Genomic DNA, 144,179 nt, shown 5'->3' on the forward strand with positions numbered 1-144,179 from the left:
CTTGTCAGCCTCCAAGAGTATTTTCTTGTTTTTCCATTCAATGTTTTCCTTCCTTTGAACTGCAGGAACTGTTTCACACTTTTAGTACCAGTGTTGTGCATATGGCTTATATTGGAACTATACCAGCCATGCTGGGAGGGGTATATGATGATGTCATTGCATCATTAGTTTTTGTATACAATTAGGGGGAAGGAACTGATATCTGCTATTTCCTACAGCAGGGATTGGCAACCTTCTTCTATCAGTGCACCGGCAAAAATCTTTTCAAGCCCAGGTGTGGCAGTAGTGTGTGTGCAAGCGTGCGTATATATATATATATATATATATATATATATATATATATATATATATATATATATATATATATCTTATTTTATCACGTTAAAATGATAATATTAATGGTAATGGGTACAAATAAACGTTCATGTTAAGCAACACATTAGTGCCCCCAGTTTATATTATGTCACACATAAGTATCCCCAATTAGTATTATGTCACACATAAATATCCTCAATTAGTATTATGTCACACAAAAGTGCCCCCAATTAATAGTATACCTGACATAAGTGCACCAAATCATATTACGTCACATTAGCCAGTGTATGCAACTCACTTCTTGTAGACAGTGGTTACATTCCATCTTGTTCTGTATAAAATGACAGGTTGACTGAAAGGTGATTAATGACCCTGGGTGAGATGAAGCATTGCTACTTATCACTGATAAATTTTATGTGCCCGCCGTCTCATGGGTATTACGTTGCATGAACTGATAAGAAATGTTACAAGGCACGTCGCACTGGGGGTTATGCTGGCATGTTATCGTGCCTGTAGGGCAGGATCAGGGCCGGCAAGAAATTTTGGGCCCTGGTACAGCAAATGTTTTGAGTCCGCCCCCTGCACAGGTGATCAGCAAGGGTGCTGTATGCTGCCGCGGTGGCGCCTCCAAAGGGGTGTGGTCAGCATGGGCATGGCTGGACTTTGTTAGACATGACTTAGTGGTGGAAATTCAATTGCCGGAGATGTGACACCAAGACATCGCGCAGCGCACATTGCCGGCAATTAAGGTAGAAATCTCCGCCACAAATGGGAGGAGATTTCTGTCAAATCTCTGCCACAAAGTGTCCCGCTGACGTCCCGGAGACACTTTGCGGCTAAATGAACTCCCCCATTATGTATTAAAATTTTGTCACTCTTACCTACCTGTGATTGCAGCTATCGCATCCTGGTAATGGATTTTTGCATGGATCCTGGAATGTTGGGAGCTGTTGGAAAATGTAAATATGGAAAAGAAAGCAATAATTGAACACCGTACATAACACAGATCATGCAGTATATAGTACATACATTATAATAAAAATATTACATTTATCACACCCACCCCCTGTCATATCATTCATCACGCCACCCCCCAGACACACCACGTCACCCCCCAGCCACATCACGCCACCCCCTCAGTTACATCACCCATCACTTCATCGCCCAGACACATCACGCCACCCCTCAGCTACATCACGCATCACCCCCCCCCCCCCACCACCCCCATGTTTTTGGGGATAAAATAACCTCCACCTGTTTCTTGGATAAGTAATGTGATTGTAAAGCTAATAAATTATGAAAAAAACAGTTTAATTCCTGGTAGGCCGTCATTAATTCTACACACAAACCACATTGTCTTCCTCTCCATCTATGCATATTGGCAATGCAGCCATCGTCTTTGGGTGTATATTACACCCTACACTTATAGTTAAATATCTAAAGAAATGGACAAAGGCAGTTTGGTTTCTGTCTCTCTAGGCCCCCCTCCACTTGTAGAAAATACTAAAAAATTCAGCTGTTATAGACTGTACAATATAAATAGAAATGGACAAAGGCAGTTTGGTTTCTATCTCTATAGGCCCCCCTACGCTTGTAGAAACTAGAAAAAATTCAGCCGTTATAGACTGTACAATATAAATTGAAATGGACAAAGGCAGTTTGGTATCTGTCTGCATCAGACCCCCTCTCCACTAGGAGTAAAATAGAAAAAATTCAGCCGTTATAGACTGTACAATATAAATAGAAATTGAGAAAGGCAATTTGGTATCTGTCTGCATCATCCTCATCAACATCATCATTAGCACCCTCGTCACCTACACAAATCTCCCCCTCATCCTCTTCTAATTCTAAAGTGGCATCCTCAATTTGTGTATCACCGGCTACACTCGGGCTGTTCAGGCACACATCAGCAGAACTGCTGAAAGGGCCCTTCTTTATGGGTACACAAACAGAATGCTCACGATTAGACATACCACTGGTGGATGGACTCTCCACAGGGATTGGTGTCATTTCTTGCAGCTCTGCTTTCCCGCATAACAGTAGTTGTGCACCACTTTTAGACTTCAAATTACTTGGTCTTGCTTGGTCACGAGTGACCGTACAAGAAAAAGGCTCAGTAACATTTTTTGATCTGCCACTAATAGAGAAAGGCGAAGGCCTCATTCTTTCTTTGCCACTGCGTGTGTAGAATGGCATGTTGGCAATTCTTTTTTTATCGGCCGTTAACTTTTCCTCAGTAACACCTCTTTTTCGATTCAACACGGTTAAAAAAAATTTGGTGTGTGTTTTTTTCCCTGATTTAAAAAGACTAAGTACTTTTACATAGGCTTTACCAGATGACGTACTGGGAACACTACCATCAGGACTGGTGCCAGCACCTGCTTGCTGATTCTGCTCATATGTGGACTGCTTTGAATCCATTTTAATGAGCCTAAACCACTTGTAGTGCAAAATATTGTATAGATAGATACTGCTGCTAAATATGACTTTTGGCAGCCAGAAAAATTATTGTTTCACACTGGGGAATATGGGACACCCCAAAGCACTTGTAGTGCAAAAAATTGTATAGATACTGCTGACAAATATCACTTTTGACAGCCAGAAAAAATTATTGTTTCACACTGGGGAATATGGGACACCCCAAAGCACTTGTAGTGCAAAATATTGAAAAAAAAAGCCTCCTCTTTCTGCCTCTCTTCCTCCACTAACAATTGCTAATAGAATTGGTAATAATAATAGAATTAAATAGATTAGAATTGAAATAATAATACAAAGAATAAGGTGTACAATTATTGCTCTGTCCCTGCTCTAATACAGCCTGTGACCTAACCCTGCTCTCTCCCTCTATCAAATGGCGATGGATTGTTGTGTAGGTGGGTATTTATGCTTTTCAAATATCGCGAGAACCGAGCTCTGAGATCCGACTACGTCATGATGACGTTTTGCCTAGATTTCGATTCCGAACGGGTGGGAGAGTACCGAGCCTGCTCGGCTCGGTACTCGGATAGGCGAAGTTCGGGTGGGTTCGGGTTTCTGGGAACCGAGCCCGTCCATCTCTAGTTACAATACCCATCACGCCACCCTTCAGCTACATCACGCCACCCCTCAGCAACATCACACCACCCCCCACCTACATCACGTATCACACCACCCCTCAGCTACATCACGCATCATGTCACCCCCCAGACACACCACGTCAACCCCCCAGACACACCACGTCACCGACTCCAGACACATCACACGAGGGCTCAATGCCATATACATACACATACATAATGCTAAAAACACATAAAAAAGTCACACATACATAATTCCATACACATACACACTGCCATACATATACACACAAAATTCCACATATATACTCAAAGCCAGAGTATAACACCCCCACCCCGCAATCCCTTGTACTCACCTCATCTCCAGAGGCTGATAGCTCCGGGCTGTGCTCTGAAATGACAGGTAGCCTGGCAGCAGTCTGATTTGTTGCCTGGCTGCCTGTCTCCAAGTTCAGTGACAGCCTGTCACAGACTCGCTGTCCCAATTAGCCCCTCACTCTCCAGGCTGGTGAATGGGAGGGGTGAAATAAGCTTGTTGTCTACAGTAATTAGTATAAGCTCCCCCCCTCTTGGCACACCTGGGCAGGATGGATGACTTTGAATATGTAATGTGAGCCAGCTACAGGGTCTCGTCTATCTCTTAACAAGAGCCAGGTGGAACTGCAGCAGTTCAATTTCGGCAAGCTCCTGTGTTTATGAATGCTGCTCCGGCGTGCCAGATGACAAAGCTCTGCGTGCCATGTCTGGCACGCGTGCCGAGGATTGCCGACCCCTGTCCTACAGGCTACACATTGAGCCAAGGAGCTCTAAGTCTCATGAGATTAGGTCATTTTGCCAGCTTGCCTCCTCATTCTGCAGGAAATTTCCACCCTGGATGTCCAGCACCAGCGCAGCATAGATAAGTAAAGATAGTGGGCTGAGGGTGTCATGAGGTTTCCTGGGGGGTTATCATAATGTGCCTTGGGGTGTCATAATGTGTCTGGTGGTGTGCCATAATGTGTCTTGTGGGGGGTGTCATAATGTGTCTGTGGGGGGGTCATAAACTTTCTTAGGTATTGCAAAGCAAGTTTGTACATGGGTTTCCAAATTACTTGTTTTTCCTCCTAGTATGGAAAGAGACTTTCTGACATTTCGATTTCAATGAACTCTTGAAGATAATCCTCCACCATCCTTTGCATGTTAATCGTAGGATCGGATGGAGTTATGGCCGTGGTCACACTTTTTTTGCTAAAATCTTTCAAACCAGCCCAGATGTCAAACTGTTGTGGTCTGCCACCTGCGACATCTCTGCGTCTCTTTGGAAAGTGCAATTTCCAACGAGCAGCAGCTACCTGAGAAACTGAAGGAGGAGACGCCGTCAAGCCAAGGACCAGTTCAGCGGTCAACTTGCTGACCAGGAGCTCCTTGCATCTGTTCAGATCTCGGTCATTTGGAAGCAAAGAATCTACGTAGGTCTTAAACATAGGATCAAGCACAGTGGCCAAAACATAGTGATCCGACTTCAAGATTTTAATAACTTGAGGATCATTGTGAAGCAAATTAAGTACTTGATCTACAAGGCCAACATACTTTGCAGAATTGCTTTCTTTCATCTCCTCCTTCAGTTTGTCAAGCTGCTTTTCCAATAGCCTAATTAAGGGAATGACTTAGCTCAAGCTATCAGAGTCTGCACTCACTTCACACGTCACAGCTTCAAATGGTTTCAGCACCTTGCACAGCACAGAAAGGATTCTCCACTGTGCAAGACTGAAATACATTCCCCATCCTTTCCCAATGTCACGGCTTGTGCAATACGCTTGTATGGCTTTGCGCTGTTACTCCATCCTCTGAAGCATGTACAGGGTGGAATTCCACCTTGTTAACACCTCTTGCTTAAGTTGGTGGCAGGGCAAATTAAATTGTTCTTGGAGCTGCTGCAATGTCCTACATGCTGTGGCAGAATGCCTGAAATGAACTGAAATTTTACGGGCCACCGAAAGCATCTCCTGCACCTCACAGTTATTTTTAAGAAGCTCTGCACCACCAAGTTGATTGTGTGAGCAAAACAGGAAATGTGATAGAATTCACCCAGCTGTAATGCTCGCACAATATTGTTGGCGTTGTCAGAAATGACATATCCTGGGGAGAGTCCAAGTGGCATAAGACATGTATCAATGACATCCCTTAGTTTTCGTAACAAATTATCAGTTGTATGCCTGTTAGTGAAGCCGGTGATACAAAGAGTAGCCTGCCTGTGAGAAATGTTATGTAGTGGTGTACATCCTGCTGATCTTCCTGCTTGTGAAGGCGAATGACTGACCCAGTGGGCTGTCACAGTCATATAATCTTTTGTTTGCCCACTTCCACTTGTCCACATATCTGTGGTTAAGTGTACAGTGGGTAGAATGGCATTTTTGAGCCCAATTATTACATTTTTACGAACGTTCTGGTACAGTTGAAGAATAGCTTTTCTTGAAAAACGGTGTTGTGATGGAATTTTGTAACGGGGGCACAAAACCTCAATTAACTGTGAAAAACCAGCTGCATTTAAAGTAGATATTGGATGCAGATCTAACACTAGCATAGTCGCTTTGCGACTGAGTGACTGCTGTCATACTTGCTTCCTCTAGCAAAAGATTGTTTAACAGTTAATTGTTGTAAAGTATTAATGGTCTTCTTCTTGTGCTGCCTATGGGAGGAAGATTCACCCCCAGCAGCAGCAACAGCAGCAGCAGTTGGATTAACGCTCAAGAATTCTTCAGAGGAATCAAGGATAGTGCAGGAGTCATCTAGCCTTAGCAACTTGGATGTAGGACTTACTCCGATCGCTACTGAGGATATTGATGAGGACGGTGTTGTGGGTGTAGATTGCAGGCGTCGGGATGTAGGTGAGAGAAGGTGATGATGGACTGCTTGTTGTTATTTTTTTACCATAACTTTCAGATTTTCCCAACACCTTGCCATGAAGTCGCGTCAAATGGCGTAACATGGATGAGGTTCCTAGATGGTTAAGTTCCCTCCCTCGACTGACTGTGGCTTTAGATACACTACAAATGGCTAGACAACCGTTTCAGGATTTGGGTAGAAATAATTCCACACATAAGAAGTTGCTTTTTTGGTCTTATGTCTAGACATGACAATGGCCTTCTTCTTATCACATGCCAGAACTGCTTCCACTGGTGCAGGACTTACACAAACAACATCTTCATAATCAACATCCTCATTAGTGCCCTCAGCGGCTACACATATATCCCCTCATCCTCTTCCAATTCCAAAGTGGCATCCTCAATTGTGTATCTCCGGCAACACTCAGGCTGTTCAGACACTCATCAGCAGAAATGCTGAAAGAGACCTTCTTTATGGGTAAACTATCAGAATGGTCACTATTACACATACCACTTGTGGATGGACTCTCCTCAGGGATTGGTGTCATTTCTGAATCTGAGCATACATTTTCCTCTAATGCCTTACTGTTTTCTTGCAGCTCGGCTTTTACACGTAACAGTATTTGTGCACCACTCTTGGACTCCGAATTACTTGGTCTTGCTTGGTCACGAGCAGGGCCTGATCAACCACTAGGCTGACCAGGCTGCAGCCTGGGACGCTGGGTGCGGTGCTGTGGGTATTTTTTAAATTTATTTTTTTTTCATTTTTTTTTTCGGGGTGGGGGAGGGGAGGGGGGGTGGAGGGCTCGACGATCAAAAGCATTGGTGGTCAGTGGTTAGCAACACACAGCCAATTGCCAGGCTGCCTGTTGCTGTGCAGCAGACAGGAAGCAGGACGTCTTCACTTCCTATCTGCTGATCTGAGGAGAGGAGCGACGCTGGCACAACTACAGGTAAGTGAAGGGGGGAACTGCCCTGCATATCTATAGGGAGGGGGGGGAACTACACTGCATATCTATAGAGAGGGGGGGAACTACCCTGCACATCTATAAGGAGGGGGGGGACTACCCTGCATATCTATAGGGAGGGAGAGGGGGGACTGTCATGCATATGTATAGGGAGGGAGAGGGGGACTGTCATACAAATCTATTGGGTGGGGGGGGCTGCCATGAAAATCTATAGGGAGGGAGAGAGGTTGATATGTATGAAGGAGGGCAGAGGAGGGGGGCTGATATATGTGACTGGAGGAGTTTTGATGTGACGGGGGGGGGATAGCTAGCTAGCAGAGTGGAGGTAAAGATAATAGCTGCAAGGGGGATGGATGCAGGGTGGGAGGTAAAGAAAATGGCTGCAGCAGGGGTTAAGGAAAATGGCTGTGGGGGGGGGGTTGTGGTTAAGGAAAATGGCTGCAGGGGGTATTTAAAAAATAGAGCAGCTTTTGGGGGCAGAATCTCATGATTGTATGGTGGTCACATGGGTGGTCTCAGCAATCACTAGAATACTAAATATTAGTGAGATGGGGCTGGTAGAAGTTTGTATTTGATTGACAACAAATATTCAGACATTGCTTATATATGCCTGTCCAATGGGGTACTTTTAGCTGGCCATAATGGAGTGTTTTGTTTTAACTAAAGGGGCTAATCATTCAGGGTTTGCATTATAATACATTTTTGCATTTTCAAAACAGGACGCCAACTTTCCAGAAGACAGCGAGAGGATAACAAAGTTGCAAGAGAGAAGAGCAAGAACAGGTAAGAGACAATGGCACAATCTGTCTAAATTTGAATGCTGGAGAATACACCTGAACATTCATATTCAGGAGTGTTCCTATACACCTATATATTCGGAGGAGGGGGGGGGGGCGCTGCAGCCGTATTAGCCTAGGGCGGCCAGAACCCTTAATCAGGCCCTTGTCACGAGTGACCTTACAAGAAGAAGCCTCAGTAACAATTTTAGATCTCACACTCATAGAGAAAGGCGAAAGCCTCATTCTATCTTTGCCACTGCGTGTGTAGAATGGCATGTTGGCAAAAAATTTTTTTATCGGCAGTTAACTTTTCCTGGATTACAGCTCTTTTTTTCTTCAACACGGTAAAAGGTGTTTTTTTGTTTGTTTGTTCCCTGACTTCAAAAGACTATGTACTTTTAGATAGGCTTTATCAGATGACATACAGGGATAACTATCATCAGGACTGGTGGCAGCAGCTGCTTGCTGCTCCTGCTCTTTTGTGTACTACTGTGAATCCATTATGATAACACCATACACTTATTAGTGCAAATTCAGAAAAAAAGACTGCAAGGACTGGTACATTAGGATTTCAAGGACCAAATGACCAAAGCAGCTCTTCTCTTTGGGTGTATATTAGACCCTACACTTAGTAGTGCAAATTCAGAGAAAAAAAAAAAGACTGCAAGGACTGGTATATTACGATTTCAGCAATGGCCAAATGACCAACACAGCTCTTCTCTTTGGGTGTATATTAGACCCTACACTTAGTAGTGCAAATTCAGAAAAAAGGCCTGCATGGACTTGTAGATTACTATTTCAGCAATGACCAAATGACAAACGCAGCTCTTCTCTTTGGGTGTATATTAGACCCTACACTTAATAGTGCAAATCCAGAAAAAAGACTGCAAGGACTGCTGTATTAGGATTTCAGCAATGACCAAAGCAGCTCTTCTATAAGGGTGTATATTAGACCCTACACTGCAAGGACTTGTATATTTGTACTTCAGCAATGACAAATTCAGCAATGGAGCTTTCTCTAACACTGCTACCACTCTCCTCTTTCTCTTCTATCACTTTGCCTGCCCAATTGCTCTATACTCTGTCCTACCCCTTCTCTGTCCCTTCTCAAATGGCACCAGATCGCCGTGGAGGGCGGTATTTATAGATTCCAAAACTCGCGAAATCCGAGATCCGACGATGTCACAATGACGTTTTGCCTTGTTTTGGAGTCCGAAATAGCGCTCAGTACTTGGAACCCCTAAGTTCGGGTGGGCTCGGTTTTCGGGAAACCGAGCCCGCCCATCTCTACTTACTATGCCAGGGAATCCTATCCAGTACCTTCTAGGGTTGTTATAGTCACTCAGACAAATGCAGTTAGAAAAGTACAACAGTACATTTATTGTAATAAAAACACTCACTAGCATACTATATACAAACAGTAAATAAATGCTAGGCAGGTTTACCACATTATCTGTCTCTTACCCTACTAGCTTAAGGAGCTTCAGTCACCAGGATGTCCTGATTTGCTGAATTCTGGCTGGCTGGCCTGACATTGTTTCCTCTACCAGCGTAGTAGTAGTCAAGTCCGTAGACTCCCTGTTAGATCAGGCCCACCAAGTAACAAGTCCCATGGAGTTATTCTGAGCTGCATATGTACCAGCAGAAGCCTAGACTTCAATGCTGGAATTCTTCCCAGGATCAAAAAAACAAAAAAGCCCAACCTCATCTGTGTCTCACTCTATCCTCTATACCCTGTAATTTTCCCAAGGTCCAGGGACCAGGGTTTTTCTTAGATAGTGGGATCCTCTCAGAGTATCTGTCTGTCAAAAGGGGCTGGTACTGGGTTGTATCTTCTCATTACAATACATCCTTGGACCTCTGCTGGGATGACTCCAAGGAATCTGGTGGGATACAACCCGAGACAATGGGGACATACTCAGGTTAAATAAGTGGCAAAGCCAAAATGATTAAATGACACTCCCAGTATTAACCCCTTACAAGCTTTTCAGGTAGAACTAGCCTCCGGCTGATCAGGACTTACCATAGAGAAAGAATGGGGAGAATGAATGCAGCTACAGCCCCCTCACCTGTATCCTGGAACTGGACCCCACCCAATCCTTACTCATAAACCACCTTCAATTTAAGAACAATGTATAACAACATCACTGCAATATTTACAATAAACAATATACATTTTTACAATGAGTAGCATATAGTGAAAAAGTCTTCTATATAGGCATAGCTACAATGTCCCTTTATCCCCATGTAATTAAGACACTGCATTTGCAATCTGGTGAGCTGGTTGAATATTAACAGGGCTATAAAAAGTGCATGCTGTTATGCTCCACATTTTGTGAGAAACAAGGGACAGGCTGGATAAGGTGATATCAAACTCGTTTCATCACAGTTAGCTTTGCATAGATGGTCTTACTGAGATGTCCATGGCCCCTTCAACCAGGAGAGCTTATCTTGCAGCCTGGCAGCAGTGGGGCCAATTTTTGGGATAACAGGTTCGGCATGATGCAGGTCAGAGTGACGACATGATTGCCTTTATATGAGTCAAATACCATGCAGGCGTCACTAAGACGTTCATGACTGCCTCCTTGACCGACATATCTTTCATGGCTCACCTGCACAGATGGGCGAATTTTACAAAAGGGTTCTTGATCTCAAAGTCTCTTAAAGGGTGGGCCAGTGGTAAAGGATGCGAGAAGGTCGATTGTGGCTGGGATGTTGCGACAATTAATTGGTGCTCTTTCTGCTTTAACTAATGATTATGAGACCCTTTTATTTAATAGGTATTTTTCGCTAGCATTCTTTGATGCATTTTGTGTGTGAAAGAGTTAGTAGCGCAGTCGAAGCATGCTGCTGGGGACACATTGCGTGTCAGGCACATGATCATAAATGTTAACCAAATTTCTTGCAAACTTCTAAAGTCCAAGACTGACCAGTAGTGAAAGGTCAGTGGATTTCCGTAGCGTTCCCAGTAGGTCTGGCCCATTTGTCCAGTAGTGTTGTGTTCCTGATTTGCAGGGATCAGACTGAATTGGGGGGGAGCCCTGGTTGGTTCATGCCGATAGGGCCCCTCTCCCCACATTTTAGTTTAATGCAATTTTCAAGTGTGTTTAGAGAACATCTGGTCCGGACTGAAGGACCTGCCAACCATTGCAGACATGTCTACTGTCGCTGCATTGGATGCTGTCACAATTGAAAAAAATGGTGGAGGATTATTTTGCTGACACCATCCAAATAGACATGTCAGACAGTCCATATTGTTACTGGCAGGAAAAAAAGGCAGTTTGGAAGCCCCTGTACAAACTGGCTCTATTTTACCTGAGTTGTCCCCCCTCCAGTGTGTACTCGGAAAGAGTTTTTAGTGCAGCGGGGAACCTGGTCAGTGAGCGGCGAAGGAAGTTGCTTCCTCACAACGTTGAAAAAATGATGTTTATAAAAATGAATAATCAATTCCTCAATGAAGTACAGCACTGCCCTCCAGATAGTACAGAGGGACCTGTGGTTGTGGAGTCCAGCGGGGACGAATTGATAATGTGTGAGGAGGAGGAAGTACACACTGTAGGGGGAGAGGAATCAGAGGTTGAGGATGAGGACGACATCTTTCCTCAGTAGAGCCTGTTTAGTTTGTACAGGGAGAGATGAATTGATTTTTTGGTGTGGGGGCCCAAACAAACCAATCATTTCAGCCACAGTTGTTTGGTAGGCCCTGTCGCTGAAATGATTGGTTTGTTAAAGTGTGCATGTCCTATTTCAACAACATAAGGGTGGGTGGGAGGGCCCAAGGACAATTCCATCTTGCAACTTGGCATTATGTGACCATTCAACAGTCGTTTGCCATGTTCAAAAAGTAAAACAAAATGTCAACAAATTCAAAAAATTAAACCAAAAGTAAAATGCCCTGTCATAATTTAAAACAAGAGGTATTGACGTGCTGGAACTACTGTAGTGTTTATATGTTATAAACACTACACTTGGAAGTTGCTGGAGGTATTGTGGCCCCGGGGCTTCTCCACTATGCAGTCCAGATAGAGGTGTATCAGATATTAAACAACGTTGACTGTTGCTGCAAAATTTTTAAATAATATTGTGGGGAACACTACACTATGCAGTCCATAAACTTTTTGGGTAGAATTCAGACCCGTGGAGGGTTTTTTAATTATATTGTGGCCCCGGTAAAAAATTGTGTACCGGGGCCACCCCACTACGCAGTCAAGAAACTTTTTTTTTGGAATTCAGACCCGTGGAGGGTTTTTTAATTATATTGTAGGGACCACTCCTCTACGCAGTCCATATACAATTTTTGGTGTAATTAAGACCAGTTGATGGTTTTCTTATTATATTGTGGGGACCACTCCTCTACGCAGTCCAGGTACAATTTTTGGTGGGATTCAGACCAGTTAATGGTTTTCTTATTATATTGTGGGGACCACTCCACTACGCAGTCCAGAAAGATACCTCGTTGCAATGTTTTGGACTAATAACAATATTGTGAGGTGTTCAGAATACACTGTAAATTAGTGGAAATTATTGTTATTGAATGTTATTGAGGTTAATAATAGCGTAGGAGTGAAAATAAGCCCAAAAACTTGATTTTTGAACTTTTTATGCTTTTTTCAAAAAAAATCTGAATCCAAAACCTTAAATATAAAACCAAAACCTTTCGGCAGGTGTTTTGCGAAACAAATCTGAACCCAAAACCTCAAGCAAATCCGAATCCAAAACACAAAACACGAGACACCAAAAGTCGCCGGTGCACATCCCTAGTTTAGACTCAGCCCTATACTGCACCCATTCCTTTAAAATTGGTGTGGCTACAGCTGATGCTGAGACAGGCTCTTTCATTACTGAGATTAAGTCCCTGGGCAGATGGAAGTCGGATGCATACAAAACATACATTAGACCAAAGAGATGATGGCTATATGCCCGGTCGCCCTTCCTTTCCTGCTTCGGTAACCCATGGCTTTGCTGCTTGCTGCTTTCAGTGAGGGCATGAAGAGATTTTTTCCTTTTTTTTCACCGGATCCAGGCCTGATTAGCTTTCAGGGTTTTATGGGTTTTTACCTTCATATGGGTTACCGTTCCCTCCCTCCCCTCCTTCTCTCTTCCAATTGGTGGTTCCATTCTGTCCTGCAGCGATAGTTGCTTTTGGAACATCCGGTTATAGCTGGATTTGACAGGACAAGTTTGTGTTTTAGTTCCTGACTTGCCAGTTCTGAAGATATGACTATGGGTGGTAGGTCATTCTTACGTGTACTGAGCGTACAGGCATTGCTTTTCTTGTAACAGGGATGCCTTCCCCCATCCGGTGGACATTAAATGGTTAGGTAGGAGGGGACTAGGTTGAATGTCCCTTATTTCCCTCTTGTCTGGGGAAGTGAGCAGACACAGTACACCTGATGTACTTTTGATACTCTCGGGGGCAGTCATTTAGGCAAAGGAAAATCCTTGGATCTATTAATCTTCATTAGGGAGGATCTGCGTGCCATACAGGTGAAATGGACGACGGTACATCTATGCTGGTCTAATGTTATCCCTAGGCTCTCCTGAAGGGCCAGCATACCTGACCCTGTTATGAGGACTCTCCGTAAGAAAGTCAACCAGTCTGCCAGGAATATCGTCAGGTCTTTCAGGGGGGAGTCATCATCCACCGATTAATTACAGTGGATCGGGCTCAGCTGTATAGGACTGATGGGGTTCATCTCACGGATGAGGGTTTTTGGCTTTTTTTTGAGCAGCTTTACTGGCAATTGGGTGGTTGGTAGTTAGGTTACTTGATAGTGGGCTGTAGGTCTGTTAAATGACTTTAGCTTGGCAGGAAAGCTTTTGCAGTCAGTGACTAATTTATATTGTGCTATCACTGCCCCTTTCGAAGCAACCTGGCTATTGGTCCTTTTGTGTTGGAGACCCCTTGACCTGTTTTGTGTGGGCACGTCATTGTGAGCCCATAAGGGGTGTAGTCACTATGACACCAGATTTAGCACCTGACAATCGTATAGAACTATGTCCTGGGGCCAGTGGTTAGTGCCTGTTAGCCATACACTGTTTTGCTATTAGTTGTTAGCTGCCCCCATTTTCTTCTTTAATTCAATAAACTGTGACCTGTTTCCAAAATTAAAATTGTTTTCTGTGTCTTTATTTACTTATAGAGTGTTAAGTCTTAAACAGTAAGCAAGGTTTGTGCAATGAAGAAGAGGCATCAACAGTATTCAGTTTATATTATTTACAGTAATATTAATTGATTATTTTTTTATTTCTGTGCGTTCTTTTGTACTTTGCATTCCACATATGTATTGAACGTATCTTGCAGTGTCAGAGCAGAGCGTACCAAGACCCAAATACATGAACAGACATTTTTTTACATTCCCTCCTTATTGAATACGGATGTGCTTATGCCAGATGTACGTGCGTTATTATATTTTAAATATACACATTACGCTCATTTTTTGGTTGTTAATGAATCATGCCCAATATGTCATGTCCAAGGAAGCGCAGCCATGCCCCATATTGTCCATTCCCCCAACACTATGTGACCATGCCCCCTTTAGCGACAGAACTTTTATCTTACTCATTTATTTATGGGGTTCCACAAACTTTCTGTATCAGGGCTCCAAATTCCTCTTGGTGGTTTTGTGTGCCATCATCAGTCATTGATAATGAGTCGGGCTGGGGTTTCCTGAATCTACCCCTGGTAGACTTTGCAAAGATCTGCAATCCTAAAGAAAGCACACGACTCAGATGGAGGCACTGCGTTTCAGAAGAGGTTAGATTAACCTAAGTGTGAAATGTATCCCCCCTTCCCCTCTAGGTATGCTGAGGAACCTGGCTGCACAGGAAATGGAATGGAAAAAATAATTTTAGGTATTGACTACATAAGACATAAAATTAAATGATATAGTGGAGTTAAAGGATAGAATATAGGATGTCATAGAGGAGTATTTATCACAGTACTATTTAACCAAACAAGTAGAATAATAAAGTTCCTCTCTTGCAGTTTCACTGTTAATTTGTGGGACGTGACACAGGAAATAGTCTGACACTCTGAGGCTTGAGAAAGCTCACAATCATTGCTACATTCTTTGTTAGAACAGATAGATATTTTTTTGAATCCATACCATGGAAGATTTGGAGAATGCTGTACCTTTGAAGGATTGTATTGCATCACTACCAGTTTCCTCATTGCCGAGGATATTACAGATTGCGTCTGGGGTCTATTTGCAGAGTAAGTATATAAAATCATGCAGAAATGTACAAAAGTAAAAGGTTGATTCAACAGAGCTTATAATATCTGACTGTTTTCTGAAGTAAAATGCAAATGCAGCTAATGTAAGTCAGACAAATAAAATGATTGACTTTAAAAATTTAATACTATAAGAATTGGTGTCATCTGACAGACAAAAAAAACTAAGGGGTATATTTACTAAACTGGGGTTTGAAAAAGTGGAGATGTTGGATATAGCAACCAATCAGATTCTAACTGTCATTTTGTAGAATGTAATAAATAATCGATAACTAGAATCTGAGCAAAGCAAATGACCTAAGTAGCAGCAGTCTATCAAAAAAATTTCTGCTGCCTGCCTTTAATCTAATAGCTGTTATTGGTAGCACTGTTGGGTTTTAATTCAATGGGGGGAATGCAATAATGCGCGGAGTGCATCTGGAATGTGAAGTCACTCTGCGTTACCGCAACATCACAGATTTCTCTTTGTCCCCCATAGGGGTGCGAGAAGAAATCTGCGATGTTGCGGTACCATATTACTGTAAAAAATGCTTAGCTGCAATGTTCCTGCAATGTTGCGACTAATTTAATTCCCCCTATGTGTGATATATGTCAAGGCTTCAGTGGGCACATATTGAACTGGACATCAGAGGTTGCATGACACCAGAAGAGGTTTGTTCTGCATTTTAAAAGCATATTTCTGGGTTGGGATTATGTATAATAAACTGGAAATCAGTGGGTAGCTATATTGTATGTAGGACACCAAAGCTATCAAAAGGGATATGTACTGTATAGTGGTGACCATGGATGGATGGTATGTACTCTATGCTGTAAATCACAGCATAGTATTTCATGTCAATATTGTATATACTATATTTATATTATACTAATTACCATATAGAGGTGTCTGTATTATATACTAGTTATCAGAGAGGTTCTGCATTGTAATGTTGATCATAGCAGGGCTGCGTAAAGCCTTACCCATAATAGCTATGCATTATACTCACATATTTTAGTCACACCCTAAGGTTTTTCCTAATTTTAATGCCCCTAGCTTGATGTCCAGATACAATATCTGAGAAAGGTAATAGTGTTCATTTTCAGGGACGATTTCCTAAGGTACATGGTGGTAGGAGATCCACAGAGTATTCCTGAACAGAGGTGCTTTATTGTCTATTGGCCTTATTTGTTTAGAACTGCTGAGGCACAGTGGTACTTTGCACCTCATTTAGTGTAGCTGTGTCTAGCTTTATGTCAAATTTCAGGGATTAGTAGAACAAAATTGAATCTTTTGCAAAGGAGCAATGATTTCACCAGCCAAGTTAAGTGGAGTATGCAGGGCAGATGCTACCATTATGTGAGCCTTTCGCACCTTCCAATTGCACCTCAGTTGATAGGTGAATTTTTAGATACACTTTGCTCAATTAAAAAAATGCCAAACACACAAAAGTGCCTCCTGTAATAAAGGCAGTCCCAGTGTCCCCTATCTCTGATGAATAATGTATATCATAAATAAGTCTATACTGAGCTGTTTTACAGAGAAAAACATAGATGCTACATTTAATCAAAGAGTAGTTTTAAAATAGTAGGAGGTTGGGCTTTAATGTTTGGACAGTGCACCTCACTGTGGACACTAATTTGTTCAGTACCACAGTAACAGCAGTGATATGTTTATAAATTCTGGGTCATTTCTAGTGGTGGACTTTAAACAGAACTTGCTCTCCTTTTGCAATCAACTTTGAAACAGGCTCTGGACATCATAATCATCAACATGTATTTATATAGTGCCAGCAAATTCCGTAGCTCTTTACAATTGGAGAAAAACACAGTAACAAACAATACTGGATACAACAATCAAAGAAGTAAGAGGGCCCTTCTTGTAGGCCTCCTTCCTCTTGTGGGAGGAAACCAGAGCACCCGGAGGAAACCCACACAAACATGGAGAGAACATACAAACTCCTCACAAATAAGGCCATGGTTGGGAATTGAACTTATGTGATGTAAGGCAGAAGTGCCACGAAGGCTCCTCCTCCTCTCTCTCTCTCTCTCTATCTATGATCTCTGAAACTGGCCTTCCTGAACAGGTGAGTTCTGGGTAAAGGGGTTACACCTGAGATGTTAAAACTTGGAGCAATAATCCCACAGCAAAGCCCTTGGTCCTATACAGTAGTATAATACCTATGGCTTAATAGTTTAGGTAATGTGACCTTAGACTGGATTATTGGCAAAAACCACTGACCCCAGTGGATCAAGAGCAGATTACTTTTGTCATGCTATTTGGGTATTTCAATTTACGATTATGCTGTTTGTAAGAAAAAGTACACCGCCAACCTTTCAACGATCAGTAATTCGACTGGTGTTTTCTGGCTTTGCCTTATTGAGAAGATACTGTTATATTTAATGATACCTGGGAAAAACATATGGAACACATGCATGTGCTGTAGAATTGGACAGATGAGACAGTAATTATACTGATAGAAATTGGGTGTATTTTTCTGTGCTCCCTTGTAAATGTAGGGTAAGTAAAGCAGCCTAAAGAAGAAGGGTAAATGTAACCCCCTGTACCTTAAATAAGAATGAATGGTTGTATACCTCCTTGGCGCTAAATGCCTGCATGTGTGTCTGCAAAGTATTGAGTTGAATATGTGTCCTGTAATTAATATATGATTATAGGCACAGTAATAAATACCACTTTATTGGCTAAACAACAATATGTATAAACAATCTAGCATTGGCCAGAACTGTGAAAAAGACAGAGTAGATGTAAGCACACTCTGAAGCAAGGTAAATAACAAAATGCAATGTATATCAAAGGATGAATGTCTACCAGAAAAGTTCTTATAAAGATGGATATGCTAATAGCAAACACCAAATATCACCAATAATAAATGTCTCAATATAATATGTAGATAAACGGTATGTAGTCCCCTGATTGGAGGATAGTGATCCCCTAAATTCCTGAGGATGCAGATCAATATGCACTAACAAATTATAGATGAAAAAGTAAATCCTTGGTGCAGAGTGAGAATTCCTTGTATTGAATAATGATCCTCCCACTATGGTCAAGTGGTGCTCCCTTAATGGGGAGAATATTACAGTTTCTTAATAAATAAACAATCCAAAGGTCTAGATATGGAAAAAGTCATAGAGGTGTCCTCAACTTACATGTTCTTCAATGCAGCGCTTGGAACCTTCTTCTTGGACGCTCCTTACCTCCCCTGTAGATTGTAAGGGAGGCGGAGTTCTGAATCTTGCCGTGGTGTCCTGTGTTAGAAGGTGCGCTTATGCGCAGTAGTGCCGCTGTACCATTGCGTTGTGTGCTGTGAGACAACTGTTAGGCTGCTCGTCTCTGGCCTGTGACAGTAGACCTGTGGAAGGATGAGATGGAACTCCTCTTTGTCCTTTCGATTGTAACGCTGAATAGTGGGCAGGTGCACAAGTAGGGTATAATGCAAAGTGTTTCCCCCAATGGATGCGGAATTCATCTGGGATAGAATGTGAATACCCAGATGTGCTGTTTTCAAGTCTTTTATAATCAAGGGCAACCAATCATGGCAGATTACTAATGGTGATTGACAAGTTCTTGAATGATAAAAATTGCGAAAATAAAGAGTAAAAAACATGATCTTTGCAGTGTATCATTTTATTGATGAAACATAACTAGAGAAATAATTGGGTGTATACATAAACTACATGAATTGTATCTGTATACAAAGGTAGAGGTGTGCTATTGAATAAACAGATAAACAGAAGACAAATCATGTTATTTGTCTATAAACCTGCATTAAGTAGTATAATGAGTGGTGTGTATATAGGAGGAGGTTATATGTATGTATATATATATATATATATATATATATATATATACATACACACACACACACACACACATTTAGATGTTATGTAAATATAGTTGGCTTGAGGGCAAGAATGGTATAGTAAGTCATATTATAGAAATGTGCCCAAGTCAAGATCCAGGTTGGGACCTTTAAGGTGGAGAGTGCGGAGGTCGTATATCCACCGAGCCTCTTCCCTGGATATACTTTTAACATGGTCTCCTCCTCTGCAATATTTTGGTACCTTTTTAATGCCTACAAACTTCAATGCCTCAGGGTCATGATTGTGGTGGATACTAAAGTGTTCAGAGACACTATGGGGTATATTTACTAAACTGCAGGTTTAAAAAAGTGGAGATGTTGTCCATAGCAACCAATCAGATTCTAGCTGTCATTTTGTAAAATGTACTAAATAAATAACTAGCATATAATTGGTTGCTTTAGGCAACATCTCCACTATTTCAAACCTGCAGTTTAATAAATATATGTTTTTAGCTGTTTTTTAATTACACTGATACCTGGGAAATGTCAGTTTGATATAGCCAAAGATGGGTGTGGAGTTTGTATGTTCTCAACATATTTGCATGATTTCCTTCCACAGTCCAAAATTATACTGGTAATTGGCTGCTGACATAATGAACCCTAATGTGTGTTGGTGTTGCTGAGGGATTTATTTAAGACAGTGCGATTAGCCATAAACATGGAAAAATGGTTGTTTTCTCCAAAGAAAAGCAACTGCATCAATCCACACAACTTATCAAATGGTTACCTCAGGAGACATCAGAGATTTCTCCTGCCTTAACCTATTTTACATTGTTTAACTCAGTCACCATAAACCTCTTTGGAGAACCTGAACGCCTGTGGGGAACAGGACAGGCGTACACAAATATCTTACCTTCCAAACGGTGGCCACCTTCGTCCACTTCTGAGTCACCCCAGCCGCTCTCCTATCCCAGCAGACTAGCAACTTTACCTCTGTCAGATCACTCCACTTCCCTCCGGGCACTCCAACTTCCGGTCCCTGCTCTCCTGCACCTCTCCGTCACCTGTGGAAGACAGAAAACAACACGACCTCCCTCTACTCTACAAGTGAGGCTAAATGTACCTCCCACACAACTGGTACTAGCTAACAACAGGCGCCCTGACCCTAAAACAAACAACTAATGGTCAGGTACGCAACTTCGCTTGAAACTGGGTGTAGTGCACTCCCTAGACCTCTTCCCTCTACCTGCGGGAAACACCAGCCGGTGTTCACGTTCTACTCCGGAGGGCTGATCCTAAACCCTCACCCAGGTCGTACCGAGAAGACTATCTTCTCACTATGGGGTTAGCTCACCGAATCCCAAGGACCAGTCGCCACCTGCACGACCGGGGCTCACTTTAGCAACGCGCCACCAGAGTGACAGCATCCGCTCGGAAACACCAGTGGCCACCACCGGAACTTGAGACGGTCGCCTTCCCCCAAGTGGAACACCGCCCAATCTGGAACAGTCAGGGACCCTGACGGAACTCAGACTGGACACCCAATCGGAACCACGGGACTTACTGCTGGAATTCAAAAGGGCTGTGCTGCACTGCCACTATGGTGCCCAATCACGGCCTCAGAAATTCCTTTGTAACCCCGGAGACCTACGGGATGGGAAGACTACTGTGTGTCCTACCCTCACTGCGTGTGTGTTCTTAACTACCCCTTGTTCCCACAGACACAGAGTATCACAGGATTACAGTCAGAAACAAGAGCCTACCTTTAATGGGTGCCTGACGTCTTGCACCTTGAAGGAAACATACCAAATGCAAATGCACAACCAAATGCAATGCACAATACTGTATTTCACCACACAGGCATAATAAGACTCTGCTACTGTATCTGGAAGGCTGCCAACGAAATACACACCTCTGCTATCTAACCAGACAGTTAAGTATAGACGTAACAGGAGCCTTCTGCTTAACTGTTGCCTAGGACTATCACCTAGATTCTCTTTTACAACTCTGGGATTGCACCCTTCCTAACTCAGGGTTCTCACACCTGATCTACCTACAGGGCCTGGTGCCCTCTCTACTAGGGGCCTTATGTCCTCACACTATGGGCTCTATGCCCAACTACCTACAGGGCCTCTTGTCCTTTACTACCTAGGGCCTTGTGTCCTGACTATGGGCTTTTTGCCCATCTGACTACAGGGTCTTGTGCCCTTTTCTGCCTATTGGCTTAAAGCCCAACTAACTACAGGGCTTTATGCCCTCTCTACCTATGGGCCTTGTGCCCAGTTAACACTAGGGCCTTGTGCCCCTAACTGTGGCCATGAGTCTAGTGCCCGACAGTGCCCCCGGGCCTTGTGCCCGACCTAACAGCGGAGTATACTTACATGCTCCGCGCAGGATACTCTACTTGCCTCCCAACGTCTTCTCCGTGTCAGTGGCGCCTCTTCTCCAGTTTGGCGCGGAGCTTCCTGCAGTTTTCTGTGCGGGGGCGCTATCAGCCCTTGCAAGGGCTCCCCGCCGGCGTCTCCAGCGCTGTCTTCCAGTGGCAGGGTAGCACCTTGCCCTGACAAGGGCACCCTGCCACTTCCACTGGCGTCTTCTGCTGTCTGTACTCCAGACGTCCCATGACGTCCTCTCTTCGCTGCTCCGCCGGACTTCTGAGAAGTGCTCATTGGTTAGCCGCAGCGCCAGTAATTCAAACGGCCGGAGGTGAGACAGGATTGGCTCACTCGTCCGGCCGCCATTTGGCCAGCAGGTGGAGGTGAGCCCTGATTGGCTTACCTGCCCACTGCTGCCCAAACCTGCGGAAGAAGAGAATAAATGCTCACCAGCGCTGGATCGCAGGAACAGTGAGTACGTTTATTTTTCTTCACCCTCTTCACGGGCACAGCAGCGGGATCCATCTTCGCTCTCTTCATGGGCGCTGCGGCGGGGCACTCCTCCACAAACCAATTTAATTTAACAAGCAAAGAAAAGATTACTTTTTCACTATATGTCCTGAAGAGCAAACTTTATCTGTGGATGGCATTAGCAAAGCAAAACTATAGTTTTTAGTCCCCACATCTTATCTCCTCCTGGGTCCTGCTTGCTTCTCCCCTCCTTCCTGTGGTCATTGTTAGCTACTTTAACCCTTTCACGGCAGTGAACAGTATGATGTACTGTAAAAAACGCTGCTTAAAACAAAATACAAGGGAACTTTATAAGTTGAAGGGTTAAAGCTTAGATTAGAGGCTTCCTTCCTCTTTCTCATCTTTGCTTGTTCTTCTTTATCTCTTCTGTTTTGTAGTTAAATATTCAACATCAGATCTGATTTCTCAGGCATTTCCCCTCTTCCTTTGCCCCCCACACTTATCTAATGCCCTGTCAGCTGGATCATTACACGGAAGCATTGTGCAGATATGCGGAGAAATATTTTGCTGGGACAGGCAGTTTTTGTTACCACTGTCTCAGCAAGAGAAGCTTGTTAAATGCCGGAGAAAACATATTTTTCATTGCTGTGATAAGAAGCAGTAGAAATAATCGTTTTCTCCAGAGAGAGGAAATTTAATAATAAATAGATCCCTTAGACTGTAAACTCCAATGTGGCAGACTGATCATCCTCATCATCTTAACTTGCTTATGTGAATGACTATATTTTTTCTGTACAGCACTGCGTAACATGGTGGCCCTATATAAATAAAATAAATATATAAATAGATGGAGGATGATTTAAATCAGAGTAGATGTCATAATTAGCTGGCACACTCCTAAGACACAGAATCAGGGTTTGAAATGATAATAAAACATACAAATAGACAAATGAGAAACCAACCACTCTGTCTGGGAATCTGGAAATAGGTTTGTATACAACACACATCAAACAGATGGATATAAAAATATGTATCTTACTTTCTCTGGTATATATTTCTTTTATATTTGTTTTGTTGTTGTTGATATTTCCACTTGTTAGTAGCCTTGGTGAAGTAGATAACAAAAATTCACAAAGCGTATTATGTAGTCACACTGTATAAAGTATAAGGAGCGATAGAGAAATGATTGAAGAATGAACGTGGGTAAATATGAATATTGCCAGGTCCCGGATCATACCCAGCATCGTGGGGAAAGAACACTTTAGAAGCCCATATTCTATAATAATAAGGGTTTAGCTTTTCTGGTGACAGCAGGGTATTATAGAAAATGTATCCCTTATAGTGTTCTGGATGTATCTTTGACAGATCTAGCCAGCTGGAAATGTCTTTGTGCCATCAGTCAGTCATGAATGTAAAACTGACATGTCTACATTGAAATCTGCCCTTGCTTGTGACCATGTCATTGCTTCACCACATTTCTCCCAACAGTTTATAGTGAACTGATGCTTTCATAAAAAGGTTTTTTTTTAACTTCCGCACACAATGATTAATCAACATTATTGTGAATAACACAATGACTAATCAACATTATTGTGAATAACGTGAGACTGCTCTTTAGTATAGTGTATTTTATTTCTATTTCTTCTATATTTAACTTTCAGAGCAGAGGGGCAACCCCTTGAGAAATAATGAACACAACATTTCCAAAAGAAAGAAAAAAAGATCTAGTTTGGGTACACTAAAACTAACTATTAGTTTCTGTAAAATCATATATTTTATTATTTATTTATTTATTTATTTATTAAAAGCTGATGATATTGTTAATCAGCTTTTAATAAATAATAAAGTATATGGTTTTACAGAAGCTAATAATGAGTTTTCGTGTGCCCCCACTAGGAGATATTTCTTTCTTTCTTTTGGAGATGTAGTGAACTGATGCATGCATTGCGGTATTGGGGCTGTTTTTTACAGGCCAACAATCAAGGTGAGGAACACCATTTAGTAATTATAAATTACTTTCCAGAGAAGTTGCCTATGCTAGAGTATTTTATATTATAGTGTGGGCACTAAAAAATCCTGCTTACATTGGCATACATTTACATCAATTACTTATTTAACCATCTATGTCTGCAGACAACAGGCTTTTTATGATGGAATCTGACAGTACAGCAACAGAATTATCACGGTCTCAAGCGATAGCAGGTCTTTACGATGCGAATCCTAGGATCTGTACAGTTTAGCGCTACTCCAACAGGGCGCGGAGTCTAACAAGCAGACGGTGTTCACCAGGAACTGCCGCAAAGCAGTATGGTCTTAGCTGTGTCTGCTCGCAGTCCCTGCCAGAGTAGTGATCGAGACCCTCTTGGGAAGTCAGGAGACAAAGGGACAGTTGAATACAGGAACAGCTGAAGGGACGTCAGCTCCGTAGACCGAGGATGGATCTGTAGGTATAAGTTGGAGCGTGAGCTCAAGAGACAAGCAGGTAGGAGGGCAAGTACATAGTTGGAGCGTCAGCTCTGTAGACAAGTAGAGTAGACGATACCTGATTGGAGTGTCAGCCTTGCAGACAAGGGAATGTAGCAGGTACTTGATTGGAGTGTCAGCTTTGGAGACAAGGGAACAGGATACAGAGCAGCCACGTCTTAGGAACCAAAAGGCAACTGAGGAACAGGTACTGAGTGTTTGGAGGAAGTGCCTTTTGTATTTAGCACCAAGATTGCCTGGCCAATAGGGATGCAGGCAGAGATTTTATAAGTTGCGGAGACCCAAATCCAAGATGGCGGTGCCCGGGACGGAGCGAGGTAAGTTTGCCGGGGGTTGGGTGGGCTGCCCGATACCTCGGTGAGTGACAAGAATGCTATTATCCAACTTCAGAATTTCATCCATCATAACAACACTGTGGGCCTATACAGACAGAACATCATGAACTAAGTAGTATTGTGGCCTTGGCACAACTCATCTGGAGGTCAATCAACTGAAGGAAAAGGGGATGTTATACTGTATTATACATCTTTACACATGTATTTCCATGTATTAAGATGTTAGTATGCAACTTGGTTAAAGGCTTGGTCCTAAGCTTCCTATGATCACTGCTTGGATGGATAATGCTGCTAATGCATCTTGAGCAGGGGCGGATCTAGGAAATTACTATATCCCCCGGGCGATGTAGGGGGGGCGATTTAGGCCCCGCCCCCTTTCCGACTTCTAAGGCTGGCGGCGGCTGCACAGTATGTGCAGGTCCATTCAGCAGTGACAGTGAGCTGTCCCGCTGCTCTGATTGTGTTTAAAACACAATCAGAGCAGCCGGGCAGCACAATGTCACTGCTGAACGGACCTGCACAGTGTGTAGCTGTCGGCAGCAAGCCCCTGCTAGGGGGGCGATTGCCCCGATCGCCCCCCCCCCCCTGGATCCGCCACTGATCTTGAGTTTCATTTTATACAGAGGAGATGAACGCATCTGTAAAAAGAGGAGGGAAGACTGTGGATTGAATTGAGAAGAGGCAGGCTAAGGCACTGAGCATTGACTCTTGCCTGCTACATTAAACAGGGATTGTGTAGATAATATGTTTGCTAAATTAATGTTATTATGTCCTTACAATATTTTCCTTTGTTTGCCCAGACAAATCCCATTCTCACACTGGCTGTGAAAATCTCTAAAGATTTTTGGCACTTCACATGAATAAGCATATGCCCATAAATCATAGGTCTATTCCTTCCCACCTTTAAAAAATTTTAGTCAAGGCTTTTAATTAGTGCAAAGAGGAACATGAGTGTCACTGTGGTTTGTTCCCTTTTGTTCCTGTTTTTTTACACCACTTCCTAGCTATCAGCATCAGTATATAATTTGCAATTAGAGTTTTGCTCCTGGGTAGAAGCACACAGGGATGGGAAATTTCAGAACCCATATTACTGTTTTACATACCACATGATTCAAAATCAACTGGTGTGCCACAATTTGAACAACAAAAACCAAAATATTTCAGTTAATTGGTAGTTGTGGTTAACAGAATGTTATGTTCATTTTATCGCTACCAATAAACATTGTCCAATGCGATTATCGTGGTTCCAACGCACAAAGAGATTTAATAGCAAAAGATAGCAGGATTTACAGCAAGCCATGCTAAGGCATTAAAGATATAACATTAAACTGGAAAGTATAAAACGAATACATTAAATTAAACCGGCGCCAGTCATGTTGTCTGTTGTCAGGAAGAGAGGAAAAACTTACTTGTCCAGGGAGCTTATATGCAGTTCCAGTTAACAAAAACCACTGATGATGTTACAATGTACACAGATAACACTCAGAGAGGTCTTCATTGGTCCAGGGTTAACGATGTTCCACTTGTCTGCTGGTCATAGGTCAGTTCAATTGATCTTTTCCAAGGGTGGGGGGCAACTCCCCCCAACTGTTGCCTACATGTCTTCCTGCCGAATAACCAGTCCAAACTGACCCACAAACAAAGTACTTTGGAGTATTAATCTCATATTGCTCATAACTTGTGATCGCTAGATGCGATCACTACTCTGTCGAAACCAGGCTGAAGCTGATGAAATAAGCATTAATTTGAGACCAAACTCTTTACTTCTTAGAGGACCTGAACCATAAATACCTTTACTATAGTTTTATCTATGTATAAATAATCTCTAATACATATTACTAATAAATAAATGTGGATTGGAACCTTAATAAATGTGTACTATTTACAAGTGTAAGTGCGAATGTAACTGTGTGTGTTATTAATCAGTGCGATTGCGTCATTACATGTAACGTACTAATCGCACGGTAAAACAATATTAATCATTTTAGTTAACTTCTTCCAATTAGCGCCCCCTGCAGACAAAGATTTGGAAGATGAAGAAGAGGATATTACCGTCACCCAGAGCACTCCTATAACACAGTTGGAGATGGTGAACCCAGTGAAAAACAAAGTATGTGGTCACACATATGTGAGAGTAGCAATTGAAAGGATGATTGAAAACAAACTTCAGCACTTATAGCACATGTAGGTAACATTGGCACACATCGGTAGCTGAAAGGAAAAGTGGTGCAGGATGAAATTATCCTTGGGATCCTCCCACCCACCCTTATAATGGATCTTAAAAAGGACATGCACACTTTAACAAACCAAGCACTTCAGCGACAAGGGGTTCCACTTTTGTGGCTGAAATGCTTGGTTTGTTTGGGCCTCCCACAAAACAAGCTAACAATGGGCTTAAGGCAGCTAAGGTAACAGTGCTGTCAATGAATATAGTGACAAGGGGCCTGATTCATTAAGGATCTTAAATGAAGAGGATTCTTTTTTCAGTCTCCTGGACAAAACCATGTTACATTGCAAGGGGTGCAAATGAGTGTTCTGTTTTGCACATAAGTTAAATACTGCCTGTTTTTTCATGTAGCACACAAATACTTGATAGCTTATTTGTACACTGCAATTTAAAGTTGATATGTGTGTGCTACATGAAAAAACAGGCAGTATTAAACTTATGTGCAAAACAGAACACTCATTTGCACCACTTGCAATGTAACATGGTTTTGTCCAGGAAACTGAAATAAGAATCCTCTTCATTTAAGATCCTTAATGAAGCAGGCCCAAGATGTTGTTGTCATCATCTTCAGCCTTATCCTCACCCTCATCAGTGTGTAAATCATTCTAACACAATATTATTTCATCCCCACAGGAAACCACCATTACAGAAGTCTCTGTAACATAAATGTCAAGAACAAAAATATAAAAAAAAAGTTTTAACTTTTTTTAAAGAAAAAACACATTTTTGATAAAGGTGAAACTTTACTGTAGAAAAACATAAAATTGCCAACATGTCATTTTACCCAAATAATAATAAGTATTCCAGCATCAGGCACCTTCCTTCTCTAAGCTAGATCGCAGCACCTGCAATCTACACTGTCATCATCCTCACCCTCATCAGTGTTAGGAACCCCTCCAGCCGGCACAACACAACCCGGAATCTACTCTGCCAGTCAGGTGTTCACTGGAGCCCCTGATGGTGGGGACAGACTGGGCCGCAGACTGACAGAGGGTCGTGAAGTGCGTACCGGCTGGGGAGAACCCAGGCAAGAAGAGTCGGGTCCACGCAGAGGTCAAGGGCCGGCAGCAGACAACAGTATCGATGAACAAGCTGAGGTCAGGGGTCACAGGCAAATAGCAGAACGGGTAAACAGGCCAAAGATCAGGGTCACAGGAAACACGAGCGAAGTCCAATTCGAAGCCAAGGGTCATACACGGGGAGTCAATTAGAGATATCAGGATACAGGACAGGAACTAGCAGGTCAGCAGACTGGAACACAGGAGCTATAACCGGCAATGAGGCAGCAGACCTCATTGCCCTAAATACCAGTGGCCACCAATCAGAGCCTAGCTCTGAATTAGACACAGCCCCTAGCATAATTAATAGGTTGCATTAATTAGCCCACAGGCTAGAGAATATGGTGAGCGCTGCGCCCGGCTTCCTCTCATTGCCGGGACGCAGCGCTGAAGCATCTACTCATTGCCGGCAACGGCCGGGTCAGGGCCGGAAGTGACGTCCCGGTCGCCGTAGCGACAGCTGGGACGCAGGTGAGTGAGTCGCGGCGGCTGGGCACCGCCGCGGCTAGTAACAATCAGTGTGTACATATCCCCACACAATACTAATTCATCCCCACTGGAATCCACCATTGCAGAAGTCTTTGTACTTTGATCTAAATGCCAGTAAAGAACTTCCTAGTGGAATTTGTAGTTCATTTTACGATAGAACTGTCACAATTTTAGTGTAATTCTTTTAAACCAGACCAAATGTCAAAATGTTCTGCTGAGTCATCTGCATCATCCTTGTGTTTCTTAGAAAAGCTTAGCTTTTTTCTAGCAGCAGTAGCCTGAAAAACTGAAGGAGGGGACGCCATCGTGTCAGGTACCACTTCAGCTGTCAACTAGCTCACCAGGAGATCATTGCATCTCTTGTGACCAGGGACAGTGGAAAATAAAGAGAAGACATAGCTCTTAAACCGAGGATCAAGCATAGTCGCCAAAATGTAGTGATATGATTTCCAGAAGTTGATAGCTATTCGATCCTGGTGAAACGATTAAAGTACTTCATCTACAAGTCTGACATACTTAGCGTAATTTCTTTGTTTTATCTCCTCCTTCAATTTTTCAAGGTGCTTTTCCAAAAGTCTACTTAAGGGAATTACTTTTCTCAAGCTAGCAGTGTCTGAATTCAGTTCACAGGTGACTACTTCGAATCGTTTCAGCATCTTGCATAACACGGAAAGTTTTCTCCACTGCGCTGGACTAAAATACATTTCCCCTCCTTTCCCAATGTCATGGCTTGTGGAGTAAACGTGGATGGCTTTTCGCTGTTCCTCCATCCTCACAAGTATATAAAGTGTGGAATTCCACCTTGTTACCACCTCTTGCTTCAGTTAGTGGCAGGGCAAAATAAATTGTTCTTGCAGCTGCTGCAATCTCCTACATGCTGTTACAGAATGCCGAAAATGTCTCGAAATGTTTAGGGCCACAGACAGCATCTCCTGCACGTCCATGTCATTTTTCAAAAAGCTCTGTACCACCAAGTAGATTGTGTGAACAAAACAGGGAATGTGGTGGATTTCACCCAGGTGTAATGCTCTCACAATATTGGTGGCATTATCATAAATGACATATCCTCAGGAGAGTCCAAATGGGATAAGCCATGTTGCAATGACATCCCTTAGTTTTTCTAACAGGTTGTCATCGGTATGCCTCTTAGTGAAGCCGCTGAAACACAGAGTAGCCTGCCTCAGGTAAATGCTGCTGCTATTCCAGCTGCTGAAGGCAATTCGCCAACCCAGTGGGCTGTCACAGTCATGTAATCTTTAGTTTTCCCAGCTTCTCTTGTCCACATATTCTGGGTTGAAGATCCACTCCCAGTAGCAGCAGCAGCAGCGGGACTAACGCTCAAGAATTATTCACAGTAATCCTGGATAGGGGAGAAGTCATCTAGCCTTAGCAACTTGGATGCAGAACTAACTCCGATCACTATTGAGGATATTGATGAGGAAGGTGTTGTCAGTGTGGCTTTACAAATGCTACAAATGGCTAGACAACTGCTGTCAGGATTGGGTAAAAATAATTCCACACATAAGATGTGGATTTTTTGGCCTTATGCCCAGGCATAACAATGGCCTTCATCATCATTATCATTTATTTATATAGCGCCAATAATTCCGCAGAGAATGTACAGAGAACTCACTTTTTGTTATCACTGGCAAGAATTGCTTCCACTGGTACAGAACTTATGCAAACAACATCATCCTCGTCATCATCCTCATCAAGATCCTCATTAGCACTGTCGTCAATTTCACAAATATCCCCCTCATCTTGTTGCAAATACAAAGTGGTATCCTACATTTGTGTATCACCGGCTACACTAAGAGGCATATTGCTGATAAACCTGTTTGAAAAAGGGAAGTCATTGCAACATGGTATATCCCGTTTGGACTCTACTGAGAATATGTCATTTGTAATAACGCCACCAATATTGTGAGAGCATTACAGAGGGGAAAATTCCATCACATTCCCTGTTTTGCTCAAACAATCAACTTGGTGGTACAAAACTTTTTAAAAAATGACAGTGAAATGCAAGAGAGGCTGTCTGTGTCCCGAAATAATTTGGGTCATTTTTGGCATTCTGCAATAGCATGTAGGAGATTGCAGCAGCTGCAAGAAGAATCGGGATTGAGGTTTGTGACTGGATGACTTATAAATAACTTATGGTATAAATTTACTTAAAGGAAATAGCGCATGGCGCTTATTTATATAATTGCCAATGCACTTATTTTTGATATTGTGTATATTTTGATATAGGAAATCGCTATTTCTGAGACCAGGGTGGAGAATTCGCTTTTTCTTTTTAACCTTGCTAAAGGAAATGCCTTATTTCTTATGTATATATCTGATACAATGAGCCTTTGTTTAGAAAGTCTTTTGTGTGTCGTGATGTTGGGAAATGACTTGTTTGGGGTTTATACCTTTCTTTGGGAATGTGTATTCTGCAACTGTTGAAAAAAAGGTCTCATGCTAATCAGGCCTTTTGATGTGTGAGGGTCCACTTGAACACAGGAAGGTTTAATTAAGACCTTGATACTAGATTTCCTGTGTCTAAAAACAAGATGCAGGACATCACAGAAGTTGTAAAATATCACAGATAAGCGTAAATATTGTTAGCTTTGCAATGCATGTAAATCCATGTTTGTGTAAATTGTCCAAATCAGTATAAAAAGCACTGTCTTGTTCACTGAAATTTATCATTCTGATGTTCCTTCTGACCTGACCACCTGGTACCTTTAACTAGTGTGAGAGCAAATAAACATCACTTGCTTCAAAGACCTGCTTGAAAACATCTTCAATATTGCTGTATTCCTGTGACCTACAGATTAGACCCTAAATCTAATCTGGGCCCCGGCTGTTTCTGAGGTTGGACCCAGCTCTCCAGTACCACCACTCTGCTGCTACCCAGCAGCTGGCCAGTGTGATAGGCCAGGGGGATCCATCCACAGCACCCTGATCCATAGTAAGCGGTCAGGGGTACCAGCCCAAGTGTACCAGCATGGGAGTGCACTAGCAGCAACAGATACCCAGAAGGAACGTGGTTCTGGGCGCCATAAAGAAGCCCAGTGGTGGCAGCAGGCTCCTCCTACTGCGTCAGAAGGGGCATATTCGGAATAACGAAAGGGGACGATGGCAAAGTAAGCCCAGCCTGTTCCCAGCAACAACAGACAGGATGGCATAGGCAGTCCATCTTGTCACAAGGGGGAATGTACTTTAGTCCAGTGCAGTGGAGAATACTTTCCGTGTTGTGCAAGGTGCTGAAACCCCCTCGAAGTAGTCACCTGTGAAGTGAGTTCAGACACTGTTAGCTTGAGCAAAGTGATTCCCCTAATTAGACTTTTGGAAAAGCAAGTAGAGAAATTGAAGGAGGAGATGAATCTAAGCAATTCCGCTAACTATGTCGGACTTGTAGATCAATTACTTTATTCGCGTCGCCAGGATCCGAGGGTTAGCAACATCTTGAAATTGGATCACTACATTTTGGTGACTGTGCATTATCCTAGGTTTAGGAGCTACGTCTACTTTTTCTTTCCAGCTGACCCAGATCTCAAGAGATGCAATGAGCTCTTGGTCAGAAAGCTGACTGTTCAAGTGGTACTTTGGCAACTGCTGCTAGGAAAAAAACTTAGCTTTCCCAAGACACCCAGTGGTGATGCAGATGAGTCAGCACAACCATTTGACATTTAGTCTGGTCTAAAGGAATTGTCCAAAAATCATGACAGCTCTGTTGTAAAATGAACTACAAATTTCACGGGGAAGACCATTACCGGCAATTACATCAAAGCACAGAGACTTCTGTAATGGTGGATTCCAGCGGGGATGAATTAGTATTGTGTGAGGATGATGTACACACTGATGAGGGTGAGGATGATGACAGTGTAGATTGCAGGTGCTGGAATCTAGCTGATAGAAGGGAGATAGCTGATGCCAGTATGCTTGTTAATAATTTTGGTAGAATGTCATGTTGGCAATTTTATGTATTTCTACAGCAAACTTTCACCTTTATTAGGGAGGTGTTTTTTTTCTTTAAAAAGCTACAAGCTCTTTTTTTACATTTTTCTTTCCCTGACCACTATGCTCTTGAACATAGGCTTTTGCACATGACATGGAGGGATTAGTATCATCATGACTGAGACTGGAGAGTGACAAGAACAATATTACTGAAGACTGGAGAGTAACAAGGACACTTCCACCCCTTCTGTTTCTGTATGAGCTATGGCACAGTAGAATATGACTGGAGACTTTTAAAAACACTACCAACCTATATTATTTGAATTTCTGTTTCAGCACTAAACACTGCCACCTACCTACTTCTGGGTGAGCTATGGCACAGTAGAATGTGATTGGAAACTTTTAAAAACACTGCCAGCCCTATTATTTTAATTTCTGCTTCAGCACCAAACACTGCCAACTCTCCTCTTTCTAGGTGAGCTATGGCACATTAGAATGTGACTGGAAACTTTTAAAAACACTGCCAGCACTATTTTTTGAGTTTCTGTTTCAGCACTAAACACTGACAACTATCCTATTTCTGGGTGAGCTATGGCACAGTAGAATGTGACTGGAAACTTTTAAAAACACTGCCAGCCCTATTATTTGAGTTTCTGTTTCAGCACTAAACACTGACACCTCTTCTATTTCTGGGTGAGCTATGGCACATTAAAATGTGACTGGAGACTTTTAAAAACACTGCCAGTTGTATTATTTAAATTTCTGTTTCGGCACTACACACTGCCACCTCTCCTATCTCTAGGTGAGCTATGGCACAGTGCAATGTGACTGTAGACTGTTAAGAACACTGACAGCCCTATTATTTCTATTTCAGCAATGACAAACAGAAATGGAGCAATGGCACATAGACTGTAGACTGGCAAGAACACTGGCACATCTCCTGTTTCTGTGTGAGCTATAATAACACAGTACAATGTGAATGGAGATTTTTAAGACCACTGATGGCCCTATTATTTCTATTTCAGCACTGACAATGAGCAATGGCACGTAGACTGGCGAGAACACTGGCCCCTCTCCTGTTGCTGTGTGAGCTATAATAACACAGTACAATGTGACTGGAGATTTTTAAGAACACTGACAGCCCTATTATTTCTATTTCAGCACTGACAATGAGCAATAGCACGTAGACTGGCAAGAACACTGGCACCTCTCCTGTTTCTGTGTGAGCTATTATAACACAGTATAATGTGACTGGAGATTTTTAAGAACACTGACAGCCCTATTATTTCTAATGCAGCACTGACAATGAGCAATTGAGCAATGGCACTTAGACTCTAGACTGGCAAGAACACTGGCACCTCTCTTGATTCTGTGTGCTATAACTCAGTAGAACACGGTAGAATCAGTAGAACTCAGTAGAATGTCACTGGAGACTTTTAAAAAAACTGCCACCCCATCTCTTTCTGTTTTAGATATGACGATGCCCAACTACACTAGAGAGACTGCCAAGAACCATGCTACCCCTTCTGTGTCTCTCTGTGAAATGGCGCAGGATCTCCGTGGAGGGTGGTACTCATAGACTGCAAAAGTCATGAGATCCGACGACACAACAATGATGTTTTGCCTCGTTTTCAGTTCTGAGGTCGCGCGAAAGTACCAAGCCACCTCGGCTCGATACTTAGATCTCCAATGTTCGGGTAGGCTCCGCTTTCCAGAAACCGAAACCGCGCATCTCTAGTTTTAGTACAATATGATCACAACGGCAGATACTTGCTGAAATGAATCAGGCCCAACTTCTCTATATACACCAAACACTTGAGGATAACAAAGATTCTCGATAAGTACATATTATATAAAGTAAAAAATCATTATGTCTTCTAGTGAATGTTCAATCCAACAAGCACCCAATATTAGTAAAATGTGAAGGAGTACAACAAATGGAACATGTATCAGATCTGAATCCTATTCCGATTGTGTATCCTCTACCTGAATCACTGTTGTTAGTTGTGGCCAAGATCTATGCAGCTTGGTATGCTGCCATACCCTGTACACAGCTGCTAGAAAGATGATTGGTGTACCGCCCTGGCCATGCACCAATCAGATTGTTGGGAGGTCCCCACATACTGATTACTGAATGGCTAGAACTATCCAGTAATCACAGTGCAAAGAGCTATTTACTGGGCCTGTTGGCATTCCAGGACAGCCAAATTTGTTCAGAGGCACATCGGTAAACAGAAGGAGATTGGAGGATGAGTTTGTTTTTCATTTAGGCCACCACTAAATATCTGGGTCTGATTTTGTCACCAACAGATTAGGGGGGTGACTGCATTATAAAACCATCAAAGATTTAGTAAATCAACTAGTTATTAGCGGGGAGAGTGGTCTATAATAAAGTCACATGAAATCTGCGGTCTGTAAATCAACCAGTGATTTCAGCTGGTTTGATTATAAAGCCATTACATATTTTAGGGATCTGCACTTTAATATCACTGGAGATTTGGGCGGCCTGCACTCTAAAGCCACTAGATATTTAGGGAACCTGCATTATAAAATCATGATTTGAGGATTTGTATTTTGCAGATGCATCCAGATCAGTCCCGGAATAGAGTAGTAGCCAATCATATGCATTGTGTTTTGACTAGTGGTAACGAGAATGCTCTCTATATTGTACAGAGGTCACTAGAATGCTCTATTTATTGTATAGAGATCACAAAAATGTTCTGTGTGTTATATACAATTTCTTAGTATATAACAAAGAGAACTACTTATCTTCCCTCTGCATTCAGCCCATTTTGGCACTTTTTGGGCTGGTCACATCCCAACATCAATATCAGTAATCTGTTTATTCAACACCAACACACATTAGACCTTGTTTTTTCAGAATACTTGAAAGTGCAGAAAAAACATTGGTGTCCTTATACATCCTGACACAACAAAGAAATTTCACCCAAAATAGCCAAACAAATGTTTTGGTTTTTATTCATTGAAAGTGAACTAAAAGCAAACATTTGTTTTCCAAATACCACCAAGAAATACTTTGTGGATCTTGCTTTGGCATCAGTCAGCTTTCCAAAACAGCAAAAAGCAGGATTCTACACACAAGATTTCATAATAAAATCTGCACTTGAATAGGATAATGCACTAATAACTTTTTGTTATTGTTGCTGTTTTGAATGATCTTGCATGAAAAGCAACGTTTAGGCATTATATGGGTTGACCATGTTTAAAAATAGATAGCCTAGTACTTCCAATGAGAATACCCCTGTGTTTATTGAAGCCAGAATGGAAGAGATCTGAACATTAGAAGTCCCCCATCTCCGGACTTATTAAAACTTTCTGTAGTGTAGGGTGTTATTGTCTGGTGATCATCAGATGCAAACTATTAAGGGGCACTCATTTGAGTGAGGGAAGTATCCTCTTTCAAATGTGGGCTCCCCATAGTTTCTTGGAGCCAAGATCGATTTACAAAAGCTTTCCCCCATCCTGGGCTACTTATTGTTTTCTGTAGTGTTATTGTCTGGTGAGCACTGAACAGATTTTGATGCATTCTGTATATTGGTAATTACGATGCACTCTGCTCTTACTTTTCCCATTGCTAGTAGATTAGCCTGGGCCACTTGCTTGTGTTTACCCTCGACCAAAAGTTGCTAGCAAGAACCAACCTACAGCATCACTGCTCAGCCATGTCCACACAAGGCATGTGCCTCATTCCATCTCTCACTTTCCTGGTTACCCTTGCTCAGGGGCGGACTGGCCTGGGGGGCAGGGGGGCATCGGCCCCCCGGGCTGCTCGGTCAGGCCGCTGTTAGGGCCGGGGGGTAGGCCGGCCGGCCGCCCCCTGGCTGCAAAATACAATGCTTTCCCCCCGCGGCCGCATCTGATGACATCAGATGCGGCCGCGTCAGCGCACAGGCTGACAGGGGACAAATGACAGGCTGACAGGCTGACAAATGACAGGGGATGCGGCCGTGTCATCAATGACGCGGCCGCATCCCTTTTCATGTGATGCGGCCGCCTGTGTGCCCCCCGGCCACGCCACTCCCAGCCCGCGCCTGCCCTTGCTCATACTTCATAGGGGGAGGGTGGTGGGAACATTGTTTAACGCTCCAAAAGGGTGCCACATTGTTTTGTATGGTTATGAAAGGGAGAACAATTTTCCATTTATTGTAGTGATATCATTGTGGATGATGACATTGCACTTCTGGTGACTGCCAAAAATAATACTGCAATACATAAAATACTTTAATACAGTCATGCATAAAAGTTTATAACAATCTGTCCCAACTCCACATGCATCACTGATCTGGGATATAGTGGAGGATATACTATAACAAATAGTGATCCAAGATTATGTTCATTCTGGTAATTAATTCCTGGAAGGTGCAGGGCTGGCTGGTGTTGAGTTTATGTTCTCTACCAGCATACATCTGCATCTTAGAGAAATCCATGGATTTTGATTTCTGCATGTCAGGATAGTCAGCAGACTGTAACTCCTTAAACTAGTGGGGTAAGTGACAGGTAATGTGGTAAACCTGACTGTCATTTATTTACTGTTTGTATATAATATTCTAGCAAATGTTTTTATTACAATAAATGTATTGTTGTACTTTCTAACTACATTTGCCTGAGTTACTATAGGAATCCTGGAAGGTACTGGGTAGGCTTCCCTGGCATAGTAAGCCATACACTGCCTTCATTGGCAAGATGAGGCTCAGTAGGGGTCTTAGTAGGGGCCCCTAGTAGGGGTCCTGCTACTGCTGGTACATATACTAAAATGGGCATTGCTAAAAAGAGTGCCACATCAGTGTATGAAAAGAACAGTAAGGCTGGCAAATAACTTGGGCACTCAAAGAATCCTGAGGAGATTCTAAGGGTATCCCAGAGTGCTATATTTGAGTGTAATGTTTCAGATCCTGACACTGTAATTATAGAGCAACATTCTTTCCATATTTCTCAACCATTTGGAATTGTGAGAATGAGTAGAATGATGATGATGATGATGATTTAGATAGAAACTGACGAATCTACTCTGGAACCTACAAATGTGCAAGAGGACAAGGGGGATAATTGTGGATTTGAAAATGGATGTGTTGTACTGGAATAAGATAATGAGGATGTTGATAATGATTGTGTTAAACTAAAACAGCCACCAGTGGTACCATCTCATGTCCATGATAAGCGAATTGTTATGCCAGGGCATGAGACAAAAAAAGCACCTCTTCTGTTTGTAAATATTTTTCTTCAAACCCAGAAAAAAATTGTTAAGGCGTTTGTAGCCTTTGTGGCGCCAAAATAAGTAAAGGGAGGGACATTGATCATCTTGGCATCTCCTTCTTGTTATGTCATTTGCAGTGAGTTCATACAAGTAGCTTTCCACAAGATGGAAAATTGTGTATAGTAGCAAGCAGCCCAGCATCAGGTAGCACCCGAATGGGAAGACACCTCATGCAATTCTCTTCTTTATCAAAACCTTCATCATCAAACTGCTCATTATTAGTAAGTAGTACAGCATTCAGTTTTCAAATTACAGCTGACTACCCTAATGCGATCCCTGATTCCCAAGAGACATTCTTCTGCTACTGGGGGTGATACATCTATACAGAACGGAACCAAGAAGGGTAAGCAGTATACTTTCACATAATTGTCTGTGAAGCAAGCATTTGCAAGAGGAACCAAATATGAAAGTCGGGATCCTGTTGCACAGCCAGTCACTAAACCATGCCAGCTATGTTCGCATAGGATGTGCATCCAAATTCCGCCATCAATGCATCAGGTTTTTGCAGATTAGTTGAGGCTATCTGTCCATGCTACCAAATTGCATCTTGATTCCATTTCTCATGAATAGCAATTGCTCAGCTGTACCGGGAGCTTAACAAAAAGTAATTTAGTCCCTAGAAAATGCCATTGTACCACCTGTCCACCAAACCATGCATATGTAGACAAGGGGTAGTGGTCAAACAAAAGACCACATGACCGCGACAGCGCACTGGGTAGGTGTATCACCAGCAGCAGCAGCACCTGTAGCCACTCCATCACCCTCCTCATCCTTTCAGCATTGTAGTGCTAGCACACAATGCCAGGTCATTCACAGGCAAGGTACTGTTTGTTTCGCTGCTTTCACATTTCGGTGTCAATCTATCAGGAATGTCATTTTTGGCATTTAGCAACCACATATAGATTCTTTATGCAGACTACTATGCCATTATGTTTCATAATGATTTTATATAATATATATGTGTGTGTGTGTATGTATGTATTGTGAGAAGGTACAGCATTCACAGAAATCGAACACGGGTATGCTGAATAATTTAACTGTTTATTGCCAGTTGTCAGGATTGTAAAACAGTTCCAACGTTGGTTCAGCAATCATATCAGAAACAGTACACAAAAATCCCAACCACCTACATCTGGCTAGACATTACTTCCCTGTCTGCAAGCCGGCCACTTACAGGCATCGGTGGTCCCACCCACACATACAGACAGTGCCTTTATCCTCCACCCCAGCGCTACAACAAATCACAGTGTGTGTATGTGCTACAAAAGGAGCCTAGGGAAAACTTAACCCTGTCTGCAGCCTGCCGCTGCAGACTATCTGTGTTCCTACCTGTTCCCTTATAGGGGAACTGTGGCAAATATCCCTCTTTGCCACATACCACTCCCCTTAGCGTCGCCAACCTTGGTGACGCTGACACTGCGGAGAGCGGATCCCGGCGAGAGAGGGCATCTGTATTTTTGTGCAACTCCCTGGCCTATGCTCCACTGTGAAGTGGTAGGGCTGCAGCGCCAGGAACCACCTAGTTACCCGGGCATTCACCTCCCTGTTTCTGTGCATCCACTTCAGTGGTGCATGGTCAGTGACCAATGTGAATTCCCTACCCAGGAGGTAGTACCTGAGAGCCTTGCTGGCCCATTTGATGGCTAGGCCCTCCTGTTCCACTGTGGAGTATTTCTTCTCCCTGGGCAGAAGTTTGCAGATCAGATAGAGCATAGCAGAGGCATCTGTTTGGAGATATAATCTACTGCTGAAATCTGGTGCTTGGAGTATTGGTGCCGAACACAGAGTTACCTGAAGATACCGCTAGGCCGCCTCTGCTGCTTCCGACCAGACCAGCTTTTCTGGACAAGCTTATTTTAGGAGCTCTGTAAGAAGAGCAGCCCTAGTGGCAAAATTAGCCATAAACCGGCGATAGTAACCCACTAGGCCCAAAAAGGTTCTCAGCTGGGTCTTCCGCACAGGCTTGGGCCAATCTCTTACAGCCTTTATTTTATCAACCTAGGGTTTGACCTGACCCTGTCCCACAACATAGCCCAAGTATTTGGCCTCAAGCATGGCCAATGCGCATTTCTCTGGATTGGCGATTAGACCCGCCTCCCTAAGCGAGGGTAATGCTGCCTCCACTTTGGATAGATGTGTCTCCAAGTCCTGGGAGTGGATGACTATATCATCTAAGTATGCAGCTGCATACTCCTGGTGTAGTTTTAGGAGACGATTCATGGCTCTTTGGAAGGTGACAGGAGCCCCATGTAGCCCGAAAAGCAAAACTTTATATTGGAACAACCCATCTGGGGTTGAAAAGGCTGTCTTAGCCTTTGCAGATGGTGTTAGGGGAATTTGCCAGTAGCCTTTGGTTAGATCTAATGTCGTGAGGTACCGACTATTGGATAAGGTTTCTACTAATTCATCAATACGGGGCATCGGATATGTGTCAGAATGGGAGACTTCGTTTAACTTCTAAAGTCATTGTAAAGACGAATACTCCCGTTTGGCTTGGCCACTAACACAATGGGGCTATTCCAGTTGCCATTGGGTTCCTCAAGGACATCAAGGTCCAACATTTTCCTAATCTCCTGTTTCACAGCTACACGTCTGGCTTCAGGAATGCGGTATGGTCTTACTCTCACCACCACCCCTGGAGGTGGAACTATGTTGTGTTCTATGAGTGTGGTATGGCCTAGCACCTCAGAAAACACGTCAAGGTTCCTCTGAACCATTTCCTCAGTCTGTCGTCTGCACTGGGGACAGACCGTCCCTCATGGGAACTTTGTTTTCCTGCACAACTGAGTTTACCAACGCGGCTTGTGGCTCCTCCCTATCATGCCAAGGTTTCAGCAAGTTGACATGATATGTCTGAATAGATTTTCTCCTGCCTTCCTGCCTGACTTTCTAATTAACAGGCCCCACAGCCTCAATCACCCCTGCCAATGGGTGAAGAGCTTACTCTCTTGTGTGGGTACCAGGACCAGAACTTTGTCACCTGGTTGGAAAGCCCTAACTGTAGCTGACTTATTGTAGTTTCTTTTTGTCTCGCCTGTGCCTCATGCATATGTTGTTGCACCAAAGGGGTGATCTTCCCCAACCTGTCATATAACTGGGACACAAACTGGATCACATTGGGATCTTTTGGACTCTGTTGCTCCCAGCCCTCCTTGAGAACATCCAGAATGACCCCTTGGCTGCCTGCCATACAACAATTTGAAGGGGCTGAACCCGGTAGATGCTTGAGGCACCTCCCTCACTGCAAACATTAAATAGGGTAATAGTACATCCCAGTCCTGTTTTTCCTGAGCCACTGTCTTCCTCACCATATGTTTGAGTGTCCTATTAATATGTTCCACTAACCCGTCATTCTCCTATATACTGATGTGTGTAACGTTTCTACGCTTAACAACCGGTATAGCTCTTTCATTAGACGGGACATAAAGGGAGTACCATTATTATGGTACTTTTCACGCTGGATTTCAGCTCGCAGCTCAGGGAGCTGCGAGCTGAAATCCGGCTTAGTATTACCGTAATAATGGTAATACTTTTAACACCGCAAGGAAACCCAACAATTGAATATGCCCCTAAGTATTGTAGAATGTGGCATATAACACTATTTTCTCTGATATCCTTTTGTAAGGAATTACTCTGATATTTGCAACTCCGTCGACTAGAGGTCTCTGTATTTGTAACTTGCCCTTAGATTTGCCCTTATTCAAGATGGCCAGAATGTCATCAAGAAGAAACCATCTTGGATCCTGTTTCCTGTTTGGGCCTATAATAGGCACTCCCTGGATTTGACATGTGTTTGCGTATTCTGCTTGCTCAGCTCCTGCTACTTGCTACACTTCCTTGCATCTGTGACTACCCACTTGTGTACCGACCCGGCAAACGTCTGACTACCTGCTTGTGTACTGAACCGGCAAACGTCTGACTACTCGCTGGATATCTACTCGGCTATTGGGCTTCAGATAATACCACCAGTATTGTTACACCTTTATACATTTCAACATGTCATCTATACTCTTATATTAGAGACAAAACTTTCGTCAGGGAATTATTATTTATAAAATATGTGTTTCATTAAAAACAAGAAATCAAAAGCTTGTGAATATGGGACCCTATAGGTAGATCTAGTAGCAATACATAGCCAAGCTTTTTTTGTTATATATAAAAAAATATATAAAAAACATAATGATCTCCTTGAGAAAGTCCCACTGACGGGACGAAACGCGTTGGGGGGATTATCAGCATCTATGCCACTTTTGTCACAAAGTTTCTATTTTAATATCAATTACATTGGATTACAATAGCTGTGACCACAGCGATTTATAATTTAGACAAATTCCTATTATCTCGTTCAGAGAGGATGGATATCGGATCACATGATCCACCCCATGATGAGAGATTGATTGTGAGACACACACCGCTTATTGCCTAGACAGAGCTCAGTATTTGGGACTCTGTGTTCAGCAACTTATTTTCTCAATGGGCATCGTGGACATCAGAATTTACCCAAGCACTGGTAAAGTGATTCATTCAAAAACCTGGAAATTCGAGGATGCTTGTACATAATATCACCCCAGATGCTTGAAGGTAAATAGTGTCTATTTGGTTATTGCCCTTGTCCTATTCTGTTTATACTAAAACTCTTGACATATATATATATATTCAATTTGGTCAGCAGATTCATATGCAACAAGATAGCCGGAATCTTTAGTACACCATCGACAGGGGATATCTATACCATCTACTAAGTTGTGTTAGTATCAACCACTATTCCGAAGTACCACCATATCATTATGTGTAATTAGTAGTTTTACTTGTACCATTTTAATTTATATATTTCATTCACCCGAGTTTGATCCACTTGAGCAAATAGGATACCACCTTTGTCAACAACATCTCAGGATAATTTTATTTTTTATTTTTTGGTTTTATTGGAAGTTATGTTTTAATTTTTGATATTTATTGAATTTATTAAATTGGCAAATTACACACATATGTTTTTCAGATACCATTTAGGGATGTTGTGTGCTGGGTATGTTTTTTTATATATTGCTATAGAAGGGAAGTAGTATTACCCCAAGCAGCACACAGGCCTGATACATGGAGAGTGCATTTATGCAGTGTTATATAAGCTTTTTTTGTTAGAAAACAATATAGCGTACCCAGAATAAAATTCTTAAGAATATATTTACAGGGTTGTTTTCATTAAGTCCTTTTGGGATTATAGTGTCCAATTGATGAATCATTCTGGCCTTTTTCTTCCTTAACATTAATTCTCTATCATCTCCTCTGGATGGTGGTGGCACCCAATCTATTAGCATACATCTCAATGTTGACAATTGATGTTTCTTTTGGAGGAAATGTTTTGCCACTGGTTTATCAGTTTCGCCGATGGCCAATGTTTTTCTGATTGATGATCTGTGTTTGGCCATATGTTCATGGAATATCCTAGTAGTCATGCCCACATAGATTTAGCTGCATGGACATGTTAGAAAATAAATCACACTGTCCATTGTACAAGTAGCAATTTGTGTATCTGTAGCATCCTGGCTTTTCAACTCTCAACCAGCTTTTAGATTTTATACAGTAGATTTAATTTCTGGTCTCTTCAATAATTGTTTGAGGTTTGAGCCCTTACAGTAGGATACTAATGGTGGATTTATACATTTTTCTTTAAGTAAAGGGTCCGTGGCAACAATTGGCTAGTATTGTTTTATGGCCTTTTTAATCCTATAGGATTGTGTATTAAAGGCTGTTGAAAAGACTATCCGATCTGTAAGGTCTTTATTTTTATTGTGTCTTTTTTCTTCCAAGCTATATTGCTTTTTGGCTATGGTGAGGCACCTCTCTATAGTTTTCTTGCTGTATCCCCTTTGTAGGAAACGTAGTCTCACTTCATGAAGTTGTTCTTCTGCATATCCATCTCTGTGTTATCTCTTAATACACATATGAACTGTGAAATTGGTAGACTCTCCTTCAATGCTTTAGGGTGAATGCTGGTAGCATGTAAAATTGTATTCCGATCAGATGGTTTTCAATAAAGTGTCGTGTCCAAGCCAAAAGTTTATCGAAAAATTGTGATATCCAAAAAATCTATTTTATCTTTATCCAGAATGTATGTAATTTTTACAGGTTTATCTAACATGTTAATATCATTTATACATCTAATAAACTCCTCATTTGTATCCAACCAAATCAGAAAGACATCATCTCTTGTAATATAGCATTTTTGAATAATAGTTAGGGTAAATATGATTTTTTCAAATTCTGATATATACAGATTGACATATGCTGGTGCTAGGCTAGACCCCATGGCAGTACCAGATAGTTGTGTATAGTAAGTAGTGGTCTCAGGAGATTGCTGGAAGTTAGACATACAGATCTGCATCTCTGTGTAGAACATTGGAGTAGGATTTTTTCCACAAGATATGACGTAATGTGAAACCCTAGAAAATTTAAAATTTTCATGCTTTATATTATTTCACTGTTAGACAGACATGTACTGGATACTGTTATATTTGAAGAAAGTGTTATAGAGATAGACCCCTTTGCCCTTCTCACTTAGCCAAGTAGCTGAATGTGGGGTACTGAAATTGGCATGTGAGTTGGCAGAGGGAAAATCGATTGATATACATTGGTCTTAAGCATTTTTCTAGTCTAGGGGGTGACGTTGATGTGACTGAAAAATCTTTTTATAGCAATACCAGCACATGAGAAGGACATTACATAGAGGACTTGATACAGTGACACTGTTACCAACTGAAGTGGCTGCTAGTAAAATTCACACTTACACACACGACTATACATGGCTGTCACACCAGGGCGAACATAGCTGTCAAATAGAAAGCAGGGTTTGATGTGACAGCTGACAAATCTATGTATTGTTTTTCTTTGTATTGTTTTAAACTGTGTATGCACACACACACACACACACACACACACACACACGCATTCACACACATATTAGTTAATGTATGATTATTTGTGTTACCTGAAGAATTTCTCCAGGTGAAACAAATCCACGTCATCCAATTACCACCTTGCAGGATCCTCAAGTATACACTGGTGTACCGATGAAATATGTCTGGGTAAAGGTGCATTGAAATGTGTCTAATGTATTACTGTGTCATACTCAAAGCTTTTGTTATTCAATGTGATAGCCCTAGAGCTATAATAGGTGATAGGGGTATTCATGTTATTGATAATAAATGTATAATGTATGAATAGTGGTAGCAAATTACATACTTTTGATTAGCCACAAACCAGTGTGAACATAAAATAATGGTACTAGTTAGAACGAATTGAATAGAATGAGGGTTGAAACTTGATTGAAGTGGCTGGTAGCAATGGCCACTAGTCCTCCCCACTATCAAGATCACCCCTGAGCTGCCTCCTAACCTGTTGACTTTTGAAATGATTTTGACTTTTCTTGTGATGAGTTTGTAACTGAGAGACTGGTCTAGACCTTGAGAGGAAAGGTAAATAGTGAGACAGCATCTGAGAACGTTCAAAACACTGTCTCCTGAAAAGTTACACTAACTGTCAGGACGTTGGACCGGGAGAGTAAGTTGTGAAACAGTAATTTCCTAGGCTCAGGTTATTTGACAGACAGGTACCAAGCGTAGGCTACCAGCCTACGCAGTGTGTCTCTGCTACCTCAAGGGTAGCAGAGACACACTGGTACCCATTCCACCCACTGCAGAGGAGCCAACACCCAGAGAAGGTTCCAACTACACTCATAAATCTGTCCTGGGAGGCCCCGAATGCAGTTAGCAACACCTGAGCCAAAGACTAAGACAGTTGTCCAGCATGAAGTGGTAGTTTTTCCTTTTCTGTGTTTCTCTCATTTCATTCTCTTTTCAGGACAGTCAATTCTTTTGATGGTATACAGTTGACAGAGGCTGGTTCAGGTAGTGATATTGAGAAGTTGGGGATGAAGGAGAAGTTGGTAGCACAATCGGTCCAACCAATTACTCTATTCAATTTAGGGGTAAAGGAAAATTTGGAAACCTTGGAGCTTGGAGAAGGTGCTAGGGGCTATTGTCTGAGTAGTATTACGTCCGTAAGTACGTTGACCCCATTGTTGAAGAGAGGTACATCCAGCAATGCCAGTCCAGTAATATTCGGACTTGAACAGGCATCCGTGAGAATGATTATCATTCTTGGGTGGGTAAGGTTTTAGACTAAACTAAGTACTGGGTGTGCTCTCACTTGCCTCAGTGATTATATTGAGTAGGACTAGTTCTCTTTCCACTAAATATTCCTGAGGTACCCGAATTATGGACTGGGAGGTCACTAGGGGAAAGGTAAGACAGCTAGGTCCCTTAGTCTGGAGTCTCCCAATATTTGGCAGGCCGATCACTGTTTCACATACAAAGAAACTTGAGCATTGGGAGACTGGGAAGAACGAACAGACAATAGCCCGCCCCACAAGTGTTGATGAAAAGAACTGATGACATTATTAGAGTGTAAATACTAACGCAAGCTGAAGGAGATTGTATATATCATTATTTGATAGACATAAGAAGATGTTATTGGTGAACTTGAAGTGTTTAAATAATGTCTGAGCTTAAAGACATGCGTTGGACTGATGAACCTGTTAGACATGAAGAACTGTAGTAGAATATTCTATATTGTTGATACATGTATTATTGTATCCTGTACCATTCCAAATAATGTATTACATGTTTTATTGTACCCTTGAAGGGCATAAAAAAGGTTATCTCCAAGCTCCAGAGGTATACGGTCTATAGTAAAAGAAAAAATTGTTTTGAGGATTAAGACTCTCTCTTATGATAACCTGTTTAGGTCTACAGATAGCGTGGTCATACACCAAGGGGGACTTATGTTACAGAGCAATGAAACGTGGTACTGAGATCGTGCATGTAAAATCTTTTAAGGTGATTGTTTATTATACTATCAAAGGGTGGAACTGTCGAAGTCGTATAATTGGATGAACGAAAGTATATTGGTTAATATTGTTTTACCATGCGATTGCGATCAGTATGCCACATAACACGTGGCATGGTGCGATCACGCGGTAAAATACGCACGCACACATTCGCACTCATATTTAGTTATTTATATATTTCATATAATAATGGATCCATTCCACAATGTTTTATGAGCAGATGGTATTTAGTTTATAGTTATATATATATTTTAAGGTTATATGTACACTTTAGTGATATTTAAGGTTTAGGTTACAGGAAACATGTCATGTTTAGTATCATTTTAATCCCCTATTCATCAGCAGTTGTCCGGTTCATTCACCGAAGAGATCGCATATTGCATACTCTAGTTAGCGATGTTAGGGAGTAAATGTTTAAACTGTCACTGACCCAGTTTTTATTTGCTGTTATTCACATAAGACGCACAGACCTTTAAATGCAAGTCACTTTAAGTTTTCCATGCAGGTTTCATGGCCGCAATTTGAAGTTCAATGCTCGCATTATTCACCATGCTTCGTAAGATCGAGTTTGGGGTATCGTCTCCTGGGGTTAGATGGCTACACTTCCCACACATCAGCCAAATATATCATACCAGTCCAGTGTCTTGATTCAAATAGCCTCAGCTAGATATGTTCACCTGCATGAAAATAAACAAAACATAGACAAAATTCCTAGCCTGTCCGGCTTTTAACTAATACACAGGAACTTCCTCTCTTAAGTGAAGGACCTTGAGTCCAAGACACAGAAAATATCAGCACTCACTGGTCACAAATTGAAGTCCCTCCACAGGCATGTGTCCTGCTCCCCATGTGGTGAGAGAATGAGGAAACAGACTCATGGCTTTTTAACAGCACCTAATCAGGTGCAACTCTTAATTAACCAGAAACTTGCTGGCTCTCTGGATGACCCTAAATGGGCCTGATTAATGGAGCCCCCCTTCTCTCTCCATTCATAACCACAGGGACATTATTATTTTGCACAATGTATAATGAAAGAAAATCTGCCATGAAACTATAAAGCATACAGTAACAAATAGGTAGCAAATGCCACCTCCACCAATCACACTATATAAATATGGAAACATGACCAAGATATAATATTGCATATACAAAGTTATATTATACCATATAAGATTTATTCTATTCTTTATATGTACAATATTTTTACTGTTTTACTTATAGGTTCAGTATATGATATCCAGGGCTCTGAATGTTGTTTGTCTACTGGAGATTTGCTGAAAGTGGTTGCCAAAGAATTGCAGTCTGTGTCTTTTGTGAATCTGAAAACAGGAAAAAGCCAGAACCTGCCCAATGGCTTTCAAGGTAAATTTCAGTTACCTTATCAACAATTGAAATTTAATTATATATATATTTATCAATGTGTAATGGCTACACTAGTTGCTTTTGTAGCGAGATATTGTTTTATCATATATAAAGCTTTATTAGTACATATTAAAACATGACAGACCTGATTCATCAAGGCACATATATGCCGATTTTGAGCGTATTGCATGCAAAATCACTTTGTGCATAACCATATTCGGCAAAATCGTCCGTGAACACGGTCCTGTTCTATGTGCCTGTAAGCTCTAATGACACTTACTACAGCCTTTGATTTTGGGGAGTGAACTTAGCAGGGAAGGGTGGTTTTGCCATAGTTTACAGTAAGGGCATGCCAAACTCAAGCACACGCAGCCACGTCTGAATCAAGGTCTGAGTGTCTGTAAGTTACTTGTTTTTTTCAGCAGTATCTTTTGCTCCAGCTAAAGGGCTAGTCTAAGTCTTGATCAGTAGTGACGACAGTCTTGTATGCATGCTATTACATGTGTTTGCAATCACAAACAACTGTAAAAATGTATCTTATGCTCAGTAAACATTAGCAACAGTCCAATAAATGTATTTCATAGAGAAAAAAATAACAAAAATCCTGTGCGTTCTTTTGCGAATTTATAATCCACAGAGATTACGGAGGCATCCTGCTGCGTCCAGTGTAGTAGAGCACAGCAGATTTGCCCTGATTTCAAATGCACACATATCTTAAGATCTGTGCCTTGCTGAATTCAGACGGACACAAAGCTTAAATATGTGCGCATAATACTGAACGCGAGTTACACTCAAAATACGTGCCTTGAAGAATCAGGTCCGACATTTCAAATAAATTGGATATGCAACAGAACACATTAGCAAAGCTTTAGGATAGAGCAGTTGTTTTTAAAAGGGGGGCAAGTTTGATACCTAATAGAAACCTACTGAACCTTGCATTGCAGTAGTACTAGTTTTAGTACGAGTTACTCATTGTGCAAAATTAAAAAAGTGGTGCGCATTCTAATTATTGTATGCCATATACCAAACTTCCATAAACTTAACACTTTCAATGTGTACATTTCATTGTTATCCATTTGTGATGATTTAGTTTATTACTATAGATATTTGAATTCAATTGTTTCTGCCTTGTTTTAATTCAAAATTATTTTAAACTTGAAGGAGTAGAATAATTTTGGAAAGAGAGAAAACCACTTTTTTTTTTTTTTTTGTAAATTAATGCTTATTGACAGCAATATAGCATGATACACAAATAACACATGAATAAACGTAAATTAGTTGTGTGCAGCAACGGCTAAATCGAAAGATTTTTTTTTTTCTTTAGTATATAAATGTGTGCAATGTCAATAAGCTGAAATCAGAAATTACAATGTATGGGGGGGATTGTCTGTTTTATGACATTAATAAAAGCCATGTAATGAAATTAATTCTAAAGTTTAAGTATTTTTGAGATAATTAAATTATGTATTGATTATGTAATCAAAGTAAATATCTGTATTCCAGGTGTTTTTCAAATCAGCGTGCATAATTGTGTGTACAACACTCTCAGGACCTTACACGAGCAGTTATCCTATGATAATTACATGCTTCCATACTGGTTTATGTCCAAGTCTGACTTCATCGTGGGAGATCAGGTCCTCAGCCAACTACTTCCTATTCGCTTAATGTCAGTTGACAGATACACCTGTTGTGCTGAATGTCAAGTCTTTCATGGGCAAGAGTCATACAGCATCACAATCCCTTTATCAACAAATGGAGAATTTTATGAGTGTGAAAATGATGAGTCTTATACATTGGAGCAGGTCTTACAGTCTCCTGTCTTATTGAAACGTAACTTCAAATGCAGAAGTATTGGTACAGGCATGTACAGTCTCCAACCAGAGTATGAAATCAAAACTATTATGCACAGTGAGTTTATGGTCTTCCTAAGTGAAATGCCTACTGCAAACATAAAACTTTCTATATTATATTTGAATTGAATTGTTCATATTATTTCCATATCACCACTAAACTTTACTAAATATTTATTTTACCCTTGACTTCCCTGACTGCCTCATTCTTTTTAGTGTTTGCTATCTCTTTCTACACAATGATGGTTATTCTATAGTTTGTCATAAACTTGAAAGTTATTTTAAAATCATTTAAAGTTCATTTATTATCTGTGTGCCCCATGCATAACAAAGAGCACACCTTCAGCATTCCGGTGGGAAGAGTAAATGCTTCACTTCCAAGTCCATCCAACTACCACTTTAGTGAAAGGGGGAAAAGCTTCTCCTGCCTGTTTCTTTACTGTTTCTCAGCAGTGATAGTTTCAATCAACACTGAGAATAATTCATTGTAATCCAAAGCACTAATAGGTGAATGATGCAGGGTTCAGTCTCTATAAAATGTATATATAAGTATACGGTGGTGTTTACGTGCTTACTTTTTATTCATTTTAGAATACATTTATTGTATATGCCAGTGGTTCCCAAACTTTTGCAGTTCACTGCACCATAAGAGTCTCCAAATTTTTTCAAGGCACCCCTCCAAAATAATTACTGAGCAGTCCTGTTTTAGAATTAGTTGGGTCAAACAAATGTAATAAGTATTTAGGTCAGGACAGAAATACTTATTTAGTTGTATGCAAAAATGCCCCCCTCTACATCCAGACACACTGCCCCCTCTGCATCCAGTCACTCTGCCCCCTCTCACGCTGCTCCCTCTGATGCTGCCCCCTCTGCCCCCTCTCACTGCCCTCTGTCACGCTGTCCCCCTCCTCTGTCACGCTGTCCTTCTCTGCCCTCTGTCACGCTGTCCTCCTCCTCTGCCACGCTGTACCCCTCATCTGTCCTCTGTCCCCCTCCTCTGCCCTCTGTCACACTGTCCCCCTCCTCTGTCACACTTTACCCCTACTCTGCCCTCTGTCACACTTCCCCCTCTGCATCCAGTCACTCTGCCCCCTCTCACGCTGCCCCCTCTGCCCTCTGTCATCTCTCACTGCTCTCTGTCATGCTGTCCCCCTCCTCTGTCACGCTGTCCCCCTCCTCTGCCCTCTGTCACGCTGTACCCCTCCTCTGCCCTCTGTCCCCCTCCTCTGCCCTCTGTCACACTGCCCCCTCTGCATCCAGGCACTCTGCCCCCTCTGCCCCCTCTGCAGCCCTCTGTCACGCTGCCCCCCTCTGCAGCCCTCTGTCACTCTGCTGCCCTCTGTTACTCTGCTGCCCGCTGCCCCCTCTGCTGCCCGCTGCCCCCCTCTGCTGCCCACTGCCCCCCTCTGCTTCCCTGCTGTCCTCCTCTGCTGCCCCGCTGTCCTCCTCTGCTGCCCTCTGTCCTCCTCTGCTGACCTATGTCCTCCTCTGCTTCCCGCTGTCCTCTGTCCTCCTCTGCTTCCCGCTGTCCTCCTCTGCTGCCCACTGTCCCCCTCTGCTGCCCGCTGTCCTCTGTCCTCCTCTGCTTCCCACTGTCCTCCTCTGCTGCCCGCTGTCCCCCTCTGCTGCCCTCTGTCCTCCTCTGCTTCCCGCTGTCCTCCTCTGCTGCCCGCTGTCCCCCTTTGCTGCCCGCTGTCCTCCTCCGCTGCCCGCTGTCCTCCTCTGCTTCCCACTGTCCTCCTCTGCTGCCCGCTGTCCCCCTCTGCTGCCCTCTGTCCTCCTCTGCTTCCCGCTGTCCTCCTCTGCTGCCCGCTGTCCCCCTCTGCTGCCCGCTGTCCCCCTCTGCTGCCCGCTGTCCTCCTCTGCTGCCCTCTGTCCTCCTCTGCCGCCCTCTGCCCTCCTCCGCTGCCCTATGTCCTCCTCCGCTGCCCTCTGTCCTCCTCTGCTGCTCTATGTCCTCCTCTGCTTCCCACTGTCCTCTGTCCTCCTCCGCTTCCCACTGTCCTCCTCCGCTTCCCGCTGTCCTCCTCCGCTGCCCGCTGTCCTCCTCAGCTTCTCCCAGCCATAACAAAAAGAAAGAGCACATAAACTTACCAATCCGCCGGGCGCCGGGACCCAGCAGCCTCCTCTCTCCCGCAGCTGTCACTGACGTCGATAGTCACTGACGTCGATATTCAGTGACAGCTGCGGGAGAGAGGAGGCTGCTGGGTCCCGGCGCCCGGCGGATTGGTAAGTTTATGTGCTCTTTCTTTTTTTTTATGGCTGGCCCGCGGCACCCCAGTGACAGCGCCGCGGCACCCCTGGGAGCCACGGCGCACAGTTTGGGAACCGCCGGTATATGCATTATATCCACTATTGTATTGCTTCATACTGTATCAAATTGTTATATTTTAAAATGTTTATATATTTTTAATTTTGTTATCATTTTTAATATAATCAATGTATTGAAACATTTTATCCTGTTTTACACATATACTTATATACATTTTCTACAGACCAAACACTGCATTAGAACTAAATTCACCTATCTGTGCCCTGGATTTCAGTTAAATGGCACTTTGGGGCCACCCCCTTCATTTAATTCACATTTTCTGTTTTTTCCAAAAATTATGAAACATTTGTAAACATTTATCCAATCAGCTCCTTACATTAGAAAATGCAATATGTTGCATCCCTGCAAATGTCGCTGGTTTGACTTGCAAATCCATAGTCTTTCTTCCAAGTGCATGTATTTGCACAATAATGAGCACATAACATCACTAAACAGCACTTGTACTGCAGAGTTGCACTTTTGCCCCTTCAGAAATAACACATTCTATAAAAATACATATATAATTTTAATAATCACAAAGTTGAAAAGTTTAAATGCATGGTAATGAGGTGATATGACAATGGGTTACCTTAATGCCCAAACCTATTTTTTTTTATAGATCTATAGATCTGGGGGTAAATTTATCAAGCTGTGGGTTTGAAAAAGTGGAGATGTTGCCTATAGCAACCAATCAGATTCTCGCTGTCATTTTGTAGAATGTACTAAATAAATGATAACTGGAATCTGGTTACTATGGGCAACATCTCCACTTTTTCAAAATTGATAATTTTACCCCCTGGTGTACAGTTTAAGTTAAAAAAAACATACTACACCAAAAAGATACTTCAGAGTTGAAGCTGTTCATTAAACTTATTTACTGCAGCAAAAAAGGGCAAAAAGGTAAAAAATGGGCCTTTCATTTTCAAGAAAATCACTCATAATGTTATATAATATGTTGTAATTCTTACTCCAGGAAATATATACACCTTCTGTATATCCCACTTAAAAGATTATCCCCAGTGTGGAGAAAATTCTCGAGGGGGTAAATGTATCAAGCTGAGAGTTTTTCGGCGTATTTGCAAAGTGGAGATGTTGCCTATAGCAACCAGATTCTAGCTATCATTTTGTAGAATGTACTAAATAAATGATAGCTAGAATCTGATTGGTTTTTCAAACTCGCTGGAAAGCTCTCAACTTGATACATTTACTAGAGATGGTCAGGCTCGGTTCCCCGAGAACCTAAACATTCCCGAACTTAGCAGACCCGAGCCGCCTCGGTACTTTTGCACTTTTTCGGATTTGAAAGCGAGGCAAAACGACATTGTTACGTAGTCGGATCTCGGATCTCACAAGTTTTGGATTCTATCAGTACCACCCTCCACGGCGATCCAGCGCCATTTCACTGAGGAACACAGAAGGGGTAGCACAGTTTGTAGAGCAGTTGGGCAGCAACATAGGTAGAATAGAAAGAGGAGGGGGTAGCAGTGTTCTCAAAGTCTGCAGTGACATTCAGGAGAGCTCCATTGCTCCATTGCTAATTGTCATTGCTGAAATAAAATTAATAGGGCAGGCTTGGTCTTCTAAATCTGCAGTCCAATAATGTACACTGTTATATAGGTAACACACAAAGAGGAGAGCTTCATTACTCCATTGCTAATTGTCAATGCTGAAATAGAATTAATAGGGCAGGCTTGATTTTCTAAATCTGCAGTCCCGTAATGTACAGTGTTATATAGGTAACACACATAGAGGAGAGCTCCATTGCTCCATTGCTAATTGTCATTGCTGAAATACAAATACTAGGGCTGGCAGTCTTTTCTTCTGACTTTGCAGTAAAAATTGTGCGGTATTATATAGGTTACACACAAAGAGGAGAGCTCCATTGCTAATTGTCATTGCTGAAATACAAATACTAGGGCTGGCAGTCTTTTCTTCTGACTTTGCAGTCAAATTGTGCAGTATTATATAGGTTACACACAAAGAGGAGAGCTCCATTGCTCCATTGCTAATTGTCATTGCTGAAATACAAATACTAGAGCTGGCAGGTTTGGTGTAAATCTGCAGTCAAATTGTACGGTATTATAAAGGTTACACACAGAAGAGAGCTACATTGCTCCATTGCTAATTGTCATTGCTGAAATACAAATACTAGGGCTGGCAGGCTTTTCTTCTGAATTTGCAGCTAAAGTTTACGGTTTTAAAAAAATGGATTCACAGCAGTACACAGAAGAGCAGGAGCACCTAGCAGCAGCTGCCACCAGTCATGATGATAGTAATCCCTCTACGTCTTCTGGTAAAGCCAATGTAAAAGTGCATAGTGTTTTTAAGTGAGGGAAACAAAAATGTAAAAAAAACACCTTTTACCTTGGTCAAGAAAAAAAGATCTGTAATCCAGGCAAAGTTATCTGCATAAAAATAAAATTGCCAACATGCCATTCTACACATGCAGTAGCAAAGAAAGAATGAGGCCTTTGCCTTTCTCTATGAGTGCTAGTTCTGCAACTGTCACTGAGGCATCTTCTTGTAAGGTCAGTCGTGACTACAGATGGGCGGGCTCGGTTCCCAGAGATTCGAACCCACCCGAACTTCACCTATCCGAGTACCGAGCCAAGCAGGCTCGGAACTCTCCCACCCATTTGGTATCGAAATTGAGGCAAAACGTCATCGTGACGTATTCGTATTTCAGAGCTCGGTTCTCGCGAGATTTGAAAAGCATAAATACCCACCTCCACAGCAATCCATCGCCATTTGGCAGAGGGAGATAGCAGGGTTAGATCACAGGCTGTATTAGAGCAGGGACAGAGCAATGATTGTATACCTTATTCTTTCATTTATTATTTCAATTCTTCTACCAATTCTATTAGCAATTGTTAGAGCAGGAAGAGAGGAGGATAGAGGAGGCTTTTTTTTTTTTTATTTATTTTCAATATTTTGCACTACAAGTGCTTTGGGGTGTCCCATATTCCCCAGTGTTTTACACTAATTTTTCTGGCTGTCAAAAGTCATATTTGTCAGCAGTATCTAACTAATACAATATTTTGCACTACAAGTGCTTTGGGATTTCCCATATTCCCCAGTGTGAAACAATAATTTTTCTGGCTGTCAAAAGTCATATTTCTCAGCAGTTTTTCTACAATTTTTTGCACTACAAGTGCTTTGGGCTCATTAAAATGGATTCAAAGCAGTCTACATATGAGCAGAATCAGCAAGCAGATGCTGGCACCAGTCCTGATGGTAGTGTTCCCAGTACGTCATCTGGTAAAACCGATGTAAAAGTACATAGTCTTTTTAAATCAGGGAAAAAAACACACCCGAAAATAAAATTTTACCGTGTTGAAGCGAAAAAGAGGTGTACCTGAGGAAAAGTTAAATGCCATTAAAAAAAAAATTGCCAACATGCCATTCTGCACACACAGTGGCAAAGAAAGAATGAGGCCTTCGCCTTTCTCTATTAGTGGCAGATCAAAAAATCTTACTGAGCCTACTTCTTGTACAGTCACTTGTGACCAAACAAGACCAAGTAATTTGGAGTCTAAAAGCACAACTACTGTTACGCGTGAAAGCCGAGCTGCAAGAAAACAGTAAGGCATTAGAGGAAAATGTATGCTCTGAATCAGAAATGAAAACAATCTCTGTGGAGAGTCCATCCACCAGTGGTATGTCTAATCGTGAGCATTCCTTTAGTGTACCCATAATGAAGGGCCCTTTCAGCAGTTCTGCTGATGTGTGCCTGAACAGCCCGAGTGATACACAAATTGAGGATGCCACTTTTGAAATAGAAGAGGATGAGGGGGAGATTTGTGTAGACGACGAGGGCGCTAATGAGGATGTTGATGAGGATGAGGTTGTTTGTGCAAGTCCTGCACCAGTGGCAGCAGTTCTGGCACGTGACAAGAAAAAGGCCATTGTCATGCCTGGGCATAAAACAAAAAAATCAACTTCTTATCTGTGGAATTATTTCTACCCAAATCCAGACAACAATTATATAGCCATTTGTAGTGTATGTCAAGCCACAGTCAGTCGAGGAAGGGACCTTAACCATCTTGGAACCTCGTCTATGTTACGCCATTTGACGCAAGTTCATGGCAAAGTGTTGGGAAAAGCTGAAAGTTCTTCCAAAAAAATTACAAGCACTCCATCATCAGCTAGGACCCTCCGGTCACCGACATCCCGACGGCTACAAAATACACCCAGAACACCATCCTCATCAATATCCTCAGTAGCGCTCAGAGTTAGCCCTGCATCCCACTTATTATGGCTCGATGACTCCTGCACTATAATTGATTCCTCCGAAGAAAGTGTTAGTCCCACTGCTGCTGCTGTTGCTGCTGCTGGGTGTGAATCGTCAGCCCAGAGGAAGGCCAAGAAAAAGAGCAGTCCTACATTTCCACAATTAACTGTGAAACAATCATTTGCTAGGGGAAGCAAATATGACAGCAGTCACCCAGTCGCCAAGCAAATCACAGACGCCATGGCTGCAATGTTAGTGTTAGATCTGCGTCAAATATCCACAATAAACGCAGCTTCTTTTTCACAGTTAATTGAGGTTTTGTGTCCGCGTTACAGAATTCCATCGCAATACCATTTTTCCCGTAAAGCTATTCCACAACTATACCAAAAAGTGTATACAAATGTAGAGATTGCGTTGAAAATTGCCATTCTGCCCACTGTTCACTTAACCACAGATATGTGGACAAGTGGAAGTGGGCAAACCAAAGACTATATGACTGTGACAGCCCACTGGGTTGGTCATTCACCTTCACCAGCAGGAACAGCAGCAGCATGTACACCACTACGTAACATTTGTCACAGGCAGGCCACTCTTTGTATCACCGGCTTCACTAACAGGCATACAGCTGACAATTTGTTACGCAAACTAAGTGATGTGATTGATACATGGCTTATACCACTTGGACTCTCCCCAGGATATGTCATTTCTGATAACGCCAACAATATAGTGCGAGCATTACAGCTGGGTGAATTTCATCACATTCCCTGTTTTGCTCATACCATCAACTTGGTGGTGCAGAGCTTCCTAAGAAATAACCGTGAAGTTCAGGAGATGCTTTCGGTGGCCCGTAAAATTTCAGGCCATTTCAGGCATTCTGCCACAGCATGTAGGAGATTGCATCAGCTCCAAGAACAGTTTAACTTGCCCTGCCACCAACTTAAGTAAGAGGTGGTAACTAGGTGGAATTCCACCCTGTACATGCTTCAGAGGATGGAGGAACAGCGCAAAGCCATCCAAGCGTATTGAACAAGCCATGACATTGGGAAAGGAGGGGGATGTATTTCACTCTTGCACAGTAGGGAATCCTTTCAGTGCTGTGCAAGGTGCTGAATCCATTTCAAATTGTGACGTGTGAAGTGAGTGCAGACTCTGCTAGCTTGAGCCAAGTCATTTCTTTAATTAGACTATTGGAAAACCAGCTTGAGAAACTTAAGGAGGAGATGAAATCAAGCAATTCCGCAAAATATGTTGACCTTGTAGATCAAGTACTTAATTCACTTCACAATGATCCTCAAGTTATTAAGATCTTGAACTCAGATCAGTACGTTTTGGCCACTGTGCTTGATCCAAGGTTTAAGACCTACTTTGAGTCTTTGCTTCAAAATGACTGAGATGTGAAATTGTGCAATGAGCTATTGCTCAGCAAGTTGTCCGCTGAACTGGGCCTTGGCTTGACGACGTGTCCTCCTTCAGTTTCTCAGGCAGCTGCTGCTCGTAAAAAATTAAATTTTCCAAAGCCAGGCAGGGAAGATGCAGGGGGCAGACCAGAACAGTTTAACATGTGGGCTGGTTTGAAGGATTTTTCAAAAAAAATGTGTGACCTTGCCCATAACTCCATCCAATACGAGTATTAACATGCAAAGGATAGTGGAGGATTATTTTCAAGAGGTCATTTATATGGAAATGTCAGACAGTCCCTTTCCTTACTGGGAAGCAGAGCAGGCCATTTGGAAACCCATGTACAAACTTGCTTTGCAATACCTAAGCTGCCCACCCTCCAGTGTGTACTCTGAATGGGCATTCAGTATAGCCGGGAACTTAGTCAGTGATCGCCGTAGGAGGTTACTTCCAAAAAATGTGGAGAAAATTATGTTTATAAAAATGAATTACATCTTCCACGAGGAAGGCCTTCACCATCAAAGACATCCAAGCACTGACTGTTCTCTAATGGCGGATTCAAGCGGCAATGAATTGATAGTCTGTGATGATGACGTACACACTGATGAGGGTGAAGATGAAGCTGAAGATGATGATGATAACATATTTTTAAAACTTTCTATTTAAGTGTAGGGTGCATACTACCCCCAAAGATGAAAGGGACTTGGATCATTTCTATATCACGTACCGTCTTGAAAGGCTGCTGTTTTGGCATTTTCTCCTTAAGGGTAGGGTGTCATACGCAGACTGACCCCAAACTGGCTTTGTCCATTTCAATTAATATTGTACAGTCTATAACGGCTGAATTTTTTTTGTATTTTCTACAAGTGGAGGGGGGCCTATAGAGACAGAAACCAAACTGGCTTTGTCCATTTCAATTAATATTGTACAGTCTATAACGGCTGAATTTTTTTGTATTTTCTACAAGTGGAGGAGGGGCTAGAGAGACAGAAACCAAACTGGCTTTGTTCATTTCAATTAATATTGTACAGTCTATAACGGCTGAATTTTTTAGTATTTTCTACAAGTGGAGGGGGGCCTATAAAGACAGAAACCAAACTGCCTTTGTCCATTTCTTTAGATATTTAACTATAAGTGTAGGGTGTAATATACCCAAAGACGATGGCTGCATTGCCAATAGGCATAGATGGAGAGGAAGACAATCTGGTTTGTGTGTAGAATTAATGACGGCCTACCAGGAATTAAACAGTTTTTTCATAATTATATAGCTTTACAATTACATTACTTATCCAAGAAACAGGTGGAGCACTAAATTCGGTTATTTTATGGCCAAAAACATTGATTTTTAAACAAAATTGCAAAACAAAATCAAACAAAACCAAAACCAAAACCGAAACATGCAAGGGCGGTTTTGCAAAACCAAAACCAAAACACGACGGTAATCCAGATCCAAAACCAAAACCAAAACATGGGGGTCAGTGAGCATCTCTAGTCGTGACCAAGCAAGACCTTGTCATTCGGACTCCAAAAGTGGTGTCCAAATACTTTTACGTGTAAAAGCCGAGCTGGAAGAAAACAGTAAAGCATTAGAGGAAAATGAATGTCTATCCACGAGTACTATGTGTAATCCTGACCATTCTGATAGTGTACCCATAATGAAGGCCCCTTGCAGCATTTCTGCAGATATGTGCCTGAACAGCCCAAGTGTAGCCGGTCATACACCAATTGAGGATGTCACTTTGGAATTGCAACAGAATGAAGGGGATATTTGTGTAGCCGACGAGTGCGCTAATGAGGATGTTGATGAGGATGATGTTGTTTGTGCATGTCCTGCACCGGTGGAAGCAGTTCTGGCATGTGACAAGAAGAAGGTCATTGTCATTCCTTGACATAAGACCAAAAAATCCACTTCTTATGTGTGGAATTATTTTTACCCAAATTCAGTTGTCTAGCCATTTGTAGCGTATGTAAAGCCACAGTCAGTCGAGGCAGGGACCTTAACCATCTAGAACCTCATCCATGTTACGCCATTTGAAGCGAGTTGTCACAATACCAAGGAGGAACGACTGAATCCTGGTGTTTCAGTCGGGATAGTTGTTACTTCTGCTAAGGGCGCGGAATCTAACAAGTGAAAGGTGTTCACCAGTGATTCCCGCAAGGGAATATGGACTTCGCGGCTTTCACTTGCAGGTCGTGACCCCCTAGGGAAGTTCCCAATGAACCCGAAGAGACTGAGCGTAGATAAGATAGTAAGTAGAGTTGCCACCTGAAAATGGTGTTTAAGCAGGAAATGTTCTGCAGCGTTGTCACTTGGGAAGTGGTTTGCAGAGTAGAGAGTAGAACCGCCCCTTGGGACGCGGTTTGAGGGTTCGAGGTAACGTTGCCACTTGGACGTGGAATAGCAGGAACAGTTCTACAGCGTTGCCCCTCGAATAGTAATTTGCAGATGAGATTGCTGCGTAGGAGCCTGGAGAATTCGGAGAACAGGAACGCAGGGTAGAGCTACTCCGGAGCATGGAATAGAGGCAAGAGCTGTTTCCAGTGCAGGGTGAGGAACTGACTGAAAGAAACAGCACAGAGTTTAGGTGTAAAGGGTAGATATAGTGCAGTTCCAATTAGATGACCAATAGAAGGCAGCAGGAGGCCTGAAAAGGCATTGAGAGCTCTGCGCATGCGCAGAAGCACTGAGCGCCGAAGAGGAGAGAGAGCAACAGCGCTGGGCGGCTGCAGCAGCGTGGAGAGAGGTAAGTAATATTTAGTTAGCGGGGATTGTCTAGGCGGGGAGCCCGCGGGAGAGCAGCGGATGCACACGCCGGCTCCCGGGGGGGACACAGCGGGAGTCCGGCGTGTGACACGAGTTCATGGCAAGCTGTTGGGAAAATCAGAAACTTATGCTAAAAAATATCAACAAGCAGTCTATCATCAGCTAGGACCCTTCTCTCACCTATTAAGGTGGTTATTTAAGGAAGTGCCGCGTTTACAATGTTTACTCTACATTGTAGACGCAGCGCTTCCTTAAATAGCCAACTTATTACCGAGAATGTCTGGGTCGCACTTTAAGATGACGTGATTTGGACACGCCCGCATGTTCATTGGCCGGAATTGCTTGCAGGAGTTATTCCAAGCATTCGTTCTCACCTGCAGGTAGGAAAGCTGAAAATCGGACTTCTCCTATTGGGGAAACTGCTGTCGGATTTTATGTAGTCGCTGAAGTGACTTCCAACGATTTTCATGACAGCAAATAAATAGACACATCAGACAATCCCTTTACATACTGGGAGGAAAAAAAGGGAATTTGGAGACCCATGTACCAACTCGCTTTGCACTGCCTAAGCTGTCCTCCCTCCAGTATGTTCTCGGAAAGAGTTTTCAGCACAGTCGGGAACCTTGTCAGCGATCGGTGTAGGGGGCTACGTCCTCAAAATGTGGAAAAGATAATGTTCATAAAAATGAACTTCAAGTTCCACGAGGCAGGCCTTTCCGGCCAATTACATCAAAATACAGAGACTTCTGCAGTGGTGGATTCCAGCGGTGATGAATTAATAATGTGTGAGTATGATGTACACACTGATGAGGGTGAGGATAAGGCTGAGGATGATGACAACAACATCTTGCCACAGTAGAGTTCATTAACAGCACTCTTACATTAGGTGCCTTAGGCCCATTGTGTTATGGGGGCCCAAACAAACCAAGCACTTCAGCCACAAGGATTAGCACTTTTGTAGCTGAAGTGCTTGATTTGTTAAAGTGTGCATGTCTTTTTTAAGATCCAACATAAGGGTGGACAATTCCATCTTGCACCATTTTTCCTTTCAGCTACCGATGTGTGCCAATGTTACCAACATGTGCTATATACTGTTGTGTGCTTAGCAAAATCTTAGACACCCATTTATGATGCAGATGACTCAGCAAAACATTTTGACATATGTTCTTGTCTACTGTAAAAGAATTGACCAGAGTTAGTGACACCTCTGCTGTAACTCCACCTGATCCTACTATCAACTATCAACATCGAAAGATTGGTGGAGAATTATTTTAATTTTTTGGAACCATATAAAGACAACAGTGTTTGTAATCTGCACTTTACATCAAAGGTACCTAACTAGATTATAATTTTGTGGGAATTGGGGCTGATTCGAAGCTTACTGATGAATTCGCTTTTTGCTGGGAATAACAATGGCTCTTTTAAGTGCATTGTTTGGCACCCTGGAGTAGTGTGGGTCTGATAAAAGCACGCATCCTGGGGTGGTCAGACTTCGTTGCCCTGTATTAGCTTTAGTAGCGATTAAATGAACCATAACTGGTTTCATGGTCCAAGGACAATTCCATCTTGCACCAGTTTTCTTTTCTGCCACTGCTGTGTGCCAAAGTGTCTTAGATGTGCTTGGAACTGCCGTGTGTTTGAGTCATTGCTCTGTCGCTTACCATCCAGCCAGGTATTTGTTCGAAAGTGTATGAAAATAATATTGTGACCAGTTAGGTGGTCAAAATTGGCTGCAAATGACTTGAAATTAGTGTTATTGAGGTTAATAATAATGTAAGAACAAAAAAGAGCAACATTATGTGATTTTAGCATATTTTAGGAATTGTTCTAAAAAATACAGATCCAAAACCAAAACACTCAAAGGCGGTTTTGCCAAAATCATAAACAAAACACGAAGCTAATCCAGTTCCAAAACCAAAACCAGTTCACGGAGGTCAGTGTGCATCTTTAACATTTACCCTCAGATGTCTTCAGTAATTCAAATTGTTACTTCGTTCACAATCCATTGGTTAAACTCTGTATATGGTGGTAAATATATGAGGTGAGGGGATGTACTGTTTTATATTTTTCTTTCATATTTTCATGCTTTCCTTTCCCTTATCACAGTGAGAAAAGGTTTTGTGAAGATGCCGTCAAGTCTTGAAGTAGATGTAATAGATATTACTGGCCAGTGTGGAAACATCACCTTTGTTCAGCCTTTGTCCTTGACAGAAGTTTGTGAGTCTGAAGACAAGTTTCCAGTTGTAGCGGAAATTCTGGATAGAGAAGAATCAAGCCATTTGTTGAAAAATGACACTTACTTGGCTCTACATAAAGGACAAAAGATCATCATCTACAAAAAAATTATTTCCACAAAAGTGTTGGCTGCAGGCACTAAAGGTAAGACCTCCAGGTTCTTTTACATCCACAATTTGTACCAAGGAAAATTTCGGCAAAGGCCAAGAGAGTTTTCAACAATTTATGAGATTTGGACCAGAATGATGGAAGAAGGCAAATTAACTGTTGTGGTGAACCAGGATAGTGAGAGTTTTGATGACAATTTCCCTTCCCTTTGTATCGGAGATCATTTACAGATTTTGCGTCATACCAGAACTCAAATGGGTACAGAAGAAGTGGATGTCTTAGTATGTATTAAAGAATCAACAGAAGATGATGATGAGGACGAACCTCAAGAGATCATGCTACCTTTCTATATGGAAGGACGTTTTGTAGAGGAAGTTAAAGATAACAAAAAATACAGCATTTCCAATATAATTCAGAAACTTAAGCTTCCTTGTGAGGTAAAGGTTGTAACAAGAGACAAAGAATTGGCCACTGACCCTTTGGCTTCTTTTGGTTCTCTGAGGTTGGAAGAGGTTATTGAAGAACCTGTATTACGGGTCTGTTTATTTGACAATGTCTCAGAGTGCTATGAGCTGCCTATTAAATACTTTAATATTTCAATGGTTTTATTGGAAGATCACGTGCCATCAGTTGAAGGAATGATTACCTCCATCAAGGTGGAAGAACTTGTGGAATGGTTTTATTATAGTCTGCTGAAAAGCCTACCATGCAATCATCTTCCACCTCCTAGGCCACCTAAAAGACAAATCAAAACTAAAGAAGAGAAACCTTGCAATAAACCTGAGAAGTCAAAAAATCCAGCTCCTCTAAAGGTGGGTGATAGTGTGTGATTTAGTTATCTCATGTAATTGGTAAAATTAAACATAGAAACATAGAATTTCACATGAAGTAAGAACCGCTTGGCCCATCTAGTCTGCCCATTGTTTTATTAACCTATGGTAACCTCAAACCCTTTTTGATCCTTTATTCTTTGTAAGGATATCTTTATGTCTATCCCAAGCATGTTTAAATTGCTCTACTGTATTAGCCTCAACCGCCTCTGAGGGGAAGCTATTCCACTTATCCACTATCCTTTCAGTGAAGTAGTTTTTCCTCAAATCAAGTAGTTTTTCCTCTGAACCTACTTCCCACCAGTTTCAGTGCATATCCTCGTGTTCTAATATTTCTCTTCCTTTGAAGAATATTTCCCTCATTAAAATCCTTGATATATTTTAAAGTTTCTATCATGTCCCCCCTTTTCCTTCTCTGCTCCAAACTATACATATTGAGATCTTTTAGTCTTTCCGGATAAGTTTTGTGCTGTATGCCATACATCATTTTAGTTGCCCTTCTTTGTACAATCCCAAATATATTTATATCCTTCTGGAGATATGGCCTCCAGAATTGAACACAATATTCTAGATGAGTCTGTAACAATGACCTATATAGTGACATTATTACATCTTTCTTTTTGCTAATGATTTCTCTCCCTATGCGACCAAGCATCTGTCTTGCCTTTCTCATTGCTTTGTTACATTTCTTACTTGCCTTTAAGTCACCTGAAATAGTGACTCCTAGATTACTTTCCTCCTTAGTCGTTTCCATTGTAATGCATTAATACTATATTTAGCCTTTGTGTTTTTGAGACCAAGTGCATGATTTTGCATTTTATGGCATTAAACTGTAGTTGTCACTCTCTTGACCATTCCTCTACTCTACCAAGTTCATAAATCATTTGTTTTACGCCTCCTGGTTTGTCTACCCTGTTTCATATCTTTGTGTCATCTGCAAAAAGGCATATTTTCCCTTCAATATCATTTGCAATGTCTCCAAGCACAGATCTTTGAGGTACTCCACTGGTAACCTTTCCCTCCTGTGAATGCACTCCCTTTACTAGAACTCTCTGTTTTCTATCCTGCAATCAAGATCTCATCCATTCAACCATCTTAAAATCCAGTCCCAAGCTTTCAAGTTTATTTAACAGTCTGTGATGTGGGACAGTGTCAAAAACTTTACTAAAATCTAGATAAACTACATCTACAGCCTCCTCTTGATCTATTACTTTAGTCACCCAATCAAAAAAGTCAATAAAATTTGTTAGGATCTTCCCTCAGTAAATCCACTCTGTTTTGGATCCTATAAGTTACTGGATTTGAGATATTCTGCAACTCTTTCTTTTAAAAGTGTTTCCATCAATTTCCCTATTACTGATGTAAGGCTCACTGGTCGGTAGTTTCTTGCCTCTTCCTTGCTTCCACTTTTGTGCAATGGGACTACATTTGCCCTTTTCCAGTCCTCTGGAATTGCTACTGTAGCTAGTGACTGGTTGAATAATTATGTTAATGGTGTTACCTGCACCCCTTTAAGCTCTTTTAGTATCCTTGGATGTATCCCATCTGGCCCCATTGATTTATCAACTTTTAGTTTGAGTGTTCTGTTAAGACCTTACACTCTGTAAATGTGCTTGTATCTAACTCACTTTATGAATATACTTACAACTTAACTGTTGCTCCTTCCCCTCTGTTACTGTAGTGAACACTGAGCAAAAATAATTATTAAGATGATCTGCTATTAACTTGTCTCCCGCAATAAGGCTCTAACTCTCTGTCTTTAGTCTTATTATTCCCCCCTTTCATTTTCTCCTTTCACTTATATACCTAAAAAAAGTTAGGCCCCCTTTACCCACTGACTGGGCCATTTTCTCCTCAGCTTGTGCCTTTGCACATCTAATGCCTTCTTAGACTCCTTCTGTCTAATAAAATACACCTCTTTGAGTCTGCTTAGATTTCCTAAAGGCTATTTTTTTTCTTTCACAATACTTGCTACTTCTTTTGCAAACCACACTGGACTTCTTTTCCTTTTTCTTTTCCTAACACTTTTGATACAAAGGTCTGTTGCTTTTAGTATTGAACTTTTTCATTTTCCTCACCTCTCCTGCACTCCTTTCAAGTTTTTCCACTCTGACAAAGAGCCACTTTAACATTTTCCCATCTCTACAAAGTCAGCTTCTTTAAGATATAAGACCTTTGTTTTGTGTGGTATGAGCCAGTCTCTGTCTTTATATTAAACCATACAGCTTGATGGTCACTGGATCCTAGGTTCTCTCCCACTTTTACATCAGATATTCTTGTGTCATTTGTAAGTATTAAGTCTAATATTGCGTCTTTGCGAGTGGGCTCCCTCAACATTTGATTAAGGGATGCTCCCTGCAAGGAATTCCTACTTCAAGTGCAACTTGCAAGAGATCCCTCTTAGTTCACATCAGGAAGATTAAAGTCTCCCATGATTATTACCTCTCTGTCACGGGCACTAGGAGTCTTTACCCAGGGATCACCAGGTAGTAGGCTTACCAGAGCAATGTAGATGGTAATAGGGTACTCTGGTAGCAGGGTGATCACGGAACAGGTAATGGTAGACGAGGAGATGCTCAGGAAAGTCTATGACTAGCAGCACTGGTAATATGGAGGTAATAATACACGAGGAACTGTATGGACAAGGGCAAGTGGAGGTAGTCAGTGGTCTGCGATAGCAAGTTGTACCACTGCTATAGTGAGGAGGAATGTCCAACAGAAACGAGGAGGTGATGAGAGTCAGCGGTCTGCGGATAGCAAGTGGTACCGCTGTCTGAGTGAAGGAATGGAATCCAAGTGGAGGTATCCGGGAAGTCAGTGGTCTGCGGTAGCAAGTTGTACCACTGCTATGTGAGAGGAATGGAACAGGTGATACAGGACCAGGAATCAGTGGTCTGCCTTCAGCAAGTTGTACCACTGAATATATATGTGAGGAGGTGTACGGGGAGAGACTGCAACACAGGATGTACACGGGCACATTAAACACGATCCACAGTAATATGCACAATATATATAAATGACTGAACAGGTCTGCAAATGTAGAAAGTCTCTGAAGTAATCCAGCACAAGGTAACACAGTCAATGATGGCAATAGACTCAGCGGATTGCAGACTCCAGAGGAGAACCAACACAGTCCAGCAAGATATGCAATACACCAGCACAGTCAATGAGAAGTATGCATACCGTGGTTCAGAAGTAGGCAGTCAGATAGGAGTGCAGCGATACCTGGGCGTCAGGAGGCCGACAGGATGAGAAGTCCCTGGATGTAAGAGGCAGGGGTCTAGTAGGTGCAGCGCACAGGTAAGTAGACCAACAGGGACACGAATCCACAGGAATCAGTAAAACGCGGAACTGGACCCATGGAGGACCCAGGAGAATGGAGATGATCCAGCAGAGGAGTAGCTGATGAAATACGAATCCAATGCTGACAGGAGGGTAGAGACCAGCGGGACACAGGAAGGCGTGGAGAGCGGATCAGCAGCAGATGGACGATAGCGCTGGCAGCAGCAGCAGGACTCTGCGGACACACGGGAGAGATGAGATGAGGCTGACGTGCACAGGAGCAGCGGATAGGAACCAGCCAGCAGCCACGACGATGAACACAGGCGAGTTGCAAGCTGGAGACTGTAGTGCACGGAGGCAGCGGATAGGAATCAGCTCACAGTCACGATGATGAACACAGGCGAGTTGCAAGCTGGAGACTGCAGTGCACGGAGGCAGCGGACAGGAACCAGCCCACAGCCACGATGATGAACACAGGCGAGTTGCAAGCTGGAGACTGTAGTGCACGGAGGCAGCGGCTAGGAATCAGCTCACAGACTTGATGATGAACAGGTGAGTGGATATGGAGTGAAGGCTGTAGTGCATGGAGGCAGCGGATAGGAATCAGCAAACAGTCACAATGGAATATAATAGCGTTGAAGTGGTATAGAAGACTGTAGTGCACGGAGGCAGCGGATAGGAATCAGCAAACAGTCACAATGGAATATAATAGCGTTGAAGTGGTATAGAAGACTGTAGTGCACGGAGGCAGCGGATAGGAATCAGCTCACAGTCACGATGATACAGTTGATGGTAGAAGTGGTATGAGAACCACAGTAGTAGAAGTGGTTTGGAAACCACAGGGTAGAAGTGGTTTGGAAACCACAGGAATCAGCAGCGCTGAATACACGAGGAAACACAGGAACACCTTCAGAGACTCATGGGGAATGAGACTCCAAGATCAGGCAACGTGGTGTTGACCACAGGTGCTTAATATAGGGAGTGTTGCCTGATCTGCCAATTGAGTTAAAGGGACATACACTGAAGTATAGGAAAGGACTGCGCATGCGCAGACCCTCAGGATGGAGGACGGCCACGGTTCCTAAATGTCCGGGAAGAAGCACTCACAGTCCGGTGAGTGACACTCTCCTTTTTATGCCATTTTATGGATTTACTGCAATAGGTTCCTGACTTCCTGTCCAGTTCCTCTTCCTGACCCGCTGGTCTATAGATCACCCCAGTATGAAGAATAGCCTTTTCCCCCGTTTGTATGGTCACCCAAAGGGCTTCAATTTTTCCTTCAATAAATGTATTAAAGTAGTATTTAAGTTTTTTTCACATACATTGCTACTCCTTAGATTCTTCCCATTTGATCTTTCCTAAATTAAGTATATCCCTATATAGCTATGTCCCTGTCATGATTTTCATTGCATCATTACTCCTTAATAGCCACAATATCCAGATCATCCCTTGTCATTATCACATTTAGTTCTGGGATTTTATTTCCTAGCATTTGCACACATAGCTGTAAGAGCTTTGTTTGTGTGTCTTCTAATTCTAGTATTAAAGTAATTTCATTGCTTTCCAATAAGCATTGTCTAAGCGATTTGTGTTTCCAAAGCACAAAAATGATTTATTTAGCAGATGCAAAAATTAGCAGTTCAATACATAATTATAATACAGTACAGCCGATACCAAATATATACATACAAACCGCCGCGCCCTTCGCTGCGCTCCGCTGGTACCAGCTTACAGTACTTCACTCCAGAATACTGTGGTCAGAGTATGACTGAAGCCAGTGCCAGCAAAGCTATATTATATACACTCAGTGGGCCTGATTCATTAAGGTTCTTAAATGAAGAGGATTCTCATTTCAGTCTCCTGGACAAAACCATGTTACAATGGAAGGGGTGCGAATAAGTGTTCTGTTTTACACATAAGTTAACTACTGACTGTTTTTTCATGTAACACACAAATATCAACTTTAAATTTCAGTGTACAAATAAGCTATCAAATATTTGTGTGTTACATGAAAAAACAGGCAGTATTTAACTTATGTGTAAAACAGAACACTTATTTGCACCCCTTCCATTGTAACATGGTTTTGTCCAGGAGACTGAAATGAGTATCCTCTTCATTTGAGATCCTTAATGAATCAGGCCCAGTGTTACAGATAAAACAATGCAGGTGACGTGGCTTGATTTTATAGGTCCAGGCTTCAGGAGGGTCCAGTGTAAATAGGTCATAGGCTAGTTCAAACAACCCCCTCCAAGGGTGAGGGTCAACATTCCAGATGATTCTTCCACCCAGAAACCAGTTTAAGCTAGTCTATTCACAATACACAGTCAGTAACAGTTTAAACATTTATTCCCTAACATCGCTAACTAGAGTATGCAATGTGTGATCTCTTCGGCGAATGAACCGGTCAACTGCTGATGAATAGGAGATTAGAATGATACTAAACATGACATGTTTCCTGTAACCTGAACCTGAAATATCACTAAAGTGTACATATAACCTTAAAATTATATATATAACTATAAATTAAATACCAGCTGCTCATAAATCACTGGGGAATGAAACCATTATAATATGAAATATATATATAACTAAATGTGGGAGTGCGAGTGTGTGCCTGCGTATTTTACCGTGTTACCTAGCATACTGATCGCAATCGCACGGTAAAACAATATTAACCAATATACTTTCGTTCATCCAATTATACGACTTTGACACTAGCTATGTTTATCTCTCTCTCTAAGTTTATTTTGTTTTGATTTGCATTGTCTTCTGTTGCTGTGGATGTTTCCTCCATCTCTCCATCTTCCTTTCCTGCTATAACTTTTGTCTAAAACATGCATTTTTAAGGTGCACTGGAAAAGAGTCAGAGCCCTTTTTTATCATCTATATCTCCTATTTGTCCATTTTTTGCTCAGGTTTGTAATAGGTGAGAATAGAACAATCTGTAGCTTGTAGTTAATCAGAAGATAGTCATCAGCAAGGACTATTTCAGCAGATACTGTGTTCATGGGTGGAACAGTGCAGCCTTGGGTCCCCTCTGGAGCCCCCTATTCTGATCCCAAAAGAACAGAGTGCAGGCCTCTTCTCAGAATGTGCAGATTGGAACATGCATTCATTGGGCATGTGACAGCTCAGAGCTGTATTGAAAGCAGAAGGCTGGCTTCTGTGGGGAGCAGGTGGGGGGACCCAGCATTGTGGCTGCACCCACTGTAGATATGCTCTCAGCTGTGCTGATATTATGGAAGACAGTGTCCTGTCCATTATAGTGACTCAGGGGTCTATTTATCAATATTGAGTGATTTTCTATGGCTTCCCCATTGATACTGGCTGGCAGTGGTAAAAGAACTCTACCGAGTCCCCAGCCAGTCTGTAGTCAATCTGCGCAAGAGTGAGCCAGCTGGAACTGGAAACCTCGACTTAGGCTTCATGAAAAAATTAAGTTAAAGATAGAAATAAAATGTCTTTTTTCTTAATTTCAAAATCTATAGGTTATCTTTTGCCTTTGACATGCTTTGCTCCTCTCTCCCTTTGTTTTCTACCTCTTTCCTCCTGTACCCCTTGTCCAACCCTCTTACACCCCCACCCTCCTCTTTCCCTGTCCCTTGCTTTCATCCTCCCTCTCCCACTGTCTTTCCTCATTTCTCTCCTATGCTCTTCTGCCCTTACTGTACCTCACTGCCCCCTCTCTCTTCTCCATCTCACTCTTACTTTGCCCCATAACCCTCACCCCTCCAAACCTTAGCTCCTGACCTGTACAATACCCCTGTTGTCCCCCTTTCTGGTATTCTTTTTTCCACCCTTTGTGCCTGCTGTCCCTTCTCCCTTCTCCTTCCTGCCCATGCTCCATTCTCACCCCCTTCCCTATCCAGATTTCTCCACCTCCTCTGCTCTCCACAGACAAACCCCATCTCTGCTTCTTTCCCACCCAGAGTTCCCCCTCTCCTCACTCCTTCCACTCCTGCCCTATGAGGATCTCCCTTTTCATTCTGTTTCTTGCCCCATCACCCCTTCTCCTTGTCACCTCCATCACTCAAAATCCAGCTCTCCCCTGTCAGCCAGCAAACCCAAAAACCTTATACACATCTTTCCTCTTCTTTCACTCCCTTTCTTCTGCGCTCTCTGGACTTTCACATCAATGTGAAAGAAACTGGCATCCGTCCATGTTTTGTTCATTGCTAACGCCTTCAGTCTTCTCTCTATCACTGAAACTTGGACATCTCCTGATAACACACCTCTCCTGCCACTTTCTCCTTTGGTGGCATATCCTTCACCCAAATTCTCACCCCTGTTGCACCTTCTGGACTATTCCCCCTGAACCCTTCCTCTTCATCACATCCTTTGAGGTTCACTTCATTACCTCTTCCACCAATTCACATATGCATGCTCATAATGTACCATCCCACTGGTCCTGGTTTCCAATTCTTTGATCATTTTTCCACCTGGCTCCCTAAATTATTCTTCTCCGACCTTCCCTCTCTCACTTTGGAACTTTAATATTTCTATTTACAAACCTTCTGGCTCCAAACATCTCTTCATCATTTCCTCCCTTGGTGTCTTTTAATGAACCTCTTCCCCCTCCCACAGCATTATCCACTTGCTTGATCTGGTCTTTTCCTACCTCTGTGCTGTCTCTTACTTCAACTTCCCTATCCCTCTCTCTGAACACCATCTTCTATCCTTTAGCATCAACCCATCCCTCTCACCTCCTTCCTGCTCTAGTGTCAAATGCTTTAAATGTGCCCTTAAAGCTCATTTCTTCATTCATGCCTATTAACTCTCCTCCTAACTCCTTATACTGCTACCACCTAAATTACCCCACTCATTGCCACCCAATTTGTGTCTATCCCTTCCCTATGGGATACAAGCTCTCACGAGCAGGACCCTCTTTCCTTCTGTACTTTTTCCACCATTGCACCTTCTGCCCAGTCCTCTGCACCTCTAGGCCTGCTTCTCCAGCCCAGTTTCTCAAGCCCATACTCCTGGACGTAGGCCTAAATTAGTGTGGGCTCTGCAAAGCAAATATGTTAAATGGTATTATTTTATAATGTAATAGGAAAAGTTGGAGAAAGTCTTAATTCATCCTAATTATTAGATTTTTTAAAACTTTGCACCTTTATTTCATCATATACCTACCTCTTATCTACTCAAAGTGGAACCCTTTTAGTAGACTTTCAATAGAATTATCTGTTACATCATATAAACTTCTACTGTCAATGTCTGAGATGCATTTGTCTTAGTATTCTGTCATGTTTTCTCTCTCTCATTGCAGAAGCCAACAGACAGCATTTACGCCCCTTCCAGACCCTGTAAGGGTTCTTGCAATATGTACTCTTCAACACCAAAAAAGAGCACAGTTACAGATGAAGGTCAGTTAGTGCTGTCTGACTAGAACTGTTTAGATCACTCTTTCCCAAATTTGGTCTTCAGGGACCTCAAAAAGTGCATATTTTCCATATCTTATTGTAGGAGCACAGGTGTAGTAGTTACTGACTGACACATTGTAAATGTTCCATTGGATACCCTGGTGGTACTAATTATTTAAAATGCTCTGTTAGGGGTCCCTGAGGACCAGATTTGTGAAACACTTTGCTTAAATGCGAGGAAATCCAGTCTGAGACATATTTATGCAGCAATTACAGCATATTTGTCTTCCCAATGCCCATACATTAATCACATAAGCCCCGTTCTCCAGTAATATTTATTGTTTCCACAATGTACTCTTCATACAATGCTGTATTCTGAAAATGTTTGACCACCTTCAATAATGGAAATCTAGACAGTGTCGGACTGGGGCATGAAGGGCCCAACGGGGGAATGCAGTGATAGGGGCCCACTACATTGGGGTGTGGCCAACTGTAAGAGTGGGTGTGGCCAGTCAAGGGGGTGTGGTCAGCCCATGTAGAGCAATGTATATATTATATATATATATATATATATATATATATATATATATATATATATATATATATATAAAATTCTCATTCAAGCTTTAATATAAGAGGCTGGCTTATGTGATTACTTTACTAATGAAACATTAATTTTAATGTTCAGTGTATATTTATTGAGATGTAGCTGATAAAAAACAATAAACATATGTATATACATATTTAAGAAGACCCTTTGTAGCATGATTATTACTTAACTGCTTGATTAAATATATCAAATGTAGCCACCTATAGCAGCAAGAAAATATATATATATTCACTGCTATAAGCGACATATTTAATCAAGCAATAAACATGCTAAGCTGTGAAGGGTCTTCTTGATATTTATTTATATATGATTTATTTGTTTTTAACAGTATAAATCTGCACAGTGACCTAGGGCAGAGGAAAATACAAGTGAGGAAGAACATTTCTCACCCATGACAGGGGGTTGCATTTGCATATGATTTAAAGATAAGTATATTATCGTTTACTTTAAACATGGGTTTACATCTAATTTCCAGAGTTGTCAGTGACAGTTTGCTATAATGTCAGTCAGAGGAAAACTGTATATATATCTGAGATATCTATTTATGGAACAGCTAGCAAATACCCTATCACTATTTTGCAGACACCTACGTTTTGAATTTTCAAGTGTCAGCTGAATATCAACCTCATAAATTAAATTCTTCCCACTAACACTGTAATCTTATCTTCCAACTGTGCTAGGACAATTAGATTGCTATTGTCACTGTCTCTCTGTCATTGTATCTCCCTTGCACAGCAAGTCAGACTGCCACCACTTGCTGCTTATCAGCTCGCTCTTTCCAGTTCAATGTCATTCTGATGTTTTCCCAAAATTTAAACAACAAACAAAATATATAAATAAACAAATAAATAAATAAACATTATTGAACTCACTCTCTATCAGCAAATGTATTGGTAATCAGTCGCACGGAATTATTTACTCACGTGACCAGCGAGTCAGCAGAAGATCGCGTAACCTGTGCTTTGCGGGAGGCGCTGGTTATCCTATAATACAGTGCGCCCCCGCTGACATCTGAACTCCGGTAAGCTCCGCCCCAACAACGGAGGGGGCGGAGCTTCAACCCCGCCGGGCCTACCGGTGGATAGTCCGGCTGCCCGGCGGGCCAGTCCGAGCCTGAATCTAGAAATAGAAGTTCGCTGATGAGTCAAAATTGAAATGGTGTCATGTGCCTTACATGGACCACAAGAACCAAATGAGATTAGCTAATGAAAATGGTCACTTCCCACTGGTAATGTTAATAGGCAAATATGCCAAAAAGTGTGTCTACATATTTCTAATGTTTACAAGGGTGTGTTCAATGTATGAAATCAGCACTTCACACTGAAGACACCACTTGTTCTATTTTCTGGGTGTTGAAGTACACTAATATGTGAACAAAAAGAGGGGATGTCATAAGTGTCAATGTTATCAGCAATTATATTGCTTCCTGTTTAAGCGTGGTTTGGCTACTATAAGCATACTGCAGGCAAACACAATAATATGAAAATCCCACATTTATTTATATATTTAGAAATTTCTTTTTATTGTGTTATTTTTGTGATCCCTATTGAGATGATATTAAGTGCTTATACACAAAAGGGCAAAAGGGTCTGATTCATCAAGGGAGGTATCTGCCGATTTTACGAGCAAACAGGTACTCAAAGTTACAGCGCATACACATGCAAACACCACCTACGACACCCTACGTTCTTCTAAGTAAAAAGAGGCGTGTGATGGGCAGAGACCTCTGTGAACTACTCAAAGTAGGCGTTTACCTCAGGATACGTATGAAAAATACTCTGTTTTACGCAGTCATTTAAGTAAAAACATGCAAAACACTTGCCCCAGCTCAGGGTGTCTAAGTCCAAAAGCTAATACCGTCAGTAGAATAAGCACAGAAATAAACTCTAGCCCCCTGATCACAAATGAATGTGCTGACCATCCACCTGCATACACTTCTCTCATAACAAACAATTATTTAAAAAATTCTGTTATTTAATTATTAAACCATGGTTGATGCACATTTTCAATTGTCTGGAGTTTAAAGTGGTTGCTGTGAACGATTATATATAATAGTTAACAAGATAACTTATTTTCATGTTTTTTGGTCTTGAGAGGTTTTCTCTGTCATATGCCTTTTTTCATTTTTTTTAAGGCAAAACTGTATGGAATATTTTTAGAGCCACATTAATAATGTTTCTCTATCTTTAAATGTTGTTATTTGCCTGTTCAATAGTTTTTCACATGCTTGATTGCATTTAATTTTTTGGGTGGCTTGTCTGTGTATCTCTTATGTGTTTATATTACCAAGTTGTTGTGATGACCTTTTTTGGTAAGCTGCTTGTGTCTGTTGTAACTCCCCACAAATTTACATTTTTGGGATATTCCCCCCTTAAAATATTATTTTTTGAAAGGTATGTTTGGTCTTATGGTATTATTTTTTATGTTTTATCATGGTATAATACCTATTTTTAAGGTGGAATGAAAGTACATGAAATACATTAAAAGTCATTTGTCCATGATGCACTACAGGTCCCAGGATGGGCAGGTTGCCATTAACTAATTAAGTATCAGTATTACTTAAAACACAAGCATATTTCATAAATGCAAAGCCATGCTGCGACCTGTAATGCCCTAAAACACACATTTAAATACAGCACAGACACAAGTTTAAACAGAATTTTTAAGTCAAAAATGACACACACATTATTGGTCACCTACATGATAGTGTGATCCAAATAGAACTGAAACCCAGGTGGATGATGCAAAATCATTTGCCCTGCAAAGTAAACTCTTTTTAAATACAATATTAATAGTTTTAAAAAGGGATATTATTAAACATATAAAATAGAAATAAAAGTTCTGTGCACTAGATTTTAGTTGCACTATTGTGTTCTGATGATTTAATAATAATAATAATAATAATAATAATAATAATAATAATAATAATAATAATAACAACAATACACTGGAGAATATTTACATTTTTTTTTATAAAAAAAAACCATTGTGCATCTCATCTCAACACTAGGCTACTCAGCGTAACTGATCTAACTGAATATGGACCTTTCATTGAGTACTTTCAAGTTTGAAGTCTGTTTTGACCTCACTGATTGATATCTGTGGTTCGACGCATCTCTGTTACTTAGCTTTTTGCGCTGTGTAAACAACTTGCGACCCGATTCATCTTGGTACGTAATTGGAGATCCGTTGCTTGATGAATCGGTGAGGACTTTTCTTGCGTTTATTTGCGTACAATACATTGCGCAAATTGCTCACAGTTTACAGCCGTGAATGAATCAGGCAGAAAGACTTTATTTTCACATAGTTTTGGCACCAATGTAGTGTGCTATGTTCCATTGCAAAGTGAGCACAGCATGCATGCACTTAAATTAAGTATTATTGATCTCTATGAGGAAAAGAACTTGTATATAATGGAATTTTCTTTCAAACAGTTCACAGACAGTTAATGCTATATCTTGCTTGTTGGTTTGCTGTGCCCTCTCTTTCTATTATTAAACTGTATTTTGGAGATTAACTGTAATTACAAGTACTTTTTCTACACAGATAATGATAGTGATCATGACTATGAACAGATAAAAGAAGAAATGAAAAATAAATTAAAGATAATGAATTAACTGAAAAGGTGAAGAAGGTACTGTAATTTTGTATAAGAGCTCATGTGTTTTAAATATGTTTGAGTGATGTAAGAATTCTCCTATTTTAAATCCACACACGGCTCTCACACTTCATGCATTTGTTAAGAGAATATGGTTTTACCAAAATGTACATGTTGTTTTTGGCGTCTTAATTGTCATGGCTCTGTTATGGGTACCAATACCCATGTATGTAGCCTCATAAGAATCAGTGATCAAAAATATATCCTCATATTATATGTGTTTTGAACAAGTTAGAGAAGGGTTCGCCTGTGTCAACCCCTGATAGTTGAAGTTGTCACCTGTTACCTGCTGAAAGCTCTAAAGAGATTGATCTGAGTGGAGGCACTGAAACGCTAATGGTAAGAGTAATATCAATCAACTTATCATACCCCTAGGACATAGTATCACCACATATTAACAACCAACAGTTTTAAGCCGTCCTGTAAAGTGTATCTCAATCATATTTGAGAGGTGGTATCAGTCTGGGGCATTAGTGAAAAAAGTTACCCTTGCCTTATATACATTGAAGTGACTCTTCAATTTCCAAAATAAGTGGTGGGAGTGAAAACACCTTACTGCTTTTACTATCTCATGATGCTGACTATAGTCTACAAGAGGCTCCTATTGGATTCAAATGTCAATATTATGCATGCAACCTCACTTTTCACTCCATCTATCCTACTGCATACCAGAGGAAGGAGAAGTAGATGTAAGAGTAAGAAGCTCAAGCCTTCTGTTTATATTACAGCTACACCCCTCAAGAGGAAAAAAAAGGTGATGAAGGGGGTAATGCAGAGATCCCTGTGCATTCCTTTCACCTCAGGGAACAGAGGCCATTTAGAGAAAAGTTTCAGAGGTTGGCACCTGCCTAAATGAAAGATGTTAGGCAATACTTAAGAAACATACACAATACAGGAGTCATAGTGGATTCTCTGAGCCCTTATGGTTCTCCTATAGACATGGCGAGAAAAAAGAATGGGGACATCCGTATGTGTGTGAATTTCCTCACCTTCAACAATGTTGAATGTACACGGATTAAAATGCCCTGTCCTAGCTACCTGGTCACAAAACGTGGGCAGAAGTGCCAGCCACTGAAGAAAATGTCAGAAAAGCAATGTTTTTTTGTCATTAGTAAATGGGTATTTAGACATATTAGGAATGACAAAAGAAGATTTGCCCACCTTATAATGTCAAATAACTCAGCTGGAGATTGAGGAAACAAATTGCTAAGGACACAACAGAATGACCCCTTAATAGTTTTAATGAGATTGCTTGTCAAAAGAGTTCTGGAATCTAGAGGCAAAGCACTTAAGCTAGGTACACACCACACAGTTTTCATCCAATAATCGGCTAAATCAGCCGACATATGACCGCTCGTTCAAAAGTCGGGACAGTGTGTGCAGTGACACGATGCTCGATAGTCTGCCCAAATGGACGATTGTCGCCTCATTTGGTTGGTCGTACCATTTAATATTTTCATTCCAATCTCGTTTCCGTTGTGTAGTGTGTATAAACTTCCGACCGATCCACAGCAGTGAGTACGAAATTACAGTCATTGCTCACGCCAACATGGCTATAAAAAGTTGCTAAAGGGACGTCTGCTCTTCCCTTTATCGTCCTAAACAAGGCTAGTGTGTATGCAGTCCATGGACCGAGTGATCTGAACATCGATCGCATGTAAAATCGATCAGCATAAAAAGTTGGTGGAAAATTCTGTAGTGTGTACCTAGCTTTAGAGACAGTTCTTGGTTATGCAATCATAGAAAGTTTAGTTGATCGCTATCTCTGGAGATGAAGTCCAAGGATGACTTGAATGAGTAAATTATTTGACCTTTCCAATGCCAGATGGAACTACCTAAATTTCTGAGTAAAAAAGATGATGTTTCCATTGCCCATTGAGAACTGAACTAGCTTTCATTCTAAGAGTAAAGCTCTGGAGCACAGTGAAAGAAGTAGAAAACTTCAGGGAAGATTGTCAGAGGGAATGAGGGGGGGGGAGACTTGGGGGAAACCTCTGGCTTTTACTCACCCTTGATGTAATACTAGGCCCCGCATGACATTATTATCATTTATTATCATTTATTTGTTGGGCGCCACAGGGTTTTCGCAGCGCCTTACATAATACGAACAGTAGACCATACAGGGTAAACATCACAGAGCAATAAACACTAAGTACCAATGCTTCGGAAACTCCGGGCAGACATATGGAGTGAGGGCGGAGCAGAAGAGTCGGTATGAGGACAGGAGGGGAGAGGGGCCCTGCTCATACGAGCTTACATCCTAAGGGAGGGAGGACAAAACAGGCACGAAGGGAGGCAGTGATGCAATGGAGAAAAAGGGACCGGGGGAGAGGAGGGAGAACAAGCAGAGTGGATGAGGGGTTAAGTGGATGGTTGGTAGGCTTTCAGGAACAGGTGAGTTTTGAGTGCCCGTTTGAAGGAGCACAGATTGGGAGCGAGACGGATGGAGCGAGGGAGGTCATTCCAGTGCAGGGGGGCAGCTCGGGAAAAGTCTTGGACTCGGGAGTGGGAAGAGGTAATGAGAGTGGAGGAGAGGCGACGGTCGTTTGCTGAGCGCAGGGAGTGAGCGGGAGTATGAATGTTAAGGAGGTTAGAGATGTAGGGGGCAGTAGACTGGGAGAGAGCTTTGTAAGTGGTAGTAAGGAGTTTAAAGAGGATTCTGTAAGGGAAAGGGAGCCAGTGTAAGGCCTGGTAGAGAGGGGAGGCGCGACGTGAGAGGAAGATAAGTCTGGCAGCTGCATTGAGTACAGATCGGAGCGGGGCGAGATGGGAGAGAGGGAGGCCAGTGAGGAGGAGGTTGCAGTAGTCCAGGCGGGAGATGATGAGTGCATGGATGATGGTTTTGGTGGCGTCTTGTGAGAGGAAGGGTCGGATGCGGGCAATGTTGCGCAGACATTGACATTAACATATGATCAGTTAGGAGAGGCCTCTCATACCCATCAAGTAGATCTCATTAATGCAGTTGAATAACACATAGGAACATATACTATTTAGAACATGTGTTATGACTGTAGGGTTACACAATGCAGGTGGTGAACCCTCACAATTTCAAGTTGAAAATGTTCAATTGCAACACCCAGTGCCCTCCAATTGCTGACAGAAGTAATAGGTAAAAAAAACAAACAAATGGCACTAAAGTGCTTCAAGTTTAAAAGGTGTTTCTCTCACCCATACAAAATAACAATAAAAATATTGAATTAATCCCAAGAGACACCAGGTTCCAGCTCTAAAAAAGGGACCAATAGAAAGCGTAAACTCTAATGACCAATAGTTGGAGCAGATTAAAGAAAAATAATACATTGTCACTGAGAAAAAAACACAATAATAATCACCTTAAAATATTTTAATAAAATAATAATATATTAAATCATTAAAGTATAGACCATCGGATACAGATCTCGTACCCCTATTGCAAATATGTAGTGTTCTCAAAATTGTGTTTAAAATGAACACTCCAATTTTTAAACAATAAGTTTACAACTAACACAAAAATATTAGGAGCATAGCATAAATGTCCCAAATTTAATACAAGAAGCTCTTATTATCTTATTTGTTTAAGATGTCAATGGATAGATATCCGGTTATCGGGTCCTGGATCAAATAAATATTGAAAGGCTTTAGCAACACAATGACCACATAAAGATGATGACATTATGTGGATTTATTCCAAGAACTAACTGGATCGATCCAAATATTAGAGTCCCGTATCCGCAATACTGCTAGCAAGTGATAAGGGAAAAAAAGCTTCCAAACAAGAGTGTAAATCAGTCCACCTTAAACAACCATGCCTTCCATGGGCATGTGCTCTGACATTTTTTATGTGTTGCTTTCATTTATGCTGAAATTACATAGTTTGTATGTTAATAGATTACTGATATCAACTTTTGGGATCTATTTTGCAATAAAAACATTGTTAGGAGTACTATTTACTCAATTTGGGCCACAAGCTTTTGTTACAGTTGCTATATTTGTTTTTTGTGCTTCTATATTATAGCAATAGAAATGTATTTGGTCTGTAATTATAATTTCTCCGACTAGTTTAGAATGTTTTCTGATTGTACTATAGAGAGATGTATTGTTGCTTACATGTACCCAGACAGTATGTAAATCATGGCATCATTGTGTGGTATCCTTACAACAGATATAGCAATGTGGTGATTACTACTTAACAGTTATATACATTAAATTTAGCTGATTAGACTATATGAATTGGGCATGGATATGGAGTATATATCTGCTAGTTAAGGTCTTCTATTATACTTCTGTAGTATTATTAATGCAATGTAGTTGATCTGTAAAACCCATTAGTGCTACTCTCCAGATCTGTTTTTATATGTTTGCATTTTGGTATCACATATCTATAACACTGATTATGGATGTAAACCGATTGCTTATGCATATTAGTTGGGCTGCTGTTTTTTACATTTTGTTATACTAATGCATGAGAGATATTGATACAAACATAATTCAGGTTGCTATAGCGATGTTGTTGGCGTTTGGACCCCCACTTTGTACACGTTGTAGTTTTTCTTGTTTTTTTCATTGGTGCTGCATGATTCTGTGGGAGTGTTCTCCCTGTGTAGTGCATTCTGGCAGTGTCCCACGCCATACAGAATCCACTCCTTTGAATCACACGGTAGCAGGTGTAAGGTATGTTAATTAGTTCATGCACTATACATGTTATGTATGTTTGGTGTTTGTTAAGACGATGTTCCTGAGGAAAGTTGTAAACTGAAATGTTGGATCAGAATGGATTAAAACACCTATTTTCATCACAGCTGTTTAATTGAAATCCTTGAGCGTCGCCTCACTTGGAATCTAGATTTTGTACCATCTATACAAGATAAGAACTGAGGAGGGCATCAAGGTCATATATATTTTGTTATCAAGTTGATGTTCTATAAAACAAGTGACTTTGAGAATAGTCTATCAAAATATTCTTAGTTGAACACCAAAATTAAAAAATATATTTCCTGTGTTAAAAGTGCTTCTTTCGGTATTGTTAAAAGAATGTATTGTGTTCTACTAAATTAGATTACCAGCTTTTCAAATTAACAAAAGAACTTCAATACACAAAGCAGAAGCAACATCAGAATAGGTGTTTTCTAATAAGATTGAATGAAGATCCTCACTATTGTTAGTAGCAAATATTCATAGGGAAAATGAATAAGTCGGCTCATGTGATTTAGATAAATGAAACTAGAATGGTTACACAAACTGAAACAGTAAAGACAACAGTTTCAAGTTCCTTCTTTCAGTTGCTTAAATCTTATTAACTCAGCAAAATCCACAAAATTACTAAGTGAAGGGAAGTAAATCAACAGGCTACAGAAATAGATGGTTTATTTTGCAGTGGTTAAAACATTATTTCAGAAAAATAATATGAATGTAAGTGATCAAACTAAAATAAATTTATAAGAATTACATAAATGGGGCAGTCTATTGGACAAACCCTCCCGCTCCTTATGATCTGTCTAACCATGTACAAAATAGGAAGGACAATGGGAAGTCAGTAAAATCTGGGAGCGGATTCACATAGTGAATTCACTGCATTGTATTTGTACAGTCCTCTTCAATAACATTAAATGGGAAATCCATTGAAACTATTGAAAAGCACAAGACTGATTCTGTCCTTCTTCACTGAGAGACTACAGCACATAACGGGTCTAGGCCTCAGGTATGGGAATTTGTCATTGGAAGTGAAAGGAATTCTATAAATGCAGGAAACTACATAAAGAGTGATGGAATGATCTCCTAAAGTGTTATATTTGTTTGTATACGAAGTGTGCCATACACTACAAAAATGCTCCAAATGAAACGGTTTGTCTGTTGTTAAGATGACTTAAGGCATACTGGAAAAATACTCTTCACCCAAAAATAATAGAACTACAGTATTCTTATTCTAAAATGTTGAAATATTGCACTGTGTGTGGAACCGAGAGGCTATTGTTCTGGCCCATCAAAATCCAGTAGAAATTAATCACAATTTGTTTGAGATGAAAATAAAATGTACTAGATACGTGTGTATGGAATCACTGGATTTCCACATCATTTATGAGTCTTCACAATTTGGCTGTTCAGTCTGATCATTTAATTATCAGATCTGCACAATTTAGCCACGAGTGATTGGTCAAAGCAGCCACAGATGTGAACATTCTAGCTTCTACCTGTTTTTTTTTTTTTTTTTTTGAATAGACATTTTCTAGGTTTTTTTTTCACATGAATAACAGAGAGTGGCAAACTGACATAACATGTGAATCAAAACATAGTTTAGTTTCCAAAGAACATAGACAGCATATTCCAAACAGTATTTAATGTCAAGGGGACACCAGATTGTTTTATGTGTGTCCTGCTAGACAGGCAGGTGTAAAAATATAATTATCGTAACCAGTATATTCCTGGCGAATTAAATGCATATAAATTCTGAACACATACTAACCACTTCATGACTGGGTGATTTCCCAGCAGGCCAAAATTCACATTTTGTACTTTATGGCCTAAATAAAAAAACTGTTCCCCCCAAAAAAGATCATTTATACTCTGATGACAACCACAGCACAGATTCTATATTGCCAGAGATGCATGCAGCTAAGACCTCCTTAAGCAAATGAAACAACCCCCTCAGTGGCTGCAGGTGGGTACGAGTTAGATGCTGAGACACAGGCCTTGTAAAGGGGATATAGCCAGGGTGTCTGTTAAGATAGCAGTGACTCAAGTTAGTTGCTAATCCAACAAGACACACAAGCCTATTATACCACTATCACACTGCCGCCCTAGCAATATCCCGGGTTTATGAACCTGTGATATTGCCGGGTGACAGTGTAAGACACCCCAGCAAATTCCCGGGTAGACCGTGTCCACACTGAACATGGGTCTGGTCAGGCCTCCCTGGCAACATCACAAGACGAGCTTTGATTGGCTCCTCTTGTGATTTTTTTTTTCTTTTAATTTTACAACAGGAGTCAGAAAACCCGGTCTTACCCTTCAGACCCGGGAATAACCCTCCAAAAGACCCGGGTCTAATTCCCAGGACATCCGACTCTGGAATTAGCAGAGGACCCGTTCACACTCAGCCTCGACCCGGGTCATCTGGGCTTGACCCGGCAATAATCTGGGTTTTGAGGCAGTGTGAACGGGGTACTAGAGAGTGATAAGAAGAAGGAGGGGTTGTCAGCAAGGGGGGATTGGAGATGAGTAGGAAAAGTGAGGAAAAGATGCAATGGCCATCTGTGACAGAGAGGATTAAGGAAGAAAAACTGCAGGAAAAAAAAAGAAGAGAGAGCAAGAGACAGAGAGGATGGAGGATGTGACAGCTGGGGAGTCAGGAACAGATTCCCCAGAGACTGCACAGAGGGAAAGGCGATTACTGCAATGAGCGGAGAGACAGCATTTGGATTGTGAGATACCCAGGTTGGGCTGAGAGGAATAAATAATAGATGTCAGAGCCCAAGGGATATTAACCTGACAGAGGAAGGGTGAGTGAGACATGGTTGAGTGTACATCAGGGATAGGATGTTAGAGTCTGTGTAAACCAAGTGTGTGACTTTGTCCCCGCAGTGGAGGGATGAATAGCGGTTGAAGAGTGTTATAGCTGCTTAAGAGAAGCTGACACTACATGAGATCAAAGGTTTAACCTGTCAGCGTGAGAGTGAAATCCAGCTGAGTACTGGACTACAAGGAGACTGCATTTGATGAAGGTAGGAATAGACAGCTTAAAAGTGTGCCTGCACACGGGGAGCAGGGAGAAGCTGACATGTTACTTACAAGTGGAAGTGTGGAGCCACTATGTCCAGGATAGCCTGCTATGTAACATGATATGTGAACTGTGATATCACAACCTGACAACTGGCAAAGATCTGTGCAGGAGGAGACAGAGGAGATCTACTTTGTGACTGTATCTATACTAACAGTTTAGAATCTGTGCAGGAGTGAGAATGGAGATCTACATAGTTACTGAATTAGGGGACATTCAATTGCCAGCAATGTGGCGCGAACATCATGCTGAGCACATTGTCGGCAATTACGGTAGAAATCTCCACATAATTTTCCTCGCACTTCATATTTTTGTCAAATCTCCACCGCTAATTTTCTCGCAGATGTTCCTTAGACACTTTGCGGCTGAATCTCCTCCTAAGTGTCATTTACTACTAAAGTATTGTGCTGTAGTGAAGAAGAGTGTAAATAAAGATGTTCTATTTTATGATAGAGATGGTCTGGTGTCCAACTTATTGTGACTTTTATTGCCACGCACCAGTAAGTTACATCACCTGTGTCCCAAGAAAGACATGCGGGACCCTCTGATCATCTACATCCATACCCAGCAGCTATCCAGGCTAGAGAAGAAGGGGCACTGTCTAACCTGCACACCTCAACACTACAGACAGTGACTGGAGGTCCATTCGGGAGGAAAAATATCATTCTCACCATAATTCTGAAATTTGATTGCTGGGTCTCTAGTTCAAGTGATACATAATAATTCACTGCATTTTTCTTATACTTTTCCTTGACTGTTTAAAAAATATCTCTGAGAAAGTCAATTTTACTTACTAATGCACTAACTTGAGCACATAAACTGTCTGTTACAAGCAATGTATACTACAATATATTTAATGCATTTATATTTCAACTTAATTTGCACTCAGAATTTCCACGGTACTTGGGGAGAGATCATGACACTTGCCAGTCAGTGTAGGATTGTGAAAGTGATAGAATCATATTAACCATTTATTATTATTAACTTACCATAAGTTAAATTCACAAAGCTATGGTATACATTAATTTATGCTTTAATTTTTTTCTTTAACAAACAATTTACAAACAGTTAATAAATGTATTTCCAGCATCAAAGTCAGTTTTAAAGAGCAGCACTCTACCTAAGTAATACATATTTGTTAAAGAAACAAAGATTGTAAGGTTAATAGCACAAATCATACATCAAGTTCTGTTATGTATTTTGAGCGTGTGATTTATATACATATACACAAGTATTTATTCCATTTATAAACCTTTTATGTGATTTTTGTTATTTTCTTTAATAGATCTTTAGTAATTGAGTAGAGCCAATATCAGCACTGCTCTTATTTCCTTTCTTTCATTTGGTATTTTGCATGGGGACTGCAGAATCCCATTGAGCAGCAGTGATGTTGCCTCATTAGTGCCAATAAGGGTACTATTTTGTCTTTGTTACCAGTTTTAAAATGTACTTCTTCAAAGTAGGATTAGTGAAATTACTGTCCCTTTAAATGATTTTGAAAATAGTTTGATTAAATATTGTATACTTGCATTTAAAGTTAACACACTTTATTTATTGAGGTAAAAGTGCTAATTTTAAACAGATTAGATAAAAGGTGTTGTGCTTTACTCTTAAGTAAGATGAGCAGCATTTAATTAATTCAATACAGTAAGGAAAGTTAAAATAAAAAATGTAATAGTATATAATGTATATCATCAAACTGGTCAGGCCATGTAGGCTTGTTTATTGTTATTTATTTATATGAATCATAACAAATATGGTTACACAAACTAAAAAAAGTCAACTTCCTCATTCCAGTTGCTTAAATGCTATGTACTTAGCAAAAACCACAACATTGCTATATTAACAGTTGGGAAGTAACAACAACCAGGGTACAGAAATAGAACATGTCATTTCGCAGAGGCTAAGCCACAAACATTTCAGAAAATTAATACATATAAGTGTTAAACCTAAATTTAAACTGTAGAAATGACTTAAAAGGGACTTTCTACATTTGAACAATCCCCCCTCATCTGTCCTCCCATGTAACAAATAGGAGGTTATATTGGAAACTGGTAACAGCCAGGTACTAATTTGCACTAGGAAATACTTTGAAGCTATTGAACAGGATCAGGGTGATTCTGTATTTCTTTGCTGTGAGCCTATAGCACATATTGGTTATTGGCTACAGGTAATTGACAATTTGCATGGGAAAAGAAAGGTAGTGGTCCCATTATTTGCAGCAAAAATTTTAAAGCAAGATTTTACTGATTTGCACAAGTGAAAATATTTATTGAAATACAGGGGACTACACAGAGAGTGTAACAAAGTAAGCCACCATCATCAGGATCTATTTATATAATGCCACTAATTCTGTTTTTGGAATGTGGGAGGAAACCACAGCTTCCAGAGGAAACCCACGCAAACACGGGGAGAACATACAAACACCACACAGTTAAGGCCATGGTCAGGAATTGAACTCATGACCCCAGTGCTGTGAGGCAGAAGTGCTAACCACTAAGACACCTTGCTGCCTACATTATCAGTTTTCTGTTATGTCATTTTGTTTTGACACTTTTTACACTAAGAATTACAATGTGAAGCAATCATTACACTAAAGTGGGAGGTGAGCTCTTAAAACATATGTTTTTATTCCAGTAGGAATCAATAAAACATTTTTTTAGATTAAAATAAAAAATGCTATGTGATCATATAGGCATGTATAAGAGATCATTGAGTGACCGCATAATTTATGAAGTTCTCACAATTTGGTTGTACAGATCTATAATTTGGCCATCAGTGTGAGTGTGGTCCACAATTGTTTCATGTGTGGCTACCTATCAATAGGGCCTGTTTAAGGGTACAGGTCGCCCTAGGCTAATACACTCGCAGAGCACCCTCGCCTTCCAGGCTAAAAGGCTGTAGGTTAAAACAAACTTGTCCTTAATTTAAAATCCAGGTTCCTTCAACCTCCCACACACCAAGGTTTCTGCTCCACTTGGCTTTTTAAAATGATAATGGCAATCTTTCACTCATTTTATATTCATTAAAATCAGAACTGTATAGCAGATAGGAGGCATGAACAAGCGCTACTGAGGGTAAAGATGTGAAGGGGAGAGAGCTGTTATGCCTGCGCATGTTGCCACCCTTGTTTTTCCAACTCAATTTTCCTTGAGTAATGGCCCAAAGATGACGAATTGTATTTAGCCTTTACCATAGAAATATATCGAGATTAAAACCTTACTACAATTTTTTTCAGGTTTTCTTTTTATTATATTTTTATATTTGTAAAATGAGTTTCAGTTTATACCTTTCCCTGTTACAATTTTGCGCCCCCCAAAAGCGTTGCACCATAGGCTGCAGCCTAGTCAGCCTAATGGATAATCAGGCCCTGCCTATCAACTTAGCTTATGTCAGATAGACAAGTGTGTGAAGATTGAAGACATTGGGCCTGAGTCATTAGGGAAAGTAAAGCAAAAAAAGGAGTGACACTTTTTTGGCAAAACCATGTTGCATTAGAGGGGGAGGTAAATTTAAAATGTGGGGACAGATTTATAGTTGGGGTAGGGCATGTCCTAGATAAACTTTAAATTTCAGTGTAAAAATAAGCCATCAAGTATTTGTGTGCTACATGAAAAAGCAGCCAGTATTTTCCTTATGTGCAAAATAATAAACTATCTTGCACCCGTTGTATTGTAAAATAGTGTGTCCAAGAGAAAAGTTACTCCCTTTTTTTGCTTTACTTTCCTTAATGACTTAGGCTCATTATAACTAGTATATTTCTGGAGAAATATACTGGTTATAATGAGTTTATATAAAATCAGAAAGCACATTAACCACTTCATCCCTGGGCCCATTTTCACCCTTTGATGTTATACCTGTCCCCACTAAATAACTTTGTTATTTCTTAGTATAAACACATGCATCTTATATAGTTTCCTTTATAATTGATAGAGCTTACTTTTGATAAATAGTGCAGTAAGTATCTTTTAATTTTATGGACAAAATAGGAAATCCTGAGGAACGTAGTCTAAATGACAGTCCAATCTTTACCAGAGACCATGGAGGAAGTTATGAACTTCATGGCAGGACTCCATAGGTCATGGCATCCAGCTTCATATAGTTCAAAATTGACAACTGTCATATAGGTAGAGTCAACAAATGCAAGAATAAGAAACATATTTGAACTGAATGTCCATGAAGCAAAGTGAAAAGGAAGGGTATGTTAGTAGTGGAACAGGATATAGGTCATAGAAGAGAGAAGAGGAGGAATCATGGCTCTCTCAATACAATATTAAATTGATATGGAGTTGTTAGAGACCTCATAGTATTCAGCCCAAGCTTTCCAGATACCACCAAATTTGTTAGGGCAATCATGTATAATGTGCAATCAAACTCGTTATATATAATATATAAAATATATGTATTTTGCTGTTGATTGCATTTGCAGTAAGCTGCTACTAGATAGTATGCTGTGCTTAAAATTTGTCTAATAAGCTTCTCCTTGTCTTTAGGTACATCTGGAATAGCAGTAGAGTATAGGATGGGCAGGGGAGGAGTCTGATGCCTATAATAGCATAAATGAGGTTATGAATTTATTGCATACTGTATTTCACTATATTGGGGCAACTCCACCAAATATGGGGTAGGGAACTATCATGACCTTACCCCTTCCTGGAAGCGGATGGAAAAATAATTACAAGCCGACCTGTTGTTAGGAAAATCACAGGAATAACAAGTTTATGTTGTAGTAAAGAACATTATGGAGTTCATTGCAGGATCAAGAGCACACAGGAAAAGTACAAGCTCTGAGGTAATGCAGGGATCAGTAATTAGCCAAAATTAAATGCAGGCATTAAGTAGTAGTTTAACAGTCTTTTGTTGCAATACAGATATAAACAATGAAGTAATACTGGTGCAGGTTAACATAGTCTGAGGCAATGCAAGATAACAAACAATGTCTCTGATACAATCCAGGTATCAGGAGACTAATATAAGCAGAGCCAGGAACAGGCGTGGGCTGGCAGGCTTCAGCCTGGGGGGCGCACAGACGCGTGTCATGTGATGCGGCCGCCCGTGCGCTGACGCGGCCGCATCACATGACATGTGATGCGAGCGTCGGTCATTACACGGAAATATTGCATCGGGGGGGAGGAAGGGGATTGGGCGGCCAGCCCTAACAGTGGTTAGACCGAGCGGCCTGGGTTACCGATGCCCCCTGCCCCGTAGCAGCCCGCCTCTGGCCAGGAACAAGCAGACTTGTATTATGCAAGCCAGATATCAGGAGATAAATGAATGAAGAGCCAAGAACCACAAATGCAAGATCAGGGACAAACAGAACACAGGTACAGGAACCAAGAAGCTAGCATGTTCTCCCCTCTCTCCACCAGCCCCGCCCTTCTCTCCCTTACTTTAATGGCTCCCTCCTGTACCTGTTTGTCCACCCTCCCTTAGGATGTGAGCTCGTATGAGCAGGGCCCCTCTCCCCTCCTGTCTCCGTACCTGTTCTTCTACTCCATCTTCGCTCATATGTCTGCCCGGATTTCTGAAGTATTGGTACTTTGTGTTTATTGCTGTGTACTATGTCACCCTGTATGGTCTCCTGTTTGTATTATGTACGGCGCTGCGGAAACCTTGTGGCGCCTAACAAATAAATGATAATAATAATAATAATAATAATAATAATAATGTCCAATTTTATCACTGCCAATTGGTGCATAACAAGTGAGGGTTAAATAATAGAACCTTCCAGTCAACTCACAGAGGAAGATATAACTGAAGTGCATAGCAGATCTAAGTACATAGCAGGATGTATGCATTTTTTGGCTTCAACAGCTGCTTGGGACAAGGCCTTGTGAACTCTCCTCCAGACTGATTTAAGAGTTCTGGAAGTAGTGTCACAGAGGTCAGAGTATACATGATCAGGAATAGAAACAGAGGCTTTACGATTAACCAGTTAAATGCAGTAGAAAGGTGAAATAGGAATGTGGAGAGTTATAAGCAAATACAGCCCACGGTAGATGTTCCAACCAATCATCCTGCAAAAGAGGTACACCATCTTAAATATTGCTCCATGGTTTAATTACCTCTCTCTGAAGGGATATTTATCCCTTCAGTCTCTATCATATAAGTTAATAATGAGAACTGAGCCGCCTTGATTGGCAGTAAAGGGAATTTATAGTTAGATCTTCAGGTTGAAAGCGTGTGTAATATTTCTGTACAAGGAGGTCATCTATAATAGTATGCCCCTTGTTATCGGGCATCACTAATATAGCTCAAATAGTAGACAAAAGTGCTGCTGCCATAATTGGCAAAACTATTAATTAGTAGACACCCACTGTGAGTATCTCATACACACACTGCTTTTGTAAATGAGCTTTTGTAAATAATAGTATTATTTTCATATAGGTCCTGCGCTATAATTTGTGTCCAGGGAGCCCTCTCAAATATTCAATCCCTACCTAACAAATTTTAAATAAAGTAGTTAAGAGCAAGCGGTGCGCATGGTCTCGCCAATGCGTGTTTCGCTAATGTCTTTGTCAAGGCAACCTGATCCAGGCTTTTTATTGGTCCTTTATAGTGGTAATCCCACCCCATTTTTTCTGTCACACCTAGCAACGTTTAGGAGCAACCGTTTCTCATGAGACTTGATTGACATATCTAAAGTCAAATAATAGAGATAAATCCACCCATCATAGGTTTCAATTACACATCAGGAAAAAAAAGCTGCAAGTATGCAAATTTTACTGTTAAACGCCATTGAATATCATGTTTTACGGCACATTATATATAATTTGATTCAATATAGACACAGACCATCCAAAATATGGTGTATTTTCAGTCTAGAACAAGGTACGTAACATCACAAAGGTCTCCAATAATTTCAGAATTTTATAAGACTGCAACAATTTGTAAACAAAAACATATTAAGGAAGGGAAGATACAAACTCTTTTAATATCCATATTTAATAATGTGTAATGTGATCTAATTACATGCCTCAACGTAACAGCCAAGTTAACCTTATATGTGGATATGGTCATCTTATAAATTGTGTATTATTTATAATTTGATGGTCCCATATCAATTGAAAATGAACACATAATAAAATAATATTAATTATAACCTCCTATCAGTCACACATATGACTGATGTGAATGAGTTCTCTGTACAGCGCTGAGGAATTATAGTGGCGCTATATAAATAAATCATGATGATGATGATGATGAAAGGCTGCAAGAGAGTAATATGGAAGGTATTGGTAATCCAAAGAGCTGAAGGAAGCTGAAGTTTAAAACACACTGGAGAAATGACTCAAGAGAGGGACCAATGTAACGAGGAGCAAACATCATACAGGGTACCCTGAGACGAATATTCTTAGTCGACAGCCAGACTTTGTCACCAACCTTCAAAGGACGCATAGCTCCACGTTTCCTAGTGTCAGGATTTCCCAAGTATGACCACGGAGAGGGGATAAGTGGTTATAATGAGTTTATTAACAAACACAGATGACAAGGTAACTCACGAGACAGTTCAATGTGCAGATGAGAAACAACAGGTAACTGCAATAGTAGATTTCAGCAGGCAGCGTGGAACTATAAGTACCAGGTATAATGGTTGAAGATGCAGGAGTCCAGTAGCAGGTAACAACAGTAGAGAATACAATGAAGTAATTTGCAGGAGTCCAGATAGCAGACAACAGCAGTAGTGAATTCAATGGAGAAACATGCAGGAGTCCAGATAGCAGATAACAGCAGTAGAGTATTCAATGAAGTAATTTGCAGGAGTCCGGATAGCAGACAGAAGCTGAGCACAGGGAATGCTCCTAGGAATGACCTGATGATCTGGCCCAGACCGTATGAAGCAGGCAGGTTTATATAGGCCTCATGCAGGTGACACAACTCTCAGTAATCAAGGAGAATGATCAAAGTAGCACAGTGGCCCCTTTGGTGGGCAGTGGTACTACAAATAGAATACATAATGAATCCAATAAAGTCACTGCAGACAGCAGCTGCAGAGTGCAAGTCGTGACAGTACCCCCTCCTTAAAGGGCGGATTCCAGACGCCCAAATACTAGGAATGGTCGGAAAGGTCAGAGTCATAATCCAGAATTGGGCATGTAGTTGAGAAGGCTTCATGCAAGGACGGGAAGGTATAGAAACCACACCACAGGGGAGTTGAGATCCAGGAGAATCTTTCTTCTTCTTCTTCTTTACTTTCTTTTTGTGGTTTTTAGAAGGTTTCTGGAAATGGAGCGAAGAAAATGATAATCTCAAAGTTGGAGTAGCTGGAGATAGAACATGAGGCATAGATGAAGCACTGGGAGTGAGAATAGCAGGTGCTGGTGCAAATTCTTTGATCACGGCCTCAGTAAAATGCTGTAAATCAGACAGGATGGGATCCTGGGTTTCAATTAAGGGCTCTGCCCATTCCAGAGCTTCCCCTGTAAAGTTGGCCAACATGTAAAACACCTGCTTTCGTTGAGTATCAAGGAGGTCAGATACAAAGGGAAAATAGGATATACAAAACTTAATGAGAGCATGAAATTGCTGAATATCCCCATTGAAGGTAGGTGGTAGCTCAGACTTGGCAGCAGGCCCGGACTGGGCGGCAGGCTTGACAGGGACAGCACTGAGAGAAGCCTCGGGGCAGACAACACTGTGAGAAACCTTGGAGGGGGCAGCGCTGTGAGAAGCCTCAGAGCGGACAGCGCTGTGAGAAGCCTCAGAGCAGACAGCACTGTGAGAAGCCTCAGGGTAGACAGCGCTGTGAGAAGCCTCAGGGTAGACAGCGCTGTAAGAAGCCTCAGGGTAGACAGCGCTGTGAGAAGCCTCAGGGTAGACAGCGCTGTGAGAAGCCTCAGGGTAGACAGCGCTGTGAGAAGCCTCAGAGCAGACAGCACCAAGTGGTAACTCGGGCTGAACCGCATAGAGTGGCAACTCGGGCTGAACCCGCATGGACAGGCAACTTGGGCTGAACCGCATGGACAGGCAACTCGGGCTGAACCGCATGGACAGGCAACTCGGGCTGAACCGCATGGACAGGCAACTCGGGCTGAACCGCATGGACAGGCAACTCTGGAGTGGGCTGGAGGGACAGGACCCCCTCTGGAGCGGACTGTAAGGGCAGCGCCCCCTCTTGAGCGGACTGTAAGGGCAGCGCCCCCTCTGGAGCGGACTGTAAGGACAGCGCCCCCTCTGGAGCGGACTGTAAGGACAGCGCCCCCTCTGGAGTGGACTGTAAGGACAGCGTCCCCTCTGGAGCGGACTGTAAGGGCAGCGCCCCCTCTGAAGCAGACTTTAAGGGCAGCACCCCCTCTGGAGAAGACTGTAAGGGCAGCACCCCCTCTGGAGAAGACTGTAAGGGCAGCGCCCCCTCTGGAGAAGTCTTTAAGGGCAGCGCCCCCTCTGGAGTAAACTGTAAGGGCAGCGCCCCCTCTGGAGCAACCTTTAATGGCAGCGCCCCCTCTGGAGCAACCTTTAAGGGCAGCGCCCCCTCTGGAGCATTCTTTAAGGGCAGCGCCCCCTCTGGAGCAAACTTTAAGGGCAGTGCCCCCTCTGGAGCAAACTTTAAGGGCAGCGCCCCCTTCTGGAGCAAGTTTTAAGGGCAGCACCCCCTCTGGAGCAAACTTTAAGGGCAGCACCCCCTCTGGGTTGAACTGGGGAACCCGGGTTCTCATGGGAGCAGATAACATGTCTGGAATGGAGACAGAAGCTTGTAACTCAGAGCTGGAGATAGAGGTTGAAGATGGTAGGAGTCTACGGAGCGGGCAATCCTGTAAAAAATGTAAATCACTGGCACAGTAAAGACACAGTTTGTAGGTCCTCCTGCGCCATCGCTCCTCTTCGGTCAGGTGGGGGCGTGGAGCACCTGAAAACCTGGAATTTGTTAAAGGACTATTGGAAGGTGCTGCTTGCAGAGAGTCAAAGGCAGACAAATTTGATAATGAAATGTTAGCAACACAGTTAGACTCCTTACTGCAGCATGTATCAGGGGTGGAAACTGGAAGTTGCTTGAGCACTTGATTCAACAAAGAAGATACTTGCACTATTTAAGTGCGAAGTTGCAGAATGTCCACTTGGAGCAATTGAAACAGGGAATTTTCGGAGGAAATAGTAGCCATGGTCTTAATGAATACAGAGTAGGTCACTCCACTCGAAATCCTTTTCAAAAAGGGATGAAAGCCGTGCAGCAGCAGGCTCGGTATTATGGCCAGATCATACTGTCAGGATTTCCCAGGTATGACCACGGAGAGGGGATAAGTGGTTATAATGAGTTTATTAACAAACACAGATGACAAGGTAACTCACGAGACAGTTCAATGTGCAGATGAGAAACAACAGGTAACTGCAATAGTAGATTTTAACAGGCAGCGTGGAACTATAAGTACTAGGTATAATGGTTGAAGATGCAGGAGTCCAGTAGCAGGTAACATCAGTAGAGAATACAATGAAGTAATATGCAGGAGTCCAGATAGCAGATAACAGCAGTGGAGTATTAAATGAAGTAATTTGCAGAAGTCCGGATAGCAGACAGAAGCTGAGCACAGGGAATGCTCCTAGGAATGACCTGATGATCTGGCTCAGACCGTATGAAGCAGGCAGGTTTATATAGGCCTCATGCAGGTGACACAACTCTCATTAATCAAGGAGAATGATCAAAGTAGCACAGTGGCCCCTTTGGTGGGCAGTGGTACTACAAATAGAATACATAATGAATCCAATAAAGTCACTGCAGACAGCAGCTGCAGAGTGCAAGTCGTGAGACCTAGCTGCAAACAATTTGCATCGAGAGGTGGATTTCTTCAATGCCCTTCGAACTTGTGCCCAAGTAGAAAGAAAATCCTGTCTCAAGGAATTAACTGCTGGAAACTGGGTAGATGGTAAAGCCGAAAACTCTGGAATTTGCGGATGTATGCCGTAGACGATGGAAAATGGAGTTGCTGAAGTGCATTCATGGAAGGCATTGTTATGCACGAATTCAGCCCATGGTAACATATCGACCCAAATTTCTCGGATGGTTGAGGAGAAGATCCTAAGGAATGTTTCCAAGTCTTGATTAACCCTCTCCATTAGCCCATTGGTCTGAGGGTGATAAGAAGAGGAAAATTTTAGCTGGATACCCAGAAGATGACACAGAGATCTCCAAAACCTGGATACAAATTGGACCCCTCTATCCGAGACAATTTCTGAAGGAAACCATGAAGACAAAAGATTTCCAAAATGTTGGGCCAAGACAGCAGAAGAAGGCAGGCCAACCAAAGGTACGAAGTGCGCCATTTTTCAAAAACGGTCAAAAATAACCCAGATGGTATTATAATTCTTGCTAGCAGGTACATCAGTAATGAAGTCCATCGAAATATGGGTCCATGGTTTGGAAGGCACAGGAAGAGGCTGAAGAAGACCCAAATGGAGGTTGACGAGAGGACTTGTGTTAGGCACAAACCGCACAAGTGGCTACAAATTTCTTAGCTTCAGATTAATATTTGGGCCACCAGTATTGTCGAGAAATTAATTCAAAGGTCTTCCGAGCTCCCAGATGTCCAGCAAAGCGTGAGGCATGAAACCAGATCAGTAGTCTCTTCCGTAGACAAGGATGAACGAAAGTTTTCCCCGGATGGGGAGTGGGATTCTTGGATAGATTGATGGAATTGACACATTTTGGATCCAAATTTAGACAATCCAGAAAATCCTCGGGTTCAGCACTGTCAAATGCCTGAGACAATGCGTCAGCTTTCTTATTTTTTAGACCAGGTTTAAACGTAACATGTAAGTTAAAACTTGAGAAGAAGAGCGACCAACGGGATTGACGAGGATTTAAGCATTGGGCAGATTGGAGATAATGGAGGATTTTATGGTCTGTAAATACTGTGACAATATGTCGGGCCCCTTCCAACAAATAGCGCCATTCGCTCAATGCTAATTTAATGGCGAGTAACTCCTTATCGTCTATGGAGCAGTTCCTTTCTGCTGGTAGGAATTTACGGGAAAAGAAAGCACAGGGATGGAGTTTCCCTTGAATAGACTTCTGTGGAGCTCCAGCTCCCATCGTGGATGCATCAACTTCGAGAACAAATGGGAGGGATAAGTCGGGTTGCTTCAGGACACGAGCAGTAGAAAATGCCTCTTTGAGAAAAGAAAATGCCTCAAGTGCTTCTGGATGCCAATGTTGGGTGTCAGCACAATTTTTGGTGAGAGCCACTAGTGGAGCCACAATGGTGGAATATCCAGAAATGAAACGTCTGTAATAATTGGCGAAGCCCAAAAACCGTTGGATAGCTTTGAGTGTATTGGGGCTAGGCCACTCCAAAATAGTCCAAACTTTTTCAGGATCCATCCGAAGACCGGTACCAGACACAAGGTACCCTAGGAAGGGCAGCTCAGTGGCTTCAAAAGAGCATTTCTCCAATTTACAGTATAGATTGTTTTTCCATAGTCGGGAAAGAACTTCAGAAAGCTGAAGGCGATGAGACTGGAGATCTTTCGAAAAAATTAGTATATCATCAAGGTACACTACCACATGAGAATACAAGAGGTCACGGAAAATTTCATTAACATAGCTCTGGAAGCCTGCAGGTGCATTGCACAGGTCGAAGGGCATAACAAGATATTCATAATGGCCATCTCGTGTCTTGAACGCAGTCTTACATTCATCTCTAGCTCATATTCGAATGAGGTTGTATCCTCCTCGAAGGTCTAGTTTAGAAAAAAAAATTGCACCCTTGATGCAATAAAATAATTCTGTGATTAAATGGAATGGGGTTAATCAGGGACAGGCCAAAGGTCAGGGCAGGTTGCAAGCAAGGAAAATCCAATATACAAACAGAGGTCAGGGGCAATCATAAAATAAGCAGGGTCCAGAACAAGCCAAAGGTCACAACAAAGATCAGTGACAATTCAGAGTATCCACAAGAAACCTGGAGCTGGTCAGCAAGTGTGGTACACAGATGCTATAACTGGCAGAGAGGCTAAGCCCTCCCTACCTTATATAGTAACATTGCCCAAACAGAACATCAAGGCAACAGCCCTCTAAATCAACCACAGGAGACTGAATTATTAAAAAGATCCCCCTGCGCCTTCACCCGGCTGTCAGATCTTTCAACTCATTGAGAGATGAATGGAGACAAGATTGCGGGACAAAGCATCGGCCCTAATATTCCTAGATCCCGGTCAGAATGTAACAACATTTTTGAAATGGGTGAAGAAGAGGGCCCATTGATTTTGCCTGGAGTTCAGAGTTTTAGCAGACTTGTTGTACTGGAAATTTTTGTGGTCAGTGAATAATGAGATTGTTGCCACTCTTCAAATGCTCACTTGATTGCTAACAGCTCTCGATTGCCTACACCATGATTGACTTCTGCAGAAGTGAACTTCCGGGAGAGATATGAACATGGATGTAACCTATGGTTGTGAGGATCCTTTGGGGAAAGAATAACACCTGCTCCTATGCTTGAAGCATCCACCTCAATTACAAATGGCAGATCCAGAATTGGGTGTCTGAGACCTGGAACGGAGAGCCTTGAAGGAGGCCAAAGCTTAAGGAGATCAATTGGCTTTGTCAGATCTCTTGCGGGTAAGGGTGGTGATGGGTGCCACCAGTATAGAGAACGAATGGATGAACCTCCTGTGGTAATTAACAAAGCCCAAGAATCTATGAATAGCTTTCAAATTCATAAGAAGCACCCAGTCCTGGATTGCCTGGGTCTTGCTGGGAATCGTAGAAAATCCACTATAGAAGATGACATACCCCAGGAATGTAACTTGGGAGACCTCTAACTCGCACCTCTCGCGTTTAGTGAAAAAGTGATGAAGAAGCTTGCGGAGCACCTCTCTGACATGCTGGCGGTGTTGTGTCAGGGACTGGGAATAGATCAAAATGTCATCAAGGTAAACTATGACAAATTTGTTCAGGAAATCCCGCATCATGTCATTGATCAGATCCTGGAAAACAGCAGGTACATTGCAAAGATCGAATGGCATGACTAGGTACTCGTAGTGACTCGGGTGGGTATTGAAGGCGGTTTACCACTCATCCCTTCTCTAATCCGGACAAGATTATAACCCCCGTAAATCAAATAGAAAAGATTGTGGCCTGTTTGAGCTGGTAAAAGAGACTAGAGATAAGGAGAAGCGGATATGTGTTTCTGATCTGTAACGACCTGCCTCCTGGACTTTATTATGTAACAGATACTGGATTCTACTACTACTAATCTTGATTAGCGCTGGCTTACCTGAGGCGTGGAGTCTAACGATCTCCCCGGTGTTCACCAAGAACCTCCGCAAGGCGGATGGGCTTCGCTGCCAGGAGTCGAAGGTCGCGGTCCTCAGGTTCGCCCCAAGATGTAGTGCAGCAGAGTGGAGCAGAAGATGCGGAGTCAGACAAGCCGGTTCGGTGCACAGGAATGGAGTCAGGCAGAATCAGGAGGCAACTCGGAGCCAAACAAGCCGGGGTCGGTACACGGGTCACAAGAACAGAGGGACGGTCAGCAAGCCGGGTTGGTACACAGGGGTTGGAGAGCCAGGATAGTCTAACAGGCAGAGATCAGCACACAGGAAGACACAGGAGACTGGAAGACACAGCAATCCACGAAGCACAGGAGCCAGGAACAGGAAGTGAACTTGTTGCTCTGACAAGGTTGCAGTGCCCAGGTGAGCTTAATATAGTCTGTGGATAGTAAAAGCCGCCTCCCAGCCACGATCATGTGACCACCCAAACCAGGAAGTTCTGCTGTACACAGAGACAGGAAATCAGCAGCAGAAAGCAAGTAAGTTTGTGACAGTACCCCCTCCCTCAAGGGTGGACTCCGGACACCTAGCAGGGTTTTAGGGGAAATTTTTTATGGAACAGTTTGAGTAGACGGGGAGCGTGCAGATCAGTGGCTTTTACCCAGGTGCGCTCCTCAGGGCCATAACCTTTCCAATCCACCAAGATCTGTATGGAACCTTGAACTTTGCGAGAATCCAGAATAGTCTTAATCTCATATTCCACTTGATCCTGGTCCACAATAGGAGGATGAACTCTTGATGGAGAGGAGAATTTGTTGGTTACCATTGGTTTTAACAAGGAGACATGAAAGACATTTGGAATGCGTAGGGAAGGAGGCAGACTCAATCTGAAAGCTACCGGATTGATGACCTCAGAAATAGCGAACGTGCCATTGAATTTGAGAGAAAATTTCTTACTGGGAACCTTTAAATGAGTATTTTGAGTGGTTAACCATACCCTGTCACCGATAGAAAAGTGTCACGGGCACTAGGAGTCTTTACCCAGGTATGACCAGATGATGGACTTACCAGAGCAGTATAGTTGGTAATATGGTACTCTGGTAGTGGGGTGACCACGGAACAGGAGACAGCAGATGGTAAGAGAATGCTCGAGGAAAGTCTATGATTAGCAGCACTGGTAATAGGTAGATAACTGTACACGAGGAACTGGATGGACAAGGAAACGTGAGGGTAGTCAGTGGTCTGTGTATAGCAAGTTGTACCACTGCTATAGTGAGGAGGAATGTCCAGGAGTAACGAGGAGGTGATGAGAGTCAGCGGTCTGCGTATAGCAAGTTGTACCGCTGTCTGGGTGAAGGAATGGAATCCAGGTGAAGGTATCAGGGGAGTCAGTGGTCTGCGTTAGCAAGTTGTACCACTGCTATGTGAAAGGATACTGGAAACAGGTGTCACAGGAAACAGGAGACAGTGGTCTGCCTCTAGCAAGTTGTACCACTGAAATATATATGTGAGGAGGAGCACGAGGAGATGAATGCAATGCAGAGTATACACGGACACACTGAACTTGATCCCACGATGATATGCACAATATAATGATAACTGAGCAGCACTGCACAAATATACAAAGTCACAAGAACTATCCAGGCAAATAGGAAACACATTCAAATGATAGCAATAGTCTCAGTGGATAGGGAACTCCGAAGGAGAACAACTCAGTACAGCTAGATATGCAATACATGAGCACAGTCAATGAGAAGTATGCATACCGTGGTTCAGGAGAGCAGGCTGTCAGAGAAACGTGCAGGGATACCTGAACGGCTGGAGGCCGGCAGGAGGAGAAACCACTGGAGGGTGGAAGCGGTAACCAAGTAGGTGCAGCGCACGGTAGGTAGACCAGCAAGGATTAAACAATACTCAGGAAGCAGTAGTATATAGAACTGGACACCTGGAGAACACAGGAGAGTTGAGGCGGTCTGCTAACCAATAGCTGAGATGAAAGCAGCGGAGCGTTGACCCGATGCAGACAGGCGAGTTGACATAAGCAGGAACACTGTAGAAGCACGGAGACAGCGGATCAGCTGGCTGCAGACACGATGAACACTGGAGAGTTGCGATGAGCAGGACTCTGAAGAAACACGGAGGCAGCGGATAGGAATCAGCTGGTGCAGTCACGATGAACACGGGAGAGTTGAAGTGAGCAGGATACTGTAGAAGCACAGAGGCAGCGGATAGGAATCAGCTGGTGCAGTCACGATAAACACGGGAGAGTTGAAGTGAGCAGGATACTGTAGAAGCACGGAGGCAGCGGAAAGGAATCAGCTGGTGCAGTCACGATGAACACAGGAGAGTTGAAGTGGTTTGGAAACCACAAACAAACAACAGGAATCAGCAGGAGCTGAATACACGAGGAAACACAGGAACACCTTCAGAGGCTCATGGGGAATGAGACTCCAAGATCAGGCAACGAGGTATTGACCTCAGGTGCTTTAAATAGGGAGTGTTGCCTGATCAGCCAATTAACTAAAAGGAACATGTACTGAAGGTTTGAAAGGGCTGCACATGCGCAGACCCTCAGGATGGTGGACGGCCACGGTTCCTAAACACACGAGACGTAGCACTCACAGTCCGGTGAGTGACAGTACCCCCCTTTTAAAGGTGGGCACAGAACACCTGGAACCGGGTTTGTCCGGATACTTGGAATAAAACTTCTTAAGAAGAGCTGGAGCGTTGAGATCTTCAGCTTTGATCCATGAACGCTCCTCAGGACCAAAGCCCTTCCAATGAACAAGGAAACGAAGAACTCCTCGCAAAATTTTTGCATCCAATATATGAGTAATCTCAAAGTCCTCTTCTTGATGAATTTGAACTGGCCGAGGTGCTGAATGAGGGACCGAGAAACGGTTGATGATGAGAGGTTTGAGCAAGGACACATGGAAGGCGTTGGAAATACGAAGATTCTTAGGAAGTAGAAGTTTGAAACAAACCGGATTTATAACTTGAATGATCCTATATGGACCAATAAAACGAGGAGCGAATTTCATAGATGGGACCTTCAAACGAATATTTTTGGTAGATAACCAAACACGATCTCCGATTTTTAGTGGTGGATTAGCCCGTCTCTTTTTATCTGCAAAAGACTTATATCTGGCAGATGTCTTCTTTAAACAGGTTTTGACCTGAGACCAAATATTTTTTGAAGGTTTGACAAACAGTCTCTACAGCAGGAACTTGGGTGGGAGGGAGGGCAGGAAATTCCGGAAAAGACGGATGGTGACCGTAAACCACAAAGAATGGAGTTTTAGAAGATGACTCATGGTACCTGTTGTTATGAGCGAATTCAGCCCATGGAAGCAATTCTACCCAGTTGTCTTGATTGGCTGACGAGAACATCCTTATAAACGTCTCAAGATCTTGATTGACCCTTTCAGTTTGTCCGTTTGATTGAGGATGGTAGGAAGATGAGAGTGATAATCGTATGCCCAAGGTCTTACAAAGGGCCCGCCAGAATCTGGAAACGAATTGTACTCCTCTATCAGAAACAATCTCGGACGGACATCCATGAATACAAAAGATTTCTTTGATGAAATACTCAGCCAGAGTAGAAGAAGAAGGCAAACCAGTCAAGGGAACGAAATGCGCCCTCTTTGAAAATCTGTCCACCACTACCCAAATAGTATTGCAGTTTTTACTAGGAGGAAGATCAGTAACAAAGTCCATACTAATATGGGTCCATGGCTTGGACGGAATGGGTAGTGGTTGAAGCAAACCCGCTGGGGTTCTGCGGGGGGTCTTGAACTGGGAACACAATTCACATGCGGCTACAAAATCTTTGACATCTCTCCTCATAGAAGGCCACCAGTAACTTGGAGAGAGGATTTCAAAGGTCTTGCGTTCACCAGAGTGTCCAGAAAAACGAGAAGAGTGGAACCACGAAAGGATTTTCTTCCTAAGAGCAGGAGGCACGAGGGTTTTCCTAAATGGTAACACCTTAGTGGAAGAAGCAGCCAGAGAAACACATTTGGGGTCTAATATAGAGTGGTTGGGACCATCTTCAACGTCTGAGGACGTCACAAAGGCTCGAGATAGAGCGTCTGCTTTTTTATTCTTTGCAGCTGGTTTGAAGGTTATGATTAACTCAAAACGAGAACAGAAAAGAGACCATCTTGCTTGACGAGGATTCAAACATTGAGCAGACTGTAGATATGACAAATTCTTATGGTCAGTAAAAATTGTCACAGGATGACGAGCTCCCTCCAACAAGTATCTCCACTCCTCTAATGCTACTTTAATAGCCAGCAACTCCTTGTCCCCGATGGTGTAATTCTTCTCCGCAGGCAGAAGACCCCGAGAGTAAAAGGCACAAGGATGGAATTTTTGTTGCTCCGATCTCTGGGAGAGAATGGCTCCTAAACCAACATTAGAGGCATCTACCTCTAGTAAGAAGGGAAGCGTCACATCAGGCTGTCGAAGAATGGGAGCAGAGGAGAAGGACTCTTTAAGAAACTGGAAGGCTTGGAGAGCCTCAGATGACCAATGCTTAGTATTGGCCCCTTTACAAGTTAGGGCCACAATAGGAGATGCAATCGAAGAGAAATCTTGAATGAAGCGTCTATAGTAATTGGCAAAACCTAAAAAACGCTGAATTGCACGAAGAGTAGTTGGCTGAGGCCAATGTAACACAGCATTCACCTTTTCTGGATCCATCTGCAGACCAACTCCTGAGACAATATATCCCAAAAATGGAATCTGGGGCAACTCGAATGAACATTTTTCTAATTTGCAGAATAATGAATTTCTCCGGAGTCTGGAAAGAACTTCTGTCACATGTTGGTGATGAGAAGGCAGGTCCTGTGAAAAGATCAATATGTCGTCCAGATAGACGACGACACAAACATATAACAAGTCCCGGAAGATCTCATTAATGAAGCCCTGGAAAACAGCGTGGGCATTACATAACCCGAAGGGCATTACTAAGTATTCATAATGCCCATCTCTGGTGTTGAAAGCTGTCTTCCATTCGTCACCGGACCTGATTCTAATTAAATTGTAGGCACCACGAAGATCCAACTTGGTAAAGATCCGAGCTCCCTTAATCCGATCAAATAGCTCAGTAATAATTAGAATGGGATACCGATTTTTGATAGTAATGGCGTTAAGTCCACGAAAATCTATGCAAGGGCGTAATGATCCATCCTTCTTTTTTACAAAGAAGAACCCGGCTCCAGGGGGAGATATAGAAGGTCGAATAAATCCTCGCTGGAGATTCTCTTGGATGTATTCAGATGTAGCTTTAGTTTCAGGTAACAAAAGTGGATACACACGACCCCTAGGAGGAGTCTTGCCAGGTAGAAGATCAATCGGACAATCCCACGAACGATGAGGAGGAAGACGTTCAGACTGAGTTTTATCAAATACATCGGAAAACGAGTCATACTGAGGAGGAAGTCCCGGTGAAGTAGGTGAAATGGAAGATTGCTGTATTTTAAGAGGAACGACTTGAGAGAGACAACGATGATGACATTCAGCTCCCCAAGACGAAACTTGAGGAGTGCGCCAGTCAATCTGGGGAGAGTGACATTGAAGCCATGGAAGGCCTAAAACAATCGGACTTGTAGTAACAGGAAGAATTAAAAACGAAATTTCTTCTTGGTGTAGTACACCAATCTGAAGGGTTACTGGAGACGTACTCTGAGTAATGAGACCATTGATAATGCGTGATCCATCAATAGCAGTCACAGTAATAGGTGTCTTCAAGGTAATCACTGGTAGGGACCATTGATTCACGAGGGATTTAGAAATAAAATTTCCCGCAACTCCAGAATCAATAAGTGCTTGAGACTTAGAGGATTTGGTAGCAAAGGAAACTGTAACATCAAAAGCACAGACGTTTAATTTCGTAGAACATGGAGAGGACTCCAGGGACCCTAACTTCACCTCTCCAGAACTGGTTAGGGCCTGGCATTTCCTGATTTTTTAGGGCATGAATTGAGCATATGTGTGGAATCAGCACAATAGATACAAAGTCTATTCTTTACTCTTCGGGCCCTCTCCTCAGACGTTAATTTGGAGCGTCCAATCTCCATGGGTATCACAGAAGATGAAGCTGGGTGAAGTTGAGAACTTGAGCGAAGAGGTGCTTTAACTGAAGTTGTTTTTTCAGACTCTCTTTCACGAAATCTCATGTCTACACGATGGCAAAGAGAAATCAAATCTTCTAAAGAAGTAGGTAGTTCTTGAGTAGTCAGTGCATCTTTAATTTTATCAGAAAGCCCCTGCCAGAAGGCGGCAATTAACGCTTCAGTGTTCCACTGAAGTTCAGAGGCTAATATCCTAAATTGAATGACGTACTGGCCTACTGTACGAGAACCCTGATGTAGACGGAGGATGCTGGATGCAGCGGAGATGACACGACCTGGTTCATCAAATACACTTCGAAACGTGGAAATAAATTTGGCACTATCCTGTAATAATGGATCATTTCTTTCCCACAGAGGGGATGCCCACGCGAGAGCTTGTCCGGAAAACAAGGAAATGAGATAGGCCACTCTGGAACGATGAGTAGAGAAATTTTGAGGTTGGAGCTCAAAATGAACTGAGCATTGATTGAGAAAACCCCTACATGTTTTGGGGTCTCCATCATACTTTGACGGAGTAGGCAGGTGAAGCGTGGAAGCCATAGACACCTGGGATGGCACTGGGGAAACGGAGGAAAGCACAGGAGCATCAACAGTAGCTGTGATATTTTGCCCAGATGTTCCTTGGGAGGCTAACGCCTGGTAACATTGCAGCAACAGCTGTTGGCAAGCGTCCTGTTGCTCCATACGGGTAACCAGATGCTGCAGCATCTCTTTAGCTGTAGGTTCCGAATCTGGGTCTGTCATGGCCTGATCTTACTGTCACGGGCACTAGGAGTCTTTACCCAGGTATGACCAGATGATGGACTTACCAGAGCAGTATAGATGGTAATATGGTACTCTGGTAGTGGGGTGACCACGGAACAGGAGACAGCAGATGGTAAGAGAATGCTCGAGGAAAGTCTATGACTAGCAGCACTGGTAATAGGTAGATAACTGTACACGAGGAACTGGATGGACAAGGAAACGTGAGGGTAGTCAGTGGTCTGCGTATAGCAAGTTGTACCACTGCTATAGTGAGGAGGAATGTCCAGGAGTAACTAGGAGGTGATGAGAGTCAGCGGTCTGCGTATAGCAAGTTGTACCGCTGTCTGGGTGAAGGAATGGAATCCAGGTGAAGGTATCAGGGGAGTCAGTGGTCTGCGTTAGCAAGTTGTACCACTGCTATGTGAAAGGATACTGGAAACAGGTGTCACAGGAAACAGGAGACAGTGGTCTGCCTCTAGCAAGTTGTACCACTGAAATATATATGTGAGGAGGAGCACGAGGAGATGAATGCAATGCAGAGTATACACGGACACACTGAACTTGATCCCACGATGATATGCACAATATAATGATAACTGAGCAGCACTGCACAAATATACAAAGTCACAAGAACTATCCAGGCAAATAGGAAACACAGTCAAATGATAGCAATAGTCTCAGTGGATAGGGAACTCCGAAGGAGAACAACTCAGTCCAGCTAGATATGCAATACACGAGCACAGTCAATGAGAAGTATGCATACCGTGGTTCAGGAGAGCAGGCTGTCAGAGAAACGTGCAGGGATACCTGAACGGCTGGAGGCCGGCAGGAGGAGAAACCACTGGAGGGTGGAAGCGGTAACCAAGTAGGTGCAGCGCACGGTAGGTAGACCAGCAAGGATTAAACAATACTCAGGAAGCAGTAGTATATAGAACTGGACACCTGGAGAACACGGGAGAGTTGAGGCGGTCTGCTAACCAATAGCTGAGATGAAAGCAGCGGAGCGTTGACCCGATGCAGACAGGCGAGTTGACATAAGCAGGAACACTGTAGAAGCACGGAGACAGCGGATCAGCTGGCTGCAGACACGATGAACACTGGAGAGTTGCGATGAGCAGGACTCTGAAGAAACACGGAGGCAGTGGATAGGAATCAGCTGGTGCAGTCACGATGAACACGGGAGAGTTGAAGTGAGCAGGATACTGTAGAAGCACGGAGGCAGCTGGATGGGAATCAGCTGGTGCAGTCACGATGAACACGGGAGAGTTGAAGTGAGCAGGATACTGTAGAAGCACAGAGGCAGCGGATAGGAATCAGCTGGTGCAGTCACGATAAACACGGGAGAGTTGAAGTGAGCAGGATACTGTAGAAGCACGGAGGCAGCGGATAGGAATCAGCTGGTGCAGTCACGATGAACACAGGAGAGTTGAAGTGGTTTGGAAACCACAAACGAACAACAGGAATCAGCAGGAGCTGAATACACTAGGAAACACAGGAACACCTTCAGAGGCTCATGGGGAATGAGACTCCAAGATCAGGCAACGAGGTATTGACCTCAGGTGCTTTAAATAGGGAGTGTTGCCTGATCAGCCAATTAACTAAAAGGAACATGTACTGAAGGTTTGAATGGGCTGCACATGCACAGACCCTCAGGATGGTGGACGGCCACGGTTCCTAAACACACGAGAAGTAGCACTCACAGTCCGGTGAGTGACAAAAAGCTTGGGCTTACTCTCCTCCTCTTATCATAAGATTTCTTGGAACGAATGGTTGCACTCTTTAAATTTATCTTGGTTTGTTCCCAAATAGAAGAGACGTTACGAAACAATGAGTCCACTGCCGGAACTTCGGAAGGTGTAATTTGAGAGAAGGTGGGTAGTCTTGGATGGCAGCCATAAAGAACGAAAAAGGGGGAGTTAGAGATGGCCTCATGAAAATGATTGTTATGGGCGAACTCGGCCCAAGGGAGAAGATCCACCCAGTTATCTTGATTACTTGAGATAAATATTCTTAAGAATTTTTCTAATTCTTGGTTGGTTCTTTCCGTAGACCCATTGGACTGGGGATGATATGCAGAGGAAAAATCAATCTTAATTCCGGACTTACTGCAGAAGGACCTCCAAAACTTTGATATGAACTGTGATCCACGATCGGAAACAATATGTTGAGGACAGCCATGGAGGCGAAATAATTCTTTAATAAAAATATCGGCTAAGGAGGAGGAAGATGGAAGGCCTTTAAGAGCAATAAAGTGGGCTGTCTTAGAGAAGCGATCTGTGACCACTAGCACCACAGTACAGGATTTGGAAGGTGGAAGGTCTGTGATAAAGTCCATTGAAATCTGTGACCACGGGTATTCAGGGATGGGTAATGGGAGCAAACATCCATAAGGTCTTTTCCTAGAGGTCTTGTGTTGAGCACATTTGGAACAAGCAGAAACAAAATTTCTTCACATCCTCCCGTAAAGAAGGCCACCAGTAACTTCGGGACAACAAGTCCCAGGTCTTGCGGATGCCGGCATGCCCAGAGAAGAGAGAGTGATGAGCCCAGCTAAGGAGTTGAGTGCGCAGACGTGGCATGATGAATGTTTTGCCCGGAGGGCAACCCTTGTTCAGGCGTGTAGTTGCCAATACTCGACAGGGCTCCACAATGAATTTATTGTCCTCCAAAGGTTCCATATCAGCTGGATCAAAAGAGCGAGATAAGGCGTCTGCCTTCGTATTCTTGGATCCCGAGTGAAAGGTGATGTTGAAATCAAAGCGTGAGAAGAATAAGGACCACCTTGCTTGCCGAGAGTTTAGACATCGGGCAGTACGTAAGTAAAGCAAATTCTTGTGATCGGTATATATGGTGATTGGAAATTGTGCCCCTTCTAGTAGATGTCTCCATTCGGAGAGAGCCAACTTGATGTTCAGGAGCTCTTTTTCGCCAATCCCATAATTCCTCTCAGCAGGTAACAAGCGACGGGAAAAGAATCCGCAAGGATGAAGTTTGCCAGAAGGGCTCCGTTGTGACAGTACGGCTCCAGTACCAACGGAAGACGCATCTACCTCCAGGATAAAAGGACGTGAACAATCAGGCTGTTGAAGAATGGGTGCAGACGAGAAGAGAGACTTTAATGATAGAAAGGCTTGGATAGCCTCAGTGGACCATATGCTAGCATCAGCAGATTTACGGGTCAATGCAGTAATGGGAGCCACAAGAGAAGAATAACCTTTAATGAATTGACGATAGTAGTTGGAGAATCCTAGGAAGCGTTGGGTAGCCTTAAGACCAGAAGGTTGAGGCCAGTCAAGTATGGCTTTCAATTTGGTGGGGTCCATCTGCAGACCGGTACCAGAAATAATATATCCCAGTAAAGGAATTTGTTTCTGCTCGAAGGTACATTTTTCTAATTTGCAAAACAGATGATTTCTCCAGATACGAGAAAGGACTTCCAGTACATGACTGCGATGAGATATTAGATCTTGAGAAAAGATGAGGATGTCATCCAAGTAGATGACTACGGATTGATATAAGAGATCTTGAAAGAGCTCATTCATAAAGCCCTGAAAGATAGCCGGGGCATTGCATAACCCGAAGGGCATGACCAGGTGCTCAAAGTGGCCGTTTCGGGTGTTGAACGCAGTTTTCTATGCATCCTATTTTTGGGAACGTCTGGGAATATCTGGAGGGACCACTTTCTGAAGGCAGTGAGAGAAGCAGGACTGTCCCCAGGACAATATGTGACCTGATTTCCAGTCTAAGGTGGGAGAATCGAGACAAAGCCATGGAAGTCCTAAGATGACTGGGTGGGTTGATTTCTGAATTACTAGAAAAGAGATATTTTCCCGATGAAGTGCCCCGATCTGTAGAGGGAGGGCAATAGTGCGTACCAGAATGGACCCCTCAGGAATTCTTTCCCCATCAATGGCCAGCAATGAGATGGGTTGTTCCAAGGCTTGTGTGGGAATAGCGAATTTTTTAACTACTGCGGCAGAGATGAAATTTCCTGCGGCTCCGGAGTCAAGAAGTGCAGACTGCGGGAAAGTCTTCTGTCCTAACTGAAGGGAAATGGGGATAGACAGGCAATCATTAGTACAAGGAACTGACTGAGACTGAGAGAAGAGGCCCAATGATACAGCTCCCGAACTCGTTAGGCCCTGTCGTTTCCCGGGCGTTTAGGACAAGAACTCAGAAGATGGCCATTCTCTCCACAATATAGACACAACTTGTTCCGAAATCTCCTCTACCTTTCTTCGGCCGACAGGCGGGTCCTCCCAAGTTGCATAGGCTCTTCGGGAGGAAGAACAGGGGTTTGGAAGTTGGGGGCCAAGCGAATCATACTGCGCCGAGATTGTTCCTTGTCGGAATTACGCTCCTTAAAACGCAAATCAACCTTGACACAGAGAGAGATGATATCATCCAGAGACGTAGGGAGTTCCTGAGATACCAGCTCGTCTTTGATCCGGTCTGAAAGGCTCTGCCAGAACGTAGCTACTAGAGCCTCGTCGTTTCAGCGAAGTTCAGAGGCCATTGTTCTGAAGTGGACCGCATACTGTCCCACAGACTGGTTTCCCTGGCGAAGACGTAATAAGCTGATAGCGGTATTAGATACCCTTTCTGGCTCATCGAATATCTTCTTGAAAGTGGACAAAAAGGTGTTGAAGTTATATAGAATGGGATCATCCCTCTCCCATAAAAGGCAAGCCCATGCTAAGGCTTGACCGGACAACAGAGAAATCCCATAGGCCACTTTTGTTTTTTCGGAAGGGAAGTTCCCGGGTAATAGCTCGATTTGTATAGAGCATTGATTTAAAAATCCTCTGCAATATTTGGGGTCCCCATCAAACTTAGGTGGGTTAGGGATCCGTAACTGTGAAGAAGAAGCTGCCGCTACGGGCTGTGGTTCTGGGGCAGCCACTGCCGGTGCAGGTGGTCCGCTAGCCACTAGGGTGTTCTGGACAACATCTAGCCGGGGGGATAAATTATTGAGGAATTTTAAAAGTTGCTCTTGGTTAGCCTCTTGCTTATCCATCCTTCCCACTAAGTGCTCCAACAGGTCTTTGCAGCGGAATTCATGGTCAGAGCAAACTCTAACAGATACTGGATTCTACTACTACTAATCTTGATTAGTGCTGGCTTACCTGAGGCGCGGAGTCTAACGATCTCCCCGGTGTTCACCAAGAACCGCTGCAAGGCGGGGTGGGCTTCGCTGCCAGGAGTCGCAGGTCGCGGTCCTCAGGTTCACCCCAAGATGTAGTGCAGAGGAGTGGAGCGGAAGATGCGGAGTCAAACAAGCCGGGGTCGGTACACGGGTCACAAGAACAGAGGGATGGTCAGCAAGCCGGGTCGGTACACAGTGGTTGGAGAGCCAGGATAGTCTAACAGGCAGAGATCAGCACACAGGAAGACACAGGAGACTGGAAGACACAGCAATCCACGAAGCACAGGAGCCAGGAACAGGAAGTGAACTTGTTGCTCTGACAAGGCTGCAGTGCCCAGGTGAGCTTAATATAGTCTGTGGATAGTAAAAGCCGCCTCCCAGCCACGATCATGTGACCACCCAAACCAGGAAGTGCTGCTGTACACAGAGACAGGAAATCAGCAGCAGAAAGCAAGTAAGTTTGTGACATATTATTTGTATTTCTTTTTATGTGTTGCTGCAGTACCTCTATTCACCAGAGGTGCTGATATTGTGCCTTACTTGTTTGTATCAGGGGTTAACCTGCCCTGTAATTATTCCTTGCACCTGGGTGTGTACCTTCTTAAACCTGTCTCTCCCAGCATTCATTGCTCATTATTGTTGTCACATCCTGATGTTATACTCTGTGGTCACTTCCTACTGTTGTGCTCCTGGATTTATGCTGCTGGAGATCTTTCTCAACATACATTCTGCTGACCTGTTTCTTATGTGAACCTGGGACTTACCTGTGCATTTATGTGTACATGCTGCCTGGAATCTTTCCTCTCCTCCCATAATCAGGGGAACAGAAGGACATGAGATCAGGTAGAAAGAGAGGGTTTTGGAATGGAGGATACCCACCATGAGTTGCAGAAGTGGAGACTGATTTACTAAACTGCGGGTTTGCAAAAATGGAGATGTTGCCTATGTTGCCTATAGCAGCCAATCATATTCTAGCTGTCATTTCGTAGAATGCACTAAATAAATGAAAGCTAGAAGGCGGAGACAGTGATGGAATTAGCAAAGACAATCTGTGCAGGAACCAAAACAGAATTTCTGAAAGAGACAATCTACAGACATAGGCGCACCTCTTCTTCAAATCCTAGGCCTGATCTTCTCCTTCCCTTGTTAGTGCAGGAGTGAAGGAGATAACCCTTGTTGCAACACTACAGACAGAGAACCAGGGAGTTCTTTTCTCAGGGGAAAAGCAAACAGCCCCCAATTGCATGGGTTCAAATGAATCCAAAGGTGCAGAATATAAGACCGGAGAGTTACAGGATGATTACAGCTTTCCTTTCTGAACTCAGCACAGTTCTCTTCAGCAATCCGCCAACCTTCTCTCAGGGATCTTAGATGCAATTCGGCTGAGGCCATCTGATCTGGATCATCATAGAATACGCAGTAAAAAATTAATCAAGTGACTGCAGAGCACTGCTTTTTGGACCTATGCTGAAACCTCAAGAATGAGGGTCACCCTGGAACAGGAGATGACAATACCAACCCTTTGTTACTCAGATTCCGGGGAGCGGGGTCTTAAACAAAATAAAGCTTGGAACTCTCCTTGAAGTTGCAGAACAGACATTAGTCCCCAGAGAGTCGGTCCGGTAAGTTAGGCTTGGGTTCAAATGCGAGTGCCAGTGGTGCATCCTCCTGAGTGGATAAACGTAATGAAAGCTGCTGGACCACTTGGGAAATGGTCTGGATCTGGCCAGCTATGACCTGAGCAGGACTAGGACTGGTTTGACTGGGGTCCATCGAGGCAGAATCCTCCAATAATATTATTTTTGTTATGGCAAACGACCACTGACATAAACCTTTAGAACAGATAGTAAGAGGAATTCAACTATAGCAGCCGCCTTTCCCGTAGAGCAAGTCATGCTCACAGGTACTCGGATGGCCCCAGGTGTTAACTCTTGTTAAAGGTTTAATGTGCAGACACTGTAGAGCGGAGGTAGGAAGAGTAACCAGAATACCAGAGACAATATCCAGGAACTGTCTAAGGGTCGTGGGTCTGTAGCAAACAGGTTAATCGGAGACAAGCCAAAGGTCAGGGCTGGTTGAAAGCAAGGAAATCCAATATACAGAGGTCAAGGGCAATCAGAAAATAAGCAGGGTCCAGAACAAGCCAACAAATATCAATCAGAATTCAGACAGTGTATCCACAGGAAACCTGGAGCTGGTCAGCAAGTGTGGTACGCAGACGCTATAACTGGCAGGGAGGCTAAGCCATCCCTGCCTTAAATAATAACAATTGCCCAATCAGAACATCAGGGCAACAGCCCTCAAAATCAGCCACAGGAGACTGAATGATTAAAAAGATCCCCCTGCGCAATTGCCTGGCTGTCAGATCTTGCCAGGACACAACGGTGAGTAACAGAACATCCCGTTTTTTGCCCTAGCAATGACTAGGATGCAGGGGATGGCAGTGACGTCCTGACTGTCAGGGCAACAGCAGAGACACGGACTGCAAATGGAACTGTCTTTTGTTGCAACACAGATATAAACAATGTCTCCAAAAAAAACTGGTACAGGTTAATATAAAGTGAGGTAATGCAAGATCTAAACAATGCCTATGAAGAGATGCTGGGTGCAGCTTTACACAGTAATATTTTCAAATCCCCACAGCTGGTAGTATTTATTACACCGACTACCACAAACCCTACAACACCTACCCGACAAGGATTACCCGACTGTTTTTTTCCCAACACAGTTGTAATCCCGAATGTTTATTAAACTGATTTGCAAGAATTGTGATAACTCAACATGCCACCACCTGTAAATGTTGTAACTTTGAAAGGCGACAGTATAATTTATGCTGTCGCTAGCTAGCTAGCTGCTGGTGAAAATAGTAAAGGCCAATAGACTTTAGGAGGTCAAGTCCCTGTTCTTGCATCATCATTTTGTGTGATTGTCCTTCATACACGACTAACAGATGAAAAGGACATTTTTAGTAATGTTATTTAGCGCTCAAATTTTATTTTCACGTGGACAGGGACAGATCTTTAAATATTTACAAGTTGTGACTTGAGTATGGGACATCAAGAATATTTCTGATCAATGATAAGACTTTTTCCAGTGTCCTGTAAAAATTAAATCAGACAACCACATCTCGTGGGAGCTGGTCTGTGGTGGTTGTGAGTAAGGGCCCGAGATGAGCGCTGTCAAGCTGGAAATCTTCAAATGAGGCATCAGTGAAGGTGCCCCTCCAGATATTTGGGTAGTGCCTCAGTGTGCGCGATTTCATATTTTTTATTGAAGTATTGTTGCACCTAGATCTGATCTTCTATTTGTCCTTTTATGGTCTCTAGTTTCGAGCACGTCTGGCATATGTGCTCTGCACACTCCTGAAACCTGCATACTTCATGACAAACTTAATTTACATTCAATAGTGTCAGTTCTATTTCCTAGGGCTGCCAGCTTAGTTTCAAGGCTGTATTGTGAACTCTCTTAACCGACTGATCTTCCCTGACTTCCTGCCTCTTACAGGACACACGCTGGAGCCTCTAATTGGCTCCCTTCTAAGCATCTGTGTGGGGGCTTCCAGTCCTCTCAGACAGACATCTGTCTATCTCTCACTTTCCATTCAGCTTTTCTGCTTCTTGCAGGAAACACAACTCTTTAGTGAGCCCTGTACTAGGCTGCATATACATTATGTGTGATCACATACCTTTTCAATATAATTATAATTTGAATGTAATTTTTGGTTTATTTTTAATCTAATTGTTCAGATTTTATATGTGTTTACCTATCCTTCTATTCTGTAGCTAGTTGTATGGCATAAGACCTGGAGCATGTCTTTATAGTAGTAAAGATGATAATGGGCCTCTGCTCCATGTGGGAAGGAACTCTGTGAGTGCCACTGATGACACGTTACTCTGCTTTGCACCGACTGCTTGCATTGTGAAGCAGATGCATAAGCACCACTGTTAGGTGCATGTGACTCCCCTTTCGCAAGCAGAGCAGTTTGAAGCTGGGAATAACTCTAAAATTTTCCTGCAGTCAGAACAAAGTCCTGACATTGCCCCAAAATTAATACTGTGCTGCTCTCTTCTACCTTTTATGCAACATTGACCACCTGTTGCTGCTGCAGCTGTTTGAAGCTCTATTACTGCTTGGTTGGATGCTGGAATGTTGGAGCCTTGTTTGGAAAAGGGATAGGTACTATTCACTTCTTGGAAAACTGAGCAATGATTAAGAACTCTATGCTTTCCTCCCACCAGCTGCCCCAACATTAAATTATTAGCCCCCACATTTAATACCAGGTCCATGTTAAATTCCTATCCCCTACAATATATTATTAGCCTCACCACTCCCATATTAGATTACTAGCCCCCCCATTTAATAAAAAGAGATACCAGATTACATGAATAACCCCAATAAGTCCATTAATAGTACATGCAGGGTTAGGGGGGGAGAAAACAGGAAGAAAAGTGGAATGGTCAGCATGCTGGAACATCTGGTAGGAAAATCAGATGAGCCCCCTGTCCCCACTGGATGTGCACTCTGTCTGTCAACTTAGGCATCCTGCGTTAGTTTGACAGACAGGGAAATGTAACGGGCCTTATCTGATTACAATAGAATCACCTGCCAGTCACGCTCCTCCTTCAGTGGCGATCACTCCCACACAACTTCAATCTAGAAAAGAAACCACTGCAATTACTGAGGGTAAGAAGCTGGAGGGAAATGATGGGGGTGTCCAATGTGACGGCCAGAAATAGACTCTACTCCTATTGCTGACACAGCAATGTGGTCTGCGCCTGGACACAGGGCTTCAGAAATTCGAGTCTGGGAAGTATCCCACCTGAATATCTTACTCACCAATATCCTGGTGAGGGCCCCACCAAGAGAAAGGCAAAACTGCACAATGATACTCACCTGATAATCACCGCCTCCTCTTGATCATCATCTGCACTCCCAGGATCAGCGTCTAGAAAAAGGGTCGACACAAGATAACCCAACCACAATGATGTCTACCGGGCTAATATGTAATATGCAACAGTACTTTATGACCAGATACCGCCCAACTTTTCACTCCTAACACTAGGTGTAATATATTGCCCTAACTCAAACCCCACATTTCAAAAACATCCGATCACAAAATGCAGACAACAGGTAATAACGGATACCAAAATCCAGGGCCTGACTTCTTGATCCTGGAAGGGAAAATACCACACGTGAATACAATACAATAAAGAGACCACCACACAGTGGCCTCTTAACTATGGTACAGAAGGAACAGACCGGAGGGTAAATGTATCATACCCCGGTTTTCTCAACTCGCGGGAGATCGGCATCTTCGCAGCTTAAATTTAAAGCGGCGCTGCCTTGTAAAGGGAAGCTTCCCTTTACAAGGCAGCGCCGCTTTAAATTTAAGCTGCAAAGACGCCGATCTCCCGAGAGTTAAGAAAACCAGGGTATGATACATTAACCCCCAGATGTGGTCTAAGAATGCAGGGTTCTTCCTAACAAATCTCACAGACTATTCCTGAAAGTTACTTGGGGTGACAAGCTAATCCTGAAATGAAATGCTGCCACAGGTATGCCTGAAAATAAATAAATGCATCCAAAGGAAGAAATACAATTAAACTCAACACATCTAAATACCCAGGGCCTTGTGCCCACTACTGCTGCATGGGCCTAGTGCCCGATGTGTGCCAAGGGCCTTGTGCCCAAGCGTACAGCATGTAGGAAAAGACAGAGTGCAGACTCTGTAAGAGGGCTGCCCAAAGAGCCTTACCTTGCTCTAACAGTCTCCGATGGGCTCCTAACTGCTCCAGTCACTGCCCACCGACTGATGCAGGCCTCACTGTCCCGCTGTTGTCAGTTTTCCTGGGTTCACTGCCTATCTTGATGCAGACATCTTCCTTCTGTGTTGCAGGATCTTATCTTCTCTATTTCCACTGTCTTCTTGCTCCTACATGGCGTCTTCTTCCTTCTTTCCAGCGTCTTCTCTCTGGATCTCTTCTCCGCTTGACACTTGCCGATAGACTGAATCCATGATGCACAGGATGGCTATATAATAGCCGTCGCATAGAGAGTGCTGTGGCACCAAAAATTAGAATGGCTGGAGGTGAGCCCTGATTTGTTCACCGTTCCGACCACTAATTGGCTGGCAGCTCCTGGGGATCCTAGAAGGAAAGAAGAAGACTTACCTGCTCCTGCCACTCAGGTAAGTACCCTGCCAGGCACCTCTTTACAGAACTGCAGGACATTTAATATATTGATTGACCCCACCCCCTTGCTAGTCCACTAAAAACGTAAAAAAAACTGGGTGGTGAATGGAAAAAAAATTGCTATTAAGAAGAACTGTGGACCAAATATCAGCTGTACTTCATGTTATTGTGTTAGCCACGCCCATTTAGGCTGCCTAATTTTTTTAAACCAAGACCATGTTTTATTTTTGCTGACCAGGGGCCTGATTCATTAAGGATCTTAACTTGAGAAACTTCTTATGTAGCACAGAAATATCAACTTTAAATTTCAGTGTACAAATAAGCTATCAAGTATTTGTGTGCTACATGAAAAAACAGTCAGTATTTAACTTATGTGCAAAACAAAAAAGTAAGTAGCCCTTGCATTGTAACATTGTCTTGTCCAGGAGACTGAAATAAGAAGTTTCTCAAATTAAGATCCTTAATAAATCAGGTCCCAGGTTGGCACATCTCTGTCCATATGTCCATTGTCAGTGTGTTATGAGTTTTTTAAAGGATAATTCCATTCAAAACTAAAAATGTATTTTTGGGTGGATTTCAAGGTTCAATTTGCAGGATGCACATACCCTGCAATGCAAATGTACATTTATCAGGATGTTATTAATATCTACTGTATATAAAATGCATGTTTACAGTTGCTCTTAATTGCAAACACATGTTCTAGAATGCATACGCAACTGACATTGCTATCAATCAGCATTTATATGAGTCCAGAAGCTGGTGCAAGTGATACATCTAAAAATCACATGCCTGAGAGATGCCCAGAGCTTGAAACAGATGGATGCGCTGAACCTTGACACGATATTACTGTACATTGTCTATGTGCATACTCCACTTCTCTCCTCCGTTCCGCCCTTCAAATCATAGGATGTTAGGATTCCTTTGCGTTTGAAGATGAATTGGAGGCACTTACGTTCACTGGCGTATAGTCCATTTCTGAGCATGTGCAGAGCAATTTTACCCAAAATATGGCACGTATCAGGATTTACATTTCTTAATAAATCAGGCCCACAGTCTCTGTGAGAATCACATTAGGACCATGAGAGTTGGCAGGAAAAGGGTACTTTGCTAAGTACATGTATATATGTATATATAGTTGCTGATACTTTTAAGTAACGATTTCAAGTAAATGTGTATGAATTATATTGTAATAAAATAATAACTTACTTAATAGGAACCACCAGTAGTTCTCTTTGAAATATCTTATCACATTTTTTGTCTTTATTTCTCATTGGGCAGATGTATTCAAACAGAGAGTGAATCAGTTTTGCATCTCCATGAAAACAAGAAAACCTGCTATAATTCCCATCTTGGGATTATAAATATTGATTTCTGTGAACTTTTCTGCAAAAACAAAATTGTTGATCCTAAATCTACCAATGGATTCCTATGCTGTACAGGTGTCATCTGATACCAGATTCCCGGAGTTGACTGGATCCTACAAGGAAGTATTTAGAGCTAATGCTGCCATAGGGATTGTGAGTGTATGTGCCCTAAATTAATAATTATGCATCCTCACATGCTGATGCCTCTCAGTGCACCCTGCTTCTAAAAAACATAAAAGTTACATAAAAAAAATTAAAAATAGGCAAAAAATTATTTCTTTATTGACTGATGTCATGTATCTACACTGCCTATATGGTAAATACAGCCATGCGTGTATAGGTAAAAGAATAAAACAGAGCGTTTGAAGAAAGGATGGTGAGTCTTTCCTTCATTTTGGGTGAGGTCAACTTCCCCTAATTATATAGCTATATACAGGCTAAAAGGTAAAGGGGAATAGCTGGATGGGTATATAAGCAGTACACATGTAGATAAAATGAAAGATGTAAGAAACTAAATACCTATGCTGTATGTTATACTTATTTTCTCTGTTTGTGGTCTATATTTTTATTTTATAAAACTTTAACTTTTATAAATGCACAAAATAGGTTAGGGAGCCCAATCATTTTACTTGTTCCATAGGAATGTTTGGTACGTGTACACAACTACCAGTGGATACAAACATTTTCATTTATATACATGTAGATAGTTCTTGGTGATGATGGATTTCAGTTTTTTGTATTCAGCAAATCAGTTTACCAATTTCAGGATTTGAAACAAAATTTAAATGTAGTCTTTTAAAGGGTATTTTTAAACAAAATTATGTTGTTGCTTCTTAAAGTTTTGGTACAAGCATTTATTTATAGTAAGTCACAGGTAAGTGTAAAAATATCTGAGATGACAACAAACTGACAGCTATGACTGCCAGCAACATCAATGAAACATACCATGTTAATAGTACCAAATTAAGGTAAGGCACGACAGGTACAATGGGAAGTGGGAAGGTACAGTAGTAGAGAAGATTCCCAAAGGGGTGGTGCAGTCCCAGATCCCACAGAAAAAGGGGTATAGGCCGAAGACCCAAAATGAGGCTTGTAAAAGTAAAAACAAACTATACCAAGGAAAAAACTATAAAGACTTCAAACTTCAAGCCTGGCATCAAAATGATCTTCGCATGCAGGCCAGACTGTACTGAAAGCATTCAGAAAAGTACACATGATATATTCCATGTGGTAAATACACCTTCTGCATTTGGGAAACATTAATTACCCATTTTATTTCTAAATGTTTTTTTTCTATATTTCGCCTACTTATTACCAACGCACTTTGCAGACAATATTTAATCATTCACATCAGTCACTGCCTCCAGTGGATCCTCTAAATCACTATTCCCTGCGACATGGACTTACACACAGACACACTAGGGGGTAAATGTATAAAAGTCCGTTTTTTTCAACTCGCCGGAAATCGGCGACTTTACAGTTAAAATTTAAAGCGGTGATGGCTTGTAAAGGCAAACTTGCCTTTACAAGCCCTCACTGCTTTAAAGTTTAGCTGCAAAGTCGCCGATTTTCGGCGAGTTGAAAAAAACGGACTTTCATACATTTACCCCTAGGGCTAATTTTGTCAGAAGCCAATTAACCTACTATGTAACTACTTAACATGTACATCATTTTCTGTTGAGCTTCAATTGCCTCTGTCTGGATTCAACCAGTGTATGATAGGTGATTCTAAATGTTTAGGTTTATAAAATTTAAAAAATAAAAAAGCATGTGTTGCACATTGTGATTTGAGAGAAACATGTAAATACACTTCTATAAATGATTGGCTATTCTGAACAATACATTTTTTGACAGAAATGTTTTGCATTATTTACTGAATTCACTGTACATATACTAAGGGCTAGATTTACTAAGCTGCGGGTTTGAAAAAGTGGGGATGTTGCCTATAGCAACCAATCAGATTCTAGCTGTCATTTATTTAGTACCTTCTACAAAATGACAGCTATAATCTGATTGGTTGCCATAGGCAACATCCCCACTTTTTCAAACCCGCAGCTTAGTAAATCTAGCCCTAAGTGTCATCACAGGGAATATGGAGGTCCTCCCTGATCTATTCAAGGTACACTTTCCGTTCCTGGGAGAAGTTTCTGCATCGTATTTCTAAAATTAAACTTTTTCTTTTTCTCTCTTAAAATACTTCTCGGGTTTAGCCTCATTTGTTGCTTAAATTAATAATGAGAGTAAGGGTACATCAGGACTTTCTTTATCACGTACAACACTTTTGCGTATTTGAAGGTTTTTCTACATTAGGCAAAGTACGTCTAGGAATGCACTTCAAGGTGTAAGCCTTTAAAAGAGGCTCATTCTCTTCCAGCTCAGAGCTTGTGCAAAATTGCAAATGGCTGTGTGTCCTTCCACAAAGCAAGCAACACCCTTAAATATTCTCCACTCCTTTACCTAATGTCAATCTTATTTTGCCTAGCTTAGAGGTACAAATTTCTACCCCTTTGAAATACTGCCATCTTACTCCGCAAACCCTTGCAATATGGCGTACATGAGGAGCATAACGACAGTAGATAAGATTTTGTGCTGCATCCCAGCTATTTTGTAATTTGCAAATGATTCCCTATGACTAGCATTTTTTTTTATAGTGTAATAGAGAGATGGGTCAAACTTATAAAAAGTTTTGTACACATACCATGTGCAAAAATAGAGTAGCAAAATTTTAAAGGGAAAAGTTGTTCTGTATTTATAAAAACTGTAAATTTTAAATATCACATTCCCTTTCCAGGTAACCCCCAGATAGGAGAATGTTGTGTTCATTTATATGTAAGGCACACTATTGAGCACCATAATTTGCAATGTGTTTTTGTAAATTCGCTTGAAAGTGGTAAGTAAAGTTTTTTGTTTTAAACATACCTAATAGTCAGGATTTCTAAGCCTTTATTATTATTATTATCATAATCATTTATTTGTTAGGCGCCACAAGATTTCCGCAGCGCCGTACACAGTACAAACAGTAGACTATACAGGGTGAAACAGTACAGAACAATAAACAAAAATACCAATACTTCAGAAACTCCAGGCAGGCTGCTGCAATAAGCATGGAGCAGAAGAACAGGTGAGGAGACAGGAGGGAAGAGGGCCCTGCTCATTCGAGCTTACATCCTAAGGGAGGGTTGACAGACCAGGCAAAAGAGGAGCCGGTTGAGGCAATGGGAGAGAGGAGAGAATGAGCGGAGGAAATAGGGGATAAGTGGATGGGTGGTAGGCTTTGAGAAAGAGGTGAGTTTTGAGTGCACGTTTGAAGGAGCACAGAGTGGGAGAGAGGTGGATGGAGCGAGGGAGGTCATTCCAGTGAAGGGGGGCTGCACGGGAAAAGTCCTGGATTCTGGAATGGGAAGAGGTGATCAGAGTGGAGGAGAGGCGACGGTCATTGGCCGAGCGCAGGGAGCGGGCGGGAGTGTGAATGGAGAGGAGGTTGGAGATATAAGGGGCAGTAGAGTGGGAGAGAGCCTTGTAAGTGGTGGTGAGGAGTTTGAAAAGAATTCTGTAGGGGAAGGGGAGCCAGTGAAGGGAAAGGCAGAGAGGGGAGGCAGAGGAGGAGCGGCGTGAGAGGTAGATGAGTCTTGCAGCCGCGTTGAGAATAGAGCGGAGGGGGGAGAGACGAGAGTGGGGGAGGCCGGTGAGGAGGAGGTTGCAGTGATCCAGGAGGGAGATGATGAGTGCGTGTATGATGGTTTTGGTGGCCTCCTGGGAGAGAAAGGGACGGATGCGGGCGATGTTGCGTAGTTGGAAGCGACAGGCTTGGGCAAGGGAAGGAATGTGGGGGGCAAAAGAGAGAGAGGAGTCAAGGGTGACACTCAAGCAGCGGAGTTGGGTGACAGAGGAGATGGTAGTGTTGTTAACGACAATGGAGAGGTCATGGTGGGATGGGTGGTTGGGAGGAGGAAAGACAATGAGTTCAGTTTTGGAAATGTTGATTTTGAGAAAGCGCTCCGACATCCAGGAGGAGATGGCGGAGAGCCAGTCAGATACCTGATCAAGGAGGGTGGGGGAAAGATCAGGTTAAGAGATGTAGAGTTGGATGTCGTCAGCATAGAGGTGATACTGAAGACCAAAGGAGGAGATGAGAGCGCCAAGTGAGCAAGTATAGAGCGAGAAGAGTAAAGGACCGAGAACAGAGCCCTGCAGGACTCCAACAGGGAGAGGGTGGGGGGAGGAGGAGGAGCCAGATGTTGATACAGAGAAGGAGCGGTTAGCAAGGTATGAGGTGAACCAGGCAAGGACAGATCCAGAGAGGCCAAGAGAGAGAAGGGTTTGCAGCAGGAGGAGGTGGTCCACTGTGTCAAAGGCTGCGGAGAGGTCGAGGAGAATAAGTATAGAGAAGTGACCCTTGGACTTGGCCGTTAAGAGATCATTAGTAACCTTGGCCAGGGCAGTTTCGGTGGAGTGGAGGGGACGGTAGCCGGATTGGAGAGGGTCAAGGAGGGAATAGTCAGAGAGATGTTTGGCGAGGCAGCTGCAGACAATCCGCTCGAGAAGTTTGGAGGCGAAGGGGAGTAGTGAGACAGGGCGATAGTTAGCAAGAGAGGTGGGGTCGAGATTGGTTTTTTTGAGGATAGGGGAGATAAGAGCGTGTTTAAAAGAGGAGGGGACTATACCAGAGGAGAGTGATAAGTTGAAGAGGTGAGTGAGGTAAGAACAGGCAGTGGGGGAAAGAGAGCAAAGGAGGTGAGAGGGGATGGGGTCAAGAGGACAGGTAGAGGGTGGGGAGGAGAGAATAAGGGAGCGGACTTCTTCACCTGTAGTGGGGCAAAAGGAGCACCAGAGTTGGTTGTTGGGGGGAGGTGAAGCAATGAGGGTGGCGGGGGAAGGGGAGGAGGTGTTCAGTCTGATGGCCTCAATTTTGGACGAGAAAAAGGTGGCGAAGTCAGAAGCGGAGAGGGAAGGCGGGACAGAGGGGGGGAGAGAGTAGAGAGTTAAAGGTGGCAAAGAGGCGGCGGGGATGGGAGGACTGAGAAGAAATGAGGGACTTAAAGAGGACAGAGCAGAAAGAGGAAGGAGGAATTTGAAGTGAAGGAGGTCAGCCAGGGAACGAGATTTTCTCCAGAGGCGTTCGGCAGTGCGAGAGCACTTTTGGAGGAAGCGGGTGAGTTTGGAGTGCCATGGTTGGGGGATAAGGTGGCGTCGGTGGATAGAGGAGGCCGGGGCGACTGGTCAGGACAGGCCAGAGAGGGAAGGGGTGATAGGAGAGTTTCAATGGAGGAGGAGAAAGAGGTAGGGTCGATAGCGTCCAGGTTGCGCCTAGTGAGGGTGGCCTTAGGCGGGGTGGGAGAAGGGGAGGAGGAGAGAGTGAAGGAGAGGAGATGGTGGTCAGAGAGTGGGAAGGGAGAGTTGGAGAAGTCAGAGAGATCACAGAGGTGAGAGAAGACAAGGTCGAGGGAGTGACCAAGACAGTGGGTGGGGGAGGAGGTCCACTGAGTAAGGCCAAGAGAGGAGGAAAGAGCGAGAAGTTTGATGTGGCGGGGTCAGAACAGTTGTCGATGGGGATATTAATGTCGCCAAGTATGATGGAGGGGAGGTCAGAGAAAAGGTAGTGGGGGAGCCAGGCGGTGAAGTTGTCGAGGAAAAGGGAGGTGGGGCCAGGGGGACGGTAGATGACGGAGACACGGAGGTGAATAGGGGAAAAGAGACGGATGGAGTGAACTTCAAAGGAGGAGAAGGAGAGGGAAGGTAAGGTGGGAAGGACCCGAAAAGTGCAGTTAGGAGACAGGAGGAGGCCCACTCCACCTCCTGGACGCTCATCCGGTCTGGTGGAGTGGGTGAAGGAGAGGCCCCCGTAGGAGAGAGCTGCAGGTGAGGCAGTGTCAGAAGATGTAAGCCAGGTTTTGGTTATGGCAAGAAGATTAAGAGAGTTGGAGATGAAGAGGTCGTGGATGGAGGATAGTTTGTTTCGGATGGACCTGGAGTTCCAGAGGGCACATGAAAAAGGGAGGGAGAGAGCTGGGGAGATGTGGATGAGATTATCTTTGTTGATGGAGCGAGGGGGGGGGGTGAGAGTTGGGCCAGAGAAGGGTGCTAGGGGAGAGGACAGGTATAGGAAAGTAGCGGAGAGGGCGGGATGGAGCATGAATAGAGAGGAGGGTGGAGATGTAGGGTGCAGTGGAGTTGGCGAGGGCCTTGTAAGTAAGAGTGAGGAGCTTGAAGAGGAATCTGAAGGGGAAGGGGAGCCAGTGAAGGGATTATAATAAATCAATGAAGGGATGATAATAAAATCAATCTACACTCTAGATTTGGATTCTAAATAGAGATGGGCGGGCTCGGTTCCTCGAGAACCGAACCCACCCGAACCTCTGCCTATCCGAGTACCGAGCCGAGTAGGCTCGGTACTCTCCCGCCTGCTCGGAATCCAAATCGAGGCCGAACGTCATTGTGATGTCGTCGGATCTCGGGGCTCGGTTCTCGCGATACTTGAAGATTATAAATACCCGCCTCCACAGCAATCCATCGCCATTTGACAGAGGGGAGAGCAGGGTGTAGTCACAGGCTGATTAGAGCAGGGACAGACAATACAATTCTGATTCCAATTGTGCTAACAACAATCGATAGAGAAGAGAGGAGGATAGAGGAGTCTTTTTTTTTTCCAATATTTGGCACTCAAAGTGCTTTTTGGGTGTCCCCCATTATTTTGCCTAAATATTTCTGGCTGTCCAAAGTATTATCTGTCAGCAGATTTAAAAAATTATTTTTAGCACTCCCAAGTGCTTTTGGGGTGTCCCCCATAATTTTGCATAAATATTTCTGGCTGTCCAAATTACTATCTGTCAGCAGATTTAAAAAATAATTTTTAGCACTCCCAAGGGCTTTTGGGGTGTCCCCCATTCTTTTGCATTAATATTTCTGGCTGTCAAAAATCATATTTGTCAGCAGTATCTAAAACAATTTGTAGCACTACAAGTGCTTTGGGCTCAGAATGGATTCAAAGCAGTCCACATATGAGCAGAATGAGCAACCAGGTTCTGTCACCAGTCCTGATGGTAGTGTTCCCAGTATGTCATCTGGGCAAGGCGATGTCAAACTACACAGTGTTTCGAAATCAGTCCAAAAAACACACACCAAAATTTTTTTTACTGTGTTGAAGCGAAAAAGAAGTGTAACTGAAGCGTAACTGAAGAAAAGTTAAGTGCCGATAATTTTTTTTTTGCCAACATGCCATTCTACACATGCAGTGGCAAAGAATGAGGCCTTCACCTTTCTCTATTAGTGGCAGATCCCAAAAAGTTACAGAGCCTACAATTGGTGCACAACTACTGTTACGCATCAAAGCCGAGGTGCAAGATAACAGTAAGGCATTAGAGGATAATGTTTGCTCTGATTCACAAATGACACCAATCCCTGTGGAGAGTCCATCCAACAGTGGGATGTCTAATCGTGAGCATTCTGTTAGTGTACCCATAAAGAAGGGCCCTTTCAGCACTTCTGCTGATGTGTGCCTTAACAGCCTGAGTGTAGCCGATGATACACAAATTGAAGATGCCACTTTGGAATTAGAAGAGGATGAGGCGGAGAATTGTGGAGGTGACGAGGGCGCTAATGAGGATGTTGATGAAGATGAGGTTGTTTGTGTCAGTACTGCACCAGTGGCAGCAGTTCTGGCAGGTGACAAGAGAAAGGCCATTGTCATGCCTGGGCATAAAACAAAAAAATCCACTTCTTATGTGTGGAATTATTTCTAACCAAATCCAGACAACAATTGTCTAGCCCAGGGTTTCCCAAACCCAGTCCTCAGGGCTCCCCAACAGTGCAGGTTTTCCATATCTCCTTGCTGGAGCACAGGTGTATTCATTACTGACTGACACATTGTAACAGATCCACAGGTGGTCCTAATTATGTCACATGTGATCCAGAAAACCTGCACTGTTGGGGAGCCCTGAGGAATGGGTTTGGGAAACCCTGGTCTAACCATTTGTAGTGTATGTCAAGCCACAGTCAGTCGAGGGAGGGACCTTAACCATCTTGGAACCTCGTCTATGTTTAACGAGAGTTTATGGCAAAGTGTTTGGAAAGCTGAAAGTTCTTCCAAAAAATTACAAGCACTCCATCATCAGCTAGGACCCTCAGGTCACCGACATCCCGACGGCTACAAAGGACACCCACCACACCATCCTCATCAATATCCTCAGTAGTGCTCGGAGTTAGCCCGGAATCCCACTTATTAAGGCTGGATGACTCCTGCACTATTATTGATTCCTGTGAAGAATGCATTAGTCCCACTGCTGCTGCTGTTGATGCTGCTGGGGGTGAATCGTCAGCCCAGAGGCAGGTCAAGAAAATGAGCATTTCAGCAATTAACTGTGAAACAATCATTTGCTAGGGGAAGCAAATATGACAGCAGTCACCCAGTCGCCAAGCGAATCACAGACGCCATGGCTGCAATGTTAGTGTTAGATCTGCGTCCAATCTCCACAATAGACGCAGCTGGTTTTTCACAGTTAATTGAGGTTTTGTGTCCGCATTACAGAATTCCAATCGCGACACCATTTCTCCCGTAAAGCAATTCCACAACTATACCAAAAAGTGTGTAAAAATGTAGAGATTGCGCTGAAAAATGCCATTCTGCCCACTGTCCACTTAACCACAGATAAGTGGACAAGTGGAAGTGGCCAAATCAAAGACTATATGACTGTGACAGCCCACTGGGTTGGTCATTCACCTTCACCAGCAGGAACAGCAGCAGCATGTACACCACAACGTAACATTTGTCACAGGCAGGCCACTCTTTGTATCACCAGCTTCACTAACAGGCATACAGCTGACAATTTGCTACGCAAACTAAGAGATGTGATTGATACATGGCTTATACCACTTGGACTCTCCCCAGGATATGTCATTTCTGATAACGCCAACAACATAGTGCGAGCATTACAGCTGGGTGATTTCCAGCACATTCCCTGTTTTGCTCACACCATCAACTTGGTGGTGCAGAGCTTCCTACAAAATAACCGTGAGGTGCAGGAGATGCTTTTGGTGGCCCGTAAAATTTCAGGCCATTTCAGGCATTCAGCCACAGCATGTAGGAGAGTACAGCAGCTCCAAGAGCAGTTTAACTTGCCCTGCCACCAACTTAAGCAAGAAGTGGTAACTAGGTGGAATTCCACCCTGTACATGCTTCAGAGGATGGAGGAACAGCGCAAAGCCATCCAAGCATATTGCACAAGCCATGATATTGGGAAAGGAGGGGGGATGTATTTCAATCTTGCACAGTGGGGAATCCTTTCAGTGCTGTGCAAGGTGCTGAAACCATTTGAAGTTGTGACGTGTGAGGTGAGTGCAGACACTGCTAGTTTGAGCCAAGTCATTCCTTTAATTAGACTATTGGAAAAGCAGCTTGAGAAACTGAAGGAGCTGAAAGCAAGCAATTCTGCAAAGTATGTTGGCCTTGTCGATCAAGTACTTAATTCGCTTCACAATGATCCTCGAGTTATTAAGATCTTGAACTCGGATCAGTACGTTTTGGCCACTGTGCTTGATCCAAGGTTTAAGACCTACATTGAGACTTTACTTTGCGTTCCAAATGCCGAACTTCCTATCAGTGGAACACACATGCGTTCCACGGCGGAAGTTAAGGAGTGAAGCATCAAACTCTGGTTAGTTAATCTCTCCCTCTCTCTCTTCCTCAGCCCTTCAGCCCTTAAGCGGAACTTAAGGGCTGAAAGTATGAAGGCAGGTAGCGGGCGGCTGCCTGCGCCCAATTGGCTTTGCGCCCTGGGCGACGGCACCACCCTCGTTTTGGCCCTGATTTGGACTGCAAAATTATATCAACCCTGTAAGCACTATTATTTGTATTTTTCTGCAATGAGATTTAACATTTGAGCTATGGAGCTCTCCTGAATGTCACTGACTACTTTCTTTCTTTAACACTGCTACCACCCTCCTCTTTCAATTCTCTATCTTTGCCTGCCCAACTGCTCTACACTCTATGCTACTCCTTCTGTATCCCTCTTTGAAATGGCGCTAGTTCGCCGTGGAGGGCAGTATTTATAGATTCCAAAACTCCCGAGATACGACAACGTCACGATGACAATTTGCCTCATTTTGGAATCCGAAAAAGCACGAAAGTACCGAGTCAACTTGGCTCGGTACTCGGATCCCCTAAGTTCGGGTGTGTTCGGTTTCCGAGGAACCGAGCCTGAGCATCTCTAGATGTAACACTGATCGCTAATGTCCAGAAACAGTCTTCAAAGGAACCAGGTTAACATCAGTTAATTCAACGTTTTTTAGAACACACATGAATCTACTTGTAAAATATAAATAGAGAGAAACAGGTCGCTGAACTTTAAAACGATCTCTTTGTACACCGTGCTGCAAGTATTATTTGGAGTGTACTCTTCCTTCCGATTTGTAATCCAGAAGAACCTTATATGTGGGTAAAATAGACACCTGGGGCTAGATTTACTAAGAATCGTGTTTGGTGACAGTTTAAAACCGCCACACATCGCTGGCGGTTTAGTTGTTCAAACCACCACATTTACTATAGGGCGGTTTGAGGCTGCATTTTAAAATGAATGGCGATGTATGGCGGATTGAAAAAGCTAAACCATCGGCGGTTTTGTCCCAAACGTCCTTTAGTAAATCTAGCCCCTGGTCTCAATCACCCAGGGAGTTTGTATTTCTAAGATTTTTCTCTCCTCATTCAGAGCATAAATTCTAATACCTTGTGAGCTCCAATTGATAAACGTGTAAAAAAAGAGATACAAAGAAACGTATTATAATTCCGTCTTTGTTAAAGGACAATCTGCTCATGTGTTCAGGAAAAACGTACATTTATTAATTCATATATAAAACAGGTTAAAAACAAATTTCTATAAAATTATAAATTCGTTCCAGATGACCTTGAAAAAGACTTTACAAGTTGAAACACGTTGGTGTGTAGCAAGGGAACTTTCATTCATGCGACCTGTGATTTGATTCTAGAAGAGAAGCCCAACTAGGACAGCAGCATTCCGGGTGTTAACTGTCTGTTATTTGGATGCTTTTTTACCTCCCCATCATCTGGTACAAGTTTATCATGTCACGGAGATGTGTTTTTAACCTGCTTTAACCTGAATTAATAATTCAACTTTGTTGTGTTCTTACATGAATTCTATAAGATATATATAATGTGGGATTAATTTAAATATTTATTGATTCTGTATAGACTTTGTGTGGTTCTATAGATGTTTTTTATTTAATTTATTCAGTTTTTTATTTTTATTGGAATAAATATATATTTTTATATACTTTTTTAAAAATTGATTTATTATTATATTATATTACATTATATGTTTTTATGATATTTTACATCCTGCCTAGGGGGTAATTTTTTTTCACAGCGCCTTTTCTGATTAATTTGTATGTATTGCTTATGAGGGTTGATGGACTCTATTTAAGCTGCAGTGTATCTATTACCCCATATATGTATTCTTAAACTAGAATTTTAAGACTTTAAAATCTAACCTGTCTAATAGCGCCGAAGTTGTGCCCATTAGGGCATTAGCTTTGCAATAGGCAACATCTCCACTTTTTCAAACCTGCAGTTTCGTAAATATACCCCTTAATCTTTGTTTTTGAAGAGAAGGTGAAAGACTATGCAAGGAAGGAATTGAGCAGTTTGTTAGTCGAGGAAGAGGATATCATTTCATATTTGATCTTATCAATCTTGTCCTTGAAGTAGGAAGCAAGATCTTAGGCATTGAAGATACTTGATCCTAGGTTTAAAGTTTTATACAATCTCTATGTTTCCAACAGAGACAGAAGTAAAGATAAAGTCAGCTTAAAATGGCACCAAATACCGTTGCTCCTTTAGCTTCCCCTGCAAAAAAGCCAAACTGACTTATTGTAATAAGAATTACACTGATGATGAGTTGCTTCTGCACACACATGTCAAATATTATTATGGCTTCTTGTCAGGCTTAAAAGAGATGCCCAAATATCTTGTCAGCTCTATGATGCCTAAAACTGAAACACTAACTCTGGCATAGAAGGGGTGTGGTTAACTCAAGTGGGGCCCTTAGTGGCACCCCCCATACTGCTGGCTGGTTCACCTATTTTGTGTTCCAACCTTGATATCCAACATAATGTGTATATCTAGAGAGAAGAATTAAAAAAGCGGGAGAGAGAAAATTAAAGTCTTAAAAACATGCCTATAATAAACACTGAAGCATAATAAACACTCATCGAAGACTTGTGCTGCTTCCTGCAACCTTTTGACAAAGCCATATGCTGGTCATCACGAAGCATCCAAAGAAAACTAGTTGCTATCATCTTAGTGCTGGAGACTTTATTAATATGCAAGCTAGCAGTCACAGTTCTGTATAGGTAGTGTGGCATTCTTTAGCCAAATGGGCAGCTCCTGCCAGACATGTTTTTCTAGCAGATCTGTCAATCCAGACCTATTACTGTTAGGACTAGTGAACACTTTGTTCAAAGTGAGGTGTTATCTGTTGGTAGGGTAAACCGGAACTACCACTACCTTTGAAGCTGCACACATACTCTACAAGTTTTGCTTGCAGAGAATGTAAATATAATATTTACAGACACTGCTGCCTCAGCAGGAGTTATTGGATGAGAAACTTTGTTAGGTGGTTTAGGGCCGTGGGAACCATGGCGGGGACTGCCCCCATTCTTTGCACACTTGTTCACATATTGCCATACAGCGCACAGTCATTAGTACACACAGGGTCATGCAGTATACACAAAGCAGACATGCATAAGGTGGATAGCGGTGCACAACCTTGGCTGTCACTACCCTGGCATGAGTGTACTGGATCTACAATCAAGGTTACCTACAGACTGAATTCTGGGATCTCATACTGCTGTGCTGCATGTAGAAAAAATAATTCTTAATATTTAAATGGCAGCTTACCCAGTAGATGCAACTTGTGTCCATTTTTCTAAGTCAGATAAGGCTTTCCCAGTGGTATGTGACAAAGCCATAGTTATCACTGCAAACAAATTCACAATGTCACTTAAATCTAGCAAGTTTAAATATCTTTAATACTGACTGGCTTATCACTTTAGAATTAAGCATTAGATAAAACAAACATAAATTAGAGTTTGATCTAATGCAATTTAAGTATTCTGAAAATTTTAAATTCTGGTAAAAGCATCCGTATTATAATAACACGACCTGATGTTTGATGTTGAACTTGCCCTACAACCAGGTCACAATTTTTAAGCAATGGTTTTGCTAATGCAGGCATGAAACCTCTTTCTGACTGAACAAAGTGACACTGTTTTAAACTACACCTTGCAGTTGCAACTATTAACTAACCTGCGGTCTGACTGGCAGGGCAGAAGCCCAACATGGGCCTATTAAATTGACATTCTCTCTCTCTCTCTCTCTCTCTCTCTCTCTCTCTCTCCAGTGAACCCTTTACCTGACTCTTCTTGAACCACAGATACCTTTTCTACAGGTATTTTTAAACACTATTCATTTAGTGTCAAAATTATCTGTTCCCTTAATATCATTAGCCTTGCTTATCTCTCTCTGATCCACGGTCCAAGGTCATATCTTTATCAGACATCTTCAACAACATATCTTCTTTTTTAATAGATATATCAAATTTCATGCTACTGTTTTATTTAACACTTGCTGACCAGTTGCAGATAGTCTAATATTACTAGTAGAAGTATGTATTTCTCTTGTGGTCTCATCTGCATTTGTTCATGAGGAGACAGTTTCAGAGGGATAAATGGTTATACTGCTTGTTATTTTATTTGTTGTTGTATTCATGTGAGATCTTAATGATTTTCTAATGTTTGAACCAGAATTTGCCAACAGTCTCTTAAAAAGATATTCTGAATTTTAAGACCTTTCACTCCTCAATTGTTGAGGTAATGCATCTTGAGAAGTACATTTTAAATTGGAAGGCTCTTTAGATTCTACTTTACTTTTTGTTATTTTATTTTTAAATTTTACTTCATTAAGTAAGGTTGTGGGGCGCTAAGCCTGAGAGGCGCTCTCCTCCCCCTTCCATCCCCGTTTGTCCGCCGGCACAAAAAACAAAGCAGTGCGGCGGCAGTGCCTGGCGTTCCCCTCTTCCTTTCTTACAGAAGAAACCAGAAGAAAGAAAGGTAAGTAAAGGAACGGATGAGCACAATGTGATGATGAAGGGGCAGAGTGTGATGTTCAAAGAGGCAAAGTGTGATATTAAGGGGGGGGGGGGGCAGTGTGATGATGAAGGGGCACAGTGTGATGACGAAGGGGGCACAATGTGATGATGAAGGGCCAATGTGATAAAGATGACACAATAGCACATTGTGATAAAGGGGAAGCTTTTGAAGGGAAAAATGATGATGGAGCAAAAGCATGATGGAGGACACAGTGTCATGTTGAAGGAGCACAGTGTAATTATAAGGGGGCACAGTGTGATGTTGAAGAGGCTCAGTGTGGTGATGAAGGGGCACTGTGATAACAATGGCACCATGGCAGAGTGTTATAAACGTGAAACTGTGATGGAAGAGTAAAAGCATGATGGAGGGCACAGTCTGATGTTGAAGGGGCACAGTGTGTTGATGAAGGGGCACAGTGTAATAATAAAGGGGCACAGTGGGATTATAAGGGGGCAAAGTGTGATGATGAAAGGGGGTACAGTGTGATATTGAAGGGGAGTATAGTGTGATATTGAAAGGGGGTACAGCATGATATTGAAAGGGGGCACAGGGTGATATTAAAGGGCGACTCTGTGTGATATTGAAGGGGGCATAGTGTGATGAAGGAAAAGGCACAACCAAACTAGTTTGCCAAAAATGTAAGATTTTGTTACAAATAATACATAATCTTCATTTACATTATTCATATAACATTTCATGTTTGCTGTTTAATGTATGTATTTGATTACTCTCTTTCATAAAGTTTATTTTATGATTTGTATTAAAAGAAAAAGCATTATTGAATGAAAAAATAATTTATAAAAGAGGAGGTAGCAATTTTTTTTCTGCAGGGGGGTGCCAGACATGCTAGCACTGGCCTTGCTGTTTAGTTTTATTCTGCTCAGTAACATCTATTTCCTCAGAAGGTGGTGCATCACTTGGAGCCACACTGCTAGCCTCATCATTCTCTATTTCACCAGTCATTCTTGCAAAGGGAAATGTTTTAGGGAATTCAGAGACAAGCTCACTGCCATTGTGTCAAAAGTATTATCAAAGGATCTGGGCTATTCACCCCAGTAACCGCAGAGGTTTCCCACAACTACCAGATGTCGGCAAAATCTTGCCATATAACAGTATCATGCATTAAGAAAGGGACTAATCCCACAGCAACAGTTGAACCACACTTTAGCTGTAACATAATGTTGGATGTCCCCTATAGATTTTCCCTGGCAGAGTGGTTAACCTCAGTTTCACAAGGGTAACCTGGCTGCCTGAGACTAACAGAGCCTCTACACTTTTCCCATCAATAGTAAATGCACACATTTGTTTGTCTGGCTGCAGTACAGGCTTGCAAGGCATAGAGAGATACTCTGCAATTTACAAAAGGAGCATCATATTGCGTTGGTTCACCAGTGACTAGACAATTAGCAACACCTGAAACATTTTATCATGCATTTACCAAGTTCTTGATGAAGCAAGAACTTTCCTGGCATAGCTGTCCAGTCACCAGGTTCAGTGCCTACAATCCTTCAGTTTTTAAGCTCATTCCACCAACCAACGCCCTTTTCCCATGGAACAGTGTTAGCAGAAAACACTGAAGGTCACTGTTATGGGTCTAGGAGGCGCTGTGGTAGTTCCTCAACCACTGTATACTTCTCCACAATTTCTGCCAGCTTTGTCTGGGGTGGAAATTTGTACTACCGCACCGACTATAGGATTTAACCCAATATCAATACATGTATCCTTATATACCTCCTAATCAGGACTCTGGATTAGTAATTGGGGTGCCACCTTGAAATTTAAAGTATAATCTGAACAAGAAAAGATGAAATAGCAAAGTTTCTGAAAATAGGTGCACAAAATCCTCTGATTAATAATATTGGTGATTACCATCCTATATTAAAACATAACTTTTATTTGGATATAACCTAAAAGCGAAATATACTAAAATATAACTAATAAAATCCCATGGAATTCAATTAAAAGGGCAGAATGCACTCAATATAGTACCTATATAATCCCACTATAAGTTATATGGTGCAGAGGTATAAATGTTTGATTAACATGCAGATATGAAAGAGTCAGATTATATATAAAGAAACATATGCCATAATAGGCATGAATATACATATATTTATAATATGTTTCTTGTGTCAGGTCTGTTAAATAACAGACTGAAAGATGCCCAATAATATCCAGCTAGCAGATAGAGGTTGGATTGGATGGTATATCCCATTTACCTCTTACTTTAATCACAAACACTGGTATATAATCCCTTCTGACTTCTTCCTACAGCTCAACAATTGTTAAATAAGCTGTCTACCCTGTAGCACACTCCATAGTATAGTATAATAAATACCTCAGAAACGCTATCTCAGAATAAAGTTCCTGTTATGGGGAGTGTATTGCTGTCTGCCTACTAGGTTTTCCCTCTAACTCTGGGCTTACAGGGATAGCTGCATGAACAAACTCCTCTAGTGCAAGTAATAAGTGTATCCAGCTGATACGCAGACGCGCGTTTCGCTGTTGCTTAATCAAGGCAAGCAGGCTGACTGAACTGACAGTTCTTATATACTGTCAGTTCCGTATGAACATGCTGGCGTCACTACATAAGGAGCCAATCACGTTGGGGTGTCAATTAAGTGAAAGTTACAACTACCAATGGGGGGAGACTCTCTCAAGACTCCGCCCAACAACAGTTGTGATTGGTCAAATAACGGTAAGGTTAAAGCAGATAAACAAAGCCTGCTTCTGCAAAAAGATGAATGGAAACCTACATCATACTTGATACATATTTGGATTATATAACTCGCAGCTTCTTATTTTTGTACAGGCTGCATATCGGGTTTGTAATCCTTCATAAACCCGCTGTATAATACTCGTTAAAAAGATCTGAATTTGTGATCATATTAAACAACAAAAACATATACCAAAGGGGGGAAGACTCTCTCAAAACTCCGCCCAGCAACAGTTGTAATTGGTCTAGTATAGGCTAATATTAGATCAAATAAATAAGTCAAATTTACTATGGCTAACAAATAAACAAAGACCTACATTTATTTAATACATTTTAAGTTGTATAACATAAATCACAGCTCTTCTTTTTATTGTAAAAGCTACTATCATCAAATTTGTAGTCACTCGCGGATCTGCTGTATAATATTCACTAAAAGAATCTCAATTAAATTTAACAGAAAAACATATACCGTAATTAATTTGATTCATAAACAACGTGTCTAATACATATCTAACTAGTAGCATTATATACAATACAAGTTTGTGAATTATAGTGTGATATGTGAATTATGTTAATTAATTCAACAAGTAAGGAATATCTCATGGATAATCTATTATCAAATCATCTAATATAAAAATATAATAGTGCTAAAATTGATTTAGTGATTTAACAACATAAATCGGTTCTATATAACCAATTTATTCTATCATTTATTCTAAAAGTATAGTAACATGCCTAAATCCTCATCTTAATGTGTACTGTAATTAATTAGAATAATAATATTAATAGTGAAAAAAACTAGTAAGGTGCTCCATTAAATAAGCGTGGTAACTATCCAACTTACTCAATCCATGCCCAAAAAATGCACCTGGAGTCTTAATGAACTTCTCCTGCAAAATACATCCTATAGAGACCAATTAGCTGTAGCACTAGATGACTATATCACAGATAATGATACCCCTGATGTTTCCAGAATCACCATTTGGGAGGCACATAAATGTGTTATGAGAGGGAAACTCATTGAATTAGGCTCCCGCATTAAGAGAGAAAGCACAGCTCAGCGGGATCAATTATTACAGCAGATTATAGATTTAGAGACGACACATAAATCCAATTCGACTAGTGACCTGTTGAATAAGTTGACTGAGACAAGGGTGGCACTTAATAAGTTGTTAAATGATAAAGTTAAATTAGATTTTCATAGGTGCCATCACCGTTTCTTTCGGTGGGGTAATAGGCCGGGTACTATGCTAGCGAGCGCCTTGCGTAAACAACGAGCTGAGGCTTATATTGCCTTGATCAAGGATGGTAGAGATCGAGACTGCAAGTTAACTTCGGATATAGCTGATGCTTTCCACACCTATTATACCAAATTGTATAACCTTTAGACCCAGGCTAATGGCTCGGATGGCACCACTCATTCAGCCCAGATTTCGACATATTTGAAAGAGGTGGGTTTTCCCTTCACTGAGGGGGAGCTGAGGGAGGCAATTAAATCTACACCTGCGGGTAAGAGCCCGGGCCCTGATGGCTTTACCATCACTTATTATAAGACTTTCAAAGACAAGTTGATACCCCTGATGGTGTCGGCCTTTAACATGATTTCCAGGGATGCCTTTTTACCCTCTCAGAGTTTAGAAGCACACATAATGGTGATACCTAAGGAGGGTTAGGACCCCTCTCAATGCGCGAGTTATAGGCCTATCTCTTTGCTTAATGTGGATATTAAGTTGCACACAAAACTAATTGCAAATAGACTAAAAATGTTACTCCCAGAGATAGTTCATTCAGATCAGGTGGGCTTTGTTCCAGGTCGGGAGGCACGGGACAACACCACTAAGGTGATAGATCGGATTCATCTGGCTTTTCATTCAGTAACAGTGTCAATGCTTTTGTCCACTGATGCAGAGAAGGCTTTTGATCGCGTAAGTTGACCTTTTATGAGAGAGATCCTTGAACACCTGGGCCTGGGTCCGGTTGGTCTTCTGGCACTCTACCGAAAACCTACGGCTCGGATTAAAATCAATGGAGACTTGTCGGAGCCAGTAGCGATGAATAACAGCATTAGACAGGGGTGTCCGCTCTCACCACTCATTTTTGTGTTGTGCATGGAGGCCTTGGCAAGAGCTATCAGGGCCAACACAAATATCTCGGGTCTGCAGGTTGGCGAGAAAGAACACAAACTTGCTCTATTCGCAGATGATCTTTTAGCCATTATTACCAATCCAGTTGTCTCTTTACCCAATCTGGTCAATGAGTTTCAAAAGTTTGGCTTGTTATCCAATTTTAAAATGAACTATAGTAAATCTAGTAAAATATAGTAAATCTGTGGCTTTGAATATCAAGACCCCGACCTCAGTGGTAGAGGCGCTAAAATTTGCCTTTCCTGTCATTTGGCACCCTTCCCAATTAAGATATCTAGGGGTGATACTTTCTAGTGACCTCTCTTGCCTTTATGACCTAAATTTTAGGCCATTTTTGGGCAGGCTCAGGGCAGACTTGAGGGAGTGGCAGAGTAAGAACTTTACTTGGATGGGTCGAGTAAATATAATCAAAATGAATTCAGACTTTACCGATTCACGTTCCGGACTCTTGGTTTCAGGGCATCCAGCGAATGGTGCGCGACTTCCTCACTTCTCCTCTTACTATGACGCAGCAATAATGGTCAGAATAATGGAGATGTCTGGTCGGGTTGGGTCGAAACAGTGGGTTGAAATTGAGTCATTTTCTCTGGAATCCCCTGCTGCCACATTACTCTGGCTCTCCAGTATTCCTAAGATTACTCATCCTACCATAGGTTGATTAGTTAGGTTCCTATTTTGCATCCGAATACTGGCTTGGTGAGGCGGGACATCTGGGTTTGTCTTGTGTTTGGCAGATACACTTTTTGTTGGGTTACCGGAGCTTTGAACTGAGGTCTTGAGTGAGGAGTTTTGCTAGATTTCCCCCCACCCCTACCCTTATCCAATGGTTATCTTTTCCCCTTTTCCCTTTGCCTTTTTCTGCATGTTACATGTTATGAGATTATTAGCAGCTGTATGTATGGTTTGGCGCATCCCTTTTCTAGGTTTTTGAGTATATTGTGACCTGGTGCCATGATGTCATTCTTTCATTGTCAAAAGCCTACCATGCCATTTTGTTGGATTTGCATTTATAACCTGTGTTATTGAAACCCAATAAAAACTTATTTAAAAAAAAACCCGACAGAGTAAGTCCATTTAGGCAACAGAAAAGCAAAGCCAAAAAATTCCACTGTCCACAGTTATATTCAGTGTTGTACCTTGCTTTCAAAAGTGCATCCGACTTCTGTGAAGTTGAAAAGGATCCATATACCATAGAGTCCACAGTAAAGGTTGAAAATTGAGGAGCTGAAGAGATTATTTTCTTCTTGCCACTAGCATCAACTGACACGTTTCTCCGCCTCTTTAGTGGCGCGGTTTCATCAGAGGTTCTGGACTTTTATCTATTTGTATCTGCATTGCTATTGCCAATACTAGCGTGTTTAATACATGTGTCACTATATGTGATTTTTATTCGTTTTATATGAAATACATTTAAGATATATTTATCTATTTACTCCAACTAGCTCTCATCAGTATTTTGTTTTGTAAGTCTCTCTAGAAGCTTGGAGGGGCAAGGAAAATCAGAGATGGGACAGTAATTTAAAAGAGAGATTGGGTCAAAATAAAAAAATTTCAGTATAGGATTAATCACTGCATGCTTGTATAATGACAGGAAGATACCAGTAGAGAGAGAGAGAGAGAGAGAGAGAGAGGGGGGGGGGGGGGGGGGGGAGATCGAGAGAGACTACAGATTTTAGTTAGAGATGGAATGAGCACAGGAGACAGGGATCTACCAATTTGTAACAGTATGGCTTTAAGAGGACAGTAGATAGAATAGGAAGATAAGAAGGGAGTAGATACTTCATCTTCATTTTATGAGATCAAATAAAGAGAGGGTGTCAGAGGGTGCTGGGAAGGAATCCAGCTGATTGCTTGTCAAGGAAGAAGAAACCATTTCTAGTCTGATCTTATCAATCTTGTCCTTGAAGTAGGAGGCAAGATGCTGGGCACTGATAGTAGTCAGAGGGTTTGGGGTGACAGGGTTGAGAAGAGTTTTAAATGTGTTAAACAGGCCTTTGGGGTTTGAAGCCTGGGCATTGATGAGAGATTGGTAGTATGTTTGTTTTGCAGTGTTCAGAACATTTGACAGTAGTGCTAGATAGAAGTATATGTGAAGAAATCATAAGAGGTACGAGATTTATGCCAGTGACATTCTGCTTTACAGGAAAGTTTTTGAAGATTTTGTGTTACTTTAGTGTGCCACGCTTGACACTGAAGTCAACGTGAAGTATAAATATTTGCTCGAGCCACTTAATCAAAGGCTGTTGCTAGGGTATGGTGAAACTGAGGTACTGCCATATCAGGGAAGGAGAATGTAGAGATTGGGGAAAGATGATGTTGGAGAGAGGTAAAAAACTGCTGAAAATTAATAGATCTATAATTTCTGCGGGTATGAGGAGGCTTGGTAGAGTTTGACAGCAGAGAGGTTAAAGTAGTGGTGTTGAGAGTATAGCTGATAAGGTGATGATCCAAGAGGAGAAAGACATGTTAAGTAAATTAACAACCAGGATGATGGTGGGGATGTCAGAAGATAAGAAGTGAGGGAGCAATGCAGAAAAATCCTTAAGAAAAGCAATAGATCACAGCAACATGCATAGAGAAAGGATTACAAATCCGAATAGTGTGTACTTCACAAGATGTTAGTGTAAGTGATGGGACATTTGGTAGAACTGTGCATGTGCACTGTGAGGAGAAAAGTAGTGCAAACCCACCTCCTTATCTGCCTCCAGGTCTGGGTGAATTGGAGGCCACCACGTGAAAGGGCTGCAGATGAGTCAGTTTCTGATTGTGTAAGCCATATTTCTGTTATTGCCAGAAAGTTGAGATTGTTTGAGAGGATGAGGTTGTGTATGGAGGTAAGTTTGTTACAAACAGAACGTGTATTGCAAAGGGCACATTTAAAGGACCTTGGAAGAGAAGGGAGACAGGTGATGCGTTTGAGGTTTGCAGTATTGTGGTAGTGTTCTGTCTTTATGTGTATTGGAAGAGTGTGGGGGACCTGAATTAGGAGATATATCACCAGCTAATAGAAGTAGAGAGAAAGAGCTGTTCGGATTAAGTGAAATCCGATAGTTAAACTGAGTAATGCCTCAGTTACTCGCAACAAAACTGAATCTGAAAACGAGGTAAAACATAATTTTCAGGAAAACTTCGTATCTCATGATTTTTGGATCAATATCTTTCATATAAAGCCCTCCATCGTGTTCTCCTCTGCCGTTTTAGAAGAAAGAGTGTTTGGGGAGTAAGGAAGCTGACAGGCTGTGCTCTGAAAATCGCGTGTAGAGCGTGACTAGAGCATTAGACAGGGTGAAAAAGGGAATTTACAAAAAAACAATAACTGTAATTATTTTAATGCAGTTTATTTATGTAGAGACCAGTCTGAAAGAATAGTTTGCTGATCATTTGGGTCTCAGTCTGCCAGAGAGTTTAGAGTAGTGGCTACTGGTTGCTAACATCATTCTCAACTAGTATCTAGTGGAGAAAAACAGAGCGCGGCCAGATTCATTAAGGCACGCATACTGAGCGGATGTGTGTTTGTTTTAAAATGCACATAAATTGGGTAAACGTATGCCCCAAACTCAACAAGGAGCAGATGTAAAGATCTGTGATGAATATTGGTGTAGGTGTGCTCTGCTCTACTAGGCAGGACACAGCAGGATATGTCCAACACATATGTGGAATGCAAATCACTAAACAATGCTCAGAAAATAAACTATTAATGATAATTCATAAAACAAAAACTAAGTGTTTTTTTTATTTATTTTTTCCATGTAATACATTTAATATGTTATGAATGTCCACTTTACATAAAATAAATTTTTACAGTTGCTCCTGATTGCAAACATATGTAACAGCATGCACACACAGCCAACATCACTAGAAACTCTTCCTTAGACTAGACCTGTAGCTGGAGCAAAGGATACGACTGAATGCCAAGTGCCTGAGACATGAGCAGAGCTTGAATAGGATGCTTCTGTGTGTGCTCAGTATTTACACACCCTTACTGTACATTGACTTTGGCAAATGCACCTTCCCACCCTGTTCCCTCCCTGAAATCATAGGCTGTAGTAAGTGTCCATTGTGCGCAAAGATGAATTGAACATGACTACGTTCTATAGCTTATGGTCCTATTCTGTGTATGCGCAAAGTGATTTTGTAGATTGTACACACAAAATGACCACTTGCGTCCCTTAATAAATCAGACCCAAGTGTTTCTAGTGAAAGAAATTTTCTGAGGGACAGTCACAGTTACATCTTTTTTAAGTGGTCAAAAAAGCTGGGTGCTGTTTGACAGTGAGCAGCACACCTCAAAAAACAAAAATATTTCCTTTTTTTTTTTAAATACAGTGTTTCTTGTGAAAGAAATTTTTGTGATGGGCAGTCTCAGTGGCATCTTTATTAAGCGGTCAAAAACAGGGTGTTCTATGACAGTGATAAGCACACCCCCAAAACAAATATGTTTGTTTGTTTTAAAATAGAGAGTGTTTCTAATGAAATCGTGTCACCTAGCATTTTATTCCGTATTACTGTTACCTCACAAAGTGCCCTGAGCAGGTGTTCTCTAACTTAATAAAGACACATGATTCTTGTTTGGCGATGAAAAAGTCATTTATTTAAAATAAATCAATCAATTAATGTGGTGGCAAATAAATAGCATGACCAATCAGCTGCTAGCAATTACTGTGCAAAATTAGGGCAACCAAACAAAAAACACACTTCAACTCTTAGAGGCAGCAGAGCTGAAACCCACCCATCATGAGCAGTGCCCCATAACTCCCCAAGGGGGAGTGTTACTGATCTCCCTTTTGAGGCTGAGTGCTCCACCACCACCTGAGTGCGTCATTGATGGTTGTTGATTGGCCTGCTTTTCCACCACGCTGAGGTCAAGCTGAAAACAAAACCACCAAGTGAAAACACGAAGCAAACACCAACAAACACAATGAGGGACTGGATGGGAGGGGAAATTTCCAGGGAAAGAGAAAGTAACCAGCCCAAGCCTAAGTTTATAAAACCTCTCCAGCCCAGGTCATACCCTCAACTCTCTTCTTGATTGGCCAACAATTGTAAACAACCAAACCTTGCATTATTAACCCTTGCTGGGCATCCAGCTCCATTTCTTTTATTTTACCACAACTTGTGTGCTTATTTGTCTTTGGGCCAGTCACCTCCTTTGTTAATCTAAGATGCCTAGCCCTTAACAAGTGCTCTATAACTTAATAAATAAAATAAATTGATGGCAAATAAAAAGCATGACCAAATCAACAGACATTACTGTGCCAACTTATGGCAAGCAAATGAAAAACATACACTGGCACTTTTATGCACTGACACTTCTCTGTTTTGGTGCAGTAGCTGTAAGCTGCCTGTCATATGTGTCACGTAACTCCCCAAGGGGGAATGTTACTAATCTAAACATCCCTTTTGAGGGTGAGTGCTCCACTGCCACCCAAATGCTTAATCATTGATGGCTGCTGACTGGCCTGCTTGTCCGCCAAAACTAGGTTCCAAACCCCATAACAAAGCCTGCCACCACCATGACGCTACAAAGCCCAAAAAGAGATTGAAAGAGCTACTCTACAAAACAAACCAACCCATCCTCAATAAGATGTATGCCATACAAACCATTTAGTGTATGCACTGGAATTTAAACATTATGGATAAAATCACCCCTGCCAAAAATTTTCCAATGGCCAGGTTCACTTTAATATGGGCCCTATCAATGTGAGCAGAACTATTAACCCTCTATAATACCCTTTTTGGAATAATATTGGACCAAATCAAGTAAACACAAGGCCAGCGAGCCACTGTTGAGGCCATGTCAGGCTTAATGATGGCGATCAGGTCCAGGCATTTAATCTTTCCCAAATCATTGCCAACCTTGGAAATCACAAAATGAGCTTCATATGTGGACAGTGTCCTTAACAACAAATCCCAATGCATCCCCTTAATGCCCAACCATGTAATGCCTGTGTTCCCTTGGAAAATTGACAAATCATGAGACATTATTACTAGCCCAATATATAAAAGAGTGCCCCACAATACACACTGTCAAGGTATCCCAATGCCAACTGAAATATGGAGGAATGATACATTGAAAGAAAAACATCATACACCATGCACCAGCTGCTAAGGCACCAAATTGATCGGCTAACACAGCAGACCTAGCGGGAAAAAGGACTAATGGTAGACCACAAGCAAATCAGGTCCTTCATTCAGAGGAAGAAATAGGCAAATTCCTCCATGACCCATCAAACCAAGGCAAGCAACACATGTCATGGGTCATCCCAGCTGGGGAAAGGACAACCTCAGCGCTTATTCCGTAACCAAATATATCATTTGTAGGAATTAGATCTCCTTCTACCAAGCTCCATAATACTCCTAACGGAACAACTCTCTTCAGCCGCAGCCATAGCGGCATCAATCCTAAAGGAACGAGTACTGTTGTACGCTGAAACTAAGCTCTAATCTACATAGGCATTATTCTAAAGACCATCTACAACTGATATTTACTCAGCGTGGCTCCATCTAGATGGATTAGACCCAGCAATAGGCTGACTTTGGTTCTCTATAAACGCACGCCAAGCCCACCGGGCAAACCACATCATCCTCGCAATTCACAACATAATCAAACACCCTCAACTGAGCTGATCCATTTTAGATCTATGAATTTTACAAACTAAACTATGCCCGAATAAAAACACATGTTTGGCCAACAATCCATACATTGTGACAATTTAGAGGTGGTCACCAACTCAATACTCCTGATCGTCCTTAAGAAAGCTATAGAAAAAGCCAAGCTAAACAAGCAAACTTTAAACGCATCAGAAGTAAACAGAGCCACGACTAATTAACTAAGAGATCCCGATCCGCAGGCTGCCACCTATCCTTTTCTACCGGAAACAATCTGGCCCAGGTTTTTAAGACTTTGCTAACCAGATATATTCTACTGACGTCTTGGACCTACTGGAAGAAAAAACATTCCATACTGTGAAGATACGTGGTTCCCAAATCACTCAGACGTGGTATTAGATGAAAAATAGAATAGAAATAGAAATAGAAGGATGATTTAC

At 42.2% G+C, this 144,179-nt stretch overlaps 1 protein-coding gene across 3 annotated transcripts; it reads left to right on the top strand.

Moving 5' to 3' along the window:
- Positions 1-14,971: 14,971 nt before the first annotated feature.
- Positions 14,972-118,485, top strand: THEMIS2 (thymocyte selection associated family member 2). Of its 3 annotated transcripts, none has more exons than XM_075195532.1 (7): positions 14,972-15,198; positions 47,796-47,936; positions 49,440-49,844; positions 62,597-63,645; positions 72,215-72,311; positions 76,465-76,543; positions 118,028-118,114. In XM_075195532.1, exons 1-6 carry the CDS (start codon positions 15,093-15,095, stop codon positions 76,533-76,535), a joined length of 1,869 nt encoding a protein of 622 aa, XP_075051633.1. In that variant the 5' UTR covers positions 14,972-15,092; the 3' UTR covers positions 76,536-76,543; positions 118,028-118,114. The 3 variants fall into 3 exon arrangements, with proteins under 3 accessions (XP_075051633.1, XP_075051631.1, XP_075051632.1); XM_075195531.1 differs by having other exon boundaries at positions 14,973-15,198; positions 76,465-76,552; positions 118,028-118,110; XM_075195530.1 differs by lacking the exon at positions 76,465-76,543 and having other exon boundaries at positions 118,028-118,485.
- Positions 118,486-144,179: the final 25,694 nt, after the last annotated feature.

The sequence above is a fragment of the Mixophyes fleayi genome, chromosome 2 (genome assembly GCF_038048845.1).
Source record: "Mixophyes fleayi isolate aMixFle1 chromosome 2, aMixFle1.hap1, whole genome shotgun sequence".
Classification (NCBI taxonomy): Eukaryota; Metazoa; Chordata; class Amphibia; order Anura; family Limnodynastidae; genus Mixophyes; species Mixophyes fleayi.

Coding starts and splice junctions, on each gene's coding strand:
- THEMIS2 (XM_075195530.1), top strand. CDS start 15,093: ATGGAAGATTTGGAGAATGCTGTACCTTTGAAGGATTGTATTGCATCA. Junction 15,199..47,795: donor GTCTGGGGTCTATTTGCAGA/GTAAGTATATAA, acceptor TTTTACTTATAG/GTTCAGTATATGATATCCAG. Junction 63,646..72,214: donor AAAATCCAGCTCCTCTAAAG/GTGGGTGATAGT, acceptor CTCTCATTGCAG/AAGCCAACAGACAGCATTTA.